The sequence below is a fragment of the Budorcas taxicolor genome, chromosome 5 (assembly GCF_023091745.1).
Source record: "Budorcas taxicolor isolate Tak-1 chromosome 5, Takin1.1, whole genome shotgun sequence".
Classification (NCBI taxonomy): domain Eukaryota; kingdom Metazoa; phylum Chordata; class Mammalia; order Artiodactyla; family Bovidae; genus Budorcas; species Budorcas taxicolor.
The window spans coordinates 93,744,166-93,866,061 of NC_068914.1; the positions used below are offsets into that span (position 1 = coordinate 93,744,166).

At 38.6% G+C, this 121,896-nt stretch overlaps 2 protein-coding genes across 4 annotated transcripts; both read right to left on the reverse strand.

Moving 5' to 3' along the window:
- Positions 1-33,690: 33,690 nt before the first annotated feature.
- On the reverse strand, positions 33,691-74,404 carry TBK1 (TANK binding kinase 1). The gene is made up of 20 exons (XM_052640226.1): positions 74,318-74,404; positions 69,547-69,687; positions 66,529-66,658; positions 64,089-64,270; positions 59,115-59,275; positions 56,141-56,251; positions 53,197-53,376; positions 50,512-50,708; positions 49,589-49,647; positions 49,101-49,192; positions 47,519-47,620; positions 46,184-46,262; positions 42,061-42,182; positions 41,886-41,962; positions 41,252-41,291; positions 40,341-40,442; positions 40,116-40,212; positions 39,112-39,218; positions 38,817-38,888; positions 33,691-33,820 (listed from the first exon to the last, which is right to left on the reverse strand). The coding sequence occupies exons 1-20, from the start codon at positions 74,402-74,404 to the stop codon at positions 33,769-33,771; spliced, it is 2,190 nt and encodes a 729-aa protein (XP_052496186.1). The 3' UTR covers positions 33,691-33,768.
- A 6,481-nt stretch (positions 74,405-80,885) lies between these two features.
- On the reverse strand, positions 80,886-120,558 carry XPOT (exportin for tRNA). 3 transcript variants are annotated; one of them, XM_052639619.1, is made up of 25 exons: positions 120,276-120,558; positions 117,467-117,600; positions 113,701-113,783; positions 111,564-111,620; positions 110,700-110,769; positions 109,796-110,014; positions 108,756-108,940; positions 108,486-108,654; positions 107,128-107,364; positions 105,991-106,029; positions 105,796-105,858; positions 104,632-104,756; positions 104,107-104,251; positions 103,829-103,948; positions 103,379-103,473; positions 102,749-102,818; positions 100,853-101,091; positions 99,671-99,956; positions 97,106-97,295; positions 89,998-90,114; positions 89,444-89,559; positions 88,693-88,740; positions 85,363-85,434; positions 83,827-83,883; positions 80,886-81,463 (listed from the first exon to the last, which is right to left on the reverse strand). In XM_052639619.1, the coding sequence occupies exons 2-25, from the start codon at positions 117,524-117,526 to the stop codon at positions 81,437-81,439; spliced, it is 2,889 nt and encodes a 962-aa protein (XP_052495579.1). In that variant the 5' UTR covers positions 117,527-117,600; positions 120,276-120,558; the 3' UTR covers positions 80,886-81,436. The 3 variants fall into 3 exon arrangements, with proteins under 3 accessions (XP_052495579.1, XP_052495580.1, XP_052495581.1); XM_052639620.1 differs by lacking the exon at positions 113,701-113,783; XM_052639621.1 differs by lacking the exon at positions 89,998-90,114.
- Between the last annotated feature and the right edge of the window lie 1,338 nt (positions 120,559-121,896).

Here is a 121,896-nt window from a genome sequence, read left to right on the forward strand (position 1 = left end):
GTACTACATTTTTTTACATATAATTTTTTGGCAACATTACATGACTTGGTAACCAAGGCCACCCAGCTAGTGGGGGCCGCATGATTATCTCCTTGCCCTTGGTCGCTGTGGGTCATGAACAGACTGTAAAGGGCTATAGAAGTAGAGCTGCTGTCTTTGAGACTGTGGAGATGCCTAACATTCTCCTCTTGTCTTCTCCTACTGCTTGAATTCAAATAAGGGTGAAACCAAGATCAGTCTTCTAGGGCAAGCTAGGGGGTGGGGAGAGTCATAAAAATAGCAGAGGTTTTCGGGAGCAGGGCAGTCCTGCGCAGGATACTGTATCCTGCTGTGCAGGCAGTCAGGACCGGAGAGGTCACTGACCTATTGGACACGAGCTTCTGCTTCTTTGTCTTTCTCTCTCTCTCCGGCTGCTTCTTCTTTATTTATTTAAAAACTTCTCAATTTTTAAAATTAAAAATAGTTAAAAAAATTGAAGTATAATTTATTCCTTTTTCTTTTAAAGAAAGAATTTTTAAAAAAGCAAAAGAGAGGACGGGAAAGCAAGAGACTTTTATCAGCGAGCTGAGCCTCTAGATAAAATCTGTTTTCGTTTTCTCATTTGTAAAATTACTTAACGTCTGTAAGCCTTGATCTCCCCATCTGTAAAAATGAAAATATCTTGCTGATGGAATTGTAGTAAGCATAAAATGAAATACGTGACAAGCACACAGATGCTTAACTAATGTTGCAATAAACATAATAATGATATATCTAAACCTAAATTCTGTCCATGCGTGCTCTATAAATACCGTCTTGGTATATTTATTGCTTTTTTCATTGGTGGTGGTGGTGGTGATTTAGTCGCTAAGTCGCGTCAACTTGCGATTCCGTGGACTGTAGCCTCACAGGCTCCTATGTCCAAGGCAAACGCGCAAACATATGGTAGTCAGTGTTAGAGCGCCCTCTGGTGGCTCTAATATCACAAGCAAAACCTACTATACCGACCTTGGCCTCTAAGCGCCGGGACCGGAAGGCTCTGCCTTACTTGCTGTTGACCCGCCTCCAGGCACCGAAAGGAGGGGAGCAGGGCAGAGTCCATGCTGCTGCAGGCGCTTCCATTAGAAAACGGTACCATTAACGTGCAAAAATACTGCATCGTATGCCATACACCTGAAACTGACCCAACATTGTAAACCACCAGGGAAGCCAACTATATTTAAGTTAAAGTTACCATCTGCTCATAATGATTAAGAATAATTCCCTTAGTCTGAGTTTGAGCCTTATGAAATTAGCTGCTATTCAGCCATTTATAATCTACAGAAATGTCGATTTCCTGTGACTGCACCTAATCATACTGCTAGATAGGGAGTATGGAGATCAAGAAGCAACAGTCAGAACTGAACATGGAGTAAGCGACTGGTTCCAAATTGGGCAAGGGTACATCAAGGCTGTAATTGTCACTCTGCTTATTTAACTTATAGGCAGAATACCTCATGTGAAACGCTGGACTGGGTGACTCACAAGGTGGAATCAAGATTGCCAGCAGAAATAGCAACAACCTCAGATATGCAGATGAAACCACTTTAATGGCCGAAAGTGAAAGCGCCTCTTTTCTTTTTTTCTTTCAAATATTTACTCAGCTGCACTGGATCTTAGTTGCACCATGTGGGATCTAGTTTCTGACCAGGGATCAACCCTAGCCCCCTACCTTGGGAGCTCAAAGTTTTAGCCGCTGGACCACCAGAGAAGTCCCTAAAGAGCCTCTTGATGAAGATGAAAGAGGAGAGTGAAAAGACTGGCTTAAAACTCAACATTCAAAAAACGAAGATCATGGCATCCAGTCCCATAAGTTCAGTTCAGTTCAGTCGCTCAGTCATGTCTGACTCTTTGTGACCCCATGGACTGCAGCATGCCAGGCTTCCCTGTCCATCACCAACTCCTGGGGCTTATTCAAAGTTGTGCCCATTGCGTCGGGGATGTCATAGAACCATCTCATCCTCTGTCGTCCCCTTTTCCTCCTGCCCTCAATCTTTCCCAGCATCAGGGTCTTTTCCAATGAGTCGGTTCTTCGAGTCAGGTGGCCAAAGTATTGGAGTTTCAGCTTCAGCATCAGTCCTCCCAATGAATATTCAGGACTGATTTCCTTTAGGATTGACTGGCTGAATCTCCTTGCAGTCCAACAGACTCTCAAGAGTCTTCTCCAACACCACAGTTCAAAAGCATCAATTCTTCGGCATTCAGCTTTCTTTAAAGTCCAACTCTCATATCTATATATGACTACTGGAAAAATCATAGCTTTGACTAGACAGATCTTTGTTAGTAAATAATGTCTCTGCTTTTTAATATGCTCTCTAGGTTGGTCATAGCTTTTCCTCCAAGGAGCAAGCATCTTTTAATTTCATGGCTGCAGTCACCATCTGCAGTGATTTTGGAGCCCCCCAAAATAAAGTCTCTCATCGTTTCCATTGTTTCCCCATCTATTTGTCATGAAGTGATGGGGCTGGATGCCAAGATCTTAGTTTTCTGAATGTTGAGCTTTAAGCCAACTTTTTCACTCTCCTATTTCACTTTCATCAAGAGGCTCTTTAGTTCTTTGCTTTCTGCCATTAAGGTGGTGTCATCTGCATATCACAGGTTATTGATATTTCTCCCAGCAATCTTGATTCCAGTTTGTGCTTCTTCCAGCCCACCATTTCTCATGATGTCCTCTGCATAAAAGTTAAATAAGCAGGGTGACAATATACAGCCTTGATGTACTCCTTTCCCGATAGTCCCATCAATTTATGACAAATAGATAGGGAAAAGTGGAAGCAGTTACAGATGTTATTTTCTTGAGCTCCAAAATCACTGCAGATGGTGAAGGCAGCCATGAAATTAAAAGACTCTTGCTCTTTGGGAAAAAAAGCTATGACAAACCTCAACAGTGTATTAAAAAGCAGAGACATCATTTTGCTGACAAAGGTCTGTCTAGTCAAGGCTATGGTCTTTCTAGTGGTCATGTATGGATGTGAGAGATGGACCACAAAGAAGACTGAGCACTAAGAATTGGTGCTTTTGAACTGTGGTTTGGAGAAGACTCTTGAGAGTCCCTTGGCCTGCAAGGAGATTCAACCAGGCCATCCTAAAGGAGATCAATCCTGAGTATTCAATGGAAGGACACTGTCCACCTGAAGGGAAGAGCCAACTCATCGGAAAAGACCTGGATGCTGGGACAGAATGAGGGCAGGAGGAGAAGGGGTGACAGAGGATGAGATGGTTGGATGGCATCACCAACACAATGGACGTGAGCCAACTCAGGGAGATAGTGAAGGACAGGGAAGCCTGGCGTGCTGCAGTCAATGGGGTCACAACTTACTGACTGAACAACAGATGGGGAGTAATTCAAAATCAGAGTGTATCATTTAAAATGCTGAAAACAAAGGAAACGAGACACAGCAACTTTAAGAATGATGTTATACCCTGTGGAAGCTAGAGCTGAAAGAGGAACAGACAACCTCTCCTCAGGGATTTTAATGATGGGCTGTTTTACTGAAGCCCTAAAAATTTTCTAGCCTCGTTCATTCTTAAATCCCATCCTTACCTGCATCAGAAGCACAGGTGGTGGTGGGCTGCTGTACCTCACTTTTCTGCTAGTTTACTCAGACCTTCCGTTTCTTCCCCTACTTTGGGAAAAGATACACTTTCAGAGCCTCAAGGGGACAAGTGGCTGTGTAGCCTACATCTTCTGTGTAACCCTTCTGAGAATGACCAGATATCAGGGGTGGGAGATCTCAGAATCACTACTTCTCTGAGTCCTGACTTTACTAATTACAGATTTGGAAAACTGGAAGAGGTTCGGCCATTCAATCATTTCCCCAAGTCACTCACCAAATCTAACTTTTATGCAGTTTCCTGCCCATTGTATTGCATTCAAAATTTGTTCTTGGTGTTTGTAAAGGCTGAGCCCCTTAAGATTTGGTGAGTGAGATGGAAAAATGCTTGTCTGGTTGGGTCTGTTCCATCCACCATCTTTCAAAGCCCTCAGCGTATCAAAAAGCAGTTGAAAGATAAGAGTGAGCGAGAGAATAATTATATTGGTTCTGGGTCAAATTCTATAGCTTTTAGGTAATTTTGCTTGAAATAATTTTCTTAACGGTCTCCACAGAATTGAAACCATTCTGAAGTTTATCCCTCAGTTCACTTCAGTTCAGTCACTCAATCGTGTCCGACTCTTTGCGACCCCATGAATCGCAGCACGCCAGGCCTCCCTGTCCATCACCAACTCCTGGAGTTCACTCAGACTCACGACCATCGAGTCCATGATGCCATCCAGCCATCTCATCCTCGGTCGTCCCCTTCTCCTCCTGCCCCCAATCCCTCCCAGCATCAGAGTCTTTTCCAATGAGTCAACTCTTCGCATGAGTTGACCAAAGTACTGGAGTTTCAGCTTTAGCATCATTCCTTCCAAAGAAATCCCAGGGCTGATCTCCTTCCGAATGGACTGGTTGGATCTCCTTGCAGTCCAAGGGACCCTCAAGAGTCTTCTCCAACACCACAGTTCAAAAGCATCAATTCTTCGGCGCTCAGCCTTCTTCACAGTCCAACTCTCACATCCATACATGACCACAGGAAAAACCATAGCCTTGAGTAGACGGACCTTAGTCGGCAAAGTAATGTCTCTGCTTTTGAATATACTATCTAGGTTGGTCATAACTGTTCTTCCAAGGAGTAAGCGTCTTTTAATTTCATGGCTACAGTCACCATCTGCAGTGATTTTGGAGCCCAAAAAGATAAAGTCTGACACTTTCCACTGTTTCCCCATCTATTTGCCATGAAGTGATGGGACTGGATGCCATGATCTTAGTTTTCTGAATGTTGAGCTTTAAGCCAACTTTTTCTCTCTCCTCTTTCACTTTCATCAAGAGACTTTTTAGTTCCTCTTCACTTTCTGCCATAAGGGTAGTGTTATCTGCATATCTGAGGTTATTGATATTTCTTCCGGCAATCTTGATTCCAGCTTGTGTTTCTTCCAGTCCAGTGTTTCTCATGATGTATTCTGCATATAAGTTAAATAAGCAGGGTGACAATATACAGCCTTGACGTACTCCTTTTCCTATTTGGAACCAGTCTGTTGTTCCATGTCCAGTTCTAACTGTTGCTTCCTGACCTGCATATAGATTTCTCAAGAGGCAGGTCAGGTGGTTTGGTATTCCCATCTCTTTCAGCATTTTCCACAGTTTATTGTGATCCACACAGTCAAAGGCTTTGGCATAGTCAATCAAGCAGAAATAGATGCTTTTCTGGAGCTCTCTTGCTTTTTCCATGATCCAGTGGATGTTGGCAATTTGATCTCTGGTTCCTCTGCCTTTTCTAAAACCAGCTTGAATATCAGGGAGTTCATGGTTCACGTATTGCTGAAGCCTGGCTTGGAGAATTTTGAGCATTAGTTTACTAGCATGTGAGATGAGTGCAATTGTGCGGTAGTTTGAGCATTCTTTGGCATTGCCTTTCTTTGGAATTGGAATGAAAACTGACCTTTTACAGTCCTGTGGCCACTGCTGAGTTTTCCAAATTTGCTGGCATATTGAGTGTAGCACTTTGACAGCGTCATCTTTCAGGATTTGAAATAGCTCAACTGGAATGCCATCACCTCCACTAGCTTTGTTCGTAGTGATGCTTTCTAAGGCCCACTTGACTTTATCCCTCTAGCAGTGGCCAAAGATTATAGCATCACCTTCCAAAAGGTTAATATCCTGAGAGATTGTCAGAACTCAGAATCCTGTAAATGACTTTGAAACCATCGCATTGATCATTTAGCAGGTTTAAAACCCCTGAGAGGGAATTCCCTGGAAGTCCAGGGGTTGTTAAGACCTATGTCTTCCAATGCAGTGGGTACCAGTTCAATCCCTGATCAGGGAACTAAGATCTCACATGCCTCATACCCCAAAACAAAACAAAACAAAAACAATATTGCAACAAATTCAATAAGAACTTCTAAAATGGTCCACATAAAAAAAAACTTAGGAAAAAAAAAAAACTCATGAGGAAAGCTAAATATAGTATCAAACCCCAGTTCAAATCACAGGAATAGACTGGTTAGGTAGAATTTTATTTTATTTTATTTTTTTTAAGGTAGAATTTTAAAACAATCTATTATATTGGATATGCCTTCTGAAAACAAAAAATATTCAAAATTGAATTTAATTCTCATCACCTCCTGTGAAGTATACATTATCCCCTAGATGTATATGCAGGAAATGATATGCTAGGTGGTATTCCCAGTTGGGGGCATTCTTACTTTAATATAGAGAAATTTTATACTTAGCCTGTTGGGAGGCCGTTTTTCACATCTTCTGCTTTGGCTCTATCCAGCAAACCAAATCTGGAACTCCCCAGAACATCAACTTTTAAATCTTAAATTCTACAGTTTAAAAATAAGTGAACTAGGGACTTCCCTAGCGGTCCAATGGTTAAGACTTTACCTTCCAATGCTGGGGTGCAGGTTTGATCCCTGATTGGGGAGCTGAGATCTCACATGCTTTATGGCCAAAAACCCAAAAAATACAAAACAGAAACAATATTGTAACAAATTCAAGAAAGACTTTAAAAATGGTCCACAAAAAATTTTTTAATTAAACTAAAATCAAAAATCAAATTACTTTATAATTATGTAAAGCTTTTAGAGCCACGTAGGATTGCTCAGTGTTACTTTTAAAAAATGTATATAAGAAGTATATGAATTATTAAGCATTGGTAGTTCAGGTAACTTTTGAGAAACTTTCTAAAGAATTTGTTTAAACCTTACACTTGAACTCTACATTTTTTTTTCAAGCCGAACAAGTATACATTTGTTCTCCCTAGAGCCTCTCACAATACCTCTATTATTCTCTCTGCTCACTCCAAAGTCATCCTATTAAATTACAAACTGCCTCCCTAATCCAAGCTTTTCTTTTGGAGATGAAGGCATTTTCTTAAATTAGTTTTAAAGCTGGTGCAACTCTGCAGGAACTCCAATCAACTCCCTTGTAAAAGTCCCATCGGTCTCTAGTTAAAATGAAGCCATCAGTTTGCCAGACAAGCTATTATTCATGCCCTTTACTGACTCCCCATTCATTCCTTATGCCCCTGCCAAGTGTAATTAAATTGAATAGAAATTTAACAGATGTGAGAGCCACACATGCTGAACAAACTCATCACAGCAGCTATGAGTGCTCTGATCAAGACAACTTTGTTAGGGGAAAAGCAAGTGGCAAAAATCACCGATCTGTTCTTTTGTGCTCAGCATTGGTCAGGGGGCTGTACAGAATCCGTCTCTTGGCCCCAGGCTGAATAATAACTTCAGACACATGTAAAGGAAAGATGTATACTGTTGCCTGACTTCAGTAATCCTATTCAGACATGAAAATGAACTCCCAGAAATCAAGAAGACACTTAAAGGTCATTTCATGCCACCGCCCCCAACTTTCTGGGGTGGGGAGGAAAGATGACTTTTAAAGAAAAATCTTGAAAGGTCAGGAGAGAAGATGCTAGAAATAGTCAAGGTAGCAGAGGAGTAGGGTTCACTGCTGGTGGTACCCCCTTTCTTCCGGAAATCTCAGCAAACCAGGGAAAACAGTGAGGAGGGAGGTCTGCCAGAAACCAGGCTGAGAACCTGTCAAAAGTAGATCTCGACCAGCTAGCTGGAGATCCTGGCTTTAACGGAACCAGTAAAAAATGATGGATTCCTGAATAGAGTGTTCACGCTGAGGCTCCTTATCAGATGTAGAGACAACCAACACGCTCATTCAAAGTTCAAGTCCCATCGTCAGTCGGGAGCGAGTACACCTGTCAGCCTAAACGTGACTGACAATGGTACAGATTGACGCCTTGCATCTTTTCCAAAATCTGTTGGATAAACTATTAGCACATTCTATCCTATTATTTCTCGGATCACAACCCATGGTTAAGCTTCTGATGCAACAGAAGAAAGGAGTCACGGCAAAGAATAAACACGAGTTAGCACTTGTGAAGACCCACAGGTAAGCCATGGGGGTAAGGAGCCCATTCTCTTGGCATTCAAGTGATGGCACAGCCCCCAGTTCAGAACACTGCAAGAACTGTGTAGCACCTACCTGAGGGTTGTTTTGGCTTGAGTGTCTTACTTCACAAATGGGCATACCATTTGGTAATTTCCCATTTTGTGAATAATCCAGATGTACCAGGTCTTGGCAGTAAGAATGACATATGTATTTACCCTCTGAAAGAGAAAGTACAGGAGGTTCTTGATTAGAGGTACGTAAATGTCCATCTGATGGGCACACGGAAATTTAAGCCTCCCAGCCAAAACCCAGTATCTGATGTGGAGCAATGGAGACATGTGTTTGTGTAGGGCCTATTCTTTCATAGCAGTATGCTGAGCCATTTATAAAAACCTGGCCTTCTCTGAAATCCAAACATGATACCAGTGAATACATTTCACGAAGACAGATTAGACTACTATCAATGTCATTTTCGCAATTTAAAAATTGAGATAAAATTCACCACTTATGGCTTAAATAATTAAATATATATATAATAAGACATGACACCATAAAACTCATAGAAGAGAACATAAGCAAAACATTCTCTGAAAACAGGCAAAACATAAATTGTAGCAATGTTTTCTTAGTTTAGTCTCCCAAGGCAATAGAAATAAAATAAGAAATAAACAAATGGGACCTAACCAAACTTACCAGTTTATGCGTAGCAAAGGAAACCATCAACAAAATGAAAAGACAATCTACTGACTCAGAAAATATTTGCAAATGATGTCAGTAGACAAGGGCTTGCTGCTGCTGCTGCCGCTGCTGCTAAGTCGCTTCAGTCGTGTCCGACTCTGTGTGACCCCATAGACGGCAGCCCACCAGGCTCCCCCGTCCCTGGGATTCTCCAGGCAAGAACACTGGAGTGGGTTGCCATTTCCTTCTCCAATGCAGGAAAGTGAAAAGTGAAAGTGAAGTCGCTCAGTCGTGTCTGACCCTCAGCGACCCCATGGACTGCAGTCTTCCAGGCTCTTCCATCCATGGGATTTTCCAGGCAAGAGTACTGGAGTGGGGTGCCATTGCCTTCTCCGAGACAAGGGCTTAATTTCCAAAATATACAAATAGCTCATAAAATCCAACAACAAAAAACAAACAACTCAACCAAAAAGTGGGCAGATCTAAAGAGACATTTCTCCAAAGAAGACATAGAGATAGCCATTGCAAACCAGCCCTACAATGAGGTGTCACCTCACACAGGTCAGAATGGCCATCAGTAAGAGTCTAGTCTCCAGATAATAAATGCTGGAGAGATTGTGGACAAAAAGGAATACTTTCTTACTTTCTTATACTGTTGGTGGGAATGTAAATTGGTGCAGGGAGTATGGAGAGCAGTCTGGAAATTCCTCAAAAAACTAACAACAGAGTTGCCATATGATCCAGCAATCTCACTCCTGGGCACATGCCCAGATATAGCTCTAATCTGAAAAGATTCATGCACCCCTATGTTTATAGCAGCACTATTTACAATAACCAAGAAATGGAAATAACCTAAACGTCCACTGATGGATGAATGGATAAAGAAAATGTGGTATAAAAATACATGGAATATTACTCAGTCATAAAAAATAATGAAACGATGCCATTTGCATCAACATGGTTGGATCTAGAGATGATCACACTAAGCCAAGTGAGAAACAGACAAATACCATATTATATCATTTATATCTGGAATCTAAAATACAATACAAATGAACATATCTACAAAAGAGAAACAGACTTGCATACACAGAGACCAGACTCGTGGTGGCCAGTGGAGGAGGGGGTAAGGCAGGGAAGGGTCGGGAGTTTGGGGTTAGCAGACACAAGCTATTATATACAGCATGGATGAGCAACAAGGTCCTACTGTGTAGCACAGGGGACTATACTCAACACCCTGTGGCACACTATTGATATAATGGGAAAGAACGTGAAAAAGAATATATAACAGAATCACTCTGCAAACACTTTGCTGTGTTTGCTCTAACACAACATTGTAAATCAACTATATGTCAATAAAAATTCACCATTTTAAAGAGTAGAAAGTTCAGGGAATTTCATGGAGTTCCAGGGGTTAGATTTGGTGCTTTAAATGCTGAGGGCCCACGTTCAATCCCTGGTCGGGGAATTATGATCCCTCCCAAAAGCTGCATGGTGTGGCCAAAAAATAAATACAAATTAAAAAATAAAATTAAATGATTTTTAGTATAATCATAACATTGCACAGTAGTCACTATTATCTAATTGCAGAACATTTCTGTCATCCCAAGAACAAGTCCTCTACCTGTTAGCAGCCACTGCCCATTTCCTTCTTTCTCTAGCCCCTGGAAATCACTAATCTACTTTCTGCTCCTACAGATTTGTCTATTTTGGACATTTTGTTTTGACAGAATCATATAACATGTGGCCTTTTGTGTCTAGCTCCTTTCAAGGTCTATCCATATTGTAGCACATATCAGAACATTACTTATTGTTGAATATTTCACTGGCTGGAAGCCCACATTTTATCTATTCATCTGTTTCCATTCCTAGGAGAGGAATTGCCGGGATATATGGTAGTTCTGTATAATTTCTGAGGAACTCCCACACTGTTTTCCAATGTAAATCTCTCCAAAAGGTTTCTTTCAGCCAGATCACAATACATAGAAAAGAACTTCTATAACTCTATTCACCAGCTAATAGACCTCTAAACAGTAGTCTAGTAATGAAACCCATTCACGAGGCATCTTACATTATGAAATACTTAAGGGGCCTTATTATGAAGTAACTTTATCTGTGAAAGTAGTGTCCAGGCAAGAAGAACCTGGAGGGAAACATTGAGTGGGGCTCTACAGGTAGTTCTTCTTCTAGCCAAGGATACAGCAGCCTACATCATCATTATAAAAAATGTTTTGTGTGCTGATGCCAGGATTAAATCTACTGGAGGGTAACAGGCACCTAGCTTTCCTAATGGCATCCAGAGGTGACCTAGAAGCCACAGTCTCTAGCGTCAGAGTCAACTAATTTGCAGGGACTTACTCTGCATGCTTGTCCACATTCTTTCAGCCATGCAACAAATGTTCATGTACTTCATTCCCCAGGCCTGGTGGACAGTTCAGTACACAGTCATAGAGGACCAGTCTCTGCCCTCGGTGTGAGAAACGGATAAGAAATGAGCTACACAACACAGTGTGGCAAACACAACAGCAGCATGGAGTGGGGGTCAGGACAGATCCTAAGGCAGCCTTTGAAAGCCAAGGAAAGCTCCTAGGGGAGGTGGTACTTGAGGTGATGTGGTCTAGGAATTAGGCAACTGGCACTGGAGGAGGTGAGAGAGGACAACTCAAGCAGAAGCAGGATCATATCTATGCAAGTGATGGAGGCTGGACAGAGAAAGTGCTGCTGGCCCTGGGACTACCTTTAGGAAAGCTGCGAGGTGGGATGACTTCTCCATCTTTGGCTGCAAAGAATATAATCAATCTGATTTCGGTGTTGACCATCTGGTGATGTCCATGGGTAGAGTCTTCTCTTGTGTTGTTGGAAGAGGGTGTTTGCTATGACCAGTGCATTTTCTTGGCAAAACTCTATTAGTCTTTGCCCTGCTTCATTCCGCATTCCAAGGCCAAATTTGCCTGTTACTCCAGGTGTTTCTTGACTTCCTACTTTTGCATTCCAGTCCCTTATAATGAAAAGGACGTCTTTTGGGGGTGGTAGTTATAAAAGGTCTTGTAGGTCTTCACAAAACCATTCAACTTCAGTTTCTTCAGCGTTACTGGTTGGGGCATAGACTTGGATAACTGTGATATTGAATGGTTTGCCTTGGAGACGAACAAAGATCATTCTGTCGTTTTTGAGATTGCATCCAAGTACTGCATTTCGGACTCTTTTGTTGACCATGATGGCTACTCCATTTCTTCTGAGGGATTCCTGCCCGCAGTAGTAGATATAATGGTCATCTGAGTTAAATTCACCCATTCCAGTCCATTTTAGTTCGCTGATTCCTAGAATGTCAACGTTCACCCTTGCCATCTCGTTTGACCACTTCCAATTTGCCTTGATTCATGGACCTGACATTCCAGGTTCCTATGCAATATTGCTCTTTACAGCATCGGACCTTGCTTCTATCACCAGTCACATCCACAACTGGGTATTGTTTAGCTTTGGCTCCATCCCTTCATTCTTTCTGGAGTTATTTCTCCACTGAACTCCAGTAGCATATTGGGCACCTAATGACCTGGGCCAAAGATGGAGAAGCTCTATACAGTCAACAAAAACAAGTCCAGGAGCTGACTGTGGCTCAGATCATGAACTCCTTGTTGCCAAATTCAGACTGAAATTGAAGAAAGTAGGGAAAACCGCTAGACCATTCAGGTATGACCTAAATCAAATCCCTTCTGATTATACAGTGGAAGTGAGAAATAGATTTAAGGGCCTAGATCTGATAGATAGAGTGCCTGATGAACTATGGAATGAGGTTCATGACATTGTACAGGAGACAGGGATCAAGACCATCTCCATGGAAAAGAAAGGCAAAAAAGCAAAATGGCTGTCTGAGGAGGCCTTACAAACAGCTGTGAAAAGACAAGAGGTGAAAAGCAAAGGAGAAAAGGAAAGATATAAGCATCTGAATGCAGAGTTCCAAAGAATAGCAAGAAGAGATAAGAAAGCCTTCCTCAGCAATCAATGCAAAGAAATAGAGGAAAACAACAGATTGGGAAAGACTAGAGATCTCTTCAAGAAAATTAGAGATACCAAGGGAATATTTCATGCAAAGATGGGCTTGATAAAGGACAGAAATGGTCTGGACCTAACAGAAGCAGAAGATATTAATAAGAGGTGGCAAGAATACACAGAAGAATTGTACAAAAAAGATCTTCACGACCCAGATAATCATGATGATGTGATCACTAATCTAGAGCCAGACATCTTGGAATGTGAAGTCAAGTGGGCCTTAGAAAGCATCACTATGAACAAAGCCAGTGGAGGTGATGGAATTCCAGTTGAGCTATTTCAAATCCTGAAAGATGATGCTGTGAAAGTGCTGCACTCAATATGCCAGCAAATTTGGAAAACTCAGCAGTGGCCACAGGACTGGAAAAGGTCAGTTTTCATTCCAATTCCAAAGAAAGGCAATGCCAAAGAATGTTCAGACTATTGCACAATTGCACTCATCTCACATGCTAGTAAAGTAATGCTCAAAATTCTCCAAGCCAGGCTTCAGCAATACATGAACTGTGAACTCCCTGATGTTCATGCTGGTTTTAGATAAGGCAGAGGAACCAGAGATCAAATTGCCAACATCTGCTGGGTCATGGAAAAAGCAAGAGAATTCCAGAAAAACATCTATTTCTGCTTGATTGACTATGCCAAAGCCTTTGACTGTGTGGATCACAATAAACTGTGGAAAATTCTGAAAGAGATGGGAATACCAGACCACCTGACCTGCCTCTTGAGAAATCTGTATGCCGGTCAGGAAGCAACAGTTAGAACTGGACATGGAACAACAGACTGGTTCCAAATAGGAAAAGGAGTACGTCAAGGCTGTATATTGTCACCCTGCTTATTTAACTTATATGCAGAGTACATCATGAGAAACGCTGGACTGGAAGAAACACAAGCTGGAATCAAGATTGCTGGGAGAAATACCAATAACCTCAGATATGCAGATGACACCACCCTTATGGCAGAAAGTGAAGAGGAACTAAAAAGCCTCTTGATGAAAGTGAAAGAGGAGAGAGAAAAAGTTGGCTTAAAGCTCAACATTCAGAAAACAAAGATCATGGCATCTGTCCCATCACTTCATGGGAAATAGATGGGGCAACAGTGGAAACAGTGTCAGACTTTATCTTTTTGGGCTCCAAAATCACTGCAGATGGTGATTGCAGCCATGAAGTTAAAAGATGTTTACTCCTTGGAAGAAAAGTTATGACCAACCTAGATAGTATATTCAAAAGCAGAGACATTACTTTGCCGACTAAGGTCCGTCTACTCAAGGCTATGGTTTTTCCTGTGGTCATGTATGGAAGTGAGAGTTGGACTGTGAAGAAGGCTGAGCACCAAAGAATTGATGCATTTGAACTGTGGTGTTGGAGAAGACTCTTGAGAGTCCCTTGGACTGCAAGGAGATCCAACCAGTCCATTCTAAAGGAGATCAGCCCTGGGATTTCTTTGGAAGGAATGATGCTAAAGCTCAAACTCCAGTACTTTGGCCACCTCATGCGAAGAGTTGACTCATTGGAAAAGACTTTGATGCTGGGAAGGATTGGGGGCAGGAGGGGAAGGGGACGACCGAGGATGAGATGGCTGGATGGCCTCACGGACTCGATGGAAGTGAGTCTGAGTGAACTCCGGGAGATGGTGATGGACAGGGAGGCCTGGCGTGCTGCAATTCATGGGGTCGCCAAGAGTCAGACACGACTGAGCCACTGAACTGAACTAAACTGAGGATGACTGCAGGAGTAGGAGATCCTGAAAAACCAAACCAGAGGAAAACAACAGAAATATTTTAAAGCACAAGTGTGATAAAATCAGTCTATATTGTCAAAAAAACAAAAAAATCCTTCTGGTAGCAGTATGGAGACTGGAAGGGAACCAGCAGGATTAAAGAAAGGCGATCGATTAAAAACTCAGATCATCAATTTATATAATTCCTATGGTGAAGTCTTTACACTGTTTTGAACTCACTCTGCTGTCATTAAAAAAAAAAGAGAGAGAGAGGAAATTGAACATATGTCTCTAATGCATGCAGGGTAAGCAATATATTTATTTATCATTGCATACATAAATTACTGCATTAATACATTACATATAGAATAAACTGCATACAAATAGAAAAATTTAAGGATGATACTGATAGAACGTCTATAATCTTCTCAGTCTCTAGGGCTTATCTTGCACACTGGCAGGTACTCATAGTATTGCCCTGATGCCTGTCTTGGCCTCCCTCTGGCCACGTTCTCCCCACAGAGCTCACAGGACACGCTTACCTAGAACCAACATGGCCAGCTTCTGGGCATCACTTGCTGGGTACCCAGGACTCAGAGTTTCTCTGCCCAAATGGTCTCCAGCTTGCTCCCAGGGCCCATGCAGTCTTCTTGCCTGGGTCCTCCTTCAACAGGAGATGCCAGTGTGATCACCCTGAGGCCCAAGAGTTGGTCAGGAGCAATAGTATTGGTTGGGGTTGGACAGGGGCCCTCGTGCAAGGCCTTTTGTGCCACAGGACAGAACGGAGGGCTGAAGAGGAGGAGGGGTGGGCTGTAGACTGAGGTCTCAGATTTTAGGAGCGTGAGAATTGGCCTGTGAGCTAACTCTGTTTTGGAGACTGCTGTGCTGCAGAAATGAACTCACTGTAAGGAAGCCGGCACTGTCACCACCCACTGAAAACCAGAGAACATTTTCACCTAGAAAATCGGCACACACACGGTGCTGGTGAGACTGCTGAGAATTTGATACTTTCAAGCAGCGTTGGCAGGAGTCCGAATTGAAACCGCCTTTTTGGGAAGGCAATTTGTGAACATATATATAAAAAACCTTCAAATGGGACTAACACTTTGACCCAATAACACTGCTTCTAAGAACCCACCCTAAGGAAAAAATCGTGATGTGAGGAGAGACTTATGGTGCGGGATCTTCACTGTAATGGTAGGAATGCGGAAGCAGTGGGAAGTCAGTTAATATGTTACATCCCTGTGATGGAATACTGTGACATGATCAGTAAGTGCTGTTGGAGAATAACATTCACTGGCATGAGAAACTGTAAATTATACAGTCAAATTACTAACGAGAATCTATGTTATGATTCAGTGTTTAAAATATATATGCATAGAAAAAAGGTAAGGCCATTATGTCAATTACCAATTATAGGGGTTTATTTTTTATTTGTGCTTTTATAGGGGTTTATTTTTCATTTGTGCTTTTTTACATTTTATACAGAGTTCATCTAATTCTTTTTGTAATCAGAAACAAATTACTTAATAATATTCATAATGGTGAGAGTACCATAATGGTTAAGAAATGGCATTGTTCTCAACTAAAAGAGATGAAGATAGACAGTCAGATTTTAGAGATACCTAAGGGTTAGTGTCATGGTATAAACTGTGTTCTTCCCAGATTCATTTGTTGAAGACCTAACCTCATATGTCAGAATATGCTTATATTCGGAGATAGTGCCTTTAAAGAAGTAATTAAGGTAAAATGAGGTTACATGGGTGGACTCTGATGCAATATGACTAGTGTTCTTATAAGAAAAGTATCTGAAGGCTTCCCTGGTGGTTCAGCAGTAAAGAATCTGCCTGCCAGTGCCGGAGACCCGGGTTTGATCCCTGACCTGGGAAGATCCCACATGTCGAGAAGCAAATAAGCCTGTGAGCCACAACAACTGAGTCTGTGCTCTAGAGCCTGGGAACCGCACCTGCTGAGCCCACACGTGCAACTGCTGAAGGCTGCGGACTCTAGAGCTGTGCTCCACTACAGGAGAGGCCACCATGGCCAGCCTGAGCCCGGCCACGAACAGTAGCCCCTGCTCGCTGCAACTAGAAAAAAGCCCATTCAGCAACAAAGACCAGCACCACCAAAGATAAATACATAATTCCAAAAAAAGTGTGTTAGGACACAGGCCACACAGAGCCCAAGGAGCAACCAGTGAGGACAGAGAGAAGGCGCCCACCTGCAAGCCAAAAGGAGAGGCCTCTGGGAAATCAGACCTGCCAACACCTAGATCTCAGACTTCCAGCCTCTGGAACTGTGAGACAATCAAGTCCTAGTGTTTAAGCCGCCCAGTCTGTGGTGTTTTGTTACGGCAGCCCTAGCGAACAATGCAGCTAGTCCTGTTGATACGGAGAAAGAGGACTGACTTGAAGATGACCCCCTCAGGTGATGTCTGCCACAGGGTAAGGACGCTGGTGGAAAAGATGAATGGCTGAGCTCTAGGCAGTGTGAGATCCAGGTGCCAGTGGATTATGAAGGAGGATGTCCAGCTGGTAGCTGGGTGAGTCTGCAGTTCAGGAGGGAGCGCTGAGACGGGGTCACACATGGGGAGTCGTTTATCTTAGATGTATGCCAAGGTCCGGGTTACGGCTGAGAGCCGTCTGAGGGGGAGAGTGGCCTACTGGAAAGAGTGTAATTTGTTGGTTAGACCGCCTGGATTTGAACTCTGCCTCTGCCTCTTACTTCCTGTAAAGCTCTGCACAAGTTATTAGCCCACTCTGAAGCTCAAGTGACCCTCTGTGAGCAGAGGGCATCTTGGAGCCTCACCATGCTTCCGTGAGCCTTCAAATGATGTAACACATTAAGTCCGAGAATGCTCTTGAATAGGAGCTCACACAAAGTGGCAGCTATTCCTACCATAGTAAGAACTAGGCTGAGGAAAGCTCACTGATGCTGAAGGGGGTACTGCGAGGAAAACTGAGAAGTAAAATTCTTGAGAGGCAAGAGGAGAAAGACGCAAGAGTGTGGAAAAGGAAGTCAAGACAGGAGAAAGTTTCAGGAAAACAGTTGGTCAGCCCTGGCACATGTCACAGAGAAGCCGATAAGACAAGCATGGAGCCTAGTGCGGAGATGCACTCCAACCCCTTATTCCACAGTTTTCCTTTCCCAGGTGTGCACCATCTTTTTTTTCTTTTTTTGAGAGCTCCATAGCTCTCCTTTCTTATCTGGGAACTAGACTGACACTGTTATTATTTATATGTGTTGATGTTCTAATAAACCCAGCATAGGCCAACTGAATTAGAGAGATGTGTGATAGTCAAATATTCTACAAGCTATTCAAGGTTTACTAGGTTATTAGGAAACATATTCTCTTTTTATATGTTTTTGTCCCTCATTCATAATCAATTTTAATCTCTTTCACTGTAATGTCAAGCCTACAGCAGGCCCACTATTTCCTTTTATGAAAAGCATACTTCAAAAAAGAGACAGCAAAACCCAAATAGGGAAAGTTTTATCTACTTCTTGTAAACAAAGTTTTAATGGGATGGGGATACTTTTATGAGGAAGCACTGTTTTACAAGACTAACAGGAACTTTGGAAGGCTATCTACCAAATTTCACCTATACTAAAGGCACTTTTTAAAGACATGTAAACATCTCTGAAGTGAACTGTCTTACAATGAATGATGGATGTATCATCTAATTGACAACATTTTCCTTTCCTTTTTTAAAGGTTTTTTTTTTTTTTTAAAATCAGTTTAAATTTATTTACTTACTGACTGATCCACTTGGCATGGGGGATCTTAGTTCCCTGACCAGGGACTGAGCCCATGACCGCTGCAGTGGAAGCACGGAGCCTTAACCCCTGGACCACCGGGGACGTCCAGCATTTTCCTTTCTTCGTGGTTCACAAAGCATCACAACTGACAGTGTCTTAGATATAATCAAACACGACAATGATCCGCCTGAGGACCAGGCAAGCAATTCTAGAAACACAACCACTTATTGGTTTTGTGAGAACCTCTGGACAATAGTAATATATGGTCATGGGCAGACACACAGCCCTGGCAACATTTTCCATTGCATAGCATTAAGACCAGCATCTTGCTACTCACGCCAAGAAACAAGACAGCCGATGGCTTAAAACCAGGCAGAATTCCTCTCTGGGCCCATTCCAGCCCCTGTCACCTTCTCACTCTAAATACACATACATACACCTGACAGTGCCACCTCCTGCTCCCCCACAGCCTTGCAGAGGCCTTTATAGCCTCAGGATGGCTAATCTATCCATCACTGGCAAGAGAAAAGTGGGAGATACCCCTCTTTTACTTATTCTCTGTTAAACCCTCATTTCGATTTTGTTGCTAATGAAGACCTACAGACAGCTGAAGCTACTAGAAACTCTCCTGATTATACCGGTGCCCCTATCACCAGACAGCTCCCATCATCCCCTGTCTACACCATGAGCCCAAAGGCCATTTCTGTTGCTCCTCAAGAAAGATTTGGGAGCTGAGGACTAACCCCTGGAGGTCCTTGAATCCTTTCAGGAAGAATCTAGCCAGCAAAACACATGTCTTTGATATTTATAACTGGTCAGAATAATGCTGGAGTTACTGTTCCATCTGTTATGGAAAATTAAACCTCTGAGCTGTCCTGTAATAGAAAGAAGCTGCAGGGCTTTGCTGTCACCACCCTTTGTTTAACTCATGCAACATTTGAAAGCGCGTTGGTCTACAAGAAAATAAAGCTTACTTGTGATCTGGCTTATAAAAGGACTCAGATGACAAGAAACCCAAACAGCAGTCCCTGTTGAAGCTTTTATCCCCAGCCCTGAAGGCCAGCTGGGTCCTTTTGTAACATCAAAGGCACGAACAACTGAACCAGTGTCAAGACGGTCCTCCCAGTGGCCCGGGTGCCGTCAGAAAGTCAGAAGACAGGGGAACCTACCGTGTATGTGGGTTTTCTTCACCCGAAAGTTGATTTTGCCTGAGAGCTTATAAATCGCAGTTCCCATCTCCAAGCCCTGGCTCCGTGTGCAGCAGAGAGAGACAGCTGAGGGTGACAGGCTGAGTGGGCCAGCTCCCGCTGACCTATGTGACTCAGAGCCCACCAGGCGGCCAGGCCTCCTTCCACTCCCTGGCTTCATGTATTTTTCCAACTGGCCACCAGCGTGCTCAGCAGACCTGTTCGTCAGGGCTGTCAAACTCTCACAGCCAGGTCTATAAATCAGGCCAGAAGAGGGCAAGGGTTTCCCAGTCCACAGTCTTAACTGGAGACGCCTGTACTGTGGTTAGGAAGGCCTCTGGACACAGATGGTCGAGGTGAGCTGTGAGGCTTTTGGCAATTTATTTAACCTCTCTGTGCCTCCATTACGTCTTCTGTAAGATAGTCCCCACTGCACTGACTTTTGATAAGGACTTAAAGGACTTCCAGGGTGGTCCAGCAGTTAAGACTCCCCCCTTCAAATATAAGGGGCATGGGTTCAATCCCTGGTTGGGGAACTGAGAGCCCACATGCAGAGTGGTGTAGCAAAAAAAGAAAAAACTGCTTAGAATGACGTCCAGCATCGTGGTAAGCCTCTCCAGACAGTTACCCACTGATACTATAATTGTTGTTGAAGGAAGCCCTGTGCTTTCCCTATTAAGAAAATATGCATTTATGAGCATGGATGTTAATTGATTGGGTAACAGGTTTTAACGACTTCCAAGGATACTAGGAAAGTATCATACACTAAGTCAGGTCACAAGTCCCATTGTTTGGGGAAAAGGAACCCTTTACAACAGCAGTCAAGAATCAGGAGAAGTGAGGCTGCCTTCTTCAAGCAGGTCCATCAGTGGGACTGTTTCATCTTTGCCCTGAGAACCTGAAGTTCCTGAGAGCATGGACTGCTGTGTAGCGTTGTTCTTGCCTCCTGTGGGAACTGCCAGCTTCTTCCCCGAGTGGCTGCGCTCTTCTGTCCCTGATCACCCCCTGTTGTCAACTTTGAGGCATTTTTATCCCTTGGTTAAACTCTCAGGTTAGTCCTGTGAGGATGGTGGTAGCCTTGCTTCACTTTTCTGGTGCCTGGAGGCAGAGAGGGGAGTTGATTTCACCAAAGGCGGATCTCACAGAAGGAAGTGGTCAGGATTTAGTACAAAACCCTCAGCAGCCCCAAAATAGCCTTTCTTCTCAGCTGGCTCTGTCATTTACCGGTGTTTGATCTGGGTTCTCAGTTTTCGCATCTGTAAAACAAAGGGGCGCTTCTAGGTGACCTGTGAGGTCTCTGTAGTTCTGACTTCCTCTGAGCTGGAGTTTGCACAAACAGGGAGGGAGGGGTGCCGTGGAATCCTCATAAAGGTAAAGGCTAATATGGTTCATCTTCCTGAAGCATCAACATTACTTTTTACATAAAAATAAAACTGGGAGTGTGATGGAATGCAGTTCAAAATTTCCAAGTATTTTTCAAGGAAAAAGTGAGATTTTAAATATGTTCACTTTTTTAATGGAAAAAGTAGTAATGATGGTTGAACACTGTGAATTAATGCCACCCAATTGTATATGTAAAAACAGTTAAAATAGCAATATTTCTGTTATATATATTTTTACCACAGTAAAAAAAAAAAAAACAACAGTATTCAGGTAGAGAGCCCAGAAATAAACCCACACATACTTGGTCAACTGATTTTCAATGAAGAACAAAATTCAGTGGAGAAAGGATAATCTTTTTAACAAACGGTGCTGGGGCAACTGGACATGCATATGTTTTTTGCATATTTTAAAATAAACTTCATACCTCTCATGATGTATAAGAATTTATTCAAAATGTATCACAGATCTAAATGTGAGGCCTAAAGCTATACAATTTCTATAAGAACACATAGGAGGAAATCCTTATGTCTTTGGGTTAGGCAATGATTTCTTAGATAAGACACCAAAAGCATAATTAATAAAAGAAAAATGGCAAATCAGATTTTATCAAAATTAAGAGCCTCTTCTCTTCAAAAGACACTGTCAAGAGAATGAAAGGACAAAGACTGAGAGTCGATATTTGCAAATCTGATTCAGAAAAATACAATGAATCTCAAAACTTAACATTCAGAAAGTAAACAGTCAATATAAAAAATGGACCAGGACGTCCTTGGTGGTCCAGTGATTAAGAATCCGCCTGCCAGTGCAGGGGACATGGGTTTGATCCCTGATCCGGGAGGATTCCACACGTCAAAAGGCAACTAAGCCTGTATGCCACAAGTCCTGAGCCCATGCGCTGCAACAAGAGAAGGCCACACACCCACAGCTGGAGCTCAGCCCCCACTCACCACAGCTAGAGAAAGCCCATGCACAGCAACGAAGATCCAGCACAGTCAAGAGTAAAAAAACAAGAAATGCATTTAAAAAATGGGCCAAAGAGTTGAACAGACTTCATCAAAAAAACAGAAGAGACACAGATGGCAAATAAGTTCATGAAAAGATGCTAGATATTATTAGTCATTAGAGAAATGCGAGTTAAAAGCACAATGTGATGCTGCTAGGCACCTACTAGAATGGCTAAAATGGAAAACAGACCATAGCACGTCCTGGGGAGGACCTACTGGAACTCTTTGTCACATGCTGCTGATGCAGATATAAAGCGGTAGGACTACTTTGGAAGAATACTTGGACAGTGTCTTAGAAAATTAAATATACAGCTACCATATGACCCCACCATACCAATCCTATGTATTTACCCAAGAGAAAGGGAAGGCTTTGTCCATACAAAGACTTGTTCACAAATATCACAGCAGCATTATTTTTCAATAGTCCTAAACTGGGAAAGAACTCAAATGTCCATGAGCAGATTAATAGATAAATAAATTATCGCACATTGAAATACTATTCAGTGATTTTTAAAAGGAACTATTTTGATATATACAACAATATAAATGAATTTCAAAATCATTATACTAAGTGAAAGAAGCCAGACCAAAAAAAAAAAAGTACATGTTGTAAGAATCCATTTATAGAATATTCCAGAAAGTGCAAACTAATGTACAGCAACAGAAAGTGGATGAGGGGTTATGTGGTGGGGGCAGGAGGGGTTAAAGGGAAGGATGATAAAGGTGCATGAGGGGGTTTTGGGGAGTGATGGATGTGTTCATCATCTCGACTGTGGTGACTCCCAAGTTACGAGATTAAGCTCTTTAGATGGGATTGGCTTGGCAGAAGAGGGTATAGGGTCCCAGGTAGCAGGGTATGTGCATAGTACTTGAATGGAAATGTCTCACCCAGCTTGATTGCCATAAAACACGAAAATTGAGTGCTGACTGGCCAGGCTTGGGTCATGTGTTCGCCCTTGGATCAACTCCAAGTAGGAAATGAATGGTTTCTCAATGAAAACCAGACACCCACTGCACCTTCAACACGAACCCCTGCAAAGAACTACCAATTAGCTTAACATGGTGCTTGATCCCACTCCCTGAAAGCTTGACAGTAGCTGCATTCTGTATTAAAGATACACAGATTTATGAACTCACTTGATCAGGAAAGACACTAAAGTTCTGACCACTTGGTGTAGCAGGTTTTCTATACCTTATTCCTTTCAAGCTCTGACTTCAAAGCTAATTGCATTTCTTTGCATATGATCATTCAGTCTAGGAAAACACGCAAGACACTTCCCTGGTGATCCAGTGATTAAGAATCCACCTTCCAGTGTTGGAGATGTGGGTTTGTTCCCTAGTCGGGGAACTAAGATCCCACATGCCATGGGGCAACTAAGCCACAGCTAGAGAAGCGCATATGCACAACAAAGACCCAGCACAGCCAAAAAAAAAAGGAAAAAAGAAAAGCACCCCACCCCTGCTGTATTAAGCATTTTCTCTCGATGGTACTTAAAATTTCCAACAATCCTATGAGAATATTTCAGACTGAGGTCCAGAAAGTTTAAGTAATTACGTGAGGTCAAGCTTGTGAGGGGGAGTCGAGCCCGCCCCTCTGGAGGTAGAGGCCTGTCTGCCCCATTACCAGGAGCCCTAGCTGCACAGGTCAGTCCCAGAAGCTTGGCTTCTCAGCCTCACCTGTCTTGTGTGTTCTCCAACACCCGCTTAGAGGCTATTAGAGATAAAATGAGATGAACCTCCTCTTTCAATGTCTTCTCAAGGCTAAAGAGAGCTTTCCTTTGTAGCCAATTTAATGTATAAGTGTATTTTCCGTTTACTGACATCAGACTCAGGAAGGAATGTTCTATTTTCGGTACATTTCAATGTATCTTTTAAGAACACTGTATAACCACCAGGTTGACGTGAAGGAAGGAGCATTGCCCTAGTTAGAAGGAGACCTGAATTCCTCTAGTTTTGCCTTTGCCCACCACTCCCTGTATGACTTCTGAAAATCCACTTAACCTGAGTCTCAGTTTCATGAAGTTGGATTTGATCAGGGTTTCCCGCTGGTGGTAGGTAGACTTACCATGGTGGTACCTGAAATGAACACTTTACATTTTCCTAAATCATATGTGTAAAAATATGTGTAAAAATGTGTAAAAATATAATAGTATACCAAGTCAATTATTTTCCAGGTATTTCTTCTTAGGATGATGCTAAGTAAAATGGGTATATTATTTAGTTATATATATATATATATATATATGTATTAAGAGAATTCTAGTAGAGGCTTATGCAAATATGGCAAAAAATTGCAACAATGGCCTATGAATGATGGAAGTTTAGGAATTCCTGGATTGGGAAATGGAGCTACAGTTAACTGAGCCAGGAACCTGGCACTTTGTAAGCGTTAATTCTTAATATCCTAAGCAATAAGTACTGTTATTATCATCTTTATATTATCAAAGAAGATGCTGTGGCAGAGAGAGGGGAAGTTGCTTTCTTACCAGTATGTGGCCAAGCCAGGCTCTGATCTCAACCATGTTCTTGGTCCTTGTACTCTGATGGCGACCGTGGACGGCGGTGCCGTGTGGAGGATTTACTGAGACCCGAAGGTAGGGGTGTGTAATTCAGTTGGCCCGGGGATGAAGGCAGCATGAGCACCACCTGGGGAGCTTGTTGAAGCTGCAGAGTCACAGCCCCTCCCCCAGGAGTACGGGTCCTTAGGCTGGAGGGTTTGGGAGGCGAAGTTTTAACAATCACCCCAGAACGTTCTGAAGTAAGAGGACCTGTGGTCTCACACTGAGAAGTGGCTGTGGTCCTCAGAATAATTAGAATAATGAGTAGCTGTGGGGAGATGAGGTCACTACTGACCTCCCTCCCTCCCTCCCTTGTTCACCTGGCTTGTCATACTTGCGGCTGTTTGCAGCCTGTGGGGCAGAAGTAATGAGCTGACATCATGTCTCTTTCAACTGTTCCATTTACACATCACAGTGGCAGCAAGGAATCAATTGATCTGTATTCTCAAGTTGGTTCTGACAGATCTCTCTGTTCCTGATCACCCTACCAGAAGAAAAGAAACTCCAGAACACAGAACAGCAGAAAAGCAAGCTTTGAAAAAATTCAGTGCAGAGTCAAATAAATTCTAGGTCTGCAGAATCTCACCTACATTCACTGATGCCACCTACCAGCCTGTTCCCTGCTTCCACAGCCGAAGCTCATTATGATTGCAAGTAGGCTGAGTATATGGGGCTTTAAAAGGCTGAAAATAGTGGAAGAATGTGTATGTCTCTTCCAAAGAGACAATGAGGACAAGAGATGCCATGCCCCAGGACAGCTTTGCTAGTCAGGTCTGCCAAAAAGTGAGAGAGAAAAAAGGAGGAAAAAGCAGAGAGGATGCTTTCAGAGCTTCTGAAGGGAGGACATGAACTTTTGGTTAGTCCCTTCTCAGATGAACAGTTTAGAAAAGAGGGAAGAACTGTACACAAACGACGACAATCAAAGTACAAGATGGTAACAAGCAGCATAAGAGAAGTACAAATATCTTGAAATAGATATAAAGTTTGATGAGCAGATGAACAAAAAGGTTTTTGAAACTCTAAGACCTGATGCCCAACAACTGGATGAACAGAATGAAGCCAGAGCCTGAGCTCTTCAGGTTGCCAGAATCCCCCCATTTCCCATTTTTCTTACATCCAACACTTCTCCTTTTGATTAAAGTGTTAGTCGTTCAGTTGTGTCCCACTCTTTGCAACCCCGTGCACTGTGGGTAGCCTGCCAGGCTCCTCTGTCCATGAAATTCTCCAGGCAAGAGTATTGGAGTGGGTAACCATTGCCTTTTCTAGGGGATCTTCCCAACCCAGGGATTGAACCCAGGTCTCCCACATTGCAGGCAGAGTCTTTACCAGCTGAGCCACAAGGGAAGTCTTTCTTTTTGGTTATTCCACCTGGAATTTTGCAGGCATCTGAGTTTGCGTATCAGCACGATGTGGATGCTGATGTAGTTATTGCAGAGGATGCAATGCAGGAAGTATGTGGAGATGGGACTGGCTATGTGGGCTCGACTGAGCTGGGCCTTGGATGGCATACAAAGGAGTCAGTACCTTAAAAGTCAGCAGATCTCAAATAGAACATTAGCACCCTCTTTAGACCCTGCACCTTGACCCCATGGAGCATCATGAGAGGTGTTCTGGGCGTGAGTGGTGCAGGAGACTCAGAAACAAAACAAAACTGTAAGCAACAGGGAGCTACAACGCAGTGTGTGACTCGGGAGGGACAGTGACGGGAGCATACACATGCTTTAGAAACCTCACTCTGGGGGAAGCTGGGAGCGTGATGGGAGGAAGGAAGGGAAGAAGGAAGAATGACTGAAGCCAGAACAGCTAGCAAGTGACAACAGCAATCCGATGGGACTCGGGGCCTCCCTCCCGCCATCAGCTTTCCAGCCCCTCCCTGGTCAACTGACCCACTCAGGAACTGGGTTGTGGGCAGATCAGCCCGAGGTGAAGGCCACTTTGTAAAAACATTTGTGCTTGTTGCAGTCTGCTTTTTCCGTCCCCAAATTCAGAGTCTTTGGTCTTAGGCTATAAGTGACTCTGGATCATATACAAATTTGGGAGCTGGTCTTTACAGAGACCACCTGCTGAAGCCTGGCAGACCTGGGGGGCAAGGAGGGGTTTTCTGGACCCACAGAAAACATTTTTATCTACAGAGTAGCGTCCAAACAAGGAAGCCCATGTGGTTTAAAGCAAATGAACAGAGAAGTGATCTCAGAGAAAAAAACGTGGGCATCTTTCTTTCCCCTGAAAGCAATCAATGCTCAGCTCCCATCCCTTCACACCACGTCCCTGTGCCTGACACCTTGGGTTTGGAAAATGTAGCTGCTCTAGAAGCAACACTATTCTGGATTCCCAGAGGGGTTCAGCAACCCAAAGCAGTGGGAGGGGATAGAAATGAGGAAATCCTTGCTCTTCTTTCTTACCCAGGGCACCAGATTTTCAGAATTAGTCCTGTTCATGTTTTGTTTTGTTGTATTTTAAACCCCTTCTGGGACAGAGAAACTGGAATCCCCAGCTTCGCTAGCTGAAACCAAGTAGGTGGAAGGCTGTAGAAATCACAGCCAAATAGTTTGGGGGGTGGGAGGGGGGAGACTTCTGGTCCCTTAATTTCTTGGGTTGGCACTCCTGGTACATTCCTGGTCATTATCATGAATGAGCTCTCAATTCTCTTGGCAAATCATCCAAATTGTTTGATGGTGAAAGTGAAGTCACTCAGTCATGTCCAACTCTTTGCGACCCCATGGACTGTAGCCTACCAGGCTCCTCCCTCCGTGGGATTCTCCAGGCAAGAGTACTGGAGTGGGGTGCCATTTTGGTGACCAGTCCTAAAATTGCCGTTGACAAAAGTCTTGATTAGATGCTGTGTGTACGTGTGCATAACATGTTTGTGTTCTCTTGTGTGCCTGCTGGGTCAGGCGAGAGGGTGGGATGAAGAACTGAAACATCTTAACCACACATTTCTTCGACAGCACTGAGCATGTCCTACCATGGGTCTATCACCGTGCTGGTGTTTTGGTGACTAAAAGAAGCTAAGGGCGGGTCCTTGCCAATTTCTCCCTATGTCCTCCAGCAGGAGCTAAGATGAAAATAATAGATTTGACATCTGGGAACAGAAGCTTTGTTGCAATTTCTATTATTACTTTATATGCTCTCAAAAAAATAAAGTTTTGAGCCTAGAGAAGATTCATTCTGTAACATAGGCTTTTTGGTATTTTCAAAGGTGTTCTACTTTGAACTTTCCGGATCTGTCTAGAAAACCATGTCACAGGAAACAGTGCATTTCCAAAAGTACTTGCTTTCATGCCTCCTGGCGTTCCAAAAAGGTCTGCTGTTTCTAAAGCACTTATAAGTATGAAATTAAAAATTTGAAGCTTCACAAGTTGAACTTCTCGTAGTTTCACAGACTCTCCCTCTCTTCTAGAGATGAGATCAACGCAGCAAGTAGAAGGGCTATGTTCTCATGATTTGGGGGAACAGATCCAGGAGGGCTCTGAAGGGGGGTGAAGAGTTCAAACTCAGGCAAAGATGAAACCAAAATTCACTTCCCCTGACTATGTCATTTTTCAGCTGTGTGTCTTGGGCAAATTATTAAGCTTCTTTAAGAAATCCCACTTGTTTAACTTTGCATTTGTTCTTGGGCTCATAGACATTTAAGGTCTATCTAAGACTTTAACGTACCCAAAGGCTACATCAACACCCCCAATTTCAATCAGTCATTTTTTTTTTTCAGTGTCCTCTTTTCAGTAATGACCTCAATACTTCTTAGCTAGCAGGAATAGTAACAGGAATCCAGAGGAGTGAACCACATTCATATTTAACACATATATCTAGGCTCCCATTTGGAGAACCTACAACACTTTTTTTTTTGCTTTCAAGGATCAAAAATTAGCTTTCTTGAATGCACCATTAGGACTAGAAATAGAAGCTGACATCTATTCAGAACTTGTGTGGCAGGTTTTGATCTAGATGTGCTATTTCCATCAACACGCTAATTATTAATGATATAATTTTTAATTTAGATTAACTTCCTTGCAGTATAATTCACACATGCACACACACACACACACCGACACACCCACTCACACACACACCCACACCCATCCCCTGAGTTTTAAACTAGATTATACATATTTTGATAGTGAAAAAGAATGGAAGTTATCAGTTTAAAGAAAAAGAGATGACTGAAATGTACCAGGCCCTACATTTTGTAAAGTTCTTAATCAGATACCCACAGTCATTTCTGTATCAGTTAAAGGAAGATGTGGTGGAGGCTCTTGTATCATATCATCAGATTATGCTGGATTACCTACCAGACAAAGGGTAAATGTTAGCTCTTATATGACATGCAGAGCTACATGGGTGTCAAAAAGCTCTATTAGTCAACTGCAAGATGAAACACTGTGAAGGAAGAGCATCTGCTCACCTTGTTCCTGGCGGCATTTCCAGACCTCCTCCCAGGGGCAGTGTAGGAAAATGAGAGCTGGGCTCTGCAGAAGGGGTCAAGAATCCTCTTCCCCTCAACCCCCTGTCCTAGGACTCCTCATATCCCAGCCAGGCAGGACCAGATGGAAATGCAGCGCTACACTGAAGGTGCTTTAAAATCTTACCTTAATGCTTGACTAAAATATGCTGTATAAACTGACCCAAAGAAATAAAATGGTCCATTGACTTTTTAAATTTTCTATGACAAGGGGAATGCATTTGATTATTCTTTTTTTGCTTATTCTAAGGTATTTTTACTCCACAAGCAAGTTGAGATTCACTGATAGAAAGAGCTCCTTTTTTTTTTTAAAAAAAGCTAAACATTCTCCATCTCTCTTTAGAAAACATCTCCAAACCCAAAAGCCTATAGAGCATAAATTGGATTATAAAATGTTCATGGCTTTTAATATCTCACCTTCAAATTGCTTTCTCTTAATTTTCTCTCAGAAAACCATGTTAAATAACTTTTTAAAGGTTTTAAGAGCTTTGTTTTTTCTCCCTACTTGAGAGAGGGGGCTCCATTTTAGTAACAGAAAAAAATGTATTTCAAATGAAGCATTAGCCTCAGATAACTTACCTCGCCCCTGGCTCCAGAGCAACTTGGATTTCTGATTCTTCGAGCAGGTTAGTGACTTGGGGAACCAGTAAAAGAGCCGGGCTATTCTTCTGAATGTCTTATTAAAGTCACTTTTGATGGCCATAGCCAGTACTATTGAGTGCTTCAGAACAGCCCTCCACGAGAGTGTGGATGAGGAAACACAGTAACACCCACATGTGACACTTTAGCTGTGAACTCTCTTTCAGCCAATATGTCTGGGGACCACCTGTCAGCCCTAAATCCCCTTCCTCTGTCATTCCTTCGCTCTGTCCTTTGGACCTTAGCCCTCGTAACTAGAAACTGTATTAATAGATGTTCTTTCTAAAGAAAGAGTTTTAAGCTTCAGAAACTCTAACCTAATGCAACACTTGATAATTTTTAAGTATAGACACCACCCCTGCCCCACCTCCTCCAAAGAATTACAATTACTTTCACACAGAAACAAAGTCACCAGTATCCACTAACACAGCATCCAACAGAATTGTCAACGGCAGTCTGCAGGACTTGCTGGTGTTTAACAAGCTACTTCTAAAAGCCATAGCCTTGATCCCATTTGTTTTGTACATTTTTTATTGGAAAAGTGAAATGTATTTTAAACCTTGGCAGGAATCTATCACAGAAAGAATGAATTTGACTGATTCTTACAAGTCAAGAAGTGTATAAAAGACAAAGACCCATCATCACTCCTGGAACTACATCCAACAACTGATCTTTGTGCATTCTGTTTATGTCAAAAGAAATAAACTTATTCATACATTAGTCCTTAAAACAGCCTGATGTTTAACGCCTGGACAGTGCTTTTTTTATGTGACACACTACATTTTTGGAGCTGACTTATACACACCCACTAAAGGAAACTATTTTATTACCAGTTTCTGTTTCCAAGTCAGATGTTTTTGTTTCCTACTCTACTTCCATGAGTTCTTATGAATTTGCTTAGAGTCTGCTTATAAGTGACAATTAGGGGAGAAAGTCCAATTAAAACCATAGTGTAAGACTTTCTGATACTCTCCTCGTCCTAAAAATAGGATGTAGGCTGGTGGATCTTGCCCCAAATGATAGCATTAAGACTTCTTTACGTTTTCAGTGTCTGCCCCTGCACGTTTTAAATGTTTGAGTAACTGTAGTCATGGGGTCGCAAAGAGTCGGACACGACTGAGCGACTGAACTGAACTGAACTTTTCTACAGCACTTCCTCAAAGACAAAAAGTACAAGGTGAAAACTGCCCTTCTGAGTGGAGTTAGGGCAAAGATAAAAAGACTAGCTCTGGTTGTGCCTGTGACTCTGATGGGACAATAAAAGTTCTGACATTTCAGTTGAGACTGTTTTTACCTACTGATAATTCATAATTCCTTTCTTAATTCCAAATAACAAACCTCTTTTAGCACAGAACACCACAAAAAGCAAACTTCATCACTTAAAAAAAACCCAGAAAAACAAACAAAAACACATTCTGGATAACTTACTGATGCAGGTATTATATTTTTTAAAGGAATATTTTGAGGAAAAGATCTTTTATATCTAATGAGACACCCTGACAGTGTAACGAGGGCTATAAGCCACTTACTCAGGATTTGGTCATTTCCAAAATAATCGAAATGGGACCTTTAGAAGATATGATGGGATTATTTTCCACATTTCTTCCCTAACCTCTAACTTCTTTTTTATTTACTAAAAGATATCCCTGTTTTCCCCACATAATTTACATTCACTTATTTCATTTTTGATTATTTCTTCTACTAGAACCATAACCTCTTTTTTACATTAAGAATTAAATCCTACCTCACACCTGTCAGAATGGCTATCATCAAAAAGAACACAAATAACACATGTTGGTGAGGATGTGGAGAAAGGAAACCCCTGTACACTGCTGGTGGGAATGTGAACGGATCAGTCACTGTAGAAAACTAAAGCAGAACTGTCATATGATAGCAATCTACTCTGAGGCATATATCCAAAAACCCCAAAAGACTACCTTGAAAAGATGTGTACACCCCAATGCTCACAGCAGCATTATTTACAGTTGCCAAGATACAGAAGCAACCTAAGTGTTCACCGACAGATGAATGGATAAAGATGTGGTATGCACATACATAATGGACTACCACTCAATCATAAAAAAAGAATGAAATTTTACCATTTGCGACAACGTGGATGGACTGGGAGGGCAATATGCTAACTGAAATAAGTCAGAAAAAGACAGATACAGTACAATATCACTTTTATGCAGACTCCTAAAAATACAACAAATTAGTGAATATAATAAGGAAAGAAATAGAGTCACACATAAAGAGAACAAACTAGTGCTTACCAGTGTGGAGAGAGAAGCAGAGAGGGGCAAAATAGGGTAGGGGATGAAGAGCTACCAACTACCATGTAGAAAATAAGCTAAAAGTATATACTGTGCAACAAGGAATATAGCCACTACTTTATAATTATACATGGACTATAACCTTTAACACTGTGAATCACTATACTGTCCATCTGTAACAGATAATATTGTATATTACTGTATATCGACTTAAAAAACTACCAAAAAAAGAAAAGAGGTAAATCCACCAACTCTTTCACTTGTTACATTTAATATTTTTAATCCCTGTCTTTTGGAAATATATCCAAATACTGAAAAAGAAAAAAAAAAAGCTACTAAACTAGAGATGTAACTTATTTTAAAGCTAATTTTACTTACATAGTAACTGAAAATTTGGTCAGCAGACCAATGTCACTATCCATTTATTGACATAAGATGTTTTGAATGAAGATACATTCTTGAGAGTAGTCTATTGAAAGCAAATGCGCTTGATTTACATGCTGCTGTAATGAGGAATAGAATAGTAAGTCTTAACCAATTACTAGTGTGGATAAGAACTGATCTTACCAGGACAACTTACACAACTTATACAAATACAGTCCCCACAGCAAAGGTTTGTTTATTGATGTTCTTTTCTAGAGGTGCTTGAATAAAAATGAAATTTGCAAATATATTAACTGACCATATAACTCAGGTAAAATTATTACCTAGTATCACAATTAAAGACATTCATGTTAGATGGTCAAATGGAAAATTAAAATTATAAGAGATTAAACACCCCCTTGCCCCACACATTCTCTGACTAAACAGTTTTTGATGGTGATAACTGTCACAATCAAAGTAATGTCAAAGTAAAGTAATGTCATTTACCCCTGTATTTATTTCTCTAATGTGTACATGTGACACTTGAAATTCCCCACCACAATAAAGTATCAATTTGAGATTTCAAATAACATCCTAATCCGTTTTCAGTTTTCCAGTGTCCATGGTAGCCAAAATTTACTCTTTAAAACATGGTCTCTTCATGATATACAGGTTGAACACGATCATACTTCAATCATCTAAGAAATCAGAAACCAAAACCAAAACCTAATCCTTCTGGGATAAAATAATTTCATATTGAGCACAATTCTTTTGTCTAGAACCTTGGGTACATTTTTCAAAGAGAAGGCTCTCTTTTGGATTTGTACAGCGTATGTTTATGAAAGAACTTCTACTAAATTTGGAATCAATGGTTTAGAAGAGACACAGAATTGCCCCTCATCCAATTTCTGAGGCTAATTGACCATTACCACCCACAATATTTTTCAAAAGATAACTTTTGTTTCTCAAACTGTTGTACACAGAAAAATACAAACTGTTACATTAAAATCAAGAAATTTATTGATATTTCTTCATGAAATAGTAAGCAGAATTAAAGTAAAGAAGAAATGTACAGCCTAAAACAGTTGAAATGATCCTAAAATTTTTATGACAATTATACATTTATGGCCAAAATAAAAAATGAACAGTTTTTAATAATTCATCACTTTAAAAATTTTGCTCAGTAATTTACCTGAAATTAAACAGATAGGAAGATAACTGGGATAATGCCACTTCATCCTTCTCAAAAAAACTGGGATCCTAGTTACAACAGTGGTTCGGTTCTGCTCTCCACTCACAGAAGCTATCTCACCATTCTGTCACTTACAAACATGTCAACAATCAGCCTTTACTGATTTGTAAGGATGCCAATTTTGGTTCCACTTAAAAATGTTTTCAGCAGGCAGTCGGAGATACATGAGTTAGTTGGCCTTACTCAGAAAAGTCGACCATCAGTATCTCAGAATATTGGTCATGGCTTTCTTCTAAGTGCTAACTGAGGTCAAATGTCCTCATATAATTATGAATGTTAAAAGGTAAAATTACATCTTAACAGCAGCCAAAAATTCATATATTTTTATGTATTTACAATATTATACATATTTACATGACCACATCAAATAGTGAAATATAGAAACAAGAGACCACCTATACAGGCATTCATTTAATGCCTCGACATTATTTTCTTGTGCAAACTGAAACCTGCCTCAGACTTCTTATAAAGCTAAAGACAGTCGACATTGCGGAGGCCGCCGTCCATGGTTAATGAGCCAAACCTAAAACACAAAAGGAAAAAGGCAGTCTCACAAGATTCACTTAATTGACCTCTAACATTTTAAAGAATATAAAATACTTCTTAGATGAACAAACTATTCTTTTTAAAGAGTTAACCAACTATAATGTGCTCTATTTTGAAAACAGAGCAAAATAAACTTGCTCTAATTTGAAACACAGTGGTATTATTATAAATATTTGAAAAAACACAACTCAATGGCTTGGGAAGACTTCTTAAGAGAAAACGAGGAGTGACATAATCTAGAAAGCATTAGGACGAGTTGGGTAATTTCTTCGGGATGGGATTCATAAACAAAGATGTGGAGCTGGGAGTCAGGGACAGTGTGGAATGGAATCCTGCTGGAACAGAATGTTATTTGTAGGAATAAAACTGGGTGATTAGGCTGGCATCAGACTATTATATTCTTTGTATTCAGTACAAATTTATATTTGACTTTTTAGGTAGCAGGAATTTAGAAATTTTTGAGTCAAAGGAGTGGAATGATTAGATCAGTATCTGGGAAGATTAGTTTGGCTGTAAACCCGATGACAGATGAGAAGGGCTGGTTAAGCTTATAGACAGGATTATGACCATGGCTCATGGGGCAGGGTGGGGGTGGGGGGGGGGGAAGGAGACCTAAATGAGGCTGATGAGGGCAAGAGGGAACATTCTGAAGGAAGATGGGAAGGGCTGGTTCAGCATACAGACAGGAGATTATGACCATGGCTCATGAGGGAGGGGAAAGGAGAGCTAAATGAGGCTGATGAGGGCGACAGGGAACATTCTGAAGGAAGACTACCAAACATGATGAAAGGAGGTGAAGAAAGAGCTAGTGTCTAAAACAAGTTACGTGCATGGAAGGAGAAGAAAGGGGTTGAAGATGAGGAAATTGCAGAGGAAACTGAGTTGGGAAAGACGATAAGTGATTTTAGATATAAAGTGACAGATATCTATGTGGAGACAGTGCACAAGACTTGGTTTCTATTACTTGTTCTGGCACAAATCCTTAAGTGGTCACTCAAACATTTAAGTTATGATTCTGCCATGTCTGATTACCCACGAATTGTCAAGCCAGCAAATAAAACATGACTAACTGGACATGCTTTGGGAAGTGCGGATTTTCTTTCACAAAACAGAAGTGATTCAATATATCAATAAAATTTTGTTAAAAAATTTTAATAATCTTTTCTACTTGCTGATCTTTAGCCTTTCAGGATAAATTTAGAATTTAGCTAAAGTTGTGAAGAAAATAGTTTGAATAAATTTATGAAGTTATAAAGAGATAATTACTATGTAGATGCTATAAACCAATAGGAAAAGGCTTTAAAACCTAACAGGCAATTCACAGAAAAAAAAAAAAAAAGAAACAAATAAAAAGATGTTTGATATCACTATTAACTGAAGAAATGCAAACTGAAATAAGACACCAGCTTCTACTAAATAAATTGGCACTTGAAAAAGTGGTAACATTCAATGGGATAACAAGCAAGTCTTTCAGAGAACAAACTAACAAAGCTCATCAAAATTTAAATGTGCATAACCTCAGACCCAACAATTCTGTATCTAGAAACGTCAAGAAATCAACCCTTCAAAAATTCTTACACAAGCACATGAAGAGATTATATGAACATGTATGTTCACTGAAGCATGGTTTGTAATTGTGAAAAATTAGAAACAATTTAGATGCCCAATAAACAGGGATGCACTAAATAGATATGGTAGATGAAAACGCTAGAGTACCAGGCCGCTGCTGAAAATGAGAAAACTGAAGCTGTAGGTATGGATATGAAAAAATGCTCTTGATATATAGCCTTAAGTGAAAAAAGACTAAACCAGTGTCAACAGAATGACTCCATTCTTACAAAATACACATGCACAACAAACTATTAATACTGAGTGCTTCTATGGGGGTGGAGGAGTATGAGACCGTAGATGAAGACTTTCATTTCAATTTTCACAATTACACACGGCTAAAAGTTGATTTACCAATTCATTAAATTCATTAAGAAGGCTGATGATACTACAGAAGTGTCTGATAATGTTCTGCATGTAGCTCGGATATCATGTGATTTCCTGACATCTAATCTTTTCAAGCCTTAGGAAGCTGTGTGGTCTTTTATGTGAGGGAACAGAGTTAGCAGGGGGATGATGATGTGAGGAGACAGGAGGCTGGGTTCCAGCTCCAGCTTATCTTCTCATGTATGAACGTCAGCATCTCCGGAACACTGACAAAGACTACCTGTAGACCTTGGAATGCAAGGCTGGAACGCATGCTTAGTGAGGCCATACGGCATGAAAGTGCTCTTCAAGTGGACAAAACACCACATAAACATGATGTCCTTGCGTTAACATCTCGGTGGTGAGACAACCTGTGGAGAAGCACCTAAGGGCTGGAAAAAGAAGGCTTTTCCTTCATGAGCCAAATATGACTTCACTTCTCTGAGAAAAACAGACAAGCAATCTGAGAAAAATAGCCAGTAAAGTGACTTTATTGGCTCTATATGTTTTCCAACTTTTTCTCCTTGATCGATTAGGATTCTGAAGATAAGCAGATACTCAGCTCCTCAAAGAACTCAATGAACAGATCATGCTCACGTGCAAGGAGGTGTGCAGAGGATTCTGTGAGTTACACTATCAGAGTGCTGCCATCTCCTAAGCAACTCTGATTTCAGAACTGAAGATGATGATTCTAATGAGAAAATGTTTGGAAAAATAATATGCAAAAGACTTTTGTTTTCACAAGCTGATTCAAAGAATTCTATTAGGTTGCTGCAAAATTGCGGTTTTACACTGTTGAAGTTTGCCATTTGATACTGGAATACATTCTTAAATAGATGTGGTTATGTTGTCAGATATCATATTAATGTGCATGCCTCACTTTATGTCTTTTTGCTAATGACTTATTACTTGCTGTTTATATTTATTTTAGACTACGGAAATGATGTTAGACAAAAAGAAAATTTGAGTGATTTTCTTATTTGAGTTCAAAATGGGTCATAAAGCAGAGCAGACAACGTGCAACATAAACAATACATTTGGCCCAGGAACTGCTAATGAATGTACAGTGCAGTGGTGGTTCAAGAAGTTTTGAAAGGAGATGAGAGCCTTGAAAATGAGAAGCGTGGTAGTCGGGCATTGGAAGTTGACAGCGACCAACTGAGAGGATCATCAAAGCTGATCCTCTTACAAATACACAGGAAGCTGTCAAAGAACTCAACGTCAACCATTCTATGGTCATTCGGCACCTGAAGCAAACTGGAAAGGTGCAAAACCTCAAGAAGTTGGTACCTCGCGTGCATGCGTACTCAGTCACTTCAGTTGTGTCTCTTTGAGACTCCATGGACCGGAGCCCACCAGGTTCCTCTGTCCATGGGATTCTCCAAGCAAGAATATTAGAGTGGGTTGCCATGCCCTCTTCTAGGTGATCTTCCTAACCCAGGGGGATCGAACACATTTCTTAAGTCTCCTGCACTGGCAGGCAGGTGACTCATGAGCTGACCACAAATCCAAAAAAACTGTCGTTTTGAAGTGTCATCTTCTCTTAATCTATGCAACAACAAACCATTTCTCAATTGGTTGTGATGTGGGACGAAAAATGGATTTTATATAAACAACCAGCGATGACCAGGTCTGTGTTTGGACCAAGAAGAAGCTCCAAAGCACTTCCCAAAGCCAAACTTACACCCAAAAAGAGTCATGGTCACTGTCTGGTGGTCTGCTGCCCAACTGGTCCATTACAGCTTTCCGAATCCTGGCGAAGCCATTACATCTGAGAGAAGTATGTTCAGCAAATGGATGAGATGCACAGAAAACTGCAACACCTGCAGCCAGCAATGGCTAACAGAAAGGGCCCAATTCTTCTCCATGACAATGCCCAACAGCATGTCACACAACCAACATTTAACAGCTGAACACATCAGGCTGTGAAGTTTTGCCTCATCCGCCATATTCACCTGACCTCTTGCCAACTGACTACCACTTCTTTAAGCATCTGGACAACTTTTTGCAGGGAGAATGCTTCCAGTAGGAAGCAGAAAATTCTTTCCAAGAGTTTGTCAAATCCCGAAGCACGGAAATAAACACGCTATTGAAATAAACACACTCATCTCTCATTGGTAAATATTTGTTTATTTTAATGGTGCCTATCTTGCATGGAAAATCCCACGGACAGAGCAGCCTGGAAGGCTGCAGTCCATGGGGTCGCTGAGGGTCAGACACAACTAAGTGACTTCCTTTCACTTTTCACTTTCATGCATTGGAGAAGGAAATGGCAACCTACTCCAGTGTTCTTGCCTGGAGAATCCCAGGGATGGGGGATGGGCTGCCGTCTATGGGGTCGCACAGAGTTGGACATGACTAAAGTGACTTAGCAGTAGCAGCAGCATTTTAACTAATACAGAGAAGGCAATGGCAACACACTCCAGTACTCTTGCCTGGAAAATCCCATGGGTGGAGGAACCCGGCAGGCTGCAGTCCATGGGGTCGCTAACAGTCGAACACGACTGAGCGACTTCACTTTTACTTTTCACTTTCAAGCATTAGAGAAGGAAACGGCAACCCACTCCAGTGTTCTTGCCTGGAGAATCCCAGGACGGGGGAGCCTGGTGGATTGCTGTCTATGGGGTCGCAGAGAGTCGGACACGACTGACGCGACTTAGCAGCAGCAGCATTTTGACTAATAAAGATGTGTTTGAGCCTCGTTATAATGATTTAACATTCATGACCCAAAACTGCAATTACATCTGCACCAATCTAATATTAACCAGTGCTTCTATAAAATGAAATCAATCACAATTATCTTTTCTTTATCCGAACAACCCCAAACATTAAAAGGCATCATGAAATTCACAAAACCTAAGGGTTCTGACTTAATACTCCTTTAATACTCCTTTCTCACTGCTTAACCTATTGATACAGGAAGAGAGATACAAGTATAGATATATATGTATGCACTCAATTGCATAGTCACCAGGCAGAACGATTTTTTAATTACTCACCTTTCTAAAATATGATTATTTTCAGCAAGTTCTTTAACTACTCCTTCCATTTCTTCCTTTAATTTCTTCATACTATATTCAAAATAAAGATAAAAGCATCTCTGCTTAAAAAAAGTAAGCAAATGTTCTATGATTATATTTATAGTATGTTTAGTTCTCTAGATTGATCTAAGCCATTAAATAACATTAGCAAATGTATTCCTAACAAATATAAAACATTTCAAAATAAAAGAGCAAGTAAAACAAAATAAAAACAAATGGAAACATTATAGTTACCAAATAATAAATTTCTTACCCAAGAGTCATTTCTACTAATGTGTTAGAACATGGATAAATTGGGGTCATGGTATGTTTGATTCCACTGGAGGCTGCAAACATTTTCTGTGGCAAAGTTTCTTGTAACTAAAACATTAAAAACAAAAATACCACATCAATCACAGAACAGAATACTTACTACAGATCTTGGAACAAATGTTACAGGTTTTAATAAGCCCGTTACAGCCTTATGCTGTGATTTCATAACTATCAATAATACTTAAACTAAAACTCTTAAAAAAAAACTTTTCAGATGATAAAAAATGATCTATTAGATGTTTTATAATTAAAAGCATCTAAGTTCTTGAAACTTGGCTCAAAATATGTATCACATGGACTTCCCCGGTGGTCCACTGGTTAACAATCCACAGTGCAGGGGACATGGGTTTGATTTCTGGTTGGGGAACTAATAATCCCACCTGCTGTGGAGCTACAACTCCTGAGCCCACTCACTCTCGAGTCTGCACCACAACTGGGGAGCCTGAGTGCCAGAACTAGAGAGTGTGTTCACCACAACGGGAGATCCCCTGCGACAACTGAGACAGACACAGGCACACACACACACAGGCGCGCCAGCTGCTCAGTCGTGTCCAGCTCTCTGCCACCCCATGGACTGTACTGCTGGCTCCTCTGTCCATGGGAGTCTCCAGGCAAGAATACTGGAGTGGGGTGCCCATGCCCTTCTCCAGGGGAGCCTCCTGACTGAGGGGTAGAACCCGGGTCTCCTGCGTTGCAGGCAGATTCTTTACTGTCTGAGCCACCAGGGAAGACTAAATAAATAAATATTTTAAAAAATGATTTAAATGCTAAATGTTACACTATGTATATTAAAAAAATATATATCACAAATGAGCAAGTGGAGCTGAATACAGGCATATTATATCCTATTTCTCTTTTCAATCATTATCAGATATAAACTGACAAGAATTTTAATTTTTCCTAATAGGAAAAAGGCTTTTTTTCTAGATAATTTTGAAGCTATACCTCATTAGTATAGTCTTGATACTTCGATACTTCTTCTTCAATATCAAAACACTGATTAGTTAGGGATAATAACTGTTTCCTAAGGTGAAGCATCTTTCTGAAAACCAAAAAGAATCGATTAATAAGCAGTCTAAGGAAATATTACCCTTACTTAAAATGTGTACTATAGATTAGATTGTATATTGTGCAGCCAACCACTAATCGCTCCCCCAAAAGTTTACTTACCTCATCCATTCTTCTGACTTATCCAAGAAAGCCTCATACTTTTTAACACATTCATCCGTAAAGTGGGTCATAGCTTTTGTTGCATGATAATACAGTTTTTGCCTATAATTTAGAAATGATCAGAGGCTTAAGGCAATGTCACTGTCTCTATTTCCAATATTAAAGTCTTAAAATATATGAAATTTATTTCCCATAACGACTGTTGTGGGTTTAGGATATTTACAGCAGAAAGCGCCTAAGGTTTCTAAGACAGACGTTATAGCAGCAAGAGAAGAAAAAGAAGGTTCATAGTGGAGAGTGGTCAAAAAATATTTACTGAATGAGGTTAAGGTTAAGGAAGTGGTTAAGTGTGCCCTCACCTATGTTCTCTAGTATCTGTCCTTCTGTAATCAGAGCACAGGAGGCAGAGAAAGACTGTCCCCCTTATTCTCCTCTCTCTCTAACCTCTGAACCAGGGAGCCAGGTGAGCAGGCCTCAAATATCTGCACATGCAGTAACAGTTCTATATAAAGCCAATATCAAGATGTATTTTTTATTGTGATTAATCACAACTTCAAGAAGAATCTCATTAACAATATAACCAAAAAAAATTATTAAACATAATCTGACAGGAAGGAGAGGGTGAGATGAATGGAGAAAGTAGCATGGAAGCATATATACTAACACATAAAACAGATAGCTAATGGAAATTTGCTATGATTCAGGGAACTCAAACTGGGGCTCTGTCACAGCCTAGAGGGGTGGCAAAAGGTGGGAGATGGGAGGCGGGAGGGAGGTTTAACAGGGAGGAGACATATGTACACCTATGGCTAATTCATGCTGATGTATGGCAGAAATCAAACCAATATTGTAAAGCAATCATCAATTAAAATAAATAAGTATAATTAAAAAACCATAATCTAGACACTTACTTATCAAATTTGTGGATTTGTTCTTCATTATAAGCTAGTCCTAAAAATAAAAGTATATATTACTTTTATAAATGTAGAATCATAAAATCACATGCAACTGTTTTCTGAGATTATTACTTCAAAAAGCTTAAGAGTTTAAAGCAGATGTTACAAATTTGTGACCCATGGGTAGATATAACCTACAAATTCTTTTGTTTGGTCTATATATTGCTAACGTTAAAAAAAAAGTCAACATTTAAAAATCAGGATATTTCTAGTAAAGTCTATTTCTAGCTTCTCTTGAGATCTAGGAAGCCTGGAAAAACAATTAGGTGAATCTGAGTACGGGCTCTCCCCTTCTGATGGGGGCAGGTTCGGAGAGGGGCTCCTCTCTACTTCCCCTCAGTTTCCACCGGCGAATCTCATTCCTCTCTTTTACGTGCATGGCCACTAGAGGTTTTAGAGACCATGATCCCTGATTTGAAACACTCACAAAGTTGAAATTTTAATACATTCAACCTCTTTCCTTACAGAAATCAAGTCTCTGAAATAAATCACTTATGTAGACATCTTTATTAAATATAGCAAATAATTCAACTGAATTACAACCAGTAGGACCGACTCATCAGATTAACAAGTGGGAAATTTTACTTACTACGTTCTGCTTTGTCTTTTTTGAACTGATAGTAAATCTCTGTGATGCAATTTAACAGGACTTGTAGCTTTTCTACACTGTTTTAGGAAGAAAAATCCAAATAAATTAATTGAGTCAATGTGAAAAAGGACATTTAATAATAAGAGCAGAAACTATCAATGCACTTATAACCTACTGTCTATCTTTGGGATGAGTGCCTTCTTGATGGGTCCATGTATCGGCGAGTAATCCACCTGGAGACAATTTGCTTTCAATATCCTGGAGACTGGTTTCTATTGTTCCCTGAGAACTGGAAAGCTAAATAAAACCAAAGTGTTTAGATCCAGATTACCAAAAATCAGGTATGAAAATCACAATGCCAATGGAGCTGAACAGTATTTCTTTTGAAGATTACTTCAAAGTCAGAATAATTATTTTTACCTTTAAATGCAAACACAGTTTCTTAGGTTGTACTCAATATGATAATGACAATTATCACATGACAATATGATAATAAAACATGAGTATGAATACATTTTATAAACACTGCTTACATCAAATATTCTTTTTAAAAAACACACAAAATACTTGTAATCATTCAATTACACTTCTGTTTCTTTAGTTACAAAGTATGGTTAGTACCCTATCTCATGAAAATCAAACAGGAGAATTATTAGCATAACCCCAAGTATAAATGTAGGTATGCAAAATTGTGCTCTCTTTGTTTAGAGATTAAAAAAAGGAAGTCCTCATAAAAACAAAAAATGCAAAGAAACCTCATCTAAGACCCTGTTCATTTTAAGCTTAATAAATTTATCACTTGTCTACCAAAGATCTGAGTATCTGTATAACTTACAAAGAAAAGATGGTTAGACTTAGAGGATAAATGTATTTGAATATTTTAAATGTCCTGATACATATTATTGTTTCTCAAATGAAGTTTTAAGTGATGGTTTAGGCAGCTACTAGCAACAAATGTGCCCTTTTCACTCTACTCTGTTAGCATTGGTATTAAACAGTCTTTACTTATTTGCCTGCTTGCTTACTGTGCTGTATGCTTTGTGGGATCTTAGTTACTCCACCAGGGATTGAACCCATAACTCTCGGCAGTGAAAGCATGGAGTCCTAACCACTGAACTGCCAGAGAATTCCCAGTATATCATTTTAGAGGGCTCAATCCAGCCCATAACATCACTCACAGCAAGGAAAAGGAGATAAAGCCTTAAGCCAGTTCAGGACAGGGAGTTAGAACTGAGTATTTTGCAAACACCCATAACTCGAGGAGTGCAGGGATCTTAGTCATCATGGCTATTCTGCTGCCTGAAATAGGCCTGGCCCAGAGTTATGTGTGTGCTCATTTGTTTAAATAGGCAGAGAAATAAATGGACACGGAGTGAAAAGAGACAGGAAAAGACTGAGGTAAGGTTGGAGAGAAGGGATAATTTTTAAAACCTTGTTAATTTGAAAGACAAAATGGTATCTTACTGTTATCCTAATAGGCAATTTTCTATTACTATCAGGGTTGAACTTTTTACCCCAAAAGTTTCACTTAGATCTACTCATTTTTAAATCATTTCTAACTGTTCTATGTCTATTTACTGCAGATTTAATGTTTTCCTTATGCATTTGTTAGGGAAAAAATTCCCTGGTGGCTCAGTCAGTGAAGAGTCTGCCTGCAATGCTGCAGACCCAGGTTCAATCCCTGGGTCAGGAAGATCCCCTGGAGAAGGAAATGGCAACCCACTCCAGTACTCTTGTCTGGAAAATCCCATGGATGGAGGAACCTGGTAGGCTATAGTCCATAGGTTCACAAAGAGTCAGACATGACTGAGTAACTTCACTTTATGCATTTGCATGAGCTATGTTGATTTAAAAAAAAAAAAAGAAAAAAAAAAAGCTTTATCTCATTTTCTCGATCTATTTGTTCTTTAACTTTTTTTTTTCACTTAACATATAGGGATCTTGAGAATTCCGTGGCAGTCCAGTAATTAGGACTCCATGCATTCATTGCCAGTGGCCAGGGTTCAATCCCTGGTCAGGGAACTAAGATCCCACAAGCCATGCGGAGCAGACCAACGAAAAAAAAAAAAAAAAAGATTTTAAATTCTTATATAGCCAAATACATATCTTGCTTTTCATGTTTTATATCTTTCTTAACACTAATGTTAAGAATGTGTTACCTTATAGTTCTAAAATATGGAAAATAGTTTATGGACAATGTTATTTTTTTATAGCACAAAAGTGTGTGAAATAGCAAGCAACCTGAAGGACCAACATTAGGGGGGTAATAAATAAAACTAATAATAAATCAATTGGCTGTAATATTATTAAATGTCTATTTAAAAAGTAGTGGGACTTCCAGGCCAACCAGTGGTTGAGACTTTGCGTTTCCAAAGCAGTTTGTGTGGGTCTGATCCCTGGTTGGGGAACTAAGATCCCACATGCTGAAGTACAGTCAAAAATAATAAAAAGTAGTATTACCAACCAAAAAAAACTGGAAAATGCCTTTACTATAATGTCAAACAAAACAAAACAAAAAACTGTATATACATATGGAAAAAAATAATTTAATAATATATATAAAAAGACAACCAAACAGTGATTGACAAAAGTTTAGCAGCATCGGAATCCTTTGGAGAGCTTGCAATACTGACTGCTGGGCCCTATCATCCGTTTCTGATTCAACAGGTGGGGCCCCCAAATGTGCATTTCTAACAAGCTCTCATGTGAGGTGAGGCTGCTGTTTCAAGAATTACTCTGAGAATCACTGCTGCAGGACACTGAACAGAACTTTTAATAATCATTTCTGATTGGTATGTATATACATAACCTTTTCTAACTTATGTATCTTATTTTTATGGTGGAAAAAAATTTTGAGGTCTCCATTAGGAAACGAACCATAACAACTCCACATGTATGAGGAAAAATACTGAAATCTGGTGAAAAATAAATGGCCTGAAGTTAAAGCCCTGACTTTGTAAGACTCCATGAATATTTTAACCATCCATGCTTTGAGTCTCCTACGAAATCTAAGTCCTCACAAAAATGTCATAAAAATGAGAAACATTTTGGACTCCATGAAAGAAAACATACAATTTCAATTCAAAGTGCTGAAATGGCACTGGCACTTGAAAGTGCCATGAGGGCTCTGAGCTGGTAAGTCAAGCTCTGAGAGCTGGTAAGTCAAGCTCTGAGATGAGCTGGTAAGTCAAGTTCTAACACAAAAGTAGAAAAAATAATAGAAAACATTTATAGCAATATGACTGCCTATATTTTAATATGGACAAATATTGGGGAAACTATTTCCTGTTTCTCTGACTTTTCATGTCTATTCTATAAAACATTTTTCAAACTTTTTGATCATAACCTATAGAAAGAAGCTCACTTTGTTTTAACCCAGTATCATTAAAGTGTAGACAGTAAAACTGAACAGAAAGTTTCATGGACTAGTAATATCCTTATATGTGATGCATTCTGACATTTTCTACTTGGAAAGAGAAAAGGAGTATAATAGCAAGTTCTAAAACTTTTAACATCCATTTCATGAAAGAATACTTAAAATACTAAAAGCTTGCAGAAGTATATATAGCATTTTTATTTATCTTATTTAATTGGTACAATAACCTGTGAGGTAAGCAGAGTAAGAGACTACCCATTTTAAAGAAGAAAAAAGCGAGACTGCAAAGAATTGAAAGCCTTGCTTAAGTAGCCAGGCAGGAATCGTTGGGGTAACAGGGACGTATCTGGGATTAGGAGTCAGCTCTCAATATATAATTTCATGTTCTTCTATCACACATTTTAATAAGAGATCCAGAGATTACCTGAAATGCTATTGCATTTTTCAGCAGAGATTTTGTCCTAATTTCTTTTTTAGTTATAGAAACAAATCACTGCCTTGAAAAACTCAAATCTATCTTTCCTTACTTTTTATTTTAGAAAAGATTGGGTATTTTCCTAACTTGCATCTGTTTCTAAACAAGTTTATACATTCTGCATGTCAAATTACATTTATGAATTTGCTTTAATTTCCACAAAAGCAACACAAGAGCACTGTGAATTCTAAAGACAGAGAGGGAGAGAAGAGAAGAGAGAGAGAGAAATGGGCTTAACACAAAGAAGGCATTTGGAAATCTCATGAAGAACATCATAGCAGTAAAGGGTATTTAAATAATTATAAATAGTTTTCTATGGTGGGAAAAGGCTACTATTTCTCCTGAGATCTTTAGGTACATCATCTCTCTAGGACAGTTCATTTCTAATCTTGTCACCAAAGGAATAGCCTATGAACCTACAATTATTATAATTTTGTAAACACTTACTCTCAACAGCTTGGTGTGTATGTCTGAAATTTCACCTAACTCTGCTGCTTCTATGTTGATCTTCATCAACTTTTCATATCTGTACAAAAACAAGTACAGAAAAATTAAATGAGCATAGATTTTAAAAGATGTTTCATAAATTATATTTGACCTATTATCATAACGATTTAAGAACAGAATATTGAACGCAAAGCCTACAATAAACAATTCCAAGAAAACTTGATGTCTCTGTAAAAATGAAATTTTATATATTTGTATTTATAAATGTGCAGATAAAGAGATTAAACTATAAAAGACAACTTTACTTCAGTCTTACACCAGGATAATCATCAAAATACTAGATTTCTGACTTAATGGAGGTCAGCAGTATATACAGGTTCAGTTATTATTTTTCCTATGCAGTACAAGTAGTATAGCCTAGTAACAGGGCAGTTTAAAATATCACTGTGTTTCAAAATGCATTCTCAGGAATAAGTAAGAGTAAACTAAGTAACAGTAAGAGTAAACTAAAGAATAATAAGAGTCAATTAAATACTAATATAAATAAGAATAAACTTATTAATATAGCACTGAAGAATATGCTTTTGAACTGTGGTGTTGGAGAAGACTCTTGAGAGTCCCTTGGACTGCAAGGGGATCAAACGGATCAATTCTAAAGGAAATCAGTCCTGAATATGCATTGGAGGGACTGATGCTGAAGCTGAAGCTCCAATACTTTGGCCACCTCATGCAAAGAACTGACTCACTGGTAAAGACCCTGATAATGGGAAAGACTGAAGGCAGGAGAAGAAGGGGACGACAGAGGATGAGATGGTTGGATGGCACCACCACCTCGATGGACATGAGTTTGAGCAAGCTCTGAGAGTTGGTGATGGACAAGGAGGCCTGGCATGCTGCAGTCTATGGGGTTGCAAAGAGTTGAACATGACTGAGCGACTGAAGTGAAGAATAAACAGAAGAATAATCCCAAAATTCTAAAAATACTTTCAAAATACAGTTTTAGAATAACTTCCTACTTCCTTTGATTACAGGTTTTATATTTCCTATGGAGAGGTGTCTGCTTAGCAAGGTAAAAAAATGAAATGTTTCTATTTCAGATTCCTTTTCCTTTTCAAAGGGAAGGAGAAAATGCTACCAAGGAGATGGTATTCATTTCTTACTGAGACAACTGGACATTTCTGCCCTTGTGAGGAAGCGACTTAATCTAAGGTTGTCCCTTAACAGAAAGACTTGCATGGCATGCTATATCATGTTAACAATAACTAAACAAATTAAACAGAAGTGGAATAATAGTTAACATTTTAACCATTATCAGTAAGATGGCAATCTACTCACACTTTCACAGTTTTTTCAATGTTTCTGATGCAGAAATCCAACGTGATCACAACTTCTGTCTTTTTGTGAACAGTTTCATTATAGTCATCTTTAACTAATTCTCTAAAAAATAATAATATTCCTATTAGTTTATCTAGGGAATTATTTATTTGCTGCTGTCTTTCACTAATTACACTGCTGTACTACCTTCTGTTCAGACAAACTTCTTAATAGTCTTGATATATTATGAAAGCCAATTACCTTTTTATTACTGAAAGCATCTCTGTAACACTTATTCAGGGCACAAACCATTACCAGGTCAATAATTTGTAAATCTAAGGCATTAAAATTACACTAAGGAATAAAAATTAACCTTCAACCCCACAAATAAGCTGAACAGCATTACATTTTATACCACCAGAATTAAATTTTTACTGTTCATAGTAGACTACTGTCTGATTTATACTTTAAATCAATTAATATGATCTCTAAGGTAACATAGTATATAACTGAAGAGCTTCTGATCTATATCAAGTCAGCAAACTAAGGTCTGATGCCTGTTTCTGCTAAAAAGAGTATCTACATTTTTAAAGTTTGTAAAAACAAAATGAAAACAAAGAAAACTTGTGGCCCATGAAGTCTAAAATATTTACTATTTGAAAATATTTGCCAATAGTGGTCTACATGAAAAACTATTTTCTTATGACTTATTGAACTAAAAACTAATAAGTAAAGAAATAAAAGGTTCATAGCGCTGTGACTTGGACAGAAAAGAGCAGGAAAAAACAAGAGCTGTTAGTAACAATGCTATGATACTGAATGAAGTCAACATTTAGATTTTTCCAGAAACCATTTAGCAAAAATAAACAGGCTTCTTAATGGAAAGAGAAAAGCATAGGTTTACAAATTGGGTATGTGAACACATAAAAAATATTAGAAGCATAAATGACAGGTTTAACATAAAGGTGACAGAAAAAAAAAAAGAGGCTTATACTTTTTTCTTCTTAGAAAAAACAGCACAACAAGAATGATGAAACGCTTCATGTGTGTTTTTGCGAGAGGGGAAGGACAGGTGTGAGTTGGGTATATATAAACTGTCATAAGCATTAAAGCCCAGAAGCACCATGAGTCCATCATTATGTGTCTATAAAATCCAAAAGCTTCAAATGACGTTGTATAGAACTAGAGTCATGATTTTTAAGAGGCCATTCATTCTCCACTTCTGTGAGGATATATACACTCATCCACAAAACACTCCTTAGGGCCATGGGACCACGGCAGTGAAAGCATGAGTCCCAGCTACTGGACCACTGGGGAAGTCCCATTTTCTCCTGATTTGTTTTAAATTTTAAAACTTAATTTTTAAAAATTTTAAAATTCAGATACTATTGGTCCTGTCTTATATTTTGTAGGAATAAAATTAAAGAAAAAAAAAAAAGCTGCTAAATGTTTTGTAAACTAAATGTGAAACAAATGTACTATAGTAAAAATCATGCACGTGACCCTACCTAGTCTCAAGAGGTAAAGTACCCATGAAGAGATGATCAATTATTTAGTGAGGCCTATGTGAAGATCAATTTTCAAATTTCAATCCATTACTTACATCAACCATCGTATCCCCTTTCGCATTAATTCCTGATAAAGCAGCAAGGTACTGGCAATTCTACAGGCATAACACACAACTCCTGTCATTGCCTAATGAAGAAATACAAAGTGTCAATATTTGGTGCTAACTTGTGGTATAGGGTTAGAAAAACTTTCACATAAAAATTTTGAAACATTCCTATTTTTATCATTAAAAACAGGATAAAGCTACTAGTTCCTAAAAGCTAAGGACAGATATAACTGCAATAAACATTTCATCCTTAATATAGCAATGGTAAACATGCACTGTCTCAATGGAGAACATTTTCTTATGAGTTCAAGAAAAGATATAATGAAGAGAGAACATGAGACAATTTGTAATGGATAACAATCTAAATGAATAATTTCCTAAGCTATACAGGTGTATATAAAGATACACTTTTTATTGCTTCCATTATTGATAATTTTAATTCAGATGTTTAAATAGTAATTTAATTAAATACTAACCTTAGCCATGCTGGCATCCCCATCTAAATCATAACGTGGATGTACTTTAGGGAGGGAAACTGAAATATGAAATAAAATAGTTAAAATCAGAAATAAAAAATGCATTATTTTGTCCTTTATACATCAACCTCCAAATTAAATATTAACTTCTAAATTACCTTTAAATTAAACATTAGTGATAAAACTCTTTAACGTTCTTTTTCTGGTTTAAAAAAAAAAAAGCTCATTCTTTAGCAAATTACTACCTGCACTACTTCTAAGCAGTTTCACCTCTTTTTCTTAAATATATTCCAACATAACAAGTTCAATGCTTTTCTTTAAATCTAAATCAAATCCTAAAGATCTAAATAGAAATGTAAAAATCCAGGTAAGTTTTTTGCACCATCAGAATTAATAATTTAAAAGACTCCAAAATACAGATCTAATTATTCTTAGATTCCAAAGTCTGGCAAAGGGTCCTATTCACCCCGGAAACAATAAACATTTGTTGAAATTTATGATACAAAAGGTTATTCTGAGGGTTAGTAAAATACTAAAAGCAGAGAGCTACAGTAAAACATGTATGACAAAGTATTTTACCATTTTATAAACAAAATATTTACTGTCAAATCTTGCTACCTATGAGGATTTTAAATTTTACTACTACTCATTCGATTAACTTACAAATTTTAATATTTATAAAAGTTCCACATTAATGTCATCATTAATCAACTTTATGAAGATGACAATCATTTTTGTGGGTTTTTTTTTCCCCTTTTGGCTGCGCTGCGTGTCTTGTGGGATCTTATTTCCCCAACCAGAGACAGAACCCAGGCCCTCAGCAGTGAGAGTGTGGAGCTGTAACCATTAGACCACCAGGGAATCCCCAGTTTGTTGTTGTTTTTTAATGGCTAGTAAGAACAACAAGAAAAATCCCAACTTACTTTTTTCATATATCAATCCTATGGTACTCAGAGGTTCCCGGCTTACTACAAAGATCGGGTTTTCCTCAGAAGTTTTAGGGAAATGCTGTGCCAGTCTTCCAGGTTCTAGAACTAAACGTCGTCCTTCATATATAAGCTCTTGATTTGAAGAAATAATTTTGGTTTGTTTATATACCAGTTCATGAAATACAGTAGCACTGTTTGAGAAAAATCGAAAAGGACAACATAACTGGGATAAAATGAGAGGTAAAAATTTTTTTTAAAACCAGTGCCACGACATCCATTTCTCAGTAGAACTTTAGATCATGACCAGTCCACAGAAATGCTGCTTGGTTGATGTGGACACTATAAAGTCTACTAAACTGAAAATCCACATAGTCTGTCGACATGGCAGTCAATTCCAAGACATTTTTATGTCTGGACACCTATATTGGATATGTGCAATTCACAGGAGTCTTAATACTTCATAAACAGGAGCCAATACAGAAGACAGTTTGAGGTCACTGACTGGAGTCAGAACAGCTGGGTTCATTTCAGTTTGTTTGCTTACCACTTACTTACTACCTTAAACTACTTAACTTCTCTGTGCTGTGTTTCTTTATCTACAGAATGGAGTAACAGTCCTCACCTCACAGAACTGTTGTGAGGACTAAATGACTTAAATATATAAGGAATTGAGAATATCACTTACAACATGAGTATATAATATGTGTTAAATAAGCTAATAAAGTCAGGTATTTTCAAAATGATGTTTTTGGGGAAAAGGTAGATTCTCCCTAAAGAGATCCATGAAAAAAAGAAACAAATCAACATTCCAGCAGCAATGTTGTGATTTTTCTCTGCCAAAAAGCCTCTGCTATGATTTTTGGCTTGGGCTCAGGTGGGCTTTCTATGTACACATATACTCTTACAATGAAATAGTGGCCAACACCTAACTATGTTACATTTCTATTCAGGCTATTAAGCACCAAAATATAAATGATGATTAATATATTTTAGACAGCATATTAAAAAGCAGAGACATTACTTTGCCAACAAAAGTCCATCTGGTCAAGGCTATGGTTTTTCCAGTAGTCATGTGTGGATGTGAGAGTTGGACTATAAAGCAAGCTGAGTGCCAAAGAACTGATGCTTTTGAACTGTGGTGTTGGAGAAGACTCTTGAGAGTCCCTTGGACTGCAAGGAGATCCAACCAGTCCATCCTAAAGGAGACCAGTCCTGGGTGTTCATTGGAAGGACTGATACTGAAGCTGAAACTCCAATACTCTGGCCACCTGATATGAAGAGGTGACTCATTTGAAAAGACCCTGATGCTGGGAAAGATTGAAGGCAGGAGGAGAAGGGGACGAGAGGATGAGATGGTTGGATGGCATCACCGACTCAATGGACATGAGGCTGGGTGAACCCTGGGAGCCGGTGATGGAGAGGGAGTTGGCGATACAGTCGGTGATGCTGCAGTTCACGTCGCAAAGAGTCGGACACGACTGAGCGACTGAACTGAACTGAACCTAATGTTATTAATATTATTCATTCTATTTATATTATTTTCAATGTTTATAATATTGTGATGTTAGTTAGTGTTAGTCACTTAGTCGTGTCTGACTCTTTGCAACCCCAGAGGCTGTAGCCCGCCAGGCTCCTCTGTCTATGAAATTCTCCAGGCAAGAATACTAAAGTGGGTAGCCACTACCTTCTCCAGGGGATCTTCCTGACCCAAGGATCAAACCCAGGTCTCCTGCACTGCAGGCAGATTCTTTACCATCTGAACCACCAGGGAAGCCCCTTATTGGATATAGATATTAGACAAAATGTCTAAAGTTTTATTCCATCTAATTGACTTTATTCCTTAATACATAACCAGTGAAAGTCTCTTTTTTAATTTCATGAGGCATCAAAACTGCTACCTGAGTCTTGTTAAAATAGAAACTAAGGCATATAGAATGGGTGTAATGCTTTCCACTTTCATTTAAAAGAAACATTTGAGATCACTGTAGGTTCATGTGCAATTGAAAGAAATTGTATAGAGAGACACTAAATACTCTTTACTCAGTTTCCCCCCAATGGTAACATCTTGCATAAGTATAGTACACTATTATAATCAGGACCTTGATACTGACATAATCCACATATCTTATTCAGATTTCCCTAGTTCCACATGTAAAGGTGTGTGTGATTTAGTTATATGCAGTTTTATCACATGGGTAGATTTTTATCATATAGGTATAATCTGTTTTTTTAAGATAAAAGGAACGGGTCTTTCCCCAGCACTCAAGGGCCTTAGGCCACATATGCAAATAATTACACAAACTATCTTTAAGACTCATGCTTTAATATTTTAAGTGACAGGACAATACTCTTAATAAAACCTGGCTCATTTATTAGTAAATGCTAATTGCAGTTATGTGGTTAAGTAATTTGAAAGAAGGCACATAAAGGAAAATAGTCTTGTAAAATTTGTAGTTTAAGAACAAGTTAGCTTACTTGTAAATTTTAGAAAATTAATCCTTTTACTTCAAAGATAAGTGAAAAGTAATTTACTAAGCACTCAAACATTTTCTAACACTTTCTACCCAGAAATGGGTACATCTGATGAAGCTGAAGCATCTATTTCTTCACCTGATTTGTGAAGATACATAACTATTATATAACATCATGATATAGGAAAAAATATAAAGAGGTACTTACGTATTATAGCCATGAATATAAATTTTATGAGCTGTCATTTGTTGTAGTGAAAAAACATGAACTATCATCCGGTGAAGTATATCACTAGTTTCTGCAAAAAACTGGTCAAAACCCCAACACTTTTCCTGATCTGCCTCAAGGATGTTTGCAAGAACAGGAGTAAGCAGAACTTGAAGACCCCTAAAATAGTATCGAAAAGAGTTACATGAAGAATCTAAGTACAAAATCATAATATTTACCAACAAATCAAAGGAACTGTTATTACTATTATCAGATAAGATTAATTTAAAATCATAAAAAATCTACCAACTTTTTGGAAAGCCAGGTAACCCTGATTTAATATTACTTCTCAATGAACCAGGGGTTATGGTATTTTTATGTTGGCTTTTACGTGTTATTTTCTTTTTCTCCTTCCCTAGTTTTCTCACTTTTCCAAACATCCTAACATAGTATATACATGGCTATCCAGGTGAGATCAGTTGACTGGAACCCTGTGGTCATGAGGATAATGGTTTAACTTCAGGGTCATGAATGTCCTTTTAATATGTCACTCCAACACCTAATTTTTTATGCTGAATTCATATGCCTTTTGTAGCACACTTCTTCAAGAAGGAAAATCACTATAATCATTTAGCAATCAATTAATGCCAATTAAACTAAGAATAATCTTTGACTGTGTTCGTCGCTCAGTCTTGTCTGACTCTGTGACCCCATGGATTGTAGCCCGCCAGGCTCCTCTGTCCATAGAATTCTCCAGTAAGAATACTGGAGTGGATTGTCATTTCCTTCTCCAGAGGATCTTCCTGACCCAGGGACTGAATCTGAGGTCTCCTGCATTGCAGGTGGATGCTTTACTGTCTGAGGTACTAGGGAAGCCTCCAATGTTTGACTAATAAATGTTAAAAAAAAAAAAAAAATGAATGGAAGGAACTTAATTCTTTCTCATGCACTACCTGAATTTTCAAATACGTTTAAACAGACTCACTTATGGAATTTCAAGTCATCTTAAAAATATATTCTTGACTACATGACAATGAAATAACTGTCTGTTAACAGTTTTTAAGGTATGTGTACTCAGCATGTGCATGCTCAGTCATGTCTGACTCTTTGCGACTCCACATACTGTAGCCCACCAGACTCTGTCCGTGGAATTTTCCAGGCAAGAATACTCAAGTGGGTTGCCATTTCCTTCTTTGGGGAATCTTTCCAACCCAGGGATCAAACCTAGGTCTTTCGCCGCATCTCCTGCATTGCAGGTGGATTCTTTATTGCTGAGCCACTGGGAAAGCCCACCAAGTCTTGACGACAATCTGAATCTGAGGATTCGGTGGAGCTCTGAGTTACATACACACATGAACTTTGAATTACAACGTCAATCTATTTTTCACTTATATCTGTCTTCACTCACAGCTGAGTTAGGTTTGTCTCACTGGCTGTCTAGTCTTGACTAATACATACGAGAAAGAAGATGGTTATCTTTTTTCTGTAGTTCTTACATTTTTGGTAATTGTTTTCATTGTTGATTGTTAGTACTCAAAGTCCTTAGTATTTAAAAAAATCATATAACATACTTTGATACCTAAGCAATTTTTATAAAAAAAATTTATAACTTAGTGTACTGAAGAATAATTAGACAGATGAGGCCTACCATCCTCCTGAAATATGCAATCTATAGTTCAGACTGCCAAAACACTGTGTGAATGTCAGCAATATAGTTAAACATTAAACAGCAAGTGCTCATTTCCTGACCCCTTTAAATTTTATCAGTTTTGCCCGAGATTTCCAAAATGGGTACTTTTCTAAATCAAAATTTAACACAGATCACTATTATGACATTGAATTTCTGCTCTCCAATAAAGTGACTTTCTCTTGGTAATTCTAGTTGCATGACACAATTTAGTTTTAGAGACTTTTAACACACAAAAATGAAACTGTCAGGCCAGTGGTTTTCAAAAATGATTTCAGCACTGGAACTACTGGTTTAAATGAGTTTTCACAGATATTAACACATAAAATGACAGGACATATTTCATTAACTTGTGGTATATATATTATATACGTACAGTCTAAATAAATATTATGAATAAACATATTTATTTACTTATATGTTGAAAGTAATACAAAAAGCACCCACAGATTCTAAAAGGCATTAAACCAATAAAACATAACCTATGTATGTTCACTTGTGGATTATACAATCCCCACACTCAAGAAAAATGGAAAGTAACTCAGTAATTACAAATTCTAAATACTGATGATTGTCTTGGCTTTAATCTAAAATAATTTACTCTCAAATTAGCACAACTTTGTAAATCAAATATACGTCAATAAAAAAAGATACAACAGAAAAAAAAATTTACTCTCTACTTTTAATTTCCTTTACCTTAAATCTCTCTCTGTGATAACAGGATTCATGTATAATTTGAGTTCTGGCTGCTATATTAAGACCCATATGAACTTTTGAAATGCTGGAAAAAGCAGTAGAAAACTGTTATTTCTCACCTTTTGAATAATATGATTACTTTTTGAAAATGAGGGTAATATTAGACTTCTTCAATGTTTGTTTCTTAGAACTCTAGTTATTCCTATCTGTACCACTATCTGTGCTCTGTCATAATGAAGGTCAGCACAAGAGACACCAAAGTCCTAAGCTGGAACCCCACACTGGACACAATTCTAAGACCAGTGATTAGCAATCTGAAAAATTTATGAATGCTCTATGTCTTAAAAGAGATCTGGCAAAATTATTTACATAGACTCAAATCAATCTTTACATTGCCACAAAGACAAAAATTACAAATCAAGGCATGCTTTAATAACATCTACTGGAAAATTAAGAACAAAACTACACTTAAGTATTGGTGACTTCAATCAACAAAGATCCCAACACCAAAGAGAACAGGGTACATACACTATTCTTACAGGGTACATACACTATTCTTACCGAGAAAGACTACAAGAAACAGGCATGTCTCCACTCCAGTCAATTGGTCCATTTTCTGCTTTCTGTACTCCAGATATTGCACCAGAAGGCTTTCCAGTAATTATTTTATACCTTGGGAGGAATAAAAGCAGATTAAAATAAGCAGTTTGTTACTGCAGAGCCTATCAAAGGGGTCTGCAAAAATACTTCCTCAGTTGCAGCTACAATTATCTACTAGACAAAACTTTGCGACTGATGTTCACAGGATCCATAAAACAATCAAAACACTTTGAATCTGACTGACTGAAGTAGAATAGTGGCTGTACGATTATTTTACATATGACATAATTAATTTTCATTTGGGCTCTCAGAGTGCCATGTAACAGCATCTTGATGTTCAGAACAAAAATATTCATTTTTCCATCTGAAAAAATTGAGCAAACACAAAAAAAGTTATGTTACAGAAAGTTATGTTCTCTAGACCAGGAAAAAAGCATCTAATCCCTCTTACTCATCTTATCCAAAGGCACAGTCAACTGGACCATGAAATTACTACAGAAAGAACAATAGCTTTCTTTAAAAAAAAGAGATAAAAACTATACATAGCACAGTATCAGAAAGTTTTTGCATGTTGAGGAAATATATACACATTACAGGATTAGATGTGTGTAGCAAAATTAAAAGCCAAACTTAATCTGTTTCTTGATGATGGTGATAAAAATAAAGATGAATTCAAGAAAGAGATGAATGAAGAAATGAAAGAATACTAATAATGATGGAGGTGGGGCAATGAAAGCAGCCATAAAGGTGTCAGCCCTTTCTAACACAAAATCTGAAATTAGGAGAGAAATAGAGGTTCATGCCTTCAAGATGAAAATGTAAATCATAACACATCAGAATCTTACATAAGTTTATAGACAGTATTTCTGACAATTCTTTGATTTGTTTTAATGTCTACATAAATGTGCTCTGAGCAGATTAACATACTCTTTAAAAAAGTAGAAGAAACCAGAACAACTGATCTGAGCTGCTTGCTGTTTCTTCAGTAGAGGCAGCCAGGATTTGGGCACTAAGAGACTTTTCAAAGAAGGAAATTAATGTGAAAAATAAGTTGCATTCATGTGAGAAGGATCAGACTGGATCAGTAAAGTAGAGATACGTGAGAATAATGCAAGAAGAGATGTGAATAGAATGAATGGCAGAATTCTTAATTAAGGTAATGCTTATGAACTGTTGAAAACACTTACTTTGTTAAGATACATATCTAAATACATTTATTAACATGTAAATAAGATTCTGAGGGATCAACACTCCTATAATGTGAGAGGAATACATCACTCAATAGTCAAGGAAAACAACCCTTATTATTTCTTAAAGCGCTTCTGAACATTCATTAGCATCAATGTTCATAAAAAGTTTAGTTTCTGTGCAATTAAAGAAAAAAATTCTTGTAATGGTATTAGAATGTGCCAGATATTCCCAGCTGTTTATGAGTCATGTTTCCTTTATTAAAGAGCATCACACTTTTATTTAACCCATTCTTAGTGCAGCAATACATGCTGATACTGCTTTAGAACACCTATGACAGCAAAGCATGATTAACTGTTGGGCACACTTTATGTTTAATGAGGAAAGACAGAAACTGACTCTAAGCCTTCATTAATGAAGAGATTTTATAAAAAGGACACTGCTGAAAAGTGGCCTCACGATGATGCTATACCAAAATCAGTACACTAATGGATAACTTCTTCCCACAAATATATATGCTCTCCTTGCTGGAAAACATTCAGGTTTTAGCAAAAGTCATGGTATCAGCTGAAGTAGTTTTACCTCCTCAAACAAACAAAAGAAAAAATATGCTCCTAATTTTCTAAGACTAAAGACTGTATGTTTACACTCGGGATTATTACTTATAAAGTGTTACTTATAAAGTCGGTCATGTCTGACTCTTTGTGACCCCATGGACTGTTGCCCAGCAGGTTCCCCTGTCCATGGAATTTTTCAGGCAAGAATACTGGAGTGGGTGGCCATTTCTTCCTCCAGGGAATTTTCCCCACCCAGGGATCGAACCTGGGTCTCCTGCACTGCAGGCAGATTCTTTACCATCTGAGCCACCAGGGAAGCTCCACTTATAAAACGCAGGGTCAAATATATAAAGATTTTGAGAGAAACGTCAAAATCTGAAAGAACAGTTGAACACATTAAGGCTGTCAAGTGAGTTACACTTCACTGAACTGAATAACATTCATAACCTCACCTTATAGTTTTACGTGTACAGAGGTTGGCTATTTCTCATGAGGCAAGATCAACCACTAATTTCTTTCAAAATAGAAAGATGTGCAGCCAATGTACAAATGAGTTTTATAATAAATTTGACATCTAACAATCCACCCCTTTTTTCTTCCATTATTTGGTTTATAACAGTGACTTCATATATAGTAATAATTTCCTAGTAACTATGGCAGTTGCATAAATGCATAATGTACTGGTAAAATGCATTCAGCAGAATGTTCTGGACTGAAACAGCAACACTAGAAAAGTAATATTACATTAAATGTTATTTTTGAAATAGTTAAAGAAATCGGGTCAGTACATATTTCTTTTTGATACACTAATTCTACTGGTGGTCCTATTACTTCATGCAAGTATTTTTAAATTTTTTTAGTGATACGGAGGAAAAAACTAATAAGCACACAAAAAGGACTAAATAGTGCTGAAAGAAATTTCAGAAGGCACAATATTTTTAATATGGACTGAAGACTGGATGGACCAAATATGGATGCCATTTATACTTTGTACATAAGATAGTTAAACACAGTATGAAACAGTATCTCTATACATTTTTATAGGGTTGTACTCTTACTAAAAAATCAAATAGTATAAAATATCAGAAATGATGGCTAGATCAATAGCGTACCTCTCTAACATGATGAAATAAAGTAAGACATATACATTTAAAAATTTATTTCTAATTTTAAATGGAGAAATCACTTACATCACTTCCTTATTCCTACGTGGCCCTTCAAATGGTCTAAATGGCAGTGATCCAGTAGCTGCATGGTAAAACGTTACCCCAATGCTCCAAAGATCCACAGTTGCTCCGTATTTCTTCTGATGATCTTTTCTTAGCACTGCTCTCTCATACATATCAGGATGCTTTAAAAAGAAAAGAAAAAGCTACTAACGTGTTCTATGAAATACATTACACAAAGATGGGTATTCAATAATGTCTGGAAATTCTATTTTCCTAATAATTTCACTTTCAATCTGAAAAGACTATTTCACATCTTCCTCTCTCTCCTCAAACCTTCAATACCACCTCCTTCAACCCTCAATTTTGATGACCTCACTTCATACTACAGTGAGAAAATGGAAGCATCAGAGATCCACTCTCCTTTATATCTTTTACCAAAAGCCGATCTACCTGAGTCTGTGTTCAGAACCAGTTACAATGGAACTGCTCTTACTAAAGGCTAAACTTTTCCACCTGTGCTGTACCAAGTTGCTTCAGTCGTGTCTGACTCTCCGCACTCCCATGGACTGTAGCCTGCCAGGTCCCTCTGTGCATGGGATTCTCCAGTCAAGAATACTGGAGTGGGTGCCATTTCCTTCTCCAGGGGATCTTCCTGATCCAGGGATTAAACCCGCATCTCTTATGTCTCTTGCACTGGCAGGCGGGTTCTCTACCACTAGCACCACCTCTGTGCTGTGGGGCCCATCATATCATCTCATCAATTCTAGAAATCAATTCTTGAAACTATCCCTTTTATTTTATGCATCATTTCCCCCCTTTCTATTGGCTCATTTCTTTCAGCTTACACACATGCTTTCATATCTCCCATTAAAAAAAACCCAAATTGACCTTACAACCTCTTCGAGCTATCATTCAATTTTCTGCTTCCCTCCATAGCAAAACTCAAAACAGCTGTCCACACTGACAACTGCCTTACTTCTTCATCTCCCATTCAGGCCTATGGCGTTAAATGTTACCTATATCCTTTACCTTTCCAAACCATTTCTTGTCCTGAGTTCTGGATTCATGTATCCTACTGTTTTCTCAAATGTCGAAAAGGAAGCTTAAACTTAAGGTATCAAAAACAGACTCCTGGTCTTCTGATTCAAACCTTCTAATCTTAACCCTTTAAGTAAATGGTACCATTCTGACTCAAACCTGCTAATCTTTTCCTTCTAATCTGTACCCTTTAGGTAAATGGTACCATCATCCACCCAGTTGCTCATACCCAAAACATATCAGGCAGCCTCAATTCCTTTCCCTCATACCTCACATGCAATCCATGTGAGCAAGTCATAAGGGCTCTGAGATGAAAACTAAATTTCTAGAATGAATTCAGAGGACTAGCCTGATTGGGTATGTTGGAGGATACAGCAACTCAGATAAGCAGCTGGTCTGATGTTCACCACATGGTCCTTAAGCACAGAAGACACTATGATACAGTTGTGAGAACAGATGGAACTTATAGGGCGTGGCTTAGGAGCTTACAGATCCAGACAGAGATTCTTATGGACGTTAAGCTCTGCAAAGGACAGCCAGAGGTCATACACTTAGCCTCTGTGACACTGTCTTTATGTAAATTACATGCTGTATATCAAGGTTTTTGGTAGATAAACCTATAAGAGTGTACTGTGGACCAGAGCAGAGTGATCTCCCAAATGATACCAAACTAAAACAATGCCTTATGACACTGTGGTATGCGGCAGCGGCCCAAGGGACTGGGATAACACTGCTGGGAGGGTGTCTCTACTGAAAATGACGCAGTTTATGAATTCATCTCTCAAAGGGTCACAAGCTCTGGATTATTATTGGGGGGATGGATGGGACTTTTTTGGGAAATACATTTTAATGAGAAATTAGAAGAGGTGACAAGCATGAGGGGCTTAAGACGTATGTCCAAACATGGCTACCAGATATACAAGGTCTGAGTGATTTTGCTGATTTTGTGGCATAGTACATAAGGCATTATTGTCTCAAGGAGCACGAGCCAGACCTCTGTCCTAGCAGAAGGTTCTTACTTTATCAATGGTGCTGTGAAGAGGCCAAGAGTACCTGGACATGCCTGATCTTCAAAGAACATGAGGCTGCCAACCTGGGAAGAGCAGATACAGCAATTCTAGAAGGAGACAAAGCGGGACCTCCTCAAAAGGTGCACTAAGATACCTCCTAAATAGCACAGCTGGAAGGCCTTCCCTAGGCTGAGAATGATTAGCTGAGAATGGCCTGCTGCATGCTGGTCTGACACAGCTGGGTCCACAGGCTCTCTCCTGAACGTGCGACTTGTGTTTGCACAGGGAATACCATTACTGTGCCTGGGCCCCTGCATCTGGGACGGGAGCATAAGGACAAACCTACTCTGAGTTCTCAGGTTAAATCGGGTTGGCCAAAAAGTTCATTTGAGTTTTCCTGCACTATCTTATGGAAAAACCCGAATGAACTTTTTGGGTAATTCATATTAAGAAAGCCATCATATTAAAAACAGTAGAAGAAAAAATGCTGCTGCTTCCTTTGGTCTTTAACACATAAAAAGGAGAAGATTCAACATCTGGTCTGGGAATTCCAAAATGAGGAAAGTCTTCATTTAAATATAGAAATATTTCTAGACTGGTGAGTTTCAGGCTGTGTCTCATATCATAACTGGTGGTGTAATCTATTAGAAAAGAGAGTTGGGAATAACCTGAAATAGGAAAACAGACTACAGTAAAATTTCAGCCAAGAGATCAGCATGGACTTGGAAGTTAGTTTACTTAATGTTGTGTTCTTTCCATTTTACAAGTCTGTTGGTGGCAGAGGCTAAATTGTGGGCTTCGGAGACTGTGTGAAAGACTGACAGTAGGTAATAGGGATCACCCTCACAAAGGCTAGTATGGTACTGCCGTTGTTTCTTTTGATCACCAGAGTCATTGGGAAGGGCTGCTGGAATTTAGTGGGCAGAGACCAGAGATGAGAGACATCCTGTTGAACATGAAACAGCTCTGAAAAACAAGCTTCTGACTTCCTGCATGACTTTTGAATATCCTGCCAGATATTTGTGCAGCTAAGAAGTCTGTTTATAAAGATCTCACTTCATTTTATATGTAAACAGTGTATTGTTGAATATAAAGTAAACAGTATTTTTGTAGCTATAGGAATGCAGTATACATAAATCTACTTTGTTAAGTTAGAAACTTTATCAGGAATTCTTCGGAAATTGATGTCAGCAACAACATAAGACTTACGATATGATGACTCACCAATTCTATATACAGGTTATCACTGCATGTGCACTGGAGGTAACATTATACACAGGTACAGGCATCTAATTATTTCCGTTGTTTGCTAGTGAAATTGATAGTAAACTTTTACATATTAAGTATCTATGATTTTTATTATATTTTCCTTTATATTATCATTAAGATACTACGTTCTTCCTTTAATTAGGTATACTGGTTGATTATATTATCTAGCAATTTCATTTCAAGATACTGAAAAGAATATTGTGAAACATTTATTATTAACAGGGGGTGATCATACAGGGTAGAAACCACTGTGTGCTCTGCTTGGCTTCTGCTTACTTCTCCAATTCTTATCACCTGCCTTTGCACTAAGTCCGGCTATTCTGTCATCCCCTCTGTTTCTCAAACATCCAAGGTCATTTCTGTTTTTAGGCCTTTGTAGTTGCTTGTAATGCTGTTTTCCCCCCAAATCTTTGCATGGCTTGCTTGTTTTCATCATTAAAGTATCAGTTGACTTAGGATTGAAAGGAAGCTTTCCCCAGCTTATCTTTCTTCTGTTTTGTTACCTTATTGTCTTTCCAACACTTTAATCATCCGAATTTATCTTATTTACTTGTCTACTGCCCTCACTAGATTGTAGGTACCACAGGAGCAGAAATCGTACTTCCGGTACACCACAGAAGTCTCAATTTCTACAACAATGCTTGGTACATAAATAGCTGTTGGATGAATATAATCCATTTTTAGGTTTTTTTTTTTTTTTTTTGGCGGCACTGCACAGCAGGATCTTAATTCCCTGACTAGGGACTAAACCTGTGCCCCTGCACCCTAAGTGTGAAGTCTTAACCACTGGACTGTCAGAGAAGTCCCCATTTTTAAGTACTCTTAACAAAAGATTATCAAAATACAACTGCAGATTAATTAGTGGTTACATATTGATAGAACAAGTTAAGATATCTTAATGCATGCCAGAGTTAGAACAATCTGAATAAAGTTATAGGGGCACCTTGACTTTATTCAAATTATAAAATTATAATCGCAGAATCCAGTTGGAAAAAAGTCACAGAATCTAAGACTTTTAAAATAAAACTCAGAGCCATAACCAATTAGTGACAGCTATATATTATAAACTTTCTGATTACATATTAAATGTACTTATTTTTAAGTGCCTTTCTTAAGTGTTTCAAATATTTATTAACTTCACACAAGCACATCTACATAAACTGTTTCAACCACGGAGCTTTTCTAGTTTTCTAGTATTTCAAGTTAGATCTTTTAGAGGCATTTCATTTTTTGTGTGTGTTTCTAACAATGGTTTTTTTTCAGTAACCAGCCTCCCTGAAGAGAGTCTTCTTCAGAATTATAATGAAGTTTGCTCTACAGGGAACAGTATTATAACAAGCTTGTAATATATTAACTGCTCTGATCCAAATAAGGAAGCCTTTACTAGCTAGATGCTTCTGGAGTGTACAGATAGTTCTTTCTTTTAACATAGATGCATAACATTAGTAAAATTATTTAAGAGTATTATAAAACTTACAAGAATTTTTTTTTAACAGAAAACAACACCCTTAGAAACCAATACCTAATTCTGCATTACATACCATATTCATTAGAATAGAAAATTTAGTTTTTGCCATAAGAGTTAAGACATTTTATAGAGTGATCTGGCTGACCAACAACCCATATTTATAATATATCCAGCTTCTTAAAATAAAATTATTAGTGATGCATAACTTACCAAATATTCTTCTGTGCCATACAGAGAAACAAACTGCTCATCATCTTCTAATTCTCTAGCTGCACCAAAATCTGTGAGTTTGTACACAGACTGTCCGTCTTCCCCTATCACACGCATGATATTTCCTGGCTTGATATCACGGTGAACTATGCCATTCTCTCGGAGATGATTCATTCCACCCACTTCAACAATAAATATAAAACAAAGGAAAACATAAGTAGGTATGCGTGTGCATCAGATTCACTAATGAACATTAATATATTCTTATTCACTCAATGTAAGTTTTTACATAAGTTGGTCCAAAGTCATTTTAATCAAAGAAGTAATAGATTATACTTGCTGCTAAGTCACTTCAGTAGTGTCCGACTCTGTGAGACCCCATAGATGGCAGCCTACCAGGCTCCCCTGTCCCTAGGATTCTCCAGGCAAGAACACTGGAGTGGGTTGCCGTTTCCTTCTCCAATGCATGAAAGTGAAAAGTGAAAGTGAAGTCGCTAGGTCGTGTCCAACCTTCAGCGACCCCATGGACTGCAGCCTTCCAGGCTCTTCTGTCCATGGGATTTTCCAGGCAAGAGTACTGGAGTGGGGTGCCATTGCCTTCTCCAAGATTATACTTAGATTTTGTATTTCATGCTTGAGTAATGAGAAATTTTAGAAGGACAGGGATCAATATGGTCTAAAGGAAGAGTCCAGTCTCTCTTAAATACTGTCAAGAAAATGGAACACAATGATCTTAAGCCTATGACTTCCTGAATTACTTTTTGTTATATACCTGTGGGCCATCTACCTAAACCCAAGAACACAGATTCCCAAGAAAAATAATCTTTCACCATAATTTAAATTTTTACTTTGGGGAAAAAAATTCCACAAAATAGTAAACTGGACTCAATACATAATACAGTAAAAAAAAAATTAATAGAAATTGCTGAAATTAAGCTGTTTGGGCTGACATGCAGTGTCATAGAATGATAGTCTGTCTGAACCATTTGTTTGACACCTGACAGATGAATGTCCAAGCATGACATATAAAATTAAGTTTAAAGATATCAACATTCAATTATGGAAACTCAGGACTACCAGTATACTTAGGAAGGGATCAATTATCTACCCCTTCTATTTGACTTAACAGGCTGCAGCATATATGGCTTCTCCTTCATTCTACCCTCACCTAAGTAGTCTCTACTGCTTCCAGTATCAATTTCAAGAATTCCCACTAACCTCTTACTTGGTAACACTGGGCTTTTCCTATTCTTCAAATATTGATTCATTTCTTTCCAAGAAGATATTATTCCCGGTGGCTGCGATATTTTTTATTTTTAATAACAGGTTTATTGAGATAAAAGCCACATAAGACTCATTTTTTTAAAGTATACAATTCAGCAGTTTTCAGTATAGAGCCACAGAGCATACACACCATCGCCACCAATTTCAGAACATTTCCGTTATGCAGAAAGAACCCCCACATCTACTGGCAGTCACTCCTTGACTCCACTCTCCTCTCAAGGCCTTGACCGCCATTACTCTGCTTTCTGTCTCTAGGGATCTGCCTATTCTGAACACTGCACATAAATGCAATCATACAAATCTTGTTGCCTCTTGTGTCCGGTGTTTTTCACTAAGCATCATTTTTCAAGGTGCATCCATGTTACAGCATGTACCACTACTTCATTCTTGTTACAAACAAATAATACTTCACTGTATGTACCCCATTTATCTATTCACCAGTTGGTGAATACTGGGCTTCCTTTTTTTGTTGTTGCTATTATTGTAAATACCGGTACACAAGTTTTTGTGTGGAAATATTTTAAATTCTTTTAGATAAACACCGAGTAATGGAACTGATAAGTCATATAGTAATTGTTTAACTTTCTGAAGAACTGTCCATCTACTGTGCAAAGTGCCTGCACTTCTTTTTACAATACCACCAATAGTATATGAGGGTTTCAATTTCTCTACATCCTTACCAACGCTTGTTTTGTCTTTTTAATTTTAGCCATCCTAGTGGGTGTGTAGTGGCATCTCTTTACAGTTTTGATTTGCGTTTTCTTAATGCCTAATGATCTTTTTATATATTTGTTGGTCACCTGCATATTTTCTTTGGAGAAATGTCTACCAAATCCTTTACCAATTTTTAAATTGGGTTGTCTCTTTATTGTTGACTTGTTGGTATAAAAATTCCTTATCAGACATCTGATTTGTAAATATTTTCTCTCATTCTGAGTTGTCTTTTTACTTGACGCTGTCCGTTGGACACACACAAGTTAACATTGATGAAATTTATCTACATTTTTCTTATTGTACTTGTGCTTTTGATATCATATCTAAGAAAGTACTCCATAAAAGTCTTTAGCTTTGAATGTAAGAAATTTATTTTTAAAAATTCTTATGTCATTAAATTATATTTACACACATATATAATCATATAAATAAATAAACATACCCACATCTCGCAAAACAATTAGAAACTCAGACTCTGGTAGTCCATAGGCATTAGATGGTTCTTCTAAAACAGTGTATAAACTCCCACATGGGCAAAATTCCATAATAAGTACTTTATGTCTTGTTGTTGTCTGGAAAAAAAAAAATCACTGAGTGGGGAAATCTAAAAAATAAATTTTCAATATATGCCAATACTCATCTGATTTCATTTAAAAGTTGGATTTGCTACAATAATGAAGGTAGTTTGAACTGCTTTTTACCTAGGGTTTGTTAAATATTTGTTGACTGCACAGATGAGAGTTAACACTTTCCAAAATTAATATTAAAATTGGATTTGTCTTTAAAGACAAACCACAGTAAAACCCGGCTAAATCTAATTAGAAAATCACTGCTACAATGTTATAATGGATCTTTCAAAATTGTTTAATTTCTAATACATAATAGTACATTTAGGATATTAGCTTTTGTAATGAATCTCTTAAAACACTTGAGTTCTTGTGACACACACTTTCACTACTTTTACTTCAAAGAAGGGAGTTTTAGCTCTTTAGGGGGGCAGTACAATGTGGCATGTGGGATCTTAGTTTCCCAATAAGGGACTCAACCTGTGCCCCAGGCAGTGGAAGCCCAGAGCCCTAAGCACTGGACTGCCAGAGAGTTCCCTGAGTTTTAGCCTTAAAAACAAATAGGTAGCAGAATAACTGAGTGGTCCCCTTGGAGCAAAGTTCTAGTCAGCTCATAGGAATCTGAGCTGCTGATCTGTTTTAAACCATGATTTTAATGTACCATTGATTATAAGATACACCATCAATTTAACAATAGCTTTATAGAGGGAAAAAAAAAAGAAGTATCACCAACTTACAAATACACATTATAACATAATGCCCATTTCAGAAACTTGAAAATGTGAATGAATCTTAAATACAGTAGTCATTATCATTTTTACTTTCTTCCTTTTATAATTTTTTTCTATATATCCCCAAAATAAATCTATAAAATATTTTAAAAACTTATTTACTATTGAGTAGTATGAAAGAAATAATTTTAAAAGAAAAAAGCTGTTGCTTTTAAATAATGAAATAATTGAGTTTTGAGGAGCTGAAAATTTGAGAAATATCTATAATTTTATCACCGAGATAATTATGTTTATATTTGGTATATTTCCTTTCAGTCTTTTTTCTATGTAACGAATCACATTATAGACACATAACACTTTGTATACCATACTGTATTAATCAAGATCATACTGCATATATATTTTTAATACTGATTTTCTCACAAAACATTATATATAAGCATGCTCCCAGGTGACTGAAATTTTGTTAAATATTTCTTTTTATTACTGTTTTACCACTGTGCAGTACAGAATTAATTTTAGCTAGAGAGGTCCAGCGCTTGCCCTTGGCTACTGGGAGCTGATTCAACAGGCCTCTAGAATGTCCTATCTGCTAAAGTGTCTCTATCTGGGGGCTTTGGCCACATGACAGTCTAAAAATGTGATTTATGATGGGGATCTTAGGACGTGCACTTCAGTTTCGACTTCTGGATGCTAAGGAATTAGCCAGAACCCACAGGAAGCGTTGGAGACTAAAGTTTGGCCATGCAGAGTATGTGACTGAGCCTCAATAAAAACTGCACACCAAAGGCTTGGGTGAGCTTACAGGGTTGACAATACTCTGTGTGTACGGTCATATCATACATCAATGCCAGGAGGATAATGTATCCTTGTGGAAAGGAAGATTCACGTTTGGAACCCTCCTGTATTCTTCTATGGCTCTATGGATCTCTTCCTTTGGCTAGTTCTAATTTATATCCTTTTGCTTTGGTAAGATACCAACTTGTAAGTAGAGCTGACCATTGAACAAAGCAGGGGTCAGGGGGTGCTGACCTTCCATGCAGTAGGAAATCTACATGTAAGTTTATAGTCAACCCCCTATATCTGTGGTTCCATATCTGCAGATTCAACCAGTCTCAGATTGTGTAGTACTGTAGTACATATTTAGTGGAAAAAAATTCACATTATTATTGGTGGACCCGTGCAGTTCAAACCTGTGCAGTTTGAGGGTCAACTATATAGTGCCTTCCTGAGTTCTGTGAGTCATTCAACATTCTAGCAAATTATCAAATCTGAGGGCAGTCAAGGGAAGCCCCAAATTTGTAGCCAGCTGGTCTTAAGGGAAGATGGCCCTGGGGACTCCTGAACTTGCAGCCCGTGTCTGAATGAGCAGTCTGGTGGAGACTTCTCTGACTGCACAGTCTGCCAAACTCCTTTGTGGCTCGTGTAAGAAGTCTTCAACAGACTTGGCAGTCCAGAGGGGTACGCTTTTAATCTTCAGTATCGCTAACTCTGGCTAACTATCCATCAAACATTCTAATTTATTTAACCATTCTTTATTATAAACAGGACAGCAATGAACACCTTTGTGCATAAAATTATAGTTTATATTTCTGATTACTTTCTAAGAAGTAATCACTAAAAATGAAATCACTGATATAAGGAGTATAAACTGCCAAACTGTTTTTCAAAAGGTGTGATTTGATTACCCATAATAATGAGATTTCTATTTTTCTAAAGACATTTTTATTTTCACTGTTTCCCACTAAAACCAACTCTATCTTTGACAACTGGATTCATATATCACTGTCTGGATTCCAAAGATTTTTATTCTTTATAAAGCCTTCCTTGCATTGTTTGACTTTCTCCTTATCTAATTATGTTAATTTAACTTCACTTAGCTTTTGCTTTTAGTAAAAACACTGGTAACTACATTGTATATTCTTTTATTACTTATACTACTTTATCTGATTCCATGAGACTTTCCATTGTTATATTCTATTCCAGTCCAACAACTTCCATTGTTATATCTGTTTCTGAGAATAAATATTTGATGGTATGAGCCCTAATTTTCAGCATTAAAAAACCCACTCTTTATAAAACAATTTTTATGTTAGATTATTTCTCCTGAATTGTATTAACAACAATAAACATGACAGGATTAACTAAAGCTTGATGACTTACCTCTTCTTCAATAGCAAATAATTTGACAATGTTTTTGTGATTCAGTTTTTTTAACACTTCAAATTCTCTCATTTGAACATCCACTGGACGAAGGAAGCTTATGTTATTAAATACTTTGATAGCAAATAAGTCACCAGTTTTCTAAGAAAAGGAGAGAAAGCTTTTATTTACTTATAAAGAAAATAAAAAAGGTAGCATTAGAACTAGATACAGCAATTTATCTTTTTTGTAGAACACCCTGAATATTTTTAAGCATTGGTAGTTTGTACTAGGACTCCTCATTTTTTTTTTTAAGCTAAAATACGTTAACCAACTGCTCAATATTTATTTCAAATTGTATGCTTTGGAATGTAGAAAAGGCTATTTTCTTTCATATAATAAATAAAGGTTCCATTGTGATACATGTGGCAAAGACAGTCAACAGTACTAAAGGCAAACATGTATTTTGAATGAGAAACAGAAAGTGAAACTCACAAGATTTCTCTGGGAACTAATAATTTTAAACTAATCAAAGCAGGAAGAGAAGGATTATAAAGATTATATTCCACATATGAAATTTTTAGTAAGAATCTCAAAGTAAGGCAATTAACTTTTAAGATTCCCTAGCTGGATAAAATGTGTGTGTGTGGAAGTAGAGGAGTTAAAAGAGTAAGGTTAGAGCACACCCTTCTTGCTGGATTGCACCAAGGCTGCTGCTGGGGACTTTCTGCAACTTTACCTAGATGACTAGGGCAGGATGCTGCTTCCCACATCATTTCTAAAGGATCAAAGGCATTTCCTTTCCTCCACCAAAACAGCTGCGGTAGCCCAACTCTCACTCTCTCAGGGCACACTGAAGTACATCAAACACAGAATTATAAAGCATAGCTGAAATTGGGAAGGCATCTTAGAAGTACAAAACACATGCTTCATTCCAGGTAAACAGCACATTCTCATGTTCTTCACAGAATTAACCTTAAAGGCTCTCCTGCAGACCCTCTCACCGCTTTCCAATCACTCAGGCCAGATTCTCTGAGTTTAACCTTGCTTTCCCACAACCCAAGGCTGAACCCGCCTAGAGTTGGTGGAAAGCGTGTCTCCTCTACGAGCTTGGGGTTCAAGCATGCCTTACGTAAAGCTTTCTCACGGCTCTCTGTCTTTGAGGACCCTGCGCTTTTCCTGCTTTGAAGCCCTCTCTACAGCTTCTCACGCAGATTAACCACCTATGGAACCACCTACAGCTTGTCACCCTCCTCCCCTCACCTTAGAATTTCATGATCTTCTGAAGACCACTGAGCTGTCTCACAAGCCTAGTCTTAAGTGCACTCTGTGGAGACTATTATCTGTGTGATGAGATCACTCCTCCCTTTCTCCCGTGCTCCCGCCACACCAAATACACGTATATTCTTCCCAGAGGAAAAGACCCACTAACTGTTTTCAGACAGAATGAAAATGGAACAATTTAACCAGGGTTCATCCACACTGTTTTACCATTTAATCAGCCAGGATAAGAACACTGTCAAATCTATTGCCACCCAACAGAGAGATTTTTCTTGAGGACCCTTGTCTTAAACTTAGTCTGAAATGCGGAGAATCCTGAGAGAGGAGCAAGCGGGGGAAGTAACACAATGCTGCCATGTGCCCACTGTGACCAAGGCCAGTGCTTTCCACCCCTCTGTGGTCTACCACATACCCCTGAGTCCACCGGGACACGTGGCAGCATGGCCCAGTTTCCCTCTATTCAACTGTACTGTCACCTATCAGTCACTGTCCTTATGTCAAAGCACTACGAACAATGTTCAGAGATTCACGAGTACACGTATATACAACATGCAGGTCAACATGTCCTTCCTACAGCTCTCCCCTCTTTAACTTCACCTAGTTATCACACGCATTCACACTCATCCACACACGGTAGCAGCTCCAGGCAACTTAATGAAAAAGAGACAAAGTAAGTAGGTAATAAACTTTGTATGGGGCTTCCCTGGTGGCTCAGACAGTAAAGAATCTGCCTGCAATGCAGGAGACCTGGGTTTGATCCCCGGGTTGGGAAGATTGCCTGGAGAAGGGAATGGCTACCTCCTCCAGTATTCTTGCCCGGAGAATCCCATGGACAGAGGAGCCTGGCAGGCTACAGTCTATGGGGTCACAGAGTTGGACAGGAGCAACTGAGCAACTAACACTTTCACTTTCATATTTTGTATAGGGCCTCCTGGTAGCTTCGTGGTAAAGAATTTGCCTGCCAATGCAGGGGACACGAGTTCAGTCCCTGGATTGGGAAGATCCCCTGGAGAAGGAAATGGCAACCCACTACAGTATTCTTGCCTAGGAAATCTCATGGACAGAGGAGCTTGGTGGGTTACAGTCCATGAGGTCATAAACAGTTGGACACGACTTAGCAACTAGTCAATAATAACAACAAATACTTTGAATAACAAATAGTAAACTTAGGGACCTGGTCACTCCCGGCAATAACATAAAAAGGGTTTAGCTAATACAATTAAAGATCTTTAAACAAGCAGTAATTAAGGGCAAGCAGGATTTTGGGGGTATAGTCCAACTGATGTCACTGAGAACAAATATGGTTTCTCAAAACACATTTTGAATACTAAACTAGATGTTGGCAATATTATAGGTCAATTCTTATGCCTCTCAAATCCTTATCTGAGGTTTTTGAACTCTACTGGATAAAGAACATTTTTACTTCCTTTGAAGAACTTCAGGTCGTGTTAGGGTAGTCTACTGCAGTTTGTTCTCATTCATTCTTTCTTTCAGTCACCAAGCATTTATACTACCTACTAAAGTAAGTACTAACATGAAGGACTGGATATCTAAGTAAGGAAGAAGGAAGTGAAGTGAAGTCGCTCAGTCGTGTCCGACTCTTTGCGACCCCGTGGACTGTAGCCCACTAGGCTCCTCCATCCATGGGATTCTCCAGGCAAGAGTACTGGAGTGGGGTGCCATTTCCTTCTCCAGGGGATCTTCCCGACCCAGGGATCGAACCCAGGTCTCTCACATCGTAGGCAGACGCTTTAACCTCTGAGCCACCAGGGAAGCCCCAAGGAAGAAGGAAAGGCACTAGTAAATAGAGATATTTTGGCTCAGACGGTAAAGCGTCTGCCCGCAATGCTGTCCACAGGGTCACAAAGAGTCGGGCACGACTGAGCGACGTCACGTCACTTCACTAGCCTCAGGCACTTGAAATATGCCTCCCTCGGTTCCTATCACTACTGAATACCTGTCACTCCTTCAGTTGCTAATTTATGTTCCTTCCAATGCCACCTTGCTACTGAACCTAAAACTCTTCGTGCACAGGAACTATACTTAAAGTCATTAAAATTTTGATGATTTTAATAAATTCTGTGGCTAAAATCACTAGGTCCACTCAAAGTGTCTGACATATACCAGGTGATTATCAAAGTCTGATAAGCTAATTTGGTCACAGGAAGACACAGGGTCAGATGTGTCTCACTGCTAAATTCAGTGCTGCCACCCATTTTCTCTTCTTGGCACTCTGCACAAAACAAAAACAACTTCTAGAGCAGGAATATCCAAGGCTGATCACTATGAATCTGATCAAGGACTGAAACGTGCGGATAATTCTAAAAACTGGAGGTGGAAAAAAAGCTAAAAACGGTACACTTCTGATTCACTCCCTAAGCGCCACAGAGGAAACAGCACCCCTCTGTGAACACTTATTTCATTGTCACAGACAGAACTGACTGGTGGTTGGTCTCAAGGCTACAGAAAAATATACAGAAACTCCTCCTTACTAAAGTGTTTTGAGCTCCTGGGCTGAATTCTTAGTGCTGAAAAACTAGTGGATGATTGTTTGCATCATAAAAGGATGTTTTTATTCTATTATTTTTCCAGCTTCCTTCCCAGAACAGAGATTTTAATGATTTTAAATTTCTTCATTTTTAAATGACTTTAATTATCTTTCATTTCATTCTCCAGTACAGGAGCTGACATAGAGTCCTTTCGGTTCCTGAAATGCCTCTGGGATTAGCCCTTTTATTCTATTCCCCCTTGCACTAACAGGGCTTCCCTGCTGGCTCAGACGGTAAAGTGTCTGCCTGCAATGCCGGAGAGCCGGGTTCTATTCCTGGGTCGGGAAGAACCCCTGGAGAAGGAAATGGCAATCCACTCAAGTACTACTGTCTGGAAAATCCCATGGACAGAGGAGCCTGGTAGGCTACGGTCCATGATGTCGTAAAGAGTCAGACACGACTGAGCGACTTCACTTGCACTTGCACTTGCACTAACAAGTTCCGATCACCTCATAGCAGGATACAGCCCCACACTGCTATAAACCTGGGCTCCTTGCTGATTACTTCACTTTACACCGATCTACTCTGCAGAATGCTGGTTTACTTCAAGGGCAGGAAGCCTTACCACAGCTCAGCAAAATCATCTGTGGGCTTCCCTCAGAAGTTCCCATCTGCTCCTCACCACGCCTCCCTCTCCTGCCTCCTACCCCAAATCACCGCTGCACTGAACTCTCAGTGAGATCACTCTCTACCGCAGGAGGACCAGGTGGAGGAGAGAGCCAAAAGGCCAACACTAATGTTCGCTACTTCCTTTTTTCAAGCAACCTTCTGTTTTCCTCCTCTCCCCAGCACATGACCTCTGCTACCAGTAGGTAGATAGCACTGCCTCTGACATCAGCAATACCTTAAATAACCACAAAAACGCACACTCTCTTTAGACAAAATAATCAAACCCAACAAGTGTAAGCGTGCATCTCAGAAAACTACACATACAGTGCTTTCACAGAATTCTCCATACCAACCTTATGTCTTCCACGAAAGACATTTGCAGTAGCTCCTTGGCCTAAAACATCAGATAAAAGCCACAGATGATTAGAAGTGCTCTGCATCTTGGCGTGGTCAGACGATCCTCCTGTTACACTAAGAGAAAAGACAAAAAATTGCACGCTTGTTTTAAGGGAATAATACATTTAAGAAACAAATGTTAGCTACTTTTAGTCTCAAGAAAGAGCACCTATATTTACTGCTAAACTGCAGTGTACAAACAGTCCAATAAAAATCTAACTTTCCAGCAATATTAAAGATTAAAATGCTGTGTGGGCTCTGAAAAAGCTTTATCCAATGACATCTCATATATTGTTTAATTCACTTATTCACAGGGCTGGAAAAAATATCTATTTTCCTTCTAATTTTTTCTCTGTCAATGAAAGTGAAATCTACCTCCTTAAAATGTTTTGAGAGATTAATCACTGATGCATCATATTTTAAAGTGTTTTAAATAAAATAAGGTAAAATACAACAGAAATATAGAAAAAAATAACTTTGTTTCTTTCAGGTGCAAGGCAACACTAAGGAAAACAATTGTTACCACTACATAACCTTTCCTAATTTAAAATTTCCTCTACCTGGAGCCTGACAACCAGGATTCAAAAGAGACCTTTCAGCCACAAATTCTGAAATTAACTTAAGGATAGTTTTTCCAACCTCCAAATATATAAATACACACATACTAAGTGTATATTAACAAGTCTTAAAAAAAAAGCAGGGGAGACTACGCACGTTTAGAGGCAAGAAATATATGGAAAAATCTCTGTACCTTTTGCTCAATTTTGCAGTGAACTTAAAACTGCTCTAAAAAAATTAAGTCTATTAAAAAAAAACAATACCCTTACCCTTGTGCTTCAATATTGTAAAACTGTGTATCTATAAGGATATTGTAAATATTTGTGCTCCATGATGGAGTAAAAATGAGGTATGCTAAAAGCATAAACACTTGTTCCACCATGCCAATCTAAACCTGATGTAATGTCACATTTAATCTTAACATCTTTTCACAGTAAGTCAGAGATAGATATTCAGGAATGAATTAATGAGTGCCAATATTCCAAGTAGGGTTAAGAACACAAAGAATGGGCAGGGTCAAAACTTCAACAATCTTTGATATATTAAGATACATGAAGATAATTTTACCATCTAATTCAGATAAATAATTTTATATACAGTAATTTATGGGAAATAAGCAGTAAAAATAAGATTGTTTTCAAAATATGAAATACATTTATCAGCTACTGATATAATAAAATTCTCAAATATCTTTTCAATAATACCTTCAAGTATTTCTCAAGAATGAAAAGCTTCCCTAATTAACGTAACTTTGCTGCTTGAGCTAACTTTAACTGACAAATAATATCATTAGGTACCTATGTAAATCTAATGGGTAATAGAAAACATATTGATCAGCTAAGATATGGTGCTCTCTATATGCAGATATTAAACTAAGGTGTAACAATGATTGGGGAAATGCCTTTTCAAACTATCTACCAATTACCCCACAACAACAGCATGCTAAAACATGACTCAGCACACCTAGAAGGTGCTTGCTATATCTTTTCAAAATTTTGACACAACATAAGCAGGCACTCAACAAGTATGAGATTGGTGATCCTGCCTTAAGTCTACTTCCTTATATCGTCCAAAATGAAAGTTACCATTTGTCCATAGATAAAACCGGCTTGGTGACGCCGCATATGGACAAAGTTCCAGGATTTCCAAACTCTACCACTACGTGAATCATTTATCAAATATAACATTCAGCGTTCTACAGCGAAAAAAGCCGGGCTTCGGTTACGCACTGACAATTATAGGGGAGAACTTGTTTTGAGGACACCTATTGAAAACACCCGGGAAACGGGCTGGAAAATACACTCGTAAGCCATTTCCCAACGGAAACGTCTGGGAATTTGCATTACATGTATGTACATTAAAAACGTCTTCGGCTTCTAGCTTCCGGTGAGCCAACCCCTGCTGTTTTCATTAAAACCCTAATGACATGTCTTCTTAATCGTCTGAAAAATCAGAACGATCCCGTTCACGCTCGGAAAGACGGGAGAAAGCAGCCAGTCTAACTCCAAGGGAAAGGGGCATGGATGCCCGCCTGCCCGGGCGGCCAGGGCCCAGCCCCAGTAACGGATACATCCTCTTTCTCGGTGCCCGACGACACCAGACCCGCGAGGGCCCGGGTCAAAGGGCCGGCCATGGGGCGAAGAGTCCAGACGCATCGGACCGGCCCGCGCGACCATTCCGGCCGGCTTCGCACGCCGCGGACACCAGGGAGGCGGTGTCCGCCCAGCCAGGGTCGGGGAGGGCTCGGCCTCGGGTCCCGCTAGGCTCTTCGGGTCGCCCGCCCCGCCTCCGCCCTGACTCAGCACCCCAGTTTCCCACGGGGGCGGGATTGCTTCTCGCGGGCCATGCCTGCCTCCGCAGCCCGTGCCCCACGCGTTTGCAGCCCCTCCGCCCGAGCCGTCCCGGCTTACCTTGTCTGGTCTCCGCCACTCCACCACCAGCGGGCTCCCGCGGCCTCCCTGCGGCTCAGGCCACTTCCGGCTTCGCAAGCCCTGGACAGAGGCCACGTGACCGACGGCCGGCGTGCGGGTGCGCGTGCGCACCCCCGCCGGATCGGCCTGGGCCTCAGCCTCCGCCGCCAAGGCTGCTCGCGCGGCTGGCTCCGCGATTTTCTGTGACGAGGAGCCAGGAGGCTGGGTGGGTGTCTGAGTCCGACCCAGTCCACATCCACCGCCTGTCTCCCGCTTACTCTGAGGGTAAAGCTGGAGAGCCCTGCGCGGTGAGCGCAAGAATTCAGATTCCCACGCGGCAAATTCTGCCGCGTCCCCCAGTGCAGTGATGGTGGGTCAGACAGATAGGGACCGATGATTACAAATATATAATAATCACAGCTGTGCAGAATACTGACACGTGCGAGGCCATCGCTTCAGGGATAGATTAGTACGTATTTTGAAGAAGACCACGTTGGCTGCAGGGGAGCCAGATTATTGAATGTAAACAAGCTCATTTAACTCCATCTTTTTGGACGGTATTTTGGGCTTCCCGGTTTCCCTGGTGGCTCAGAGGTTAAAGCGTCTGCCTCCAACGCGAGAGACCCGGGTTCGATCCCTGGGTCGGGAAGATCCCCTGGAAAAGAAAATGGTAACCCACTCCAGTATTCTTGCCTGCAGAATCCCATGGACGGAGAAGCCTGGTGGCTTCCCTGGTGGCTCAGACGGTAAAGTGTCTGCCAGCAACGCGGAAGACCCAGGAATCCAATCCCTGGGTTGGGAAGATACCCTAGAGCAGGAAATGGCAACCCACTCCAGTACTCTTGCTTTGGAAAACGACAATAGTGGAGAATCTAGGGACTATAATCAGGTGACCTGCAATATTTGTGCCGCTGAGAGCTCAAGAGGCTATTCCCTAGAGATCCCTCTGGCCCACTGACAGCACTGCAACCTTTCTCAGCACTAGAGGCTCAAGAGACTTCTGCTGCTGAGGGATAAATTCCGGAGGGAAGGAGGAGGAAGGCGGGAGTCCTTTCCAGGTGAGAACTACAGGAGCCAGGAGTGAAAGAAGGAAACTGGCAGAGTGTTTTAAGAGCAGAGGCTTTTGAATGGAGCTGACCTGGATTGCAGTCCCAGCGCTTTTTGCTATTGATGACGTGCTGTGGTTCATGGGGTTGCAGAGTCGGACACGACAACCTAAGCCTGTTTTTTAGGGCTTCCCTGTAGCTCAGAAGGTAAAGAATCTGTCTGCAGTGCGATAGACCTGGGTTCGATCCCTGCATGGCAAAGACCCTCTGGAGAAGAAAATGGCACCACACTTCAGTATTCTTGGCTGGGAAAATCCCATGGACAGAAGAACCTGTCTGGCTACAGTCCATGGAGTTGCAGAGTTAAGAGACGACTCAGCAACTAACACTTAAGTCCTTAAGTGTGTTTTTATCATATACCATAGGTACAAAACAGAGATAACAAAACTCCACTATGTTACAAAGGAATTTTCATTATTAAACTTTTAAACAGTTTAATGATGAAATCATTCTAACAACGATCTATTCACTGCTTACAATTCCCACTAATTTTAGTTCACCCCTATCTAATGCCAAGGAGGCCTTGAGTCCAAGTTCCTTACAACAGTATAACCTACATCTCAAAGTTGAATGGGAGAAAATGTGATTTGCTGAAGGCCTTGATTCAAAATGTTTACTGCATTAAGTGAGGAACACTGAAATACTTTTTCTGGAAGATCAAGCCATTTGTGAAGCATTTAATGTTAGTATTTAAGATTTAAATAAACTGTTAGGCCCAAAACTATACCAGGCCTCATAAAACTTATAGTTCCATAGTTAAGACATACAAATCCGTCTTCTTGCCTCAGTGAGGCTTTGTTAAGGTGAGATTCACCCTTGAGACAATTAATTATTGGGGTGTTTGCTTTTGGAGACTGTTATACAGTACAGGTAAGGCAATTTATGATGAAAGTTTCCTAATTGCTATGGCTCCCCCTACATGAAGTGCTCTAGACAACCTCAAGGAAGGAAGGTGTGAATTATTACACATTAGATAACATGAAGTTTTAATCTCTATTATAGATTCTTAATGCCCCTGTTTTGATTTCTCTTAGTTCTCAATACTTGTGAATCTTCTGAAGGGCTTTAAAGAGCCAGGAAGGAAGAAGGAGGTGTCACCTTTATATATATGGAATAAACAGTACAGTAACAATGGCTATTGGGGGCTTGCCAGGTGGCTCAGTGGCAAACAATCTGCCTACCAAGCAGGAGACTTGGGTTCAACCCCTAGGTCAGGAAGATCCTCTGGAAAAGGAAATGGCCACCCACTCCAGTATTCTTGCCTGGAATATCCCATGGACAGAGAAGCCCAGCAGGTTACAAGAGTATATAAAATAGCATGGGGTCACAAAAGAGTCAAACACCACCTAGTGACTAAACAATAGTTATTATCAATAAGCAGATGCTGCAGTAAGCTTTTTTCATGTTTAACTTACTGAATTCTTATAGTTACCATTATTTCCCCCATCTTACAGATGGGTAAACTGGGGCAGAGAAAACTTGTCAAAGGTTCTAAAACCAATTACTGGCATAACTGTTGTCGGAACCCACTGAATCTGGATCCCGAGCCTGTCTAAGCTCTTAACTACTATGCTATGCAATAATGATCTCTCCCACTGTACAGGGGAACTTGTCAAAGAACAATAGCTCTCACTCATCTGTTTTTAAAATCATTTTTATTGAAGTACTGTCATCCCTTCGTCCACAGGGGATTGGCTCCAGGACCCCCAGATACCAAAATCCTTGGATGCTCATTTCTTATATAAAATAGCATAGTATTTGCATGTAATCCATGCACATCCTCCCACATACTTTAAATGATCTCTAGAATGCTTACAATACCTAATACAATGTAAATGCTATATAAATAGTTCTCAAGTACAGCAAATTCAAGTTTTGCTTTTTCAAACCTTCTGGAAATTGTTTTTTCCGAGTATTTTTGATCTAAGGTTGGTTGAATCCATGGATGTGGAACCTGCACATACAGAGGGCTGACTATAATATACATCTCATTGATCCATTTTTACAATTAACTGTTAACTTAGTTTAGCAACTTTATTCTATGATGTTAGGAAAATGTTTAAAATCGTTTCTGGAGAATATTAACCCCAGGAGAATATTTATGTAAAATTAAGGATACAATTTTAGGGAATTTAGAAGACCACTGAAGCCCATCCATGAAACCTCTAGGGACCACATGGGCCAAAGGTTAAAAAAACCCTTAGCCACTCTAAAACCTTACTTGAGTTTGGAATTTAAACTTAAATGATGATTATAGTAATTCTGCTGCTCAGTGTTGTCCATCCTTTCTTAATTTTCCAATAGTACTGCTGGTCTTATCATCTTGATTTCTTACATGAAAGTCAAAGTGTTAATCACTCAGTTATGTCCAACTCCTTGCAGCCCCATGGACTATAGCCCCCCAAGCCCCTCTGTCCATGGAATTCTCCAGGCAAGAATACTAGAGTGGGTAGCAATTCCCTTCTAAGGGGATCTTCCCGACCCAGGGATTGAACCCAGGTCTCCCAAACTGCAGGCAGATTCTTTACTGTCTGAGCCACCAGGGAAGGTTTCTTGCATAGTTATGAATAAAAATGGGGGAAGGCAGGGGAACTAAACCAGCAGCTACTAATAAGCATTATAAACACACAGGTATATTGTGCCCTAAGTAAATCCAGTTAAGATGGAAAATATTAGATTTTTAATTCTATCAACATATGCACACAGGTTTTTTGTAGTGCATTTGAAAAAGATTCTAAATTACTTAATAGAACAAAGTAGGATATACTCTTTTAGGAGCATAATTAAATAATCCAAACACTTATACAGTATGTGCAGTCCTTTAAATGGAAAATCAAGGAGAGATGAAAAAATAAGACTCAAGTATTTAAAATAACTCCAAAAGACTTGATATATTTCACTACGTAAAATTTATTTGCTTTTTTAATAAAAAATGTATAACACCAGCACCTACTCTTCAATCAGTTAATTTATGAAACCGTTCTGTTTTGTAGAATACACATTGGCATTAAACAGTTTAAGGAAATGTAATAGCTATCTACAAAAAAGTTAATTTTGATTTTATTCCCCCCACTTTTTTATGAGTCTGCACACATAAATGAAACAGTTTATGAGTCTGCACACATAAAACAAAAATTTAAATTTTCAAACATTTTATATTCAGTAATGAAAAAGAAATACACTGTTTTCTTGCTATGGTCTTTATAAAGGACTTAAAAGTTTCAAGTTAAAAAAAAAAGGTACTAGGATAACTCTGCTGTATCTTACAACAGCATTTTTATACAGAACGATTTAATCGGCATGCAACTTCTCTATGTTGTCACATACCTGTAATTTAGGGGAAATTACACCCATTTTACAGAAAAAAATCCCAATACATATACTGCAATAAGCTCAAAGCAGTGTTAAAAAGACCAGGGTGAACAGCACACAAAAAATTGTTTTCTTATAAATTATTAACTGGAATTCTTGATCATGAAGTAGGCACGGGGAGCTCTAGTCCTCAGGGCTTTGCTCTCTGGAAGAACACCTGTAAATAAGGTATTAGTTCACTTAGTACTGATGTCAGATGATTGTCACCTTTTACCTCAAGAAGGGCTCCATGTTACTTACTGGGTGCTAGTCACACTTCTAAAACATTTCATATACTCTAGAAATCCACACATAATACAAGCCAACTACTTTCTCTTCTAGACAACTTGGTGAAGTCTAGAGATAACTAATGTTGCCACTACTCAGTTGGGAAACTCGTGAAAATATGGTGCTACCTCCAGTGCTATGAGAGTCAAGCAGTGAGAGGAAAACACGCTCTTGACCATGGTTTGCCGACTGGCACTACTGTCAAAGTTAACGCTAGGAAATTAAATTTTGAAGAAGAAACAAACAAGTCAAAGCTAAAGATAGCAGGTGTTATCCCTTAACTATTTATTTATTAAAAAAATACTTTCAATTTAACATCTAAGACTATGAATGTGTAGGCCAGAGGCTGTGCTAAGCACTGGCTCAATATTACTCCCTTCCGTAGTTGGGTTCATGTTAAGTAAGCACCAGAGTACATAGAAGGCAGTAAACTCATTATGGATAAGGACCACATTCATCATTTTATCTGTAACACCTAGTAGATCAGACATTCATATAATAATTATTAACTATCTAAGTGGAGAGAAAAGAATCATCACTATATAAGCAAAACATAGAGGCCATGATTAAGATTAGCCTTGAAGAATGGGTAGAATTCCTAAAGGAAAAGAGTGCTAATAAGGCAGAATATTTGAAGAACAGCAGGAATAGTAAGGGATATTCCTGCAAGAAAAAACAAAAAAGTAGTCTGAGCTCAGAATCTTGGGGGGGGGGGGGGGGGGGGGCAGGGAAGGCACCTAAATGCCAAATTAAAGAATTTGTTACTGTTTAGTCAACAGTTAAGCCTATGAAGATCATGAAGAAAAGGAATGAATTTCAGAAAACTTTTCAATGTTTTCAAATGGATCAGCTTGGATAGAACAAGGGAAGGGAAATCAGAGTGTTCTTAGAGAACAGAAGCCTACACCAGAGTGGCAGCAGGGGACAGAAAACAAGTGAGACAGTGGGGAGGAAACAATCAGCAAGATCTAAGGATTAATCAGACAGGAACAGAGGAGGCTCAAAAGAAGGAACTTCATTTTTTTTCCAACTAGAAGAATAATGCCATAGAGAAGCTGCGCTTGGGAGGAAGACTATTAAATGCTGTTGGGATGAATATACTTGGAGCACAAGCCTCCTATAATGTACCTAGACCTGCTGGAACAGATACCTCTAACAGAGTTACAATTTATTTTTAGTCCTTTAATCCAGTGTGATGATCAGTTACTTAACAGAGGTTACTTCCACAGGTACTTTGCTTTCATGGGGAACTGGGAAAGGGGAGGGTTCCCAATGATAAACAATAACTCTCTTCTCATAAACTCTTTGGTCAGTTTAAGCTGACAAACTATTACTAGGGGAAAAACTGGCAAGGGAAGATGGCAGAACCAAAGTTTAAGGATAGCACACTTATTTATCAGTGAAGTCCCCTGACTTGAATGCCTTTGGCAAAAGGACCAGGGAGCCATTAAGTTACTTATCACTAAGAAATTTAGCACGTGCTTTACCCTGAAATTTGTTGAACATAATTAATAAAGTAAAGAACAGTTCCTCGAGCTGTCACACTATAACTTTAATTCCAGACCATGAGCTCCTTGTGGGCAAGGAAAGTCACTCATACTGGTATCTGCAGCAGTTAGGACAGTATGTGTTACATAACAAGGCAGTCACAGAGTGCTGACTGAGTGACCAGCTGGGTGAGGGTAAGATAGCTGTTTCATGGATTTAACTGTAGAAATGAATACCAAATAAATACTTGGAGGCTGGTTTGGTTAATTCAGTGGTTTTATGACTATAAAAAGAGCCTTAATGACCATTTTGCAAATTTGAAAGTTTCAAGATAGGATATAACCAAGTAACTCATACTTCTGTTTTTTTATTTTTAATTCCTTACTTTCAACTCAATATGGGTAGCTGTTCTTAAATATTACTTGTTCTCCCAATTCTCTAGTACCTAGTTAGTTACATCACAAAACTGAAAGGAAATGACATTTTCGTATCAGCATAGTCAGGCATATACAATTCAGTGTGCTTATCTAACTTCCTCTAACCTTTTGTAGGAGCTCAGCTGAAAGGGCCTTCACATAAAACTGAAATGTAGTAATAGCTATTAATTGTGGATTCTTAGAAGCAGGTTTTAGAGCAAAGAGATCCCAAATATGTAACTATGTAACTGTTGGTCAAACTACAGTATGATACAGTATACTGTAGTATGTATTGGCTCTGAAACACCACCTAATCGTATGAAGATATGTAAGTTTTCCAAATACCTACCTTTAAGTAGTTTTTAAAAACTTTAGCATCAGGCTGCTGAAGTGCTTGACAAAACTCCTGAGGGGCCAGGAGGGGAGGAGAGATAAAAGAATGAGTCATTTGTATTAAATTCATCAAAATTCAAAACTACAATATTCTTTTAAAATTGTGATAATAAAATCATAAAACTGACCATCTTAACCACATATACGGTACAGCACTGTTAACTATATGCACTGTCATGCACCAGATTTCAAGAATTTTTCATCTTGCAAAACTAAAACTCCACACCCACTGAAAAGTCCCTGTTCCCCCCTTTCTCCCCAGCCCCCACCCCCTGGCCACCAACATTCTACCTTCTGTTTCTAAGAGTTTGACCACTTTAGATACTTCATTTAAGTGGAATAATACAATATCTGTTTTTGTGATTGGCTTATTTCATTTAGTGTAACGTCCTCAAGGTTCATCCATGTTGTAGCATACGACAAAATTTCCCTTTTTGTTTTAAAGGCTGAACCATATCTGTTCTATGTATATACCACATTTGGCTTATCCATTCACCCATCAACAGACATTCAGGTTGCTTCACATCTTCAGTATTCATATTATAATTTATCAAAATTAACCTGAACAGTTCCTCACCAAAAAGGTTATAAGACATTTTCAAATGTAATACTTTTCAGACAGGCTGTTTTCACGTTAGAGAACATGGATGCTCTGGGGAAGATGGACTCTTGCCTCAGAAGGGTGAATGGGACAAAAATTACATGGCTATGGCTGTTCTCATCTAGTAAAAGGGTAACTGCGAGGAGCCAGACCAAACGAAAAAGAGAAAATTCTCCTCAATAGAATTGTTCAAAAAGCGCAGTCAGATGCCATATGAGAAAAGGGAAAACTGGGAATCATTATCTTTTACAAGCAAATTATTAGATACTTTGCTTCATTTAGGAACCTAGGAAACTATTTGAGCTCTTCAACATTGAGTGGTATATTTCTGTTCCTGATGCATTAAGATCATAAGTAATTAGTAGCATACCTTTTATAAAATATTAATTTACTTATGTAACAAATGGTAAATGAGAAACTTAACACCCAAGTTAAAGATATGTCATAAAATTAGAGACCATAAATTAAAAATTAATTTTGTGAGTATTTTTATGTGAGGTCTATTTTTCATTCAGTTTTTTAGTGCCTTTTATAAAACAGCATTATAAAATACTATTGATGAAGAAACAATCCTTAGAATCTACACAAGAGATCCTAACTCTAGTTTCAATCGGGACTTTGATACCTCATTAGAACTATGTGCTACTGCACAAGAGGTCTGGATAACTAGATGCTCAGAGAACAACTGAATGCCATCATAAAAATGTGCCACTTACCTCAAAATATGATTCAAATTCACAAGCTAAGCACAGGTGAGCTTGGCCTGTGTAAAATTAACAACCTGGCACAAACCTTCACAAATTCTTCACAAAGAATTGGACATGACTTAGGGACTAAACAACAACTTCTTTAATTAAGATTAAGAGGAAAATCTGCTACAACAGCTCTTACCTGAATTATCTCTGGAGCTACTTGCAAGGAAGGCAGGTATTCCTGTTGAAGATACTGAACACATTCTGGGCCCTGAAAATTAAATTGGAACAATATGTGAATACTTTAAATACAATATGGTACTTTGATTAAGAACACAGATTCTAAAGCCAGACTGCTTTGAAGCCTGGCTCTAGCTAACTTCTAGTAACTTGGGTAGGTTACTTAATCTCCCTGAGCCTCAGTTTCTGAAAAAATGGAGTTATTGTGAGGATTGGATGAGTTAGCAAACGTAAAGCTGCTAGAATAACACTTAGCACTCAGGACATATTAACATTTCGCAGTGTTACGCAGTGCTAACGATTCAACAAATATTCTTTTAAATGCAAGAGATCACAAAACCAGAGTCTGACTCACAGGACTGAAAAGAAAGCAAAGAGAGGTGCTCCCAATCTATCAGAGTGGACTACCGGCACGCTGGGGGAAGCCTAAGGGTAGTGCCAGGAAAGTTAACATCTTTAGAAATGAAAATATAAGCAAGAAAGAATAAATGCTACCTAGGAGATAACAGCAATAAAAGCACACTTCCTTCTTCCTGTTCAATAAACTAGGAAACAGGAATTTAGTAGCCAGGTGAGGAAACTAAGACACAGGAAGATAGGGTGATTTGTCCAGTTTCTGTTAATTAAGTCTGTACTAAATACTAAATAAAGAGCAGGTCATTTGATATCTTAAACCATTGTCCTTTGTTGCCAACTGCTAGTACTTCTAGATGCTAAAACTTTCGGAATAGTTATCTGGCTTTTTAAGGGTAAACTTGGCAGAGGGAGGGGAGAAGAGTTCCACAAACTCACCCCTAATCTCCACCCCTTCTCAACACCTACAAAAGACTTAGGACACAGTTTGAGAACGCCTTTCTTATAGCACTCTGTTGCTGAGACAGTGGCCTCAACCGAATGCAATAAATCCAATACTCAGAAAACAAGCAAACAAAATCCCTGCTAATTTCATCTTCAAACTTGAATTTAACTTAAATGCTTTAATATGTTGACTACTCCAACCTAGTACAACTGAAAGGATGCTATCAAAACAAAAGCAATCCAACTCTCCTCAATGTACTTCTCCCTGCATTAATATCTGGATTTCCTGTTAACATTATTGCTCCTGAATCAAAGGCTTTCTTTATGTTTCCTTATCTACCTTGACTCCTGACCCACTAGCCCGATCAATCCAGGTCACAATTTAACGATCCTTCTAAGGAAACTTGTTCCTGAGAGGAGATAATACTGGGCTGTTTGTGCAAGTTTCTCATATCACTTCTACTTTCCTTCTCATTTCTTTATTCTATTCCTCCCCCTGTACTAATCGCCCATTCACTGCTCATCACTGCATACAACTCCACTGTTACCACTTAAAAATGGGAGTATAGTTTTGCTTTCGTTTTTTTTTAATGAGGAAACGTAAACTTTGACCTCAAGAAGGTATCAGTCAGGTAAATAAATGAGAAAATAGAAAAATGAAGTAAATAATTTTCAAATATAATGTTCCACTTGATTCAATTCTGTTTGCCTAAAGAACAACTCTGAGGACAAGATAAACACTTCCGAATTGTAAATATCATTCTTACTGTCTGCTATTCCTCATTCTCCTTGACTCTCTAGCATCCAACAATGTTAACCAGTCTTCTCTTTCATGACTCTATTCCCTAACTTTCATACCTTTGGTCCTAGCTCTCTGTTGACTCTTGCTTTAGCCAAAGTTCTTTCTGTCCTGGTCTTAGAAAGTCTCATTCATTCCTACTACTCTATCTTAACAAACTACAACCTGAGAACTCCAAAACCAGTATTTAGTTCTAACTGCTTTTGACCCATGTTTCTAAGTGTTCTGTGTACATTTTTTCTACCTAGCTATTCTAAATTACGATCACTGCCTACTGACTTCCCAACTTCTCACATGAAACACATACCTAGTCCCAATTCGGTTTTTAGCTATTCTACCCCTATACTTTAGTTAAACAGGATAACATTATTCGTCACTAACTCTACACTGCAACACCTGATCTGTCTTCCTACACCTGTCACAGTATCTTTGCCCAGAGTGCCAGCTCCTCCTGGTCAGTCTAATGAATCCACAGTTGTTTCACAGTCTATAAAAAAACAGAAAAATACTCCCTCTTTTTAGTATTGACTTATATACTGCCTGGGCAGATCTGCTCATTCATCTTTAGTCCCACCATGTTACATTTAATACAAATGGATTAATTTACTATACCTCTATTAAAGTACTTACCTAACACATCCAATTGAGTTTTTAAGTATTGGTCTCCCCGATTCTAAGTGAAAGTTGCTTAGTCGTGTCCGACTCTTTGTGACCTCATGGACAGCCCATGGAATTCTCCAGGCCAGAATACACTAGAGTGAGTAGCTGTTCCCTTCTCCAGGGGAATCTTCCCAACCCAGGGACTGAACCCAGGTCTCCCATATTGCAGGCGGATTCTTTACCAGCTGAGCTACCAGGGAAGCCCGATTCTAAGCTCCACAAATGTTGGGGCACTTTTTATTCATGTTTATACAGGACCCTTGCTGCCCCAAACACATAGCCCTTTCCTCCCTAGCACATAATAGGTGTAGAGAAAATGCTGGATTGAAAACCCTTCAAGTCTCTCTTGGAATCAAAAATTTAAGTTCAAACGAGGGAGTGGGATGTATGGAGACTCTGAACAAAACCTCATGTGTTTATTTTGGGTGGTTGAGGGAAGGTGCTGCTCACTAGATGACTTCAGCTATGTGGGACTGCTAGTCCTGTGCTGGCATCCTGGCTTTGAGAAGTCGGAGACAGAAATCTTTGTTTAAAAATTTAAAAAAGGACCTATTTTCAAATGCTGGCAATCAACTCCCTAATTAAAAACACTATATAAAGCAAACAACACACCAGCTAGATTCAGCCCAGAATCACTTATGATTTATACAAATTGTCAGGTTAACAAGGGGACTACAAATTTCTGAAGTAGTGAAGTGCTCTAACCAATTGGTAACACTAAGAAGTTGGACAAATCTGTGAAGAACCTACCAGGTAGTGAAACCAGGGATTGTGAAATTCTGGTTAAGATTTTTCTTATTATTTGTCAAACCAAACAAATATACATTTTAACTTTCCGGTTATCCCAAATGTGAAAGACAATAAAAGATACTACTTCTTTCGTTCAACCCCACCCTCACATCCAAGATAGTCGAAAGCAAAGTTAATCAATTTTCATAAAAGATAGTTTTCAAGAATAAGACATATGCAATTAAAACTATAAAAAATAAACATGCAAGCTGAAAATAAGGGGGCAGGAAGTACAAAGCTTACCCGTTTGAGATGAATTGTTTTCAGTGTCACCGCACACTCAGATAAAGCCTATGAAAAGCAAATTTAAGAAATTTAATACAGTCAATTCTTAAATACTGATCCTACATTTCTTTCCCTCGCCACTGTTCACTAACATTTACTGCCAAAGAAAAGATGGAGAAAGGAATGGTAACAGACAGGCAAAAGGAACAAATGAGTTAGATAGAAAAATACAAAACTACTGTCTTAATGTAGTGCATTATAATTAAGAAATCAAGCTTTTACTTGGTCCTAGGGAAATGAATAAAGGGCAACTGCTTGACATTAAGCATTCTAAAGATGAGATTTGGGGAAACTATCAAATGAGGAAGAGAAAGTTACTCTCTTAATGATTAAGAAAAAAAAAAAACAACATTAAGCACAAGTTTTAGAACGAAAGAAGTGGCAGGAAACTAGTAACCCAACCAAGCTTTAAAGAATGTTTGCATCGTGTACCCTTTCACAGTCCTAGAAAAAGTCCTGGTTGTTAAAATTGCAGGAGCTACATTTTATACAGTTAGCTTCAATATCAAGATTTAGGAAGAATTCACAAAAGGTCCAAATGGTATCATCAATGTTTAAAAAAATTTTTTTAATGAATATTCTAATTTGAAATTATTATTTTTTTTTAAAGGCACTGAAATCTAATATAATCAGCCTGGCATTAAGGAAGAAATTGTGAATTAGAATACATGAGATCTAAGAAGGTCTAAAGAGATTCCTAGGTGCTTACCAATACTGTTTGTGCATCTGCCAGATCAAAGGTTTGTTTTAAAGGTGCTAGGAAACATGCAGGGACAATGTGCTTATAAACAAAATCAGCAAATCCCACTGGTCCATCTTTACCTCCTGTTAAGAAAATTCAAATTTTCATCTTGTATAATAATGAAGTCATTTAATTTATCACCAGTGAAAATCAACTCCCAGCGCCTGTCTATGTTAGGACTAGGATCCCATTTCATCTCTCTTGTCTTAGGAAACAGGTTGGGGAATGAAGAATTTTTTAAAAAATTATATTTATTTTTGACTGTGATGGGTCTTTGTTGCTGCGTGGGCTTTTCTCTGTTGAGGCACAGGCCCTAGGGCACGCAGGCTTCAGCAGTTGCAGCTCCTGGGCTCTTGAGCACAGGCTCAATAGTTGTGATGCACGGGCTTAGTTGCTCCAAGGCATGTGGGATCTTCCTGGATCAGGGATCAAACCTGTATCTCCTGCATTGGCAGGCAGATTCTTTTACCACTGAGACACCAGGGGAAGCCCCAAGGTTTTTTAAAAAAGAATTATCTTACCCCAGAGTTCTACCAACTTGGAAAGGATAATAAAACATGTTTTCTGAGCAATGGGATCTGGATATTCTACTGCTCCTTGAATAACAGTAACCAGCACTCGTTCTACATTCTCTGCACCTGAAGAGAAAAACCTGGGTTCAATCTGAAAAAGAACTAGAAAGGCAATCTGAAGTTCTGATTTCATATATAGTAACAAGACAAAAGCATTTGCAGGGTTGATAAGAGCCCTCAATTTTTATTATCCTGGCTCTCTAAATTTCAAGTATAAAACATTGAAAAATTACTATTCCCTCATTATCCCGCCCTCTGGACTTCCATATAGCAAAATTCTCTATGTGGACCCCTGTAGTCCATTTTTGATAGCTTATTGACCAGAGACAATTCAATATTCAGTTACATAACTAATTGCTGGCCACAGTCATTAAATTTCTGCAAAAATCCCCCAGACACTAATGTGTTAATTAAAAAAAAAAAAAGCAAAGTGGACAGTAAGATTCAATTGTCAGGTCAATTCTAGCAAGAAGCCATCACAGTATTACACTATGAAGGAATCAACTAATATAGCTTTAGGCAAACAAAGAACATTCTCTAGACTAAAACACATACTGGAACACACAACCAAGCCACAGTAAATATAAAAGGATAGAAATTATTTCAAGTATCTTTTCTGACCACAATGGCATGAAACTAGAGATCAATCACAGAAAGAAAAATGAAAAACAACTCCAGGGGATCTTCCTGACCCAGGGATCGAACCCAGGTCTCCCGCATTGCAGGCAGACGCTTTAACCTCTGAGCCACCAGGGACTCAAAAAAACAAACAAAAAAACACACAAAACACACACACACACACACACACACAAAAACAACTATGTGGAAATGAAACAATATGCTACTAAAAAACCAATGGGTCAATGAGGAAATCAAAGAAGAAAAAAGAAAAAATACCGAAGCAAGTGATAATGAAAAACTACCATACAAAAACCCACAGGATGCAGCAAGAGCAGCCTTAAGACAGAAGTTCCTCGTGATCTAGGCCTTCCTCAAAAACACAAGAAATGTCTCAAACAATGTGACCTACCACCTAAAAGAATTAGAACAAGAACAAACAAATCCTGAAGTCAACAGAAGGAAGGAAACAAATATCAGAGAGAAGACACAGATTATATAGAGATTAAGAAAGATTAAAAAGGCAATAAAAGCAGGAGATGGTTTTTTGGAAGGGATAAACAAAATCAACAAACCTGTAGCTGGTCTCATCAAGAAGGAAAAGGACTCAAACAAAATGAAAAATGAAAAATAACAACCAGTACTACAGAAATTAAAAAAAAATTGTAATATTACAGTTATATAGCAACAAAATGGACAACCTAGAAGAAATGGAAAAATTTCTAGAGACATACAGCCTACCAAATCTGAATTAAGAAGAAACAGGTAACTTCAACAGACTGATCGTTAGAAGTGAAATAGAATCTGTCTTAAAAAAAAAACTTATGGCAAAAAAACTCCAGGACCATTCAGCTTCACTGGGGAATTCTACCAAACAGACAAAGAACTTACACCTATCTTTTTTAAGTTCTTCCAAAAGACCAAAGAGGGGACACTACCAACGTCATTCTATGAAGCCATCATCACCCTGATACCCAAGTCAGACAGACACTACAAAAAAAGAAAATTATAGGCTGGTATCTTTGATGACTATAGGCACAAAAACCCTCAACAAAACATTAGCAAACTGAAGCCAATAACACATAAAAAGGATTATACTCCATGATCAAGTAAGATTTATTTCAGGGTCACAAGGATGGTTCAATATATGCAAATCAATCAATGTGACATACCACCCCAATAAAAGAAAAGACAAAAACCACATGATTATCTCAGTGGATTCAGAAAAAGCATCTGGTAAAATCAACATCCCTTCATGATAAAAACTCTCACCAGTGTGAGTACAGAAGGAGTATATCTCAACATAATAAAAGCCATTTATAACAAACCCACAGTGAATGTAATACTCAGTGGTAAAAAGCCAAAAACGTTCCTGCTCAATTTTGGAGAAAGAGAAGAATGTTCACCCTCACCACTTCTAGTCAATATAATATTGGAAGTCTCAGCCACAGCAATTAGACAAAAAAAAAAGAAAGAAAGAAAAGGTGGTATCCATACTGGAAGGGAGAGGTGAAACTGTCATTATAGGCAGATGACATGATGTTCTATATTGAAAACCCGAAGGACTCCACAAAAAAATATATTAGAATAAATGAGTTCAGCAAGGCAGCAGGATACAAGTCTAATATATAGAAATCTGTCACATTTTGTTAATAATTTCAGAAAAAGCAAAAAACAATCACACTTGAGATTGTGTCCAAAAAAATTTAAAAAACCACAACCAATAAATAAACCTACCAAGGAGGTAAAAGATCTATATGCTGAGGACTATAAAAAATTGATATGGAAACTGAAGATGATTCAAAGAAATGGAAAGATATCCCATGTTCTTGGTTTGGAAGAATATTGTTAGAATGACCATACTACCCAAAGTTACCTATGGATTCAATACAATTTCTATTAAATTACCCATGGCATTTTTTGAAGAATTAGAAAAAATAACACTAAAATTTATATGGAACCATAAAAGACCCAGAATTGCCAAAGCAATCCTGGAAAAAAACAAAAGAAAGAACAAAGCTGGAGGCACACCCCTCCCAGACTTCCAACAACACTACAGAGCTATTGTAGTAAAACCAGCATTATAATGGCACAAAAACGAACATACAGATCAGTGAAACCAAACAGAAGCCAGAGAAACACACAAACACCTACAGTCAATTAATCCACAAAGGCAAGATTATACAATAGAAAAAGACAGTCTCTTTGGTAAGTCGTGTTGAGAAAGCTAGACAGCCACTTGTTAATCAGTCAAGTTAGAACATTCCCTCATGCTGTACACAAAAATAAACGCAAAATGGCTTAAAAACCTAAATATAAGACATGACACCATCAAACTAAATCACAGCAATATTTTCTTAGGTCAGTCTCCCAAAGCAAAAGAAATAAAAGCAAAAATAAATGGAACCTAAACAAACTTATCGGCATTTGCACAGCAAAGTAGATCATAAATGAAATGAGAAGACTGGAAGAAAATATTTGCAAGTTATGAGATTGATGAGGGCTTAAATCCAAAATATGCGAACAGTTCACAGTACTCAGTAACAAAAAAAAAAACAACCCCATGAAAAACTGGGCAGAAAACCTAAATAGACATTTCTTCAAACACAAACAGATGGTCAAGAAGCACATTAAAAAGATGTGCAACATTGCTAATTATTAGAGAAATGTAAATCAAAACTACAATGAGGTTATCACCTCACAGAATGGCTATCACCAAAAAGCCTCCAAATAATACAGGCTCGAGAGCGTATGGAAAAAAGGTAGCTCTTCTACACTGATGGTGGCAATGTACACTGGCGCAGCCAGTATGGATAACAGTATGGAGGTTCTTAGAAAACTATACATGGAGTTACCATGTAATCCAGCAATCCCACTCCTGGCCATATACCCAGAAAAGATGAAAACTCTAATTTGAAAAGAAAGATGCACAACAATGTTCACAGCAGCACTATTTACAAAAGCCCAAACATGGAAGCAACCTAAATGTCAACCAAAAGATGAATGGATAAAGAAGATGTAGGTTATATATACAATGGGATATACTCAGTCATCAAAAATAGTGGAATATTTCAATCTGCAGCAACATGGATGAACCTAGAGACTATCCTACTAGGTAAAGTGGGTCAGACAGAGAAAGACAAGTATTATATGATACCATTTATATGTGGAGTCTAAAACATGACACAAATGAGCTTCTTTACAAATAAGAAACAAGACTCATAGACATAAAAAACTTATGGTTACCAAAGAGGAAGTGGGGAGGAATAAATCAGGGGTATGAGATTAAGCTATAAACTCTAGAGATCTCTTCAAGAAAATCAGAGATGCCAAGGGAACATTTCATGCAAAAATGGGCGCAATAAAGAACAGAAATGGTATGGACCTAACAGAAGCAGAAGATATTGAGAAGAGGTGGCAAGATACACAGGAGAACTATACAAAAAAGATCTTCATGACCCAGATAACCATGATGGTGTGATTACTGAACTAGATCCAGACATCCTGGAACATGAAGTCAAGTGGACCTTAGAAAGCATCACTAAGAACAAAGCTAGCGGAGGTGATGGAATTCCAATTAAACTATTTCAAATCCTAAAAGATGATGCTGTAAAAGTACTGCACTCAGTATACCAGCAAATTTGGAAAACTCTGCAGTGGCCACAGGACTGGAAAAGGTCAGTTTTCATTCCAGTCCCAAAGAAAGGCAATGCCAAAGAATGTTCAAACTACTGCACAATTGCACTCATCTCATACACTTGTAAAGTAACGCTCAAAATTCTCCAAACCAGGCTTCAACAGTACATAAACCGTGAACTTCCAGATGTTCAAGCTGGTTTTAGAAAAGGCAGAGGAACCAGAGATCAAATTACCAACATCTGTTCAATCATCAAAAAAGCAAGAGTTCCAGAAAAACATCTATTTCTGCTTTATTGACTATGCCAAAGCCTTTGACTGTGTGGACCACAACAAACTGGAAAATTCTGAGAGATGGGAATACCAAACCACCTGACCTGCCTCCTGAGAAATCTGTACGCAGTGGCTCAGAGGGTAAAGCATCTGCCTGCAATGCGGGAGACCTGGGTTCAATCCCTGGGTCGGGAAGATCCCCTGGAGAAGGAAATGGCAACCAACTCCAGTACTCTTGCCTGGAAAATCCCACAGACGGAGAAGACTGGTAGGCTACAATCCATGGGGTTGCGAAGAGTCAGACACAACTGAGCAACTTCACTTTCACTTTCAAGAAGCAACAGTTAGAAATGGACATGGAACAACAGACTGGTTCCAAATTGAGAAAGGAGTATGTCAACAATGTATACTGTCACCCTGCTTACTTAACTTCTATGCCGAGCACATCATGAGAAACGTTGGGCTGGAGGAAGCACAAGCTGGAATCAAGATTGCTGGGAGAAATATCAATAACCTCAGATATGAAGATGACACCACCCTTATGGCAGAAAGTGAAGAAGAACTAAAGAGACTCTTGATGAAAGTGATAGAGTGAAAAAGTTGGCTTAAAACTCAACATTCAGAAAACTAAGATCATGGCATCTGGTCCCATTACTTCATGGCAAGTAGATGCAGAAACAACGGAAACAGTGGCTAACTATTTTTGGGGGCTCCAAAATCATGCAGGTGGTGACTGCAGCCATGAAATTAAAAGACACTTGCTCCCTGGAAGAAAAGTTATGACCAACCTAGCTGCTGCTAAGTCGCCTCAGTCGTGTCCAACTCTGTGCGACCCCACAGACGGCAGCCCACCAGGCTCCCCCACCCCTGGGATTCTCCAGGCAAGAACACTGGAGTGGGTTGTCATTTCCTTCTCTAATGCATGAAAGTGAAAAGTGAAAGTGAAGTCGCTCAGTCGTGTACGACTCTTCAAGACTCCATGGACTACAGCCCACCAGGCTCCTCCGCCCATGGGATTTTCCAGGCAAGAGTTCTGGAGTGGGGTGCCATCGCCTTCTCCGATAGCATATTAAAAAGGAGAGACATTGCTTTGCCAACAAAGGTCTGTCTAGTCAAAGCTATGGTTTTTCCAGTGGTCATGTATAGATGTGAGAGTTGGACTATAAAGAAAACTGAGCGCCAAAGAATTGATGCTTTTGAACTGTGGTGTTGGAGAAGGCTCTTTAGAGTCCCTTGGACTGCAAGGAGATCCAACCAGTCTTCCTAAAGGAAATGCATCCTGAATATTCATTGGAAGGACTGATGTTGAAGGTGAAACTCCAATACTTTGGCCACCTGATGCGAAGAACTGCTGGGAAAGATTGAAAGTGGGAGAAGGGGACGACAGAGGATGAGATGGTTGGGTGGCATCACTGACTCAATGAACATGAGTGTGAGCAAGCTCCAGGAGTTGGTGATGGACAGGGAAGCCTGGCCGTGCTGCAGTCCATAGGGTCGCAGAGAGCCAGACAGTACTGAGCAACTGAACTTAACTGATGAGATTAACAGATATACATTACTAATGTATGAAATAGATAACCAATAAGGACCTACTATATCGAATAAGAACCTAGATTCAGTATCTTTTAATAACCTATAATGGAAAATAATCTGAAAAAGGATATGTATATAACTGAATCATTTGGCTGTATATCTGAAGCTAACACACTGCTGGTCAACTTAAAAAAAAAGAAAAAGGAACACTGGTTTAGGAAAACAGGAACTGAATACAAATTAATTCTAAGAGCGCTGAAGTGAAAGTGATCGCCACTCTGATAATAATGAACTGTCATCCTTGTGGCCAACATACAACTACTTCAAAAGTTCAGTGTTTGTTTATAATAGCCAGGACATGGAAGCAACCTAGATGTCCATCAGCAGATGAATGAACAAGAAAGCTGTGGTACATATACACAATGGAGTATTACTCAGCCATTTAGAAGAACACATTTGAATCAGTTCTAATGAGGTGGATGAAACTGGAGCCTACTATACAGAGTGAAGTAAGCCAGAAAGAAAAACACCAATACAGTATACTAATGCATATATATGGAATTTAGAAAGATGGTAATAACCCTGTATGCACAACAGTAAAAGAGACACAGATATACAGAAGTCTTTTGGACTCTGTGGGAGAGGGAGAGGGTGGGACGATTTGGGAGAATGGCATTGAAACACGTATAATATCATATATGAAACGAATCACCAGTCCAGGTTCGATGCATGATACAGGATGCTTGGGGCTGGTGCACTGGGATGACCCAGAGGGATGGTACAGGGAGGGAGGTGGGTTCAGGATGGGGCACACATGTACACCTGTGGCAGGTTCATGTTGATGCATGTCAAAACCAATACAATATTGTAAACTAAAAAAATAAATAAATAAAATCATAAAAAAAAAAGTTCAGTGTTTACTTCAACTAGCTCTTGCTCATACAGATGCAGAACTGTGACAAATAACAGACAATTTAGGCACTGCATGCATCCCCACCTTGATTTGCTATGACTTCACTCATTCCACTGCCTGTGACTGTTTGCAGAAAAGCAAAGTAACTCCTCCGCAACATCTGCTTCTCTAAAGCAGCAGATTGGTCGTTTTCTTCTGCTGGTCGGAGCAAAACTTCAAAAATTGCATGAAGAAGAGGCATGAACATTTGTTGTAAAAATGGGGATACCTGTATCTGAAGAGAGGAAACAACTATTACTATCTGAGAAATAAGAAAATTACTAATTTAAAATTTAGGAAAAACATGTTTTACATAAAGCTTTTTTCCAGTGTCTATATTTAGGATACATATTTATATAATTCAGCTAACAAACATCAATATTAAGACAAAAATCTACACAGCATATACAGTATTGAAAGCCTCAAAAATCATTAAGTTCAAACCATTTCTTACAATTCAAGATTCAGGTTCAAGTAACATGGAATCAAACATTCCACAATCAAATATTGTCATGGAATATTGTCAAATTTAAATTCTCAATAAATGAATTCCACTGTTAAATTAGGGCTTCCTTGATAGCTCAGTTGGTAAAGAATCCACCTGCTATTTCTGCTTTATTGACTATGCCAAAGCCTTTGACTGTGTGGATCACAATAAACTGTGGAAAATTCTGAAAGAGATGGGAATACCAGACCACCTGACCTGCCTCTTGAGAAATCTGTATGCAGGTCAGGAAGCAACAGTTAGAACTGGACATGGAACAACAGACTGGTTCCAAATAGGAAAAGGAGTTAAGTCAAGGCTGTATATTGTCACCCTGCTTATTTAACTTATATGCAGAGTACATCATGAGAAACACTGGACTGGAAGAAACACAAGCTGGAATCAAGATTGCCGGGAGAAATACCAATAACCTCAGATATGCAGATGACACCACCCTTATGGCAGAAAGTGAAGAGGAGCTAAAAGGCCTCTTGATCAAAGTAAAAGAGGAGAGCAAAAAAGTTGGCTTAAAGCTCAACATTCAAAAAATGAAGATCATGGCATCTGGTCCCATCACTTCATGGGAAATAGATGGGGAAACAGTGGAAACAGTGTCAGACTTTATTTTTTTGGGCTCCAAAATCATGCAGATGGTGACTGCAGCCATGAAATTAAAAGACGCTTACTCCTTGGAAGAAAAGTTATGACCAACCTTGATAGTATATTCAAAAGCAGAGACATTACTTTGCCGACTAAGTTCCGTCTAGTCAAGGCTATGATTTTTCCTGTGGTCATGTATGGATGTGAGAGTTGGGACTGTGAAGAAGGCTGAGCGCCGAAGAATTGATGCTTTTGAACTGTGGTGTTGGAGAAGAGTCTTGAGAGTCCCTTGGACTCCAAGGAGATCCAACCAGTCCATTTGGAAGGAGATCAACCCTGGGATTTCTTTGGAAGGAATGATGCTAAAGCTGAAGCTCCAGTACTTCGGCCACCTCATGCAAAGAGTTGACTCACTGGAAAAGACTCTGATGCTGGGAGGGATTGGGGGCAGGAGGAGAAGGGGACAACCAAGGATGAGATGGCTGGATGGCATCACGGACTCAATGGACGTGAGTCTGAGTGAACTCTGGGAGATGGTGATGGACAGGGAGGCCTGGGGTGCTGCGATTCATGGGGTCGCAAAGAGTCGGACACGACTGAGTGACTGAACTGAACTGATAGCTCAGTTGGTAAAGAATCCAGCTGCAATGCAGGAGACCCCAGTTTGATTCCTGGGTCGGGAAGATCTGCTGGAGAAGGGATAGGCTACCCACTCCAGTATTCTTGGGCTCCCCTTGTGGGGGCTCAGCTGGTAAGAGTCTGCCTGCAATGCACAAGACCTGGGTTCTCTCCCTGGGTTGGGAAGATCCCCTGGAGAAGGGAAAGGCTACCCACTCTAGTATTCTGGCCCAGAGAATTTCATGGGTAGCAAAGAGTCAGACATGGCTGAGTGACTTTCACTTTCACTGCTAAATTAAAAATGAATTTATATGATTGAATTCTGTGAAGGCTTTACATGGCCTTAAGCAAATACCTTAACTTCTCAGTTAAGTGTCTCAGTTTCTTCATCTATAAAAGAACAATACTTAACTTCCAAGGTTGTTACAAAATTCAAATGAATGTATAAGAAAATGCTGAGGACAGATTTTGAACATAGAAAACACTATCTTAAGTGTCAGCCAATTTCATTAGCCAGCTTATGCTTTGCTTAAATTTCCTTGTACATAAAACGGACATTGAATTACTTTTAAACTACTTAAATACCCAAATTACAGTGCTTTTAACTTATTCGTTGACATTTAGTATCCAATGCAGTTTCATTTGCTTTTCTAAAACACCAAACTAATAGTTTTCTTCTGCTGCATAGAACAGAAAAGCTCTATTCTTATTAAATATCTATCGATCAGGCCCTGAGTGTCAGGGAGTATTGTAGACATTGGGATGATAAAAATACGTATGTTCCATGCCCTCAGATAACTCATATTAAAAAAAAAAAAGTCAAATGCTAAAATATATCTAAAGAGAAATATAAAAGTCAGGAGATCTTAAAGTCAGGAAATTCTCTGACCTCTGAAGGTGTATGGTACCTTAAATTTGGCTGTAATCTGGTTGATAAGAGGAATGAATTCCTGGAGGTCTTTTGCTTCACAATCTTTGAGCATGTGTTCTGAAGCAGATGGAATGAAGGGAAGGACTTCTTCCTCCAGGCAAATAATCATGCGATGAAGGAAAGTGCGGACTCCACTCCTGAGAATATCCTTTTGTAAGGGACAACTGAGAGCTGGCAAGAACGTCTGTAAACAGTCCAGGTAAACTTCGGAACAGCCACATTGCTTCACAGTCTGCTTGTTGCTGAAAGCTTTGCTGGTTCGACTACATAAACAATGATCAGGTAACTGGTTTTAAGTTTATTCTTCAAGTGGTTTATGGAGTAATAAACAACAATGCACAACAAATTATAAAACTGACAAAACAAAGCAGCCAATTCTTTATTTTCCATGTCAGAGTTCTGTCCACTTTTAGCTAATGGTTGCTTCCAGTTACCATTCCAGAAAGGGCCCAAGTTAAATGAATGAAATGTAATTGATACAATCTCTCAAATGTGAGCCCACCTAAATATTTTGCTAAAATCCTGCTGATAATATATGCAGTAAAGAGAAAAAAAAAATCTATTTACTATGAATAGGCTCTACTACACAAACTGTAAACCACCAATTTATATTAGAAAACAATCTTAGAATTGAGTTATTTATACAATATCTCTAACACAAGCTTTTGCATGGAAGTTTTCTCTAAGTGCTTCTAATTAAAAATCACTGTAACTTTCATACTGTTATTCTTTACCAATAAAGAAGTATGTGTAGAGAGAGAAACAACAGCGTGGGTGGTTGGGACACAATGCAACAACTAATAAGAAGCCTCAGCACCTTCTCTTTAAGATTCCATAACAGATCCCCTGATGTCATTGGTATATATACTTAAGCAAATCTCCTTAAATACATTATCAACTTAAACCAGAGAAATCAGAGAAGTTAAGGATTTAGAAAGATGTCAAGTCAGAAATGCAGAATGTTATGAGATCTATTCCCTTCTTCAGCAAATATCCTAATTTAATGAATTTAGAAATGTTTACACAATTCTCTGGACAATCCAGTTTTGGAAACATGACACACATGCCTAGTTCTAGAAAAATCTAAGTAAATGATTCTGTATATATTGAGAAAATCACTTCGCCAATTTAAATGCCAATCTTCACCAATCACACTCACCTAGCAAATCCAACAGCATGGTTGAGACAGTCTGCTAGAGATGCCTGTCTTTCTTCGTCCTGTGCCAGCATCAATTTTTCTAACAGAATTTTAAACTTCTCCATGAGTGGAGTCAACAGATTCCTCATTAATGCCTGCTTCCGCTCTGCTGGATACTCACTATTAACAATTAGCACTCCAGCTGTCTCATAGATAAATAATTGATCATCGCTGCTCAACAAAGACTGGTAACCATTCTCCTAAAATGAAATTTAGTCTTATTTAAGTTTTAATTTGTTCAATTCCTCCCATTTAAAAGTAAAAGAGGGACAGAAGATGTAATCTATCACATCAACTCATTAATAAAAAGAAGATTGAGTACTTGTAAATAAACTGAATTAGAAGTCAAAAGATGAGGGGTCTATTCAGACGACATCATAAATGGTCATGTAATGTAATAATCAAGTTTTCTAACTTGTTTTACTTTTATAAAATTTATCTGTTGTTAGGAGGCTAAAAGTCAGTTATACAAAGTGCTTTGAAGGTTAAGACAAAGCCCACACAGATTAATATTTTAAAGTGTTTAAGATTTAAATAACAACAAACGCCACATAATAAACACATACACGAGTTGTTACTTTTGCACGTTTGAAAATAAGACTGCAAATGAAAAGATCTTATTCAAGTGTAAGCAAACATCCACTGACCCATTTTATTACTAAGTTTTGTTATTTTTCACATTTATGCAATCTGAGAGGCCAGGGGGAAGGGGAAAATATCAGAAGCCCTTCTACATCTAACACCAAAACTCCCTGTTAAGAAATTATTTACAAGCCTAGTCTTAGATAAATTGTGTGGCGGCCTTATTTTATATATATATATACACATATATATATGTATATTTTATATATGTGTGTGTGTATATACATATATAAGAATCTTCTATCTTTTAAAAGAGAACGTCCTTATTTAGAAGTAACTAAAACACTTATTAAATAACACTAGGACCAATCACGGCTCTAGGAGTTGAGATCACAAAGTTAAAGTTGTTAGATAAATACACAGTATTTATACCCCTATTAAGCAGTCAACATTCAGTAAAAGCACTGTGAATCAAGTCTTTTTACACACTAAAAAAAGGTTACAGGCATAGTACAAGTTCTTGTTTCTATGTGCAATAAGAAAAACAAAAAATTTCCAATATCCATAAATATGGCATGGCTAAATATGGCTCTATGAAAGTCTTTTAATGTAGATTTCTTTAGTATGTAGGCAAATTTAACCATATAATTCACTAGCAACCTTTCATGCAATGAAATTAAATAACCCATATACTCTAAATACTGATACTTACTTTAAAAAACAAAATATTTTATGTTTAACATTTTTCAAGTGTGGCTCCATTAATAACTCTCACCAAAATGAAAAAAAAGTTAATGTCAGTAGTTTGCTGACATTGCCAGCATTTTACACAAAAACAGATATCAGTCAAAATGTGCTTACAAGGTATCTTTTAAAGATTATTTAAATCTTTCTAGTGAAATAAATAACCGAGATATTCAGATCAAGCAGTGTTGAAATTCTTTTTACCTCAAGCCAGAAGTTTAACAATAAAATTTCAGTCTACTAGTAGAAGTCACTGAGAAGCGCTTGTGTGATCACAGTACTAAACAGAGAATAATTTTGAAACTGAATATTTCTTCTCCAAAAAATACTTCACTGGCATTTAATAGTACAGAGAGCAGACCATATCTCACACTGCTAAATCTATCAGTCAAATTTTGATTCCCTTCTATTTCTTTTTTTCCTCTTCTATTTCTAATACTGTTTATTTACTATACCTCAACAGAGTTTTAGTAAATAGATCTAAGCCCTACATGCCCCCCTCAATTTTCATTTAGAAAGAAAGATACTTACCGGCGGAGAAAGCTCTAATAAATCTTGTATTCTATTCAGAATATCCTCAATGAAAGGATTCATTTGTTTACTGAATAAAGGCAAAAAGGAAAACCACAATTACATAAATAATAGTGCTTGGAGAAGTGCTGAAATATCAAATTCCTCTTTAAGGCAGAACTAAAAAAAAGTTCAGTTCTAAGGTAGTCACATGTCACCATTCAGACTAGCTATGCTTTTTTAAAATTACAGTATTATAACCTAAAAAAAGTAGTTTTCATACCTAGAAAAATGGTACTAGTAAAGAACAATATGACAGATTAAGTTAACGTATTTTCAAGGAATATCATCTTTAGAATTTCAAAGAAACCATATAGTTTTATCTACAGCAATAAAACTGTGAAATAACTAATGCCATTAGTAATGACAAGTGTTACATATAAAAATATTCAAACATATCAGTTTAATAATGAACAAAGTACCTGGCTAAAGAGAAAGAAAAGAAAGCACAATACAAAAAGGAACTTTTTTTCTAAAAGCCTAAGAACAGAAAGAACTAAAACTACCATAGGCTCTTAGAGAATAAGTTACATCTTACTTAACAATCTTAAAAATAAGAATTAAACATAACAGCCAAAATGTTTTACTTACTTGAGAGATTTAACAAATCTGGAGAATAGGTAAGCGGTTCTGCTCCGGACTTTAGCACTGGAGTGCCGCAGACCCCTGTGATCTAAGAAAGCCATCTAAAGAGAGAGAGACACTTTTACTATTTCTGTGCTTATTTACCATCTTTTACTGCTTTTATTGCTAATGTCATGACATGTTTTTGTTCACATCGAGTTTTACTTTTTTGCTCTGGAAGAGAGGAACCAGGTACATATAAGTAAGCCTACACTACACACAAATAGGTCCTTGAATATTTGTTTTAAATAACTGACTAGACACAAACTCCATTTTAAAGAAATGGAGGAGTTTTAGCATGTTCAGGAATTTTTGAGAGCTCTGGAAAAAAGTGATAAAAAAAAGATAGAATACTATCTATTCATTAGCTGAAACACATCCAAAATAACAAAAGCTGAGAGTAAAGTGTATACTTACTAGTACACATGGAATGTGCTGAGGTTCAACTGTGAAAAACTTTTCGTATCTAACAACAGTTTCGAAGAACTCCAATGTCACAGATGTGTGCTGATAGGAACTAACTCCTGATGTTACCAGCTAGAGCAGGAAAAAGTTAAGAAATCTATCTTCATTTACTGCAACATCAAAATGTCCCTGTAATAATGTATATTAAACTCTAACAATTAAGAAACTCACATTAGCTTATATGAAAACAGAAAATTAGGTTCAGAATAAGTTGTCTTTAGTATACTTACAGTTCGCATCATATCCTGCAAAGCACTAGCTTTTGAAACATCACCTGAGAAGTGAGCACCATGAGATACTGGAAGAGCTTCTGCCAACATATACAGCAATCTTATTGCCACTTCAACTTCCATAAACCGTGTAGTCTGCCAATTCCTACCAAGGTATAACACATCACTGAGATCTGAATACAAACTTTCTATACAACTAGTGATGCACTGGATAAAAAGACACCAACAAAATTCTCTTTAATTACTAAAAAGTCACAGCAATTGTTAATTCTGCCAGGGAACATTAATTCATATCACAGAAGTATAAATAACCAATGTAATCCATTTTATTGTTTATGTTCCGAAGAGCAGCATTTCCCCTCAAGGATCAAGATAAATCAAGGAGTCAAGTGCATTGTTTTGGAGACACACGTAAGATCTCAGTAAGTAACATAAACAAGTGAGTCATGTGAATCACTTATGGTAGGCCACCATCAGGGAGAGGAGGAAAGAGGCGACTTGTCAGAAGCAGATGGACACACTTACTGCAGTGTAGAACTGAACACTCTGCGGACAGAAGCCAGCAGCAACTCTGGTGAAACTTGAGCAAGCCTGTCCAACAACAACTTCAGCTGTTTTCTATATTCTACAAACATGGCTTCATCTTCACCCTATGGTATTTTAAAAATTCCATTAAGAAACTTAGAAGACCTTAAGACACACAAAATGGTGAGTTCTCATTAGTTTTTTATATTTACAAATTTAATACACTTTTATTTTTTCATAAATATTTATTTATGTAAGAAAACGCAGTAGTGTTTCCCCTCCTGCTCACAAATAATTATTTCCCAGCCCTAGACCGTGAAAGCCTAGAGCCAGAAACAGCACAGGGAGGAGGTTAAAAACAAGAGTCATTATAGAGAAGACAGTGACTGAGGGATGATTAGGCGAACACCAGACAATGGAAGGCTTTGGAAAACAAAAGCAGAAGTTCAAGCCACGATGGGTTCACACAGGGCTTTATGAGAACCTTAGCACCTTATGTATACTCTTTGTATCTTACTGTCCACTGTAAAAACTGTAATAATATCACATGATTAAAGATACTATATGTAATGAACCTGGCACTTTGCAAGTGCATGGTGTGTTGGTGATCATCACCAGTATCCTCGTGTAGTCCAGTTTCTGAACGTCTGAAGTGGGTAACAGAACACGTTAGCACACAGCTAGACAGTACATGCCATTACTGAGTCGCCAGAAAGCACTCATGACTCTTGTGACTGATGGAAAGCTGACTTATGACAACCCTGGAGAGGACTTTAACCACAACAAGCCCAGAGACAGTGAAGTGCCTCACTTCCACTCTCCTGTAGACAATTACAATCTGAGGTCCACCAATTGGGCCTCAATTTCTCTCTTATTAAATGTAAAGTGAAGTATGATCACGAACAATACTGTCAAGGTCTTACAAAGTTCAGTGCTACAAAGTGTCCTTAAAAAGGTCATTTTCAAGAATCAGAGGACAAAATACAAAAACATGAAGAATTATGAAGTTTCCATTAATCTAAGAAGTTGTCAGTATAAACAAGACTAATTTTTAAAACACTTCTTGTTTTAAAGGACTCTAAGACACTCAAAACTTGAAATAGTAATCTGATGTGGGTACATAATAAAATCAAAACTGTTTTCTCCTCAATCCAAAATTCCTACCTCATTTTCAAAGTTATATTCTTCATCATAGGTTAATTTTTTCGTAACGGCCAACATGACTGCCTAAAATGAAGAATAAAGTCTTTTGTCAGTCTCCTCTAATTTCATGTAATCTGAAACTAGGCTGTATTTCAAGGCAGACTGCAGATACAGAGTCTACTATTGGTTTCAAAGAAGCAAAAAGAAGTCAGTTACCTCTACATTAGCTTTTTGTTGATCTGAAAGCACTGTAAGCTGTTGAAAAGAAAGTGATCATTTATTAGGTTTCCTGAAGTAATACTTGCTTATCAAAATATTTTTCTTAGTATCTTTTCAAACATGCACACAGCTTTTCTGGAGGGCAGTTTGATAGTAACTTTCTATATGTGAAATGTACCTAATCTAAAATCTATCAATTTCACTTCTAGTAAGTAACTTGGCATACAGGCAAAAACATGTAGATAAACTTGAATTTTAAAGATACTTATAAATGTACTCAGCAAAGAAGCAGATTACAGAACAGCAAAGTATGATCTCACCTTGTTTTTAATTAAGTTAGGCCATAAAAGCCTAGAAATCCACTATGAGATACAGTGGGATTACCAATAGTGATTTTAACTTTCATCATACCTTTTCACATTGCCGAAAATTTCTTAAAGTGTGCATGCAGAAACATGTTATAACAGAAGCTAAACTCAGTTTCAAAAAATATTATCTTAAGCTTGACTCAATTCAACTAAATCAATGTAAATAAAGTAGGCAGAGCTCTCACCTAATGTCATAATGAAAAGTTATTAATTCTTTAAAAGGCTACATGTATAATATATGAGATTCATACCTTCTACGTTTTAAGTTCTACTATTGGCAGCAACTCTCTGGGGGAAATTTTTAATTATAAAAAACTTCATAAGAAATGATGCATATGTAATTAAAATAATATCTTTAACAAAATTTCTACTGTATTTAAAAACAAACACAGGGGACTTCTCTGGCAGTCCAGTTAAGACTCTATGCTCCCAAGGCAGGGGTACAGGTTCAGTCCCCCAGTCAGGGAACTAAGATGCCACATGATATAAGGCCAAAAAGAAGTAAACACAGATTAAAAATAAAAGAAACAACCTAAACCTATAACTAATTCTGAAGCTTTTTAGTCTAGTGAATTTTAGAACCTGGCCATTTATGTTTTCCAGCTAAGAAGTTAAAAGGAAAGAAAAAAGATGAAAATATATTCATAATTAACAGTAAATATCACTAGAGTAGATAACTGAGTATCTTATTTTCATTTTCCTGTATTTGTCAATTCTCTATGGCTTTTCTATATTATCTACAACAAAGACTAACATAAGGACTTACCTGTTTCAAAATATGAAGATAATCGTAACAAAATCCAATAATGTTAGAAGAGATGTCATCATCCTCATGAATTAGGAGCTGCAACATCAGCGCCACCTTTGTTTCAATAGCTTGCAGTGCCTCCTGAGCATTCTTGATATCCCCATTTTTAATTAATTTAGTCCAGCTAACTATCAATGACTGTCCCATTCCATTGACCAGTTTAGAAAATCTGGCCAGGAAGTCAACATCTTCTTCCTACAAACAGTACAGATCTCAATTTAAAACCAACTACCTGAGAGGAAAAACTCTAAATTTTAGAATGGATCAAGTGCCAATTATAGTAGTCAATTTTAAACTAACATTAGACATTAGCAATACTACCATTTTGACTGGGAAGTTTTAAAGAGTCTGAATTCTTCTACTGTTATTATCCACTAACTCTCAAAATAACTATCTTTAATGATTACAGTCATGTAGACATTGTCAAATTATAAAAGTTTAAACAAAGAGATCTGTGGTTTCAAAACCTTCTCTGTAAATTGATGAATTTAATAAATACCTTCTAATAAAGTTAATGCTGCCATTTTATGCTTTGTGCAACTATTTACAACAGTCCTTTCTGACACTATTTAATTTGAACCTCAACTACATCACAAAGAGATAAAACTGCTATTAAAATAACTGCCTAAAGTTAATTAGCATTAGTGTTAGAACTCAAAATCAGGTTAATTTTCATTAATTATCCTTATGATGTTCTCCTACAGAAAGAGTTTTTAGCTTCACCATTTTAAGTTTTTTAATAAAACAATTATTAGCAGTGTAACTGACTATACTTTGACAGGAAAATACCAGAAATGTACTCCTGATATATCAACAATACAAAGACTTCTTAGTAATTCTTTATCACTGTCACAGGTAAAATTGAAAGTAAAAACCTTCAAATTCAGTTTCTAAATTATTAATTTACCACACTCACTTGAGCCCTAATTCTGCTGAGGCTAAACTCCAATAGCTCAAATGAATATGATAAAAATATAACATTTATAATGGAGTCTAATTTAGGTCAAAATGCACTGCCATGCTTCTTAAAGTGTGGTCCATGAAGAGCAATAGCACAGAATCACCTGAGAGGCTATTAGAAAGCACAAAAGTAAGTACTATCCTAGATCTTCAAGTTTAAGTCTGATATAATCCATGGTCAAGGAAAATGTTACACATGACATTACGGCTTTCTGGACAGTGTTTCACCATTATAAGCTCAAGGAAGTTTCTAACACTTAAAAACAAAAATAAAGAAAGAGGAAAGTATATTTAAATTACTGCCTATCCTAGTTTGTTCTAACAATTTTCAAAACCTTATACATAAATTTACTGACCCGGTCAATGCTGAAAAACCCAGCAGACTGTAACACTTGACACAAAGATTCTACCAGTTTCATTTTATCAACAGGATCCATTCCTTTATTTACAATTTCAAATAAACAATCACAGGCTTCTTCCCGTAGAACTTCTATTGACATATGACCTAGCAGCATATTTATAAACCTGGCAATGGAGAAACAAAAATTCTTACAATATTTTCAAATTCATGAGCTTTATACACTGTATTATGCAGGTTTATATTCTTTAAATATAGATTTACTTACCTATCATTGGCTATAAGGGATAAGTCTATCCAAGAGACATAAGCCCCAACTACTTCAAGGCACTGGCATGTCACTTCTGAATTGGTATACTGATAATTTTGTAGGATTTGGTACCATGATTCCACCAAGTTTGGAATGCACTGTTCCCTCATGGTATCCTTTATGAGAGTATTCCTACGAGCCTCCTAAAAAAAAAAATACCATATATACAATCAGATTACCTCGCAAGATAATGTTTGATATCTGTATAATAGTTGCACACAGTATTTTCTCAACACTACATTTCCTGACTTGTTAACACATTCCCTGCCAGTATTTCCTATTTATCTGCTCTAAAATCATAACCTGTGATTCTAACTCTTCCTTCCATTTTACTTAGACATAATTTATTAAACACAAACTATAAAAAAAACACTGCTTAGAAATTTTAACCACGTGATAAAAGTTATTTCTCAGTATTATACAAACATACTTAAACTATTTAAGAGAACAGCAATAATGTAAACAATACTGTGTATAAATGTCATATTTAACATACAATAACCTTAAATCGTCAGACATATTTGAATTAAGCTATTTCCATTGTGTTCTTTAAGAAAAAGGAGAAAGTTATATTGGGTAACACAGAAATAGAGAAAGACTAAGGTCATGGCCTATGTGACTATCTGAGGATACAGAAGAACCCAGCACTGGTACACAGCAAGGCTTTTTCCTCAGTCAGCAACTATAAAGTAACAGTAAATATAGGCCACATTTCTCTACAAATTCATAGGAAAAAAATCAATTTGTTTATTTCACTAGAGGAAGTTCCTGATTTAAAAAAAAAAAAAGCTAAATGTTCTAATTTTACCCTATACCTGGGAAAAAACCCCCAATTTAAGTTCCTTTGTAAAACAAAATTCAAAATGTTGAGCAAATTTGTAAGTATTCCTAATAAAGTTTTATCAAAAACAAAAAAATTCCTTCTTGATCCTTTCATTATGTACCCATTATCTCTTGCAATATCTAAATTAAAAACTTATTAATAAGATGTTACTTGCCTCTGAGGTGTGAACCACATCACGATCCACCAACTCTGAATCAATCGCCATAAGAATTCGGAGGTACAGATCCACTCCCCTTGGATTTAGGTCCACTACTGAGAGAATGTCAAAAAAAAACTTGGGCCATTTAGTGAGATATTCTGTAACAAAAAGCAAGGCGAAGACTTGGGCAGCTTTATTTCGTATGAAGGTCTTCTCTGGTTGTGGATTCAGCATCTGACAAACAAGAGATACAGTTCATAAAATTAAATGTAAATGGAAAAGATTCAAACATTGTTCTCCTATTTATCATTAACAGGCAAAATCCCACTAAACTGCACCATGGTCTACAACAGCTGTGCGGCAAATAGGCTTGAGAATTACCAAAGTGTTAAAGTTTCATGGGCAGAGTTTTAGTAGTTCCTATAACCTTTTCTAAGAAGAAAGCAAATTCAATGGTTTTTCTTCTAGCTGCTTGCTCTGTAAGATAAATAAATATTCTAGCTACACAACTATTTTAATATGTTAAGATTAGCTAAAATTAATGAAAAATAAAATACTGTGAATAAAGAACTCTATTGGCTCCTTTAAAAAGGGCTCTTTGTGAAGAATCTGTTCCAGGAGGGCTCACCTTAAGTGTGAAAATTGACTTTTGTCTAGTAGTTAAAATAACATTCTAAAACCAAAAGTTTCCACCATGTGTCATGGAAAGAATGACAGCTTCTATTACTGATATAATTTTAAGTTACTGCTAAGTTTTTATCACTCGTAATCTTCAAAGCCAGCACTTTCTAAAAGAGCTACATGATCAAATGGAGGATAAATGAGTGACATTTTCGAGGTGAAGTTGCAAACTCTTCCAAAAATAAAAACTGAAATATCTGGCAATTTGAGGTATTAAATGTAAAAGCTACTATTTTACCTGAGCTTGAAGCCAAGATACGAGCGTCTCCCTAATTAGCTGTTGTTGAACAGTAGTTAGTTCTGAATATCTGTTCAAAATACAGAATAATGGTAATATTTAGTGTATGTGGTTTTTAAAAAGTAATGGCCTCTTATATTTGAAACAGAAAATTTGTATAGCAATTACCTAAAATTCCCTATGATAAATTGGTAATAATTCTCATTGCCACTTTAAAGACAGGGGTGGGAGTGGCTGGAGGGGTATCAATATTGATCTTAGTTTTATCTGTGGTCCAAAACAAAATGGCAGCTACACAATTTTTCAAATGAAAATAACGGTCTCAGGTTTGTGATTTACAGAATAAATCAGGAGGCAAACTAAGGATCCCTGGGGCAGTAATTCACTGTTTCTGCTTAAATTAGGCAGGGATTTTTGGAAAAGTCAGTGGCAACCCACTCCAGTGTTCTTGCCTGGGAAATCCCATGGACAGAGGAGCCTGGCGGGCTACAGTCCATGCTGTCACAAAGAGCTGGACATGACTGAGCGACTGAACAACAAGGCAGGGGTTCTAAATGCAAGTGCCCATACTGCCACTCAACTTTAACAGAGAGTGGTCATGCAGTGATACAGGCGTGGTGTTGCCATATCTTTTCATTCTTTCCCAGAGAAACTGGAATTTAACTTTTTCCTGTGTACTGACTGGATTCTTTTATGTAGCCAATGAATTCGGTATTTTTAAAACACCTTGGGATAAATCAAAACATATTTCAAAGCTGGATATGACACATAATATCAATTTACAGCCTATGTTATGATGTCCCCAAAGAGGGAAACGTTTCAAAAATAGCCTCTCCCCACAAATCTCAGTGAGAAAAGCCATACTTGTATTTAACTTGATGTTCCAGTACTTGAAAGCAGAAAAACTTAATATGATCATCACTGAAAAAGAAAAAAAAAAGAAAAATTAGACAAGGAGAATATGAATTGGGGAAAACAAATCAAAGGTAATAGCAATGAATAACTCAGGTGAAAGTTTCTCAAACCAGACCTTTGGCTTATTGCTCTCAAGTGTTACATTCACATCCATTTGTAAGCTAAGAGAACTTTATATATTCAGTGGAAATCTGACAAACAGAATAATCCCAAATTAAGATTCACTTTAAGTACATACAGTGCTTTGCAAATAGAGAGCATTCCCCTCAATTCAAGATGTTAGGATTCCCAAAGCAATCCCTACGTTTTATAACAGAAAGGATAGATGTAAAATGACAAACAGTAGAACAGCCAGAGACTCAGTCAAGTCAGAGATGGCCATCAAAGTCATACTTAAACTTAAAAGTTCTATTGCAGCAAAATCCAAAGCAAGAGAAGTCTCCTAGACTGGCAGTCCAGCCCCGAAATTCATATAGAAAACCAGGTTACAAATATATTGCCTTAGGGATTCCCTGGTGGTCCAATGGATAGGAGTCTACACTTCCACTGTATGGGGTACGGGTTTAGTCCCTGGTTGGGAAATTAAGTTCCTGCATACTGCATGGTGAGGCCATTCAAACAAAGAAAAAAGAAAGAAAGTAAAAACAAATATATGACCTTAAAAAGGGTGGGGGTAGTAAAAATCAATATCCATCCACTGTCCACTTCTAACTGTCTCCCTAGGAGTGACAACAGAGATGCAGTGAGCTAGCTACAAGCTCTGACCAAGTCCCTTTAATGAACAACAATGTTCTTTTTAGACAGTTAGTTTGAGTCAGGCATAGTCAAGGAACGATTTTTCATATATAAAGCTAATTACAGTCAATGTAAGAATGGAGGTATTGTCTTTATTCTGACTATATCCCTTAACCCCTCCACCAAAAAAAATTCACACTTAAGAAAATAAAACCTAATTTTTTAAAGTTTTTTAAAAAGTTACATTTAATTAGCATCTTTTCTAAGACCTTAGGGTTTCTATTCTTATCAAGGATTGCACTGAAGCTTTAATTATATGACTGAAAATTTTCACTCCAAATATAAACTACAGGGAGCCCTTAATTAAAAGCCAGCCCTCATTTACTCTAAGACATATAGATGTTCTTCAAAATTAACTTTCACTAAACTGGAACACTTGCTTTCAGCTATAAAATTCAGTGACTGATACTCCCAGCATGCAAGAAACCTAGGCCGGAATTCTCACTGACCCCTATAAACTTATTTATACTCTTACTAGTAGAGTTGTTGTTTACAACTAGTCAGTGTGCTTCCCCCAGTCTCACTAGGTGCACTGTACTTCTTTTATATGTAAGTAACTTAATTAACTACTATATAAAATAATGCAGTGAGTATGATGAGTTTCTATTTTTGTGAAAATTAAGTTGAATGCTTTAGAAAGAGTTCACAGAAAGTCACACTGCATGGGAGAAAAAAACCTTGTACATGTGTATTGTGGGCCAGATAACCAGAAGACTTGGAGATGTGGGAACAAATAAATAAAAGGTTTAGAAAGCCACATTCACTGTTCCTCAATCCACTACAGGGACCCAAAGCAGAAACTGGAGAGAATCAATTATGGGGGCAATTAATATTTTCAACATTAAGAATCACAAAGTGATTGCGGCACATACACAAAGAAAAATTGTTGGTCCAACATCAAAAGATTAGTAACTGAATGTTTATGCACTAAATTAAAAATTAAGATAGATAATTTCTGATTACCTTCTTTACCAAGTTTTTAGAAAACCAATCATCCCTCCTCATCATAAGAAAATATAGAAATTTCTACCGTACTATATGCCAGCTGGAATCTACTATTAGGAACTCAGAATAAGGCAAAGAAAGGATAGTTTTAATGAAAAGTGAATTCAGAATTGGCCAAAATTTTTGGTTTATTATTTTTCTCGTTCTACATGGAATAGTTTTTTAAAACTAAGTCATAAAATGTTTTTATGAAAGCCTTTTTCAAATAAAAAATAAATCAATCAATCCTGCCAAGTTCATAAAAATTTGAAGTCTTCTACAAGTTATGCAAATTTGCTTTGATTACCTGTACGTCCTCTGAGCCAGAGCTTCTGCACACACCTGCCAGGCATCTGGGGAAATCTTTAACTGTTCAAAATAGGCCAAGGCCTGTGTAATTGCAAAGCAGAATATGCATTTGGAACAGTCAATCTCAAATCTCTGCCAAAACTCAACAAAGTTTACTGAGAGTAGCAAACCAACTACAGTGACTTAAAAAAACAGCTAAACATTGAATTCAGGCTTCTGAGTAGGTGCAACTGAATGATTATTCCTAAGAAATAGGTTAAGTAGAAAACAAATTCCATCAGTTGGATACTTCTAACTTGTTTCCTTATGGGAAAGGAGACAACACAAAAACGCCCTGCAGACCTCACTGGGTTATTAGAAAAATCAAGAGAAAACAGTCCAGTGCTCTGTCAAGTGCTAAACTCCTGAGGTACATGCAATTTTAAAATGGGATATAAAGAATACTTTTCCTATTTAATATCAAACATGCTATTAAAGAAGTGACTACCTATAAAGGATGAAACATATTCTGTATTATCATTTGATCTACCATTTAACAGAAAAAGAGAATTATTTCCATTTTTCAACTGCATCAGTAAGTTTCCTAAATGGTGAGATTAAAATCAGAGTTCAACTGCTTGATATGAATTTTAGGGAAGTACCAAATAACTGAAAAAGTCAAAGCTTTAGGGAATGCATTTCTCATCCCTGTATTCATGAATTCTGGGTCTTGTTATAGGAGCAAGTATCCTCTAGAACAGACGCAGCACCAAGTCCATAGCCTATCTACCACTGTTGGGAAAACAGGGGTGACTCATACTCTTCCATTTGTATGCTGCAGTGGAGATCAATGACAGATGCCAGTTTCACATATGACAACAAACAGTAATCTCAGTAACCTGCAAAAAATCTCTCAGTCAAGAAAACAACACATAATCTCTAGAAACACTCCTAAATGAGTCTGAAGCAATTAAGCACACACCTTGAAATGAGTTGAGGAATCTAATTTCAATTAGCCAATATATATATATTTTTAAATGTGGTTTGTGCCTCATCAATGTTGTGAAAACAATTTTATCAGTCTTGATCAGCAATTTAAAAAGTGAAACAGAACAGAGATATTAGAGTGCACTGCACCTAGCAAGAATAACTATTATTTTGTATGACTTGTTTTACTTATGTGTAAATGTCATATATTCATGTGTGTATATACATACATATACATATACAGGGTCACGATATAAAATTATTTTTTCCTTTGGGTGAGAGGTTAAAAAAAATAAGAGTCCTTGAACCACAATGAAAGATCTCACACAACTCAACAAAAGATTCTGCTTGCCACAACTTAGACCCGAGGCAGCCAAATAAATGAGTAAATATTCTTATTTATTTTATAAATATACATATATTTTAAAACCTGCAATAATAATGGAAAGCTACTGAAATGGCAGTCCACTCCTGTATCTTTGCCTGGAAAACTCCATGAACCATGGAGCCTGGCATGTTATAGTCCATGGGGCTGCAAAGAGTTGGACATGACTGAGTGATTGATGCGTGTGTAGTTAGGTGATGGTTTCCTGTGTTACACAATTGTATGCACGAGGACATGAGTTTTTATATGTTGTCTCAATGGCTGTTCCCACTGAGAGAGGACCAGGTAAAAGAAGCGGGGAGATGAAGATCACCAAATACTATCGTAAGGGTAAATAATGGCTGCCTTTAGAATTAAGAATATAGGAGCTCAAGCAGCAGAAAAAAATCTAGTTCAGGTGTCTAACAATACTTATTCCACAGAGCCTCGAGTTTCCTTTAGGAGTATCTCAGGGGCCAGGGCGGGGACAAGTTTGAAGTCAGTCTTGCAGACTGTATGACCATTTAATAGTTCACTTACCAGAACAGGTAGGGGAGATGTGATTCAGCTGCTGGAACTGTCACTAAGTTTCAAGCCAAAGACAGATATTCTATATTTTTTAGTGATAATAACTTGAAAATTTTCAGTTTTAACTATTCTTTGCACTCTGAATCCACGTGATACTAGCATTTAAACAACAACAACAACAACAACAACAACAACAACACTGTAGTAATGATGAACAAGTCAGTTTTCATCACCCAGTTCAACAACAACAACAACAACAACACTGTAGTAATGATGAACAAGTCAGTTTTCATCACCCAGTTCTGCTATCTCACACCTTTCTAATGCTCTACTGTCTCTAAGTGGCAACAAAGTCAGTTCAGTTACTTATTGCCCAGGTAGAAAACAGAGAACTATAGACAGACAACTGGGAATCAGGGTTGGCAATCATTTATCTTCTTACAAAGCTGAATTAAGTCCCTACTACTCCTCAATTCCAGGATCAGGACTATCAGAACTTACTTTTCCTTACAATTCCTTATTTTTCATTCTAATTATTACTCGGGTTGGCTTAATGGAGTATAAATTAGGGCTGGATCGGGATGTGTAACATATGCCTATGACTGATAGAACCCATTTTTATTGCTGAAAAACCTAACTTCTATAATATTAAAACCACTGTTAATGTACTAGTTTTACTTTCTGAAAAAGAAAATCATAGCACATTAAAAAAAAAAGGTTCTGATGGTGGAACTTTATTATAAAACAAACGATTTCAAAAAAGGAACATAAAAAATAACAGAGAAGCTTATTTAATAACTAAACTAATAATCAAAAGCTATGTAACACCAAGCTAAACGAAAGGTACAGATTTATTATGCTTCAACTATGTTCATGACTAAGAGTTTGAAGGTAGGTAGCTAAAGCTCCTATGAAAAGAAATATTTGTCCATATACACAAGACACAGACTTTTAATGACTTTTCATGTCCTAACCAGTTTGATAGGTATCTTGTAATTAGCTATTTAAATCTCAATTCTTGTCATTCACCTCTATCTGGAAGGCTGGTTACTTCTTTTAACAGCAGAGACAAGTACACAGTACTATCCTGGAAATCCCTGCAGATTTTTTTTTTACTATTTAAAAAAATTTCTGTAAAATTGTTGACTTTTATATTTTGTAAATTTTTTTATATTTTATATTTTGTAAATTGTTAACTTCATTTAGCTCATTTATAAAAAAATATCCTTTGCTACGAGAGCAGAAAGTAAAAGACTCTTCATCCATTTACCTTATACTTCAAACCACCCACACATCTTTAAAAAACTTAATTACAGGCTTGTTCTTTAGATTCTTCTTTTATCATTCAGCCATGATTACAAGTGGATGCTACAATATGTTTAATTGTTTATACTTACCCAAATATCCCAGTACCTCATAATGGATTCTTTGTCATGTAATCATTTTATGTAACCTGAGACATGGTATATAATACCTGCTTATTTACATGTCTGCCTGATTGAAGTAACAATACTGTTAACTACCACTAACATGAGGGTTAAACAACTTGTTTAGACTAAACTAAATCAAGCAATGGAAAAACATCATATGTACGCCTGCTATTTTAGCAAAGTCCCTTGAACAATACTTTGCATTATAACTTTCAAATAATTATAATGATGTGACATAAAGACTTGCCTTAAATTACAAGAGATTTTAATACTGTTGTTAAGCCAACTACAGAGAAAATAGATCACAATCATTCACTGTTTCTGTATTCAGAATATAGTGAAATACCTCAGATTTGTTTCTCTGTTCATTTCCATCCAAATTAAACCTTCACCAGACGTGTATTTTTGATTCAAGCCCTCTAATGAAAATGGTTATGTAACATGATTTAAAAAATGATTAAGCAGACATGACTTACCCTTTGTCTGAAGTCTGAATCAGCATTTGGATTTAGACCTAGGAGAGCCTGTTCATCCATTCCCGCTGCTATACTTGGAGTCTTCTGATTACAATAGGCGTGCCCTCTAATCCCACAGAAGAATCCACAAACATCTGTACACACACACACAGTTGGAAGAAAAAAACACTTGATAAGCAAAATAGATGCTTATCCTGAATACCATTACAAGCAGATAACATTATAGGAAGACGTTTAAGAGTTCAAAGAACTTCCTTTGAAACAATCCAAATTACACGTATAGAAGCCTGTCTCAGAAGAGTGGGTCTGCTAAATAGTCCACTAATGTGTAATTTCTAAGGTATGCCATTAAGGTTTTCAAATTTCTTTTCTTCAAGATCATCAATAAAGTATAGAAAGTAATTATTTTTACTTGAAATAGAAGCATCTAATTTACGTTGTTACTATCTCCAATAAAGTGCAACTGTGCAACCACATTATGTTCAAAAAGAAGTACAAATTCAGATTATGTTGCTGTCGATTTAACACTGACTGCTCTTATTTAAGAACTTTTTTTAGTCTCTGGAAAGCATTGCACTTTCCCCACAATTCAGAGTCTAACATTTTCAAGTAAGAACATGATCAGCCCCAACGGCAACTTGGTTTCTGATAAAATGTGTATTTATTTGCAGAAATAAAGAACAAGCTCTACCTGAGGTAAGGAGGCCTGGTCTTACTACTCTTAAAAGGCAAGAACCTGGGGGTGGAGGGCACAGGGGGTGATGAGGAAGGGGGCCACAGCCTTTCATGGGAATGGTGAGGCCAGGATTGGATCCAGGTTAGAAGATTCTTACTACAACATGCTTTTCTGTCTCCCCCTGGTTCTGCCCAAATCAATGATAAGTCAGAATGTGTTCTGAGAGCCTTGGAGAAGAAAGCTCAGCTGCTTCTCCTATAGTTAAGGTCATACTTGCAGATTACATCAAGGTAGTGTAACTCCCTACTGCCCTCAGGATTAAGATCCACTTTTCAATGACTGTAACCATTCTGTACTCTAACCATGCAAGACAGGCGGTAGTCTACCTTTCATCTTTGCACACATTGCTCCTTACTTGGTTAACCCCTGCTTGTCCTTCAGAACTGAGCTTAGAAGTCACTTCTTTCAAGAACACTTCTTTGACCCCTACTGTTCAGCTCTCCCAAACTGGATGAGATGCCCCTCCAAGTGCTGATAGGTTGTCACTGTCTGCTTTCTACTTTTCTCTCATTAACCTTAAACGGAAGGAGTGACTGAATATTTGTCACTATGTTCCTAGGACATAATATAACATAGATTTTGGATTTGCAAAGATTTGGATTGGCACTCTAATCTTACTTTCAAACTGGGGCCACATGGACAACTACAAAAAATGAGAGAGCCCTTTCTGTGAAATAGGAAAAAAAGAGCACCTGCCTCATAAAGCAGTAAAGACTTCAATGAGACAAGGTATGTAAAGCATGACCGGCACATAGTGGGCCCACAATTCATAATTCATCGTATCACACTAGAAAACTGGCATTTTGAACAGATGGAAAAACAAAGGCATTGTTAAAAATTTGATGACCATTCCCCTGAAAAATGCACACACACAAAGAAAAGACTATCTGAACTTCTATGAATCCCAGATTGAGAAATTCTGTAAAAGATTTCTTGACTATGGCATGGCTTTAGGGAAAATTTCATAAACTTGGTCACTTTGATTCTATCAAGGGAAACAGTAAGCGGTACTAAGGAAAAAACATTGCAAATAAAATTTAAGGAAACAAACTTGTTACAGTTGTCAGTAGAGAAAGAATCTCTCACGGAGAAGGCACTTGTATAATAACAAGCAATGGTAAATCACCTACATGTACGCAAAAAACCTGAAAAGTTATAACCTGTGCAAAAACGTGACAATTTTCCTAGCAAAAGGTTGTGCATGAACACATATCTAACATGGTATAGCGGTGCAGGCTTAAACATTTGTTACAATAAGATAAACCCTTCAATTACTCATCTAGCAAATGTTCTGGGGGAAGGCAAGCAAAATACTTAAAATATTAAGCCCTAACTTTACTATGGATACGCATGAAATCAAGAATCAAACAATCTGGAAAAATTCCACTACACCTACTGAACACTGTTCTTCAGTTCCAAGGCTGAATCTTTTCAGCCTTATACCACCACGCTGACAAGTCGCTTTAATCAAACGTAACTTCCCCCAGTAACACTAATTAGCACTTTCAAAAAGTAATTTTTTTTTTCCTGGTTATAAGGAAACATCATGTTTCTCTACTCTTGCAGAATTGTGAGGAAGGGAAGAGCAAAAATGGCGTGTCCCTGCTGGCAAATTACTACAGAGAAATAATACTTTTTTTCTTTTTTGTCCTGGGACGGGGTGGGGGTGGGGATCAAGTTTGAGGTCTCTGCAGTTGAAACTGCTGAGTTACGCTACAACTATTACAAATGGGCTTAGCCACTTTTACTATGTGGGGGCCACAGGCGATGGGGGCCCTCCTCCGCCGGCCTTGCCCCTTTCCTTCCCCCGGATCCCTCCCCTAAAAGAAGCCTCGTGGCAATTGGAGTGATGAAACACCGGGCAATGAGCTGCCACGCACAGGGGACGCAGTCCGCCGCAGCTCATATTACCCCCACCCAGGCAGCCCAGCCTCGGGGCGCACCGCCATGGAGAGCCCCCGGCCCGCACCCTCTCCAGCATGGGGGCTTCCAGGGCCAGTCTTCCCGGCCAACTTCCCCGCAGCCTCGCGTGAACCGAACTGGGTCCGAGTCCCGCCCCAAGCCCCGAGTCACCTTCCCTATCACTCCATCCCGCCTGCCCGCCTGCACTCCCGAGGGCCGGTCAGTGGAGCCGCGCTGCAAGCAGGGAGCGAGAAGAGCGGCCCTCGTCCTCGTCACCGTCACCGTCGTCCTCCGCCACGGCCGCGGCGCTAACCCTGGAGACGGAGCTGGCCGGGGCCGCACGCCTCTCGCTGCTCTGCGTCTCCTGGCGCCTTTTCTTGCGTGGCGCCGGGCAGGCAAGCTAGCAAGCTGGCGGGCGGGGTTGGCGCCCCAGGAAGGATAAGAGCGTGAGGGCCGGCTAACGCCGCCACGGCCGTCGCCGCTGAGTCAGCGCGAAGCGCGCTCCCCGCGTCGGTGCCGCGCGGACCAAAGCCAGCAGCCTCATGAAGGCTGGAGACGGCCCGAAGGCCCGGACCGGGAGCCTACGACTCCCAGCATGCAATGTGCAGGCGACGCTTCCGGGCGACGGTACGCACACGCGCACCGGGCGGTCGCCGGGAGGCGTGGTCGCCGGGGCCTCTGGTGCATGCCGGGATGGGGCTCCGGCGGAAATTTTTCGCGGCCTTGAAGTCTGGTGCGGCGTCTGCGCCAGGGCGAAGATCCGTAACCATCCCCCCACACCCCCACACCGGGCCTGGTTTGCTTAGCATGTTCCTTAAAGACTTGGGGAGGTAGTTGGTAGGTTAGAGAACGGAGTCCCGGAGAGCCGCCTGTCGTGGTCCAAACCACGTGTGAGTCAGTTGTTTAATTTCTCTTTTATGATCCCACACGTTCCCCAGCGTGAGCATCTCCCGACGAGCGCTGAAAATTTTTTGTCAGTTTAAACGTACCAGTATTTTTGTCATTCGTGAAAAGATACTGTTTACTTCGTGTGATACTGTTACTTGGTTTATTCATTCACTGATTAGTTTAAAATACTGAATAGAGATAGTACAGGCTCAAGCTGCGCACGTAGATTTGGATCCCAGCTCGCCCCACACCCGTTACCCTGCTCACTTATTGTTAACTTCAGTTTCAGGCACGTTACATAATCTTATCTGTGCTTCAGTACGATTTGACTTTTCTCGCTCACTAGTGTCCAACTCTTTTCACCCCCATGGACTGTAGCCCACCAGGCTTCTCTGTCCGTGGGATTTTCCAGACAAGAATACTGGAGTAGGTTTCCATTCCATATTCCAGGGGATCTTCCCCGCCGACGGACAGAATCCGCCTCTCCTGCATTGGCAGGCGGATTCTTTACCACTCAGCCACCTGTGATGCCCCTGTTTGCTGCTAAGTCACTTCAGTCGTGTCCGACTCTGTGCGACCCCAGAGACGGAAGCCCACCAGGTTCCCCCGTCCCTGGGATTCTCCAGGCAAGAACACTGGAGTGGGTTGCCATTTACTTCTCCAGTGCATGAAAGTGAAAGGTGAAAGTGAAGTCGCTCAGTCGTGTCCCACTCTTAGCGACCTCATGGAGGCTCCTCCATCCATAGGATTTTCCAGGCAAGAGTACTGGAGAGCGCTGCCATTGACCCTGTTAACTCATCAGTAAAACGGTGTATGCTAATAGTACCTACCTCAAAGGCTTGTTGTGAGAATTGAGTTAATACTTATGTTTGACATACAATAAGTGCCCTGTATTTAGGTTTCA

What these genes read in the sequence shown, in the direction of transcription:
- TBK1 (XM_052640226.1), bottom strand. Translation starts at nt 74,404, where the DNA reads ATGCAGAGCACTTCTAATCATCTGTGGCTTTTATCTGATGTTTTAGGC. An exon ending in ATGGCACAGAAGAATATTTG is followed by an intron (nt 59,276 to 64,088) that starts GTAAGTTATGCA and finishes TTCTTTTTAAAG; the next exon opens with CATCCTGATATGTATGAGAG. An exon ending in GTTTCTTGTAGTCTTTCTCG is followed by an intron (nt 53,377 to 56,140) that starts GTAAGAATAGTG and finishes ATACTATTTTAG; the next exon opens with GGGTCTTCAAGTTCTGCTTA.
- XPOT (XM_052639619.1), bottom strand. Translation starts at nt 117,526, where the DNA reads ATGGATGAACAGGCTCTCCTAGGTCTAAATCCAAATGCTGATTCAGAC. An exon ending in AGATTTGTTAAATCTCTCAA is followed by an intron (nt 102,819 to 103,378) that starts GTAAGTAAAACA and finishes GCCTTTATTCAG; the next exon opens with TAAACAAATGAATCCTTTCA. An exon ending in TATTAGAGCTTTCTCCGCCG is followed by an intron (nt 101,092 to 102,748) that starts GTAAGTATCTTT and finishes ATTTCATTTTAG; the next exon opens with GAGAATGGTTACCAGTCTTT.